Source organism: Apis florea, unplaced genomic scaffold, assembly GCF_048593485.1.
Source record: "Apis florea isolate Af1SG1 unplaced genomic scaffold, ASM4859348v1 contig_3387_pilon, whole genome shotgun sequence".
Taxonomy (NCBI): domain Eukaryota; kingdom Metazoa; phylum Arthropoda; class Insecta; order Hymenoptera; family Apidae; genus Apis; species Apis florea.
Genome location: NW_028256753.1, coordinates 1 through 122,970, shown reverse-complemented (window position 1 = coordinate 122,970; position 122,970 = coordinate 1). Strand labels below are relative to the sequence as shown.

Genomic DNA, 122,970 nt, shown 5'->3' with positions numbered 1-122,970 from the left:
TTCTAGTTTATGTGAGGTTAGGTTAAGTTAGGTTAGTTTAGGTTAGGTTAGGTAAGGTTACGTTATGTTTTCTAGGTTATGTGAAGTTAGTATAGGTTATGTTCTTTAGGTTATGTGAGGATAAGGCAGGTTAGGTTAGATTTTTTAGGTTAGGTTAGGTTAGGTTAGGTTAGGTTAGGTTAGATTATGTTTTCTAGGTTATGTGAGGTTAGGATAGGTTATGTTCTTTAGGCTATGTGAAGATAAGGTAGGTTAGGTTAGATTTTTTAGGTTAGGTTAGGTTAGGATAGGTTATGTTCTTTAGGTTATGTGAAGATAAGGTAGGTTAAGTTAGATTTTTTAGGTTAGGTTAGGTTAGGTTATGTTAAGTTAGGTTAGGTTAAGTTAGGTTAGGTTAGGTTAGGTTTGGTTAGGTTATGTTTTCTAGGTTATGTGAGGTTAGGATTGGTAATGTTCTTTAGGTTATGTGAGGATAAGGTAGGTTAGGTTAGATTTTTTAGGTTAGGTTAGGTTAGGTTAGGTTAGGATAGGTTAGGTTATGTTTTCTAGGTTATGTGAGGTTAGGATGGGTTATGTTCTTTAGGTTATGTGAGGATAAGGTAGGTTAGGTTAGATTTTTTAGGTTAGGTTAGGTTAGGTTAGGTTAGGTTAGGTTAGGTTAGGTTAAGTTACGTTAGGTTAAGTTAGGTTATGTTAGGTTAGGTTTGTTTAGGTTAGGTTAGGATAGGTTAGGTTTGGTTAGGTTATGTTTTCTAGGTTATGTGAGGTTAGGATAGGTTATGTTCTTTAGGTTATGTGAAGATAATGTAGGTTAGGTTAGATTTTTTAAGTTAGGTTAGGTTAGGTTAGGTTAGGTTAGGTTTTCTAGGTTATGTGAGGTGAGGATAGGTTATGTTCTTTAGGTTATGTGAAGATAAGGTAGGTTAGATTAGATTTTTTAGGTTAGGATAGGTTAGGTTAGGTTATGTTAGGTTAGGTTAGGATAGGTTAGGTTAGGTTATGTTAGGTTAGGTTAGGTTAGGTTAGGTTAGGTTAGGTTAGGTTAGGTTAGGTTAGGTTAGGTTAGGTTATGTTTTCTAGTTTATGTGAGGTTAGGTTAAGTTAGGTTAGTTTAGGTTAGGTTAGGTAAGGTTACGTTATGTTTTCTAGGTTATGTGAAGTTAGTATAGGTTATGTTCTTTAGGTTATGTGAGGATAAGGCAGGTTAGGTTAGATTTTTTAGGTTAGGTTAGGTTAGGTTAGGTTAGGTTAGGTTAGATTATGTTTTCTAGGTTATGTGAGGTTAGGATAGGTTATGTTCTTTAGGCTATGTGAAGATAAGGTAGGTTAGGTTAGATTTTTTAGGTTAGGTTAGGTTAGGATAGGTTATGTTCTTTAGGTTATGTGAAGATAAGGTAGGTTAAGTTAGATTTTTTAGGTTAGGTTAGGTTAGGTTATGTTAAGTTAGGTTAGGTTAAGTTAGGTTAGGTTAGGTTAGGTTTGGTTAGGTTATGTTTTCTAGGTTATGTGAGGTTAGGATTGGTAATGTTCTTTAGGTTATGTGAGGATAAGGTAGGTTAGGTTAGATTTTTTAGGTTAGGTTAGGTTAGGTTAGGTTAGGATAGGTTAGGTTATGTTTTCTAGGTTATGTGAGGTTAGGATGGGTTATGTTCTTTAGGTTATGTGAGGATAAGGTAGGTTAGGTTAGATTTTTTAGGTTAGGTTAGGTTAGGTTAGGTTAGGTTAGGTTAGGTTAGGTTAAGTTACGTTAGGTTAAGTTAGGTTATGTTAGGTTAGGTTTGTTTAGGTTAGGTTAGGATAGGTTAGGTTTGGTTAGGTTATGTTTTCTAGGTTATGTGAGGTTAGGATAGGTTATGTTCTTTAGGTTATGTGAGGATAAGGTAGGTTAGGTTAGATTTTTTAGGTTAGGTTAGGTTAGGTTAGGTTAGGATAGGTTAGGTTATGTTTTCTAGGTTATGTGAGGTTAGGATGGGTTATGTTCTTTAGATTATGTGAGGATAAGGTAGGTTAGGTTAGATTTTTTAGATTAGGTTAGGTTAGGTTAGGTTAGGTTGGGTTAGGTTAGGTTAGGTTATTTTAGGTTAGGTTAGGTTATTTTAGGTTAGGTGAAGTTAGGTTAGGTTTTCTAGGTTATGTGAGGTTAGGATAGGTTATGTTCTTTAGGTTATGTGAAGATAAGGTAGGTTAGGTTAGATTTTTCAGGTTAGGTTAGGTTAGGTTGGGTTAGGTTATGTTAGGTTATGTTTTCTAGGTTATGTGAGGTTAGGATAGGTTATTTTCTTTAGGTTATGTGAGGATAAGGTAGGTTAGATTTTTTAGGTTAGGTTAGGTTAGGTTAGGTTAGGTTAGGTTAGGGTAGGTTATGTTTTTTAGGTTAAGTGAGGATAAGGTAGGTTAGGTTAGATTTTTTAGGTTAGGTTAGGTTAGGTTATGTTCTTTAGGTTATATGAGGATAAGGTAGGTTAGGTTAGATTTTTTAGGTTAGGTTAAGTGAGGTTAGGTTAGATTAGGTTAGGTTAGGTTATGCGAGGTTAGGGAAGGTTATGTTCTTTAGGTTATGTGAGGATAAGGTAGGTTAGGTTAGATTTTTTAGATTAGGTTAGGTTAGGTTAGGTTAGGTTGGGTTAGGTTAGGTTAGGTTATTTTAGGTTAGGTTAAGTTAGGTTAGGTTTTCTAGGTTATGTGAGGTTAGGATAGGTTATGTTCTTTAGGTTATGTGAAGATAAGGTAGGTTAGGTTAGATTTTTCAGGTTAGGTTAGGTTAGGTTGGGTTAGGTTATGTTAGGTTATGTTTTCTAGGTTATGTGAGGTTAGGATAGGTTATTTTCTTTAGGTTAGGATAAGGTAGGTTAGGTTAGATTTTTTAGGTTAGGTTAGGTTAGGTTAAGTTAGGTTAGGTTAGGGTAGGTTATGTTTTTTAGGTTAAGTGAGGATAAGGTAGGTTAGGTTAGATTTTTTAGGTTAGGTAAGGTTAGGTTATGTTCTTTAGGTTATATGAGGATAAGGTAGGTTAGGTTAGATTTTTTAGGTTAGGTTAAGTGAGGTTAGGTTAGATTAGGTTAGGTTAGGTTATGCGAGGTTAGGGAAGGTTATGTTCTTTAGGTTATGTGAGGATAAGGTAGGTTAGGTTAGATTTTTTAGGTTAGGTTAGGTTAGGTTAGTTTTGGTTAGGTTAGGTTAGGTTAGGTTTGTTTAGGTTAGGTTAGGTTTGGTTAGGTTATGTTTTCTAGGTTATGTGTGGTTAGGATAGGTAGTGTTCTTTAGGTTATGTGAGGATAAGTTAGGTTAGGTTACATTTTTTAGGTTAGGTTAGGTTAGGTTAGGTTAGGTTAGGATAGGTTAGGTTATGTTTTCTAGGTTATGTGAGGTTAGGATGGGTTATGTTCTTTAGGTTATGTGAGGATAAGGTAGGTTAGGTTAGATTTTTTAGGTTAGGTTAGGTTAGGTTAGGTTAGGTTGGGTTAGGTTAGGTTAGGTTAGGTTAGGTTAGGTTAGGTTAGGTTAGGTTAGGTTATGTTTTCTAGGTTATGTGAGGTTAGGATAGGTTATCTTATTTAGGTTATGTGAGGATAAGTTAGGTTAGGTTAGATTTTTTAGGTTAGGTTATGTTAGGTTAGTTTAGCTTAGTTTATGTTAGGTTAGGTTAGGTTAGGTTAGGTTAGGTTAGGTTTGGTTAGGTTAGGTTAGGTTAGGTTAGGTTAGGTTATGTTTTCAAGGATATGTGAGGTTAGGATAGGTTATGTTCTTTAGGTTATGTGAAGATAAGGTAGGTTAGGTTAGATTTTTTAGGTTAGGTTAGGTTAGGATAGGTTATGTTCTTTAGGTTATGTGAAGATAAGGTAGGTTAGGTTAGATTTTTTAGGTTAGGTTAGGTTAGGTTAGGTTAGGTTAGGTTAGGTTAAGTTAGGTTAGGTTAGGTTAGGTTAGGTTAGGTTATGTTTTCTAGGTTATGTGAGGTTAGGATGGGTTATGTTCTTTAGGTTATGTGAGGATAAGGTAGGTTAGGTTAGATTTTTTAGGTTAGGTTAGGTTAGGTTAGGTTAGGTTGGGTTAGGTTAGGTTAGGTTATGTTAGGTTAGGTTAGGTTAGGTTAGGTTAGGTTTTCTAGGTTATGTGAGGTTAGGATAGGTTATCTTATTTAGGTTATGTGAGGATAAGTTAGGTTAGGTTAGATTTTTTAGGTTAGGTTATGTTAGGTTAGTTTAGCTTAGTTTATGTTAGGTTAGGTTAGGTTAGGTTAGGTTAGGTTAGGTTTGGTTAGGTTAGGTTAGGTTAGGTTAGGTTAGGTTATGTTTTCAAGGATATGTGAGGTTAGGATAGGTTATGTTCTTTAGGTTATGTGAAGATAAGGTAGGTTAGGTTAGATTTTTTAGGTTAGGTTAGGTTAGGATAGGTTATGTTCTTTAGGTTATGTGAAGATAAGGTAGGTTAGGTTAGATTTTTTAGGTTAGGTTAGGTTAGGTTAGGTTAAGTTAGGTTAGGTTAAGTTAGGTTAGGTTAGGTTAGGTTAGGTTAGGTTATGTTTTCTAGGTTATGTGAGGTTAGGATGGGTTATGTTCTTTAGGTTATGTGAGGATAAGGTAGGTTAGGTTAGATTTTTTAGGTTAGGTTAGGTTAGGATAGGTTAGGTTGGGTTAGGTTAGGTTATGTTAGGTTAGGTTAGGTTAGGTTAGGTTAGGTTTTCTAGGTTATGTGAGGTTAGGATAGGTTATGTTCTTTAGGTTATGTGAAGATAAGGTAGGTTAGGATAGATTTTTCAGGGTAGGTAAGTTTAGGTTAGGTTAGGTTAGGTTAGGTATGTTCTCTACGTTACGTAAGGTTAGGATAGGTTATGTTCTTTAGGTTATGTGAGGATAAGGTAGTTTAGGTTAGATTCTTTAGGTTAGGTTAGGTTAGGTTAGGTATGTTCTCTACGTTACGTGAGGTTAGGATAGGTTATGTTCTTTAGGTTATGTGAGGATAAGGTAGTTTAGGTTAGATTCTTTAGGTTAGGTTAGGTTAGGTTAGGTTAGGTTAGGTTTTCTAGGTTATGTGGGTACAGGTTAGGTTAGGTTAGGTTATGTTTTGTAGGTTATGTGAGGTTAGGATAGGTTATATTCTTTAGGTTATGTGAGGATAAGGTAGTTTAGGTTAGATTCTTTAGGTTAGGTTACGTTAGGTTAGGTTTGGTTAGGTTAAGTTAGGTTTGGTTAGGTTAGGCTAGGTTAGGTTAGTTAGGATAGGTTAGGTTAGGTTAGGTTTTCTAGGTTATGTGGGTACAGGTTTGGTTAGGTTAGGTTATGTTTTTTAGGTTATGTGAGGTTAGGATAGGTTATGTTCTTTAGGTTATGTGAGGATAAGGTAGGTTAGGTTAGATTTTTTAGGTTAGGTTAGGTTAGGTTAGGTTAGGTTATGTTTTCTAGGTTATTTCGGTACAGGTTAGGTTAGGTTAGGTTATGTTTTCTAGGTTATGTGAGGTTAGGGTAGGTTATGTTCTTTAGGTTATGTGAGGATAAGGTAGGTTAGTTTATGTTTTCTAGGTTATGTGAAGTTAGGATAGGTTATGTTCTTTAGGTTATGTGAAGATAAGGTAGGTTAGGTTAGATTTTTTAGGTTAGGTTGAGTTAGGTTAGGTTAGGTTAGGTTAGGTTAGGTTTTCGAGGTTATGCGGGTACAGGTTAGGTTAGGTTAGGTTATGTTTTCTGGGTTATGTGAGGTTAGGGTAGGTTATGTTCTTTAGGTTATGTGAGGATAGGGTAGGTTAGGTTAGGTTTTCTAGGTTAGGTGAGGTTAGGATAGGTTACGTTCTTTAGGTTATGTGAGGTTATATGTTATGTTCTTTAGGTTATGTGAGGTTAGGATAGGTTATGTTCTTTAGGTTATGTGAGGATAAGGTAGTTTAGCGTAGATTCTTTAGGTTAGGTTAGGTTAGGTTAGGTTAGGTTAGGTTATGTTTTCTAGGTTATGTGGGTACAGGTTATGTTAGGTTATGTTTTGTAGGTTATGTGAGGTTAGGATAGGTTATATTCTTTAGGTTATGTGAGGATAAGGTAGTTTAGGTTAGATTCTTTAGGTTAGATTAGGTTAGGTTTGGTTAGGTTAGGTTAGGTTTCTTTAGGTTAGGTTAGGTTTGGTTAGGTTAGGTTAGGTTAGGTTAGGTTAGGTTAGGTTAGGTTAGGTTAGGTTATGTTTTCTAGGTTAGGTGAGGTTAGGGTAGGTTAGGTTCTTTAGGTTAGGTGAGGATAGGGTAGGTTAGGTTAGGTTAGGTTAGGTTAGGTTAGGTTAGGTTAGGTTTTCTAGGTTAGGTGAGGTTATGTTAGGTTAGGTTCTCTAGGTTAGGTGAGGTTAGGGTAGGTTAGGTTATATTTTTTAGGTTAGATTAGGTTAGGTTTGGTTAGGTTAGGTTAGGTTTGGTTAGGTTAGGTTAGGTTTGGTTAGGTTAGGTTATGTTTTTTAGGTTATGTGAGGTTAGGATAGGTTATGTTCTTTAGGTTATGTGAGGATAAGGTAGGTTAGGTTAGATTTTTTAGGTTAGGTTAGGTTAGGTTAGGTTAGGTTAGGTTATGTTTTCTAGGTTATTTGGGTACAGGTTAGGTTAGGTTAGGTTATGTTTTTTAGGTTATGTGAGGTTAGGATAGGTATGTTCTTTAGGTTATGTGAGGATAAGGTAGGTTAGGTTAGATTTTTTAGGTTAGGTTAGGTTAGGTTATGTTAGGTTGTTTTCTAGGTTATGTGGGTACAGGTTAGGTTAGGTTAGGTTATGTTTTCTAGGTTATGTGAGGTTAGGGTAGGTTATTCCCTTTAGGTTATGTGAGGATAATGTAGGTTAGGTTAGTTCTATAAGTTAAGTTAGGTTAGGTTAGGTTAGGTTAGGTTTTCTAGGTTATGTGGGTACAGGTAAGGTTAGGTTAGGTTATGTTTTCTAGGTTATGTGAGGATAGGGTAGGTTATGTTCTTTAGGTTACGTGAGGATAAGGTAGGTTAAGTTAGATTTTTTAGGTTAGGTTAGGTTTGGTTAAGTTAGGTTAGGTTATGTTCTCTACTTTATGTGAGGTTAGGATAGGTTATGTTCTTTAGGTTATGTGAGGATAAGGTAGGTTAGGTTAGATTTTTCAGGGTAGGTAAGTTTAGGTTAGGTTAGGTTAGGTTACGTTATGTTCTCTCGGTTATGTGAGGTTAGGATAGGTTATGTTCTTTAGGTTATGTGAGGATAAGGTAGTTTAGGTTAGATTCTTTAGGTTAGGTTAGGTTAGGTTAGGTTAGGTTTTCTAGATTATGTGGGTACAGGTTAGGTTAGATTAGGTTATGTTTTGTAGGTTATGTGAGGTTAGGATAGGTTATATTCTTTAGGTTATGTGAGGATAAGGTAGTTTAGGTTAGATTCTTTAGGTTAGGTTAGGTTAGGTTTGATTGGTTAGGTTAGGTTTAGGTTAGGTTAGGTTTGGTTAGGTTAGGTTAGGTTAGGTTAGGTTAGGTTAGGTTAGGTTAGGTTAGGTTAGGTTAGGTTAGGTTAGGTTTTCTAGGATATGTGGGTACAGGTTAGGTTAGGTTAGGTAATGTTTTTTAGGTTATGTGAGGTTAGGATAGGTTATGTTCTTTAGGTTATGTGAGGATAAGGTAGGTTAGGTTAGATTTTTTAGGTTAGGTTAGGTTAGGTTAGGTTAGGTTAGGTTAGGTTAGGTTAGGTTAGGTTTTCTAGGTTATGTGGGTACAGGTTAGGTTAGGTTAGGTTATGTTTTCTAGGTTATGTGAGGTTAGGGTAGGTTATGTTCTTTAGGTTATGTGAGGATAAGGTAGGTTAGGTTAGGTTTTTAGGTTAGGTTAGGTTAGGTTAGGTTAGGTTAGGTTAGGTTAGGTTAGGTTAGCTTTTCTAGGTTATGTGGGTACAGGTTAGGTTAGGTTAGGTTATGATTTCTAGGTTATGCGAGGTTAGGGTAGATTATGTTCTTTAGGTTATGTGAGGATAAGGTAGGTTAAGTTAGGTCCGGTTAGGTTAGGTTTTCGAGGTTATGTGGGTACAGGTTTGGTTAGGTTAGGTTATGTTTTCTGGGTTATGTGAGGTTAGGATAGGTTAGGATACTTTTTTTAAGTTATGTGAGGTTAGGTCAGGTGAGGTTATGTTTTTTAGGTTATGTGGGTATAGGTTACGTTATGTTTTCAAGGGTATAGGAGGTTACGCGTCATGAGGTTATATTTTTTAGGTTAGGTTAGGTTAGGTTAGGTGAGGTTAACTTGACTAGGTTATTTGAGGTTAGGATAGGTTATGTTCGTTAGGTTATATGAGGATAAGGTAGGTTAGGTTAGATTTTTTAGGTTAGGTTAGGTTAGGTTAGGTTAGTTTATCTGCGGTTATGTTTTCTAGGTTATGTGAGGATAGTTCAGGTGAGGTTGTTTTTTAGGTTATGTGGGTATTGGTTAGGTAATGTTTTTAAGGTTATGGGAGATTATGTGACATTAGGTTATATTTTTTAGATTAGGTTAGGTTAGGTTAGGTTAGGTTAGTTGATAATATGCTTTCTAGGTTATGTAAGGTTAGGTTAGGTTAGGTTATGTTTTCTAGGTTATGTGAGGTTAAGATGAGTTATGTGCTTTAGGTTATGTGAGGATAAGGTAGGTTAGGTTATATTTTTTAGGTTAGGTTAGGTTAGTTTAGGTTGCTTTCTAGGTTATGTGGGTACATGTTAGGTTAGGTTAGGTTATGTTTTCTAGGTTATGTGAGGTTATGATAGGTTATGTTCTTTAGGTTATATGAGGATAAGGTAGGATAGGTTAGACTTTTTAGGTTAGGTTAGGATAGGTTAGGTTAGGATAGGTTAGGTTAGGTTAGGTTAGGTTAGGTTAGGTTATGTTATCTAGGTTATATGAGGTTAGGGTAGGTTATTCTCTTTAGGTTATGTGAGGATAATGTAGGTTAGGTTAGTTCTATAAGTTAAGTTAGGTTAGGTTAGGTTAGGTTATGTTTTCTAGGTTATGTGGGTACAGGTTAGGTTAGGTTAGGTTATGTTTTCTAGGTTATGTGAGGTTAGGGTAGGGTATGTTCTTTAGGTTATGTGAGGATAAGGTAGGTTAGGTTAGATTTTTCAGGGTAGGTAAGTTTAGGTTAGGTTAGGTTAGGTTAGGTTATGTTCTCTACGTTACGTGAGGTTAGGATAGATTATGTTCTTTAGGTTATGTGAGGATAAGGTAGTTTAGGTTATATTCCTTAGGTTAGGTTAGGTTAGGTTAGGTTAGGTTAGGTTTTCTAGGATATGTGGGTACAGGTTAGGTTAGGTTAGGCTATGTTTTGTAGGTTATGTGAGGTTAGGATAGGTTATATTCTTTAGGTTATGTGAGGATAAGGTAGTTTAGGTTAGATTCTTTAGGTTAGGTTAGGTTAGGTTAGGTTTGGTTAGGTTAGGTTAGTTTTGGTTAGGTTAGGCTAGGTTAGGTTAGTTAGGATAGGTTAGGTTAGGTTAGGTTTTCTAGGTTATGTGGGTACAGGTTAGGTTAGGTTAGGTTATATTTTTTAGGTTATGTGAGGTTAGGATAGGTTATGTTCTTTAGGTTATGTGAGGATAAGGTAGGTTAGGTTAGATTTTTTAGGTTAGGTTAGGTTAGGTTAGGTTAGGTTAGGTTTTCTAGGTTATTTGGGTACAGGTTAGGTTAGGTTAGGTTATGTTTTCTAGGTTATGTGAGGTTAGGGTAGGTTATGTTCTTTAGGTTATGTGAGGATAAGGTAGGTTAGTTTGTTTTCTAGGTTATGTGAAGTTAGGATAGGTTATGTTCTTTAGGTTATGTGAAGATAAGGTAGGTTTGGTTAGATTTTCCAGGATAGATAAGTTCAGGTTAGGTTAGGTTAGTATAGGTTAGGTTAGGTTAGGTTTTCTAGGTTATGTGGGTACAGGTTAGGTTAGGTTAGGTTATGTTTTCTAGGTTATGTGAGGTTAGGATAGGTTATATTCTTTAGGTTATGTGAGGATAAGGTAGTTTAGGTTAGATTCTTTAGGTTAGGTTAGGTTAGGATTGGTTAGGTTAGGTTAGGTTAGGTTAGGTTAGGTTAGGTTAGGTTAGGTTTTCTAGGTTATGTGGGTACAGGTTAGGTTAGGTTAGGTTATGTTTTCTAGGTCATGTGAGGTTAGGATAGGTTATGTTCTTTAGGTTATGTGAGGATAAGGTAGGTTAGGTTAGATTTTTTAGGTTAGGTTAAGTTAGGTTAGGTTAGGTTAGGTTAGGTTAGGTTTTCGAGGTTATGTGGGTACAGGTTAGGTTAGGTTAGGTTATGTTTTCTGGGTTATGTGAGGTTAGGGTAGGTTATGTTCTTTAGGTTATGTGAGGATAAGGTAGGTTAGTTTATGTTTTCTAGGTTATGTGAAGTTAGGATAGGTTACGTTCTTTAGGTTATGTTCTTTAGGTTAGGTTAGGTTAGGTTAGGTTAGGTTAGGTTAGGTTAGGTTAGGTTAGGTTAGGTTAGGTTAGGTTATGTTTTCTAGGTTATGTGGGTACAGGTTATGTTAGGTTATGTTTAGTAGGTTATGTGAGGTTAGGATAGGTTATATTCTTTAGGTTATGTGAGGATAAGGTAGGTTAGGTTAGATTTTTTAGGTTAGATTAGGTTAGGTTTGGTTAGGTTAGGTTAGGTTTGGTTAGGTTAGGTTAGGTTTGGTTAGCTTAGGTTTGGTTAGGTTAGGTTAGGTTAGGTTAGGTTAGGTTAGGTCAGGTTAGGTTAGGTTAGGTTAGGTTATGTTTTCTAGGTTATGTGGGTACAGGTTATGTTAGGTTATGTTTTGTAGGTTATGTGAGGTTAGGGTAGATTATGTTCTTTAGGTTATGTGAGGATAAGGTAGGTTAAGTAAGGTCCGGTTAGGTTAGGTTAGGTTAGGTTATGTTTTCTAGGTTATGTGAGGTTATGATAGGTTATGTTCTCTAGGTTATGTGAGGATAAGGTTGGTTAGGTTATATTTTTTAGGTTAGGTTAGGTTAGGTTAGGTTGTTTTCTAGGTTATGTGGGTACATGTTAGGTTAGGTTAGGTTATGTTTTCTAGGTTATGTGAGGTTATGATATGTTATGTTCTTTAGGTTATGTGTGGATAAGGTAGGTTAGGTTAGATTTTTTAGGTTAGGTTAGGATAGGTTAGGTTAGGTTAGGTTAGGTTAGGTTGGGTTGTTTTCTAGGTTATGTGGGTACAGGTTAGGTTAGGTTAGGTTATGTTTTCTAGGTTATATGAGGTTAGGGTAGGTTATTCTCTTTAGGTTATGTGAGGATAATGTAGGTTAGGTTAGTTCTATAAGTTAGGTTAGGTTAGGTTAGGTTAGGTTAGGTTAGGTTAGGTTAGGTTAGGTTAGGTTAGGTTAGGTTAGGTTAGGTTAGGTTAGGTTAGGTTAGGTTAGGTTAGGTTAGGTTATCTAGGTTAGGTTGGTTAGGTTAGGTTAGGTTAGGTTAGGTTTTCTAGGTTATGTGAGGTTAGGATAGGTTATGTTCTTTAGGTTATGTGAGGATAAGGTAGGTTAGGTTAGATTTTTTAGGTTAGGTTAGGTTAGGTTAGGTTAGGTTATGTTTTCTAGGTTATTTGGGTACAGGTTAGGTTAGGTTAGGTTATGTTTTTTAGGTTATGTGAGGTTAGGATATGTATGTTCTTTAGGTTATGTGAGGATAAGGTAGGTTAGGTTAGATTTTTTAGGTTAGGTTAGGTTAGGTTAGGTTAGGTTATGTTAGGTTGTTTTCTAGGTTATGTGGGTACAGGTTAGGTTAGGTTAGGTTATGTTTTCTAGGTTATGTGAGGTTAGGGTAGGTTATTCCCTTTAGGTTATGTGAGGATAATGTAGGTTAGGTTAGTTCTATAAGTTAAGTTAGGTTAGGTTAGGTTAGGTTAGGTTTTCTAGGTTATGTGGGTACAGGTAAGGTTAGGTTAGGTTATGTTTTCTAGGTTATGTGAGGATAGGGTAGGTTATGTTCTTTAGGTTATGTGAGGATAAGGTAGGTTAGGTTAGATTTTTTAGGTTAGGTTAGGTTTGGTTAAGTTAGGTTAGGTTATGTTCTCTACTTTATGTGAGGTTAGGATAGGTTATGTTCTTTAGGTTATGTGAGGATAAGGTAGGTTAGGTTAGATTTTTCAGGGTAGGTAAGTTTAGGTTAGGTTAGGTTAGGTTAGGTTATGTTCTCTCGGTTATGTGAGGTTAGGATAGGTTATGTTCTTTAGGTTATGTGAGGATAAGGTAGTTTAGGTTAGATTCTTTAGGTTAGGTTAGGTTAGGTTAGGTTAGGTTAGGTTTTCTAGATTATGTGGGTACAGGTTAGGTTAGATTAGGTTATGTTTTGTAGGTTATGTGAGGTTAGGATAGGTTATATTCTTTAGGTTATGTGAGGATAAGGTAGTTTAGGTTAGATTCTTTAGGTTAGGTTAGGTTAGGTTTGGTTAGGTTAGGTTAGGTTTGGTTAGGTTAGGTTAGGTTTGGTTAGGTTAGGTTAGGTTAGGTTAGGTTTGGTTAGGTTAGGTTAGGTTAGGTTAGGTTAGGTTAGGTTAGGTTAGGTTAGGTTTTCTAGGTTAGGTGGGTACAGGTTAGGTTAGGTTAGGTTAGGTTTTGTTAGGTTAGGTGAGGTTAGGTTAGGTTAGGTTCTGTTAGGTTAGGTGAGGATAAGGTAGGTTAGGTTAGGTTTTGTTAGGTTAGGTTAGGTTAGGTTAGGTTAGGTTAGGTTGTCTAGGTTATGTTGGGTATAGGTTAGGTTAGGTTAGGTTATGTTATCTAGGTTATGTGAGGTTAGGGTAGGTTATGTTCTTTAGGTTATGTGAGGATAAGGTAGGTTAAGTTAGGTCCGGTTAGGTTAGGTTAGGCTATGTTTTCTAGGTTATGTGAGGTTATGATAGGTTATGTTCTCTAGGTTATGTGAGGATAAGGTAGGTTAGGTTAGATTTTTTAGGTTAGGTTAAGTTAGGTTAGGTTAGGTTAGGTTAGGTTAGGTTTTCGAGGTTATGTGGGTACAGGTTAGGTTAGGTTTTCGAGGTTATGTGGGTACAGGTTAGGTTAGGTTAGGTTATGTTTTCTGGATTATGTGAGGTTAGGATAGGTTAGGATACTTTTTTTAAGTTATGTGAGGTTAGGTCAGGTGAGGTTATGTTTTTTAGGTTACGTGGGTATAGGTTACGTTATGTTTTCAAGGGTATAGGAGGTTACGCGACATGAGGTTATATTTTTTAGGTTAGGTTAGGTTAGGTTAGGTGAGGTTAACTTGACTAGGTTATGTTGAGGTTAGGATAGGTTATGTTCTTTAGGTTATATGAGGATAAGGTAGGTTAGGTTAGATTTTTTAGGTTAGGTTAGGTTAGGTTAGGTTAGTTTATCTGCGGTTATGTTTTCTAGGTTAGGTGAGGATAGTTCAGGTGAGGTTGTTTTTTAGGTTATGTGGGTATTGGTTAGGTTATGTTTTTAAGGTTATGGGAGATTATGTGACATTAGGTTATATTTTTTAGATTAGGTTAGGTTAGGTTAGGTTAGGTTAGTTGATGATATGCTTTCTAGGTTATGTGAGGTTAGGTTAGGTTAGGTTATGTTTTCTAGGTTATGTGAGGTTAGGATGAGTTATGTGCTTTAGGTTATGTGAGGATAAGGTAGGTTCGTTTAAATTTTTTAGGTTAGGTTAGGTTAGGTTACGCGAGGTTAGGATAGGTTAGGATACATTTTTTAGGTTATGTGAGGTTAGGTCAGGTGAGGTTATGTTTTTTAGGTTATGTGGGTATAGGTTAGGTAATGTTTTTAAGGTTATAGGAGGTTATGCGAGATGAGGTTTTTTTTAGGTTAGGTTAGGTTATGTTAGGTGAGGTTAAGGTGAAGAGTAATTGATAAATGACCGTGTGAAGAGAAATTGATAAACGACCGTGTGAAGAGGAATTGATGAATGATCGTGTGAAGAGGAATTGATAAATGACCGTGTGAAGAGGAATTGATGAATGATCGTGTGAAGAGGAATTGATAAACGACCGTATGAAGAGTAATTGATGAATGATCGTGTGAAGAGGAATTGATGAATGACCGTGTGAAGGGGAATTGATAAATGACCGGGTGAGGAGGAATTGATAAATGACCGTGTGAAGAGGAATTGATAAACGACCGTGTGAAGAGAAATTGATAAACGACCGTGTGAAGAGGAATTGATAAATGACCGTGTGAAGAGGAATTGATGAATGATCGTGTGAGGAGGAATTGATAAATGACCGTGTGAAGAGGAATTGATGAATGATCGTGTGAAGAGGAATTGATAAATGACCGTGTGAGGAGGAATTGATAAATGACCGTGTGAAGAGGAATTGATGAATGATCGTGTGAAGAGGAATTGATAAATGACCGTATGAAGAGGAATTGATAAACGACCGTGTGAAGAGGAATTGATGAATGACCGTGTGAAGGGGAATTGATAAATGACCGGGTGAGGAGGAATTGATAAATGACCGTGTGAAGAGGAATTGATAAATGACCGTGTGAGGAGGAATTGATAAACGACCGTGTGAAGAGGAATTGATAAATGACCGTGTGAAGAGGAATTGATGAATGATCGTGTGAGGAGGAATTGATAAATGACCGTGTGAAGAGGAATTGATGAATGACCGTGTGAGGAGGAATTGATAAACGACCGTGTGAAGAGGAATTGATAAATGACCGTGTGAAGAGGAATTGATGAATGATCGTGTGAGGAGGAATTGATAAATGACCGTGTGAAGAGGAATTGATGAATGATCGTGTGAAGAGGAATTGATGAATGACCGTGTGAAGGGGAATTGATAAATGACCGGGTGAGGAGGAATTGATAAATGACCGTGTGAAGAGGAATTGATAAACGACCGTGTGAAGAGAAATTGATAAACGACCGTGTGAAGAGGAATTGATAAATGACCGTGTGAAGAGGAATTGATGAATGATCGTGTGAGGAGGAATTGATAAATGACCGTGTGAAGAGGAATTGATGAATGATCGTGTGAAGAGGAATTGATAAATGACCGTGTGAGGAGGAATTGATAAATGATCGTGTGAAGAGGAATTGATAAACGACCGTGTGAAGAGGAATTGATGAATGATCGTGTGAAGAGGAATTGATAAATGACCGTGTGAAGAGGAATTGATGAATGATCGTGTGAAGAGGAATTGATAAATGACCGTGTGAGGAGGAATTGATAAATAACCGTGTGAAGAGGAATTGATGAATGATCGTGTGAAGAGGAATTGATAAATGACCGTGTGAAGAGGAATTGATAAATGACCGTGTGAGGAGGAATTGATAAATGACCGTGTGAAGAGGAATTGATAAACGACCGTGTGAAGAGGAATTGATAAATGACCGTGTGAGGAGGAATTGATAAATGACCGTGTGAAGAGGAATTGATGAATGATCGTGTGAAGAGGAATTGATAAATGACCGTGTGAGGAGGAATTGATAAATGACCGTGTGAAGAGGAATTGATGAATGATCGTGTGAAGAGGAATTGATAAATGACCGTGTGAAGAGGAATTGATGAATGATCGTGTGAAGAGGAATTGATAAACGACCGTGTGAAGAGGAATTGATAAATGACCGTGTGAAGAGGAATTGATGAATGATCGTGTGAGGAGGAATTGATAAATGACCGTGTGAAGAGGAATTGATGAATGATCGTGTGAGGAGGAATTGATGAATTATCGTGTGAAGAGGAATTGATAAATGACCGTGTGAAGAGGAATTGATAAATGACCGTGTGAAGAGGAATTGATGAATGACCGTGTGAAGAGGAATTGATAAATGACCGTGTGAGGAGGAATTGATAAATGACCGTGTGAGGAGGAATTGATAAATGACCGTGTGAGGAGGAATTGATAAACGACCGTGTGAGGAGGAATTGATAAATGACCATGTGAAGAGGAATTGATGAATGATCGTGTGATGAGGAATTGATGAATGATCGTGTGAAGAGGAATTGATAAAGGACCGTGTGTTGAGGAATTGATAAATGAGCATGTGAGGAGGAATTGATAAATGACCGTGTGATGAGAAATTAATGAATGATCGTGTGAAGAGGAATTGATAAACTACTGTGTGAAGAGAAATTGATGAATGATCGTGTGAAGAGGAATTGATAAATGACCGTGTGAAGAGGAATTGATGAATGATCGTGTGAAGAGGAATTGATAAATGACCGTGTGAGGAGAAATTTATAAATGACCGTATGAGGAGGAATTGATAAATGACCGTGTGAGGAGGAATTGATAAATGACCGTGTGAAGAGGAATTGATGAATGATCGTGTGAAGAGGAATTGATAAATGACCGTGTGAGGAGGAATTGATAAATGACCGTGTGAGGAGGAATTGATGAATTAACATGTTAAGAAGAATTGATGAATGATCGTGTGATGAGGAATTGATGAATGATCGTGTGAAGAGAAATTGATAAAGGACCGTGTGTTGAGGAATTGATAAATGAGCATGTGAGGAGGAATTGATAAATGACCGTGTGATGAGAAATTAATGAATGATCATGTGAAGAGGAATTGATAAACTACTGTGTGAAGAGAAATTGATAAATGACCGTGTGAGGAGGAATTGATAAATGACCGTGTGAAGAGGAATTGATGAATGATCGTGTGAAGAGGAATTGATAAATGACCGTGTGAGGAGGAATTGATAAATGACCGTGTGAAGAGGAATTGATGAATGATCGTGTGAAGAGGAATTGATAAATGACCGTGTGAAGAGGAATTGATGAATGATCGTGTGAAGAGGAATTGATAAACGACCGTGTGAAGAGGAATTGATAAATGACCGCATGAAGAGGAATTGATGAATGACCGTGTGAGGAGGAATTGATAAATGACCGTGTGAAGAGGAATTGATGAATGATCGTGTGAGGAGGAATTGATGAATGATCGTGTGAAGAGGAATTGATAAATGACCGTGTGAAGAGGAATTGATGAATGATCGTGTGAAGAGAAATTGATAAAGGACCGTGTGTTGAGGAATTGATAAATGAGCATGTGAGGAGGAATTGATAAATGACCGTGTGATGAGAAATTGATGAATGATCGTGTGAAGAGGAATTGATAAACTACTGTGTGAAGAGAAATTGATGAATGATCGTGTGAAGAGGAATTGATAAATGACCGTGTGAAGAGGAATTGATGAATGATCGTGTGAGGAGGAATTGATAAATGACCATGTGAAGAGGAATTGATGAATGATCGTGTGATGAGGAATTGATGAATGATCGTGTGAAGAGAAATTGATAAAGGACCGTGTGTTGAGGAATTGATAAATGAGCATGTGAGGAGGAATTGATAAATGACCGTGTGATGAGAAATTAATGAATGATCGTGTGAAGAGGAATTGATAAACTACTGTGTGAAGAGAAATTGATAAATGAGCATGTGAAGAGGAATTGATAAACGACCGTGTGAAGAGGAATTGATAAATTATCGTGTGAAGAGGAATTGATAAATGACCGTGTGGAGAGAAATTGATAAACGACCGTGTGAAGAGGAATTGATAAACGACCGTGTGAAGAGGAATTGATAAATGATCGTGTGAAGAGGAATTGTTGAGTGACCGTGTTAAAAGGAATTGATAATCTAACCTAATCTAAAACATATATCTTAATTTGATTATATTCAACTTTAGAATATCTTTTGTTAAAAAAAATAATAATAATGATAATTGTAATGTTAATGTTAATGATAATGATATTTGTAATTTTAATGCTAATGATAATGATAATTATAATGTTATTTGTAATTGTATTAAAAATAGTATTAATAATAGCAATAACATTATTAATATTAGTAACAATAATTATAATAATAACTTTGAATAACTTTATTTTCCATTCATCGATAAAAATGAATAATAAAATTAATATTAATATTCTCACTTGTATTATAGCGAACATAAATCGTAATACAATATTGTTTCGATTGTTATTTTATATGTATAGGTTAAACTTAATCGTTTCCCGAATAGCGAAACGAACGTGTTCCTTCGAATTGTTATTATATATGTATCGATTAAACATAGTCGGTTTCCGAACACGAAACGGAACGGACGTATTCTCTTCTTCTCTCCGAATAAAGATTTTATAGATGTGTGATATATTTAATGAAATATTAAAATGTAAATTATTGTTAAATAAGTATTGAAATATAAGAATATAATTAAAAATACAAAAATTGATAAAGGTAAGGATTAAATATTCATTGAATACAGGGATATAATAAAATAGAGAACGAAACGAGTTGAATCTGAAAGAAAAAAAAATCAAAAAATTTAATAACATTGTTATTAAAGAATTAACAATATATTTTAAATACAAAGTACTTTCTTTAATCATTTAAGATACATTTCGGCTAAATTATATTAATATTCTATAGATAGAATTTTCCTATTTTCCTACACCATCAGGATTATAATATAATCGTACATTTCGGACTGATTTTCTTACACATTTTTGTAATAAATTACACGTTTGCACCTTTCATTTTCTTATGCGATGATAATCGTTCGGTCGTTTTCGATTACGATTTCGATCCAACTAAATCTATCTTAATGATTTTTACATTAATTTTAGTCTACCTAGAGACTCATCGTGCGATTCTTTACGACTAACTTTAATGTCTTCTTATTTTTTTTTTTTTTTTGTATGCTATTCGTATAATATTCGTAATTATTTATTTCGTTGAATCGATCGAATAATTAAAAAAAAAAAAAAAAAAACGAGAGAAGATTTACAGAACAAAAAGCGAGATGATTCTTGTAAATGATTTTTTTTAAATTTTTTATAAAATTTTATTTCATTTTTTAGTTTTTGTAATTATTTTAGATTATTAAAAAATATATTTTTTTTTATCGATATTACATCGTCCGGTAATATTTTACGAATTAAAATTTTTATACAATATACATAAAATATACAGAAAGAAATTTTACTTGAAAAGTAAAATTTACAAATACCAATAACGAATAAACATATGGGACTGATGGTTGTATTAGAAAAATAAAATAAAAAGACATTAATTTCAAATTTTGCATACGTAGGAAACAGTAATAAGCTCACTGAGATAACTAATTTGTTGAAACTACTGAGGTATTGTGTCGACTATTACTACAATTGTCATGATTAAATTTATTATAATTTTAATTATTTAATATTTATATATACAGATTTACAATAATTCTTGCCAATGATAAGTAAATGTCATATTCGTAGTACGAATAAACGCGTTCGCCAAAGAAATTTTTTTCTTAGTTTACACGAACGTGTTACGATATTATTTATCGTTATATTATTGTAATAATACGTTATGCATACTCTTGATATATATATATTTTTTTTCATATACAACTATACTCAACTCGTAGTTCATGTGTATAATTATTAATATATTATTAATATATTATGTAATATATTGTACAAATAAGATTATAAAACCTGGAAAGCTTACTGCTTTTGCTTCTTCAAAAAACACGAGTAATTAAATATTTATATGTTTTTGTTCATGATTAACGAACTTATATTTAATGTTTCAACGTGGCGAGTCGGAAATAACGTAATGGTTGCGTGATTGTTCACCTAATCGTTAGCAATCATTATTAAATATCGAATTCGAGATTAACTTGTAGTAATTTCGAGGACTCTATATGCAAAGCGAAAGCTGTTGAGCGGTGGATATTTTTTTTTTTTTCCTATTATGTAGGAATCTTTGAAAACTTTGAGCTGATCCTATCTTGTCTATGCGTATGTTTTTTTTTTTTTTTTTTTTTGTTTAGTCGATCGTATGCATATATTTTATTTTAACATTTATTAACTCGTATCGTTGAAACGAGTGTAATAATATTTGATTAATTTTATATGCATTACGTATATTACATGTATATGCGCGTTCGCGATACTTTTCTAGATAAGTAATATTTACAATTTAAAATCTAAATAAATTCAATTTTGTCAAAATCTGATATAATTAAAATAAAAATTAGATTGTAAAGAATAATTTTTATTCGTTTTATATATGAACGTAAATTAATATTTAATATGTACAAATTCAATTATATTTCATTAATATAGATTCGATGATAGATTTCTTCGTACTTTTTCATAATTGTCGTATATACAAATATATTTGCGAGTATATATCATTCAACACTGAAAAGAAGTTCGTTTTACGAGGCAAGAACCGTCTATATGCACTTTTGACGAACGTTGAAGAGCTCGTTTAGTTTCCTCATATCTCGCGCTACGAAAAGAAAATTTCTCTTGAATATTCAACATTGTGAATGAAAGGATTTTGTATTGTAACAAATATAAAACATAATTATTTTCAATTATGAAGTCATGTAAGAGGTTACATCTTATCGTTTCCATGGATTATCCTTTTTATCGAACAATTGGATTAAAAAGTGCCCATGTTGATAAGTAAGATATGTTAGAAAAAAAAAATGGATGTTCTTCTTTTCAATGATGAACTATTATTAATACTAATATTAATCCTAATTACTCGAAATGATAATTACAAAATGAAATGTACACGCGTCATTATATCGTTTTATACATCGTCTTTGTTTCAATTTTACTTTCTTCGATCACGAGTTTCGTAGTTCAGGGCATTCGATGCAAAAACTTATTCTAATGTAACACTTACGCTCTTGTATGCACATGTATATACACGTAAATTATACAAAATTGTTTCAACGAATAAATACATGTTTGTTGCGTTTCTATCATTATGAATAATCCTTGATTTATGATTTATTTATTTGATTTATCGTAATCTAACATTGCGCGGCAAATATCTATACATATGTATTATGTAATATGCAATACGCGTGATATAACTATATATAACTTTAATTACACTTTGATTAGGCCGAATATATAATAAATAATTAAATAACCGATTATAACGCATCAAATAACGAAATATATAAAATATCACTGATGTACATAGAATGATTTCCAAACATCATGACGAATAAAAAAAAAAAAAAATAATGAGAAATGAAAAATTTTGTTTGAAAATTCGTTAGGTACGAATAATTATAATCGTTGAATGAGTACAATCTATTTCGTTTGTACATTTTATTTCGTTCGTTCGATCTTGTTACTTTTGATTGTGATCTTTCCGATTCTATCCTAATTTTGGAAACACTCTGTATAAAATAAATTACTCAATCGACGTAATAAAAATTAGAATTAGATGATTCGTAGGATTTCAAAAAGAACTTATTAATACGATTTAATAGGATTCCATTTTTATGAATAAATATACCACGTAAAAAAAATAAAATCATTTATAAACGAAGAATAGATATCTTTGAAACAGCTGAAAAAATGCATCGATAAAACGTATGATTAATAATTTTAAATTTTCACTTTGATAATTACGAGAAAAAACGTAATGAGGAAAAAATATATCGTGTTTGTATAAAATTGATGGAAATAAATAAAAGATTTCGTTTGGTTGCGACACATATGATTATATACGTATAATACGATGCGTATGATTTTAGAATTTCGCCTGACGACGAACAAAGAAAATGTAAAAAAGGAAAAGAAATCGATAATAATGGGCGAAAATAACAGATAAAGAGGACAATTTTAACAACAGTCGAGAGAATAGTCAATGATTTTGTATAAATATGATGATAAATATTAATACAAATTATTCATATGCTCGAGATAAAATAAAAATAGAAATGTATTACTATAAAATTGTAGGTACTTATACTTTTCTGTATGATACAATGTAACATATACATATATAACATCGTTATTGTTGAAAGTATTATACCCCGTACGATAATTAATCTTATAGATTTTAAAATAAAACGTTCGATACGAGAAAATACAAAAATATTCATCTCTGTATAATAATTATTCTTTGGCATTCTCATAGTATGAATTTATGAATTCTTTTTGCTCTAATTTATCTGAAATATTGATATTATCTAAAAATACGGAATTCAACAGATTCTATCTGAAAGAAACGATATTAACTTTTTAATAAATATTTTAATAAATATAAATAAATATTATAAATAAATATTTTAATAAATATTTTCCTGATTAATTTCAAATCAATAGTGAAAAATTATATTAAAATGCGTTAATTTGATAAACTTTCTTTCCATAAAATATTTTTATTTCGTTAATTATATATATATATATATTTTCTCATAGGAAAGTATAAAAATAAAATTTACTTTTGAAATTAAATTGAGTTAAAGATAATTTACAATAGGGCCGTGATAATTGTATGTTTTGAATGGATTCGTCATTCAGTTTTATTTCGTTTCTTCCGATATTTTCGATAATTTTTTTTTAATAATAATTTTATTTTTTTGAAATTTTTTCATGGATTCGTTGATTCTCAAAATCGGTGAATCCATATCGCGTTCAATTAACGCGGCTCTATTGTATAAAAATATTCTTATATCTTCTATGATGTTAATGTTTTAGATTAACTTGAAAAAAAGAAAAGATTAAATTAATAAATATATATAATTATTAAACTGTTTTTTTAAATTAACATTAAATTTAAATTTAGATTTTCCGTTTATCCCGGTATCTTTTCTTGTTAAATGAATCAGTTAATAGATTAAGAGAAATGTAAAAGTTATCGAAAAGAATATTAATTTTAATATCCTGCTATTTCTTAATGATGTACAACGTTAAGTAAACATTAATAACTGTTAATTAATGTAAAAATTAACCGTTAAAATCGATATAATATTGTATATAATATTGATATTTAAATATCAATTTTTCAAATTGTTTTAAATTAATCATGTTGTTGAAAATTGATTGATATTATCAATCTTATTAATTTGATTTTGATTTATTCTTTATTCTTTATAGAAAAACAATTATTATTTATTATACTTTTTATAAAGGAAATAGTCATCTATAATAAAATATTTTATTATAGTATTTCTAATTTATTTACATTATATAAATTTAGCTCCAGGAATATTCATTTATTTTCAAATACGCGTATATTATACAAGTGAAAAAGAAAAAGATTTACAAATAAATTAAACGTTAATGAATTTTTAAAGATATAAAAAAAAAATAAGACTAAGTTTTAAAAACAATAATTAAGGAAAATTAAAAAAAAAGAAAGGAATAATATTTACTTAACATTTTCAAATTTTAATTAACGAAAAAATAATTAACCATAAATCGGGAAAATAAAAATTGATTTATAATTATAATCTGTGAACTTATGCAAATTTGCAAAATTTGTAATCGCATTGATAAGTACCTGATCCGACTATTCGAAGTTATTATATTCGAATTATTATTAGAAATTGAATTAATCATCTAATTTGGCAAACTTTATCGCAAAGTTTGAAGGAGAAAAAAAAATTAATTCATTGATCTTGATTAAAACGACAGCGAAGGCAATGGTTGTCGATAAATTTGTAACATCGAAGCACATCATCCGTTAATTGATCCCTTTCGCGGAGATAAATGGGGACGAATCTTGATCCCCGAAGGATTTTTCTCGAATAATCGTTCTTTTCATTGGTAAACACTAACGTGACTACGATAGGGCGGATAGTAGGATTATGCAAATGGCCATTGTAGTTTGTACTTGAAAATTCGAATTAGAATCCCTGGATGACATCGATTGCGCCGTGTTATCGATTCTTCGTGGTTGTATTTCGCTATCGATGCTTTTTCGTCCATTTGTTGTTGTAACGTTTTCAGCATCGTTGTAACTATCGCTGCTCGCCCTTCCATGAAACTCTATATCTAAAAAAAAAACTGATTCGTTATATTTGATATCTTGATAAGATATTTTTATATTGAAAAGATAATTATACTCTAAAGTTATATTCTTCGTTTCAACGTATTGTTACTTATACGATTGCATTTTAATATTTTATATTCTCTCTCTGCATTTTCTTTTTTCTTTTTTTTTTTTTTTTTGCAAGATAAATGCATCGTTCATTATATTTATCTTTCAACAACTCTTTCTTGCAAATCTAATTATAAACATGTAGAAACAGAAATGTGTCTATTGTTAAATATTAAAAAGAAAATATTGATGCGAATTTAATATTGTAAAAAAGTTTTATTATAATTTGGTACGATAATAAAAAAAAAAATAAAATTAAGTTAGTCTATTTTCTATAAAATACAATACAAATTTCGTGTCTAGTACGTATATTTAACATTTAATTTTTGCATTTTGTAAAATGCATTTTGAATTTGCGCTTGAGTTTGCTAACAAAAATAGTAAATCTGCAATTCAAAATTCATATTAAATTAGTTCGATGTTCAAATCGAATTCTAACAATTTTGTGACAATTGAACAAATCGATCAAAAATCGGTCTTCAAATGATAAAAGAGAAAAAAATTAATTATATAATTAACGATACAAACAAATATTAATAAATTAAGATTAATAAACGAGCATTCGATGTGTAAGAATTTTTTTTGTAACGCGGCGACGCGATATTCATACCTATACGAAAAATCTTTTACTTTTCAAAAAAAAAAAAAAAGCTAGTTTTGGCACGAGTATTATATACGAGGTACAATAGTAAAAAAGATAATTTTTCCTTTTATTTTCCTCGAATCTGTTGTTATCTCGTAAAAAAAATCGTAACGCTAAAAATCAAACTCGATTTTCTTCTTTTTTTTAAATATTAACCAGATTCATTTAATAAAATTACTCTGATAATCGCATAGAACGAACGATTTGCCGATAAATTTTTAAATTCGTTTTGAGTGATAGATTAGATTAGAATCGAAGGAAAGGCGAAAACTGCGACAAAAGTTTTGCAAACGAAAGATCAGATTACTTTTCCATAGTTGAAGCGACGTGGTAGGTTCATAAACCGCGTGGGATTTCATCAAAATCCCGTTGAGAGGGCAGCGTTTGTCGCCTTGGATATCTACGATGTCGTGCCACGTTGCTGAAAGCTCGTGAGTAAATTTCATGCCTTCTCTCCAACTTTTCCTTCAAAAAGTTTCTCTCTTCTCCTTTCTGTGTGCGTAAGTTTGCGCATTACGCAGAGATGATGATTTAATAGGAAATTTCTAAAAGTGGGATAACGTATTTATGTGAAAATATACTTTTTTTCCCGTTCTATTCTAATTCTATAATTAAATTCCTATTTTAATTTGCATCTTCGAATTATATATATATTTTTTTTTTTTTTTTTTACGATAAAATTCATAAAATCTTAATAATAAAATTATAGCTATTCTTTGATATAATCAAAATAATAATTACGAAACGAAACGTAAACGTCAGCATGTTTTTATATCTTCTCTTTCTTAAGGAAATTGTAAATAACAATGTTAAGTGTGATAATTTTACTCGATTAATTCTATATTATTTAGCGTTACGATTAAAAGAAATTTAGAATTTAGATTTTTTACTAAGCATTTTCTACGTAGAATGCTAACTGTACTATTATTGTGGGCGGCTATTATTTAATTTAATACGATTTTTATTAATAAGTTTTCTAATGTGAAACAGTTGTATGTACGTGTTTGAATATTCAAACTTGTTTCGACAATGCCGCAATTGTTGCTAGAATGCACAATGATAAGAAAATTCCTCGCTCGTTACAATGTTTCTCGATCATCCATTGTATTCTCCTCATCTTTTTCCGTATAACATAAAACGAGAAACAATATTTCAGAAAAAAAAAAAAAATTTGCAGCAACATGTTTTGATCGATGAAAACACCGCAGATATTTACATAAATAAATATTACATTTGCAAATGAGACCTATTTCGAGAATAATATTGAAAGAAGAAATTTGACGTATATATTTACAAAGTTTTTCTATATTTCTTTTATAAACTTTTTGATCAGAGCATATATTTTTTTTGTATATGTTTACATGAAAATAAATCCGAATTTATTTGTATTAAAAAATTCGAAATAATTTGTAGGGGGACATATGAATATAATTATGCAATTTTTGAATACAATTTAATTCAATTGCGATAGAAGAAACGAAGAATCACATGTAATGTTGCAGCAATTAAAATTCATAGAATATAATACGAGATATTTATATACTTACTATCGATTCTATGTTCGACAATAGGCAACGATGAATCAGTTATTTGATACGCACTAGGGTCCGCACTGGATTCTGGTCTTTGTCGTGAATTTTGAATATTTTCAACTACAAATAAAACAAATAAATTATCTTCATTTTTATTTTTTTCACCAATGTGATATAAATACGGTTTGTTCGCGTGAAAGTGATAAAAAAAAAAAAAAAAAAAAAAAAAGAAAACTGACCCTTTCGAATTAAAGAAAGATATGATAAAGATATGAACTTAATGGATACATATACCTAATTTATGGATGTCGATAATTGTATACAGTTATATATCATACTGTATGAAACACTAATTATAAACTTGTGTCGATGAAATTTTTATTTCACATCTACCTTCTTCGCTAGTAGTAGGAACTGGAGTAGTAGTAGTACGTGGTTCTCGGCTGTGTCGTTGGTGTCGGAATATCTACAAAATATATAATTTTGGATAAAATTTAAGATTTAATAAAGTTTTTGTCCTCTCTCACACTCTCTCTCTCTCTCACTCTCTCTCACTCTCTTCCTCTCATTCAAAGTTTTTAAAATAATTACAAACATTTGAAAATCGCAAATGTATGTATCGTAATAAATGTAAAAATGTAAATATAATTTAATCTTTTCTTTAAAATGATATCTTTACATCGAAACATATTGATAATTAAAAAATATTTTTGAAATTTGAATCATGAAATATCTATATTTATCTATATATCTATATAAAATTGTATGATTCTATATGAATTGTATAATTCAGTATTTCAGTATTTACATCGAGATAAAAATTAAAAGTGCACCGTAATTATCATAATGTAAGAAATTATTCAATCATTTTTGTCACAATTTATCGAGTTCGTGATTGATTAAAGCGAAAACTTAACAAATTGTATCTTTGAGTAAATCAACGTGAAGACTTACAATTACAACAGATAGCTTGATTCTTTTTGTCGAAAAATAAAGTGACAATGGTTGTTATCGGTGATTTACGGCTTTCACCAATTTCTAGGAAATACGATTTTCAGGACAGAAAAGTCTCACTTTTATCGAGACGATATAAATTGCTTTTTAATATCTATTCCGATAATATATATATATATATATATTAATTTTATTATTTAAAACCAAAAATTTTATGCACTTTTTTTGTACTTAAGTATACTACATCTAATAAAGTATGTATATATAAAAGATGTGATATTTTTTTCACCGACGCAAAATCAATTTGAGAGAGAAAAATTAATTATTCAAATTTTTAATTTCGTTATTTGTTTTTGTAAAAAGTAAAACTTCAAACGTACAAATTTATTGAATTATTGTATTTATTGAATTATCGCGTAATTTTTGAACAAACGAAATATTTATGAAAAATAATTATGATTCGATTCAAAAAGTTCACTGTTATATAAATTTGTATCATATATACAGTATATAAATTTAAATATAATCGCAATATAATCGTTCTTAATTCACGTTATTTTATACGTATATATACGTGAATATACGTTGTATCTTTAATATTAATATGTATGTTTAATATATGTATTTAAAATCTTTAAATTTTTTTTTAACTTTGGATCTATCTTTGATCGGATATTTATAACCGATATTTATAACTGGGCTAATTAATCCTAATTAAATATGAAAACTGAAAAAACAAAACTGAACAAACCAATGAAGAAAGATATAGCTCGTTTAATCTCTTATTCCGCGATTTGCACTTTGCTGAAACTGCAACGTTGCTACTGGCACGGTACCAGGTGGTCTCGCGTCAACTCGTTTATTAGAAACACATTGTGAATTGCTTCATTTATCGAAAATATCATTTCAATGATTATTCTACTTTATCATTATCGTTTTTTTTACTATTGCTTCTTTGTCTTTTGTTTAATCCTATTATATTTAGATATTATCGATGCATAAAAAAAATGTTTTAACAATTTTTCTAATAAAAATATTAGAATGTTACTTTTAAATTTATAATATTTCTTTCCTCGTGTTAAACGTTTGTATTTTAATTCTTTTAATTTTTTTTTATAAAAATCTAATGTACAAGTATATTTTAAAAAAAACCGTTATATCATTATTCCCTTCGCTTTGACACATATTTATATTTATTTGCAATTATTTGCAATCTAAGAAAATAATAGTAAAAAGTATTATAAAGGGAATTATAAAGTAAAAAATATTACTTACGATAAAGTTTAATACTGCCGTCTGTTTCCCCCAAAGAATTTTTTGATATGCATTTATAAGTTCCATAATCGGACATTTCCACCGCTAATATCGTGAGTTTCATATGTACTTTGTACGCGTTACTCGTGAATGATTGGTTATATTTATCTCCTGAAAATGAAATATGAAATAGAAACGATAGATCGATGGATAGAGGAGATGTTGTAAAAATGAAAATATATCTGTATTGTAAAAAAGACAATAAAAGGTAAACTTATTTAATAAGCGTTTATATTATATTGGTGATTAATATGATTTGATGTGTATATTTTTTTTTGTACATTTTATATGTAATATATTTTTATATGATATGAAAAATAATTAATTTTTCAATTTTTTTCAAGATTTCAAAGATTTTTTTTCTTTCTTTTTTTCTTTCTTTTTCAATACAATAAGAAATTATAATAATATGAAAATTTTTTTTTAAAATAATTAAAACATTCAAAAAACTTACGTTCAAAGATTTAAAAATTTAAAATCGTTCAAAAAATTCAAGACGCGAATAAAATAATATAATGTTTTATATAATGTTAGAAGATTTTTAATTTTAATTTAGTAAACTTTTCAATAATCATGATTTTCTTTTTAGATATTCCATATTCATGCGTTACGATACTCGCGATACTCCGAGAAAACTTTATACACGATATTCAACCGAAAATGAAATAAAAATAGTTTTCCAATGAAATGAAAGTTGATCACGCTATACACTCATTACTGATTTGTAGGATTTTCTGATATTGAAATAAGATCAAAATATTGAAATACGTGTATATTATTATCGTAGGATTAATTTGAGATGATGAGCTTAAGACATTACATTTATTTTTATCGTATAAAAACAAAAAAAAAAAAAAAATCAAAGGATCGAAACATTAAGTAAAATATTTAAATTTGATATAACATATTTATGTTTTACGATTATGTGAAAACAATTTTAGACGAAAAGAAGAAGAAGAAAAAAAAAAGATTTTTCATTAAAATGATATTATTGGGATATTTCGAAACAAAAGAAGGAAGAAATTGAAGAAATTGATGAATATCGAGAGAAGGGATTTTGCGCGATTAACGATTCCAAGTCTCGCGAGAATGAAGAGAGAAATCTTGAAATCCATAAGTGTAACTGGTAGAGCAGAATAGTATTTTCTCAGGTAGGGAGAAACTTGGTGACAGATAGAACGTATAGAGAAAAAGAAAAAGTGAGGGGCGGAAAAAGCGAGGGTGAAAAGGGTAGAATGCATTTATGTAGTGGCTCCATCGACCGTAGCAAACGGAAGAGAAAAACTTTGGTCGGCTTTGAGTTTGAAAAGCAGATGAAAAAGTTTAACGACGTTGAACTGCGTTGCCGAGCATTATCACGGTAGACGTGGTTCAATGGATTTTCGGATATAAAATTGCTTCTATGAAAAAAGTTAGAGATACCGATATTTTCCTTCTATTCTGTTTTCCCGGTTGAAAAAACAAGTGAGAAAAATAACAAAATTATCGAAATTTCCGAGAAAAAAAAGTGAGAAACTATGGATAAATAGGAGTAATGTAACGTGTTGAAACATGCATACATTGCGTGTATGGATACAAGGTAAATCGAAACTGAAGGAGATTAAGAAGGAGACAATCGCGCATAGGATGGAAGAAAATCGAAAAATTTGAAGATACTTTCGCGTGAGAGGTTCGTTAACTGAAACTTTCGCTCGGGAATGAATAATAAGACAGCGGACATCGTTTTCCCTCGGTAAACCGCACACGTTACGGACGAAAAGAGCGTCGCAAAGAGCAGAAGTCATGACAATCACGAGTCATTAAAGTTGTACGCACGGTTGAGCGAAGCCAGGTCCGGAAAACGTCTGGTTTGAGATGGTCATAAGAGTAGTAGGGGTGCGAGTCGTCGTCGTGTTGCGAAAAGGATGGACCAGTTAGGATAGCGGAATGGCAGAGAGGGGTGAAAGGACAGTAATGGCATCGGTAAGTAGCCCCAGGCACGCTACTTTCATACACACAACTTGCTGCTACATCATCAACCGTGCTTTGATTTTGTTCGCACGATATTCTCTCCTATCCAATAACGATCTAAGATTGCATCGTTCCGCGGCAAAATGTTCAGTTATTGATAAATGATCGAATTGAAAGATCGGAAAAAATCTTCTTTTTATTTTCCTCCATTTTTCTTTTTATCCTTCGTATCTTTTTTCATTTTGTTTCTTCTTTTCCTCATTCTCCGATTGTATAAATAAAAGTTTAATTTTAAAAGATTCGTATCAAGATAATAACATTTAAAAGTGAATTTTTTTCAAATTGTACGTTTTATATTTTTTTGAATTCAAAGATTATTCATTCGTACTTTTAACTTATATAGATTTAATCTCTCGTACATATGTATACTATTATAATTATATTTTAATATTTTTCGATTAATGTGTCATAATTTTCTTTCCTCTTTTATATTTTCTTTTATTTAATTTCAAAGTATAAAAGTATAAAAACGATGAAATAATAATTAGATTTTCTCAAAAAAATTTAAAGCATTGATATTTCAATTAATTATTAATTATTTGTTTACACAAAAATTTCCTAAATTTTATAATTTTAAATTTTAATCGTATGTTTAGATGTATATCTTACGGCGATATATACATATATATTCATTCTTGAATCAACTTTAAGAATGAAAAAATAAAGTATATATAGAAACATATATGTATATAAAAATTGTTATGGAACGAAACGACGATTGATAATAAAATTAGCTAAAATTAGCTTGATGAAATTAGCTATATCACTAATTCTTTTTGTTAACGGTAAAATATATTTTATATTTAAATTTTGATTTCTATGTGACAAAATAGCACGGAATAATTTAATTGATCAACAACTTTGCACACAAGGATCATAACGTTGGCTTTCTTACTGTGTTTGCATCATCTAGTGTAGAACTGCTAGACGCGTTAATGGATTCAAGAGGATGTATAATATTCCATGTGGTTACTACGCTATACGATCTTCGTGAATATGGTGTCTCGTTATTCGAAATAATTACGCGGTGAATATGCATTTGTGCTTATTCGTACCAATAATACTATAATTCTTGTCAAACGTTATTTTTACTTGTATCTCTGCCACTTATTATAATGTATTACAAATATGCATAACGCGATATACATTTAAACGTGAAAAAATTGTCTTGATCTTTCTTTGACGATGAACGAGAAACAATAGAAGCAAAGCATATATAATAAAATATGTAAAAATAGTTTTCGAATAGATATTATGAATCGATTACATCTTAACATCTATATTCTTTTATATTCATAATTGATTCGATTCCTCGAAATAATAAAAATAACAAATAATAATAATAATAACAAAATCGAAAACAAAGAATAAATTAACGAAAAACGATTATGCATCAGTTTAAAAATTATTTTTTATTTTTTTTATTTTAACCGAAAAAATTTGAAAATCGTTACATAAAATAATAAGTAATAGATATTATTATTTTGCAGCATTGTCACGGAAATGAAAGGGAATGGAACGATAAAACGTTGTGTAAATAATTCTCTCTCGCGTGAAAAATTTAGTACCAAAGTCTCATTATTCGAAGTAATTATAGCTCTATGTATCCGACTACGACCGTGTTGTTAGACCGTTCCAGTAACGTATGGTATATATGTACCGTGTGCTGTGCGTACATTCGTTAATAAAACAGCATTAACTATGTTGGTCAGTATGGTTCAATCGCTCTTCGGTGAATTAGCAGCCCGTAGAACACGTCCATTACAAACGTGCAAACGCGAAGGCATACGAATTTGTTTCTCTGTTAAAGTCTCGTAAAGTATAACGCTCAACTTTTATCGAGTTATCGCATTATCTATGTAGATTACTTTCAACCAATATATATATCTACATGTGTGTGTGTGTGTGTGTGTGTGTGTGTGTATTCTTACATCGCAATTTCAGATGCAATCTTTTCCCTTTTCCAATAATATATCGTTAAATTTAAAGTCAAGAGGCTCGAAATTGAAATGCTTGAAACTTATATATTATCCATAAAATCCGATAAAAATTAAATCGAAATAAAGAATAGTGTAAAAAAAATATATGTTCGATTCGAAATACCATTTTTTATAATCTCGTTGTTTTCCTTCGTCCAATAATTGATCGATTGTGGAAACGCTTCCGAGTTACATTCCAAAGTCATTCTTTGTCCCTCTTGCGCTCCGACCAATTGATTTTGAATTGAAATCATTGGACTAACTGTAAATATAATAAATATATTAAATTAAACAACATTTAATACATAAAGATAGAAAATTCTATCAAAAAGAAAAATACTCACATTGCACCGTAAGCGTTATTCTTTTACTGACGCTAGGTGGTATACCGTTCGAAGCTATGCACAAATACGGACCCATATGCAATCGATTTATCTTAGAGATATTGAAGATCGGACCGTTGACAACTGTCTCTGCAACAAAATCGAGAAATTTATTTTTATCGACTTTTATTTTTCTATACTGTTGTTGATTTTATCGTATAACGAAGTGATAAATTGATAATATTAAAAATGAAAGTTTTTGTACACGGAGATTAAAACTAATTACAACTAATTCTATTCGAGTGGTAAAGTTTTTGAAGATTAAGAATCATATTCGATGCGCTACAAATATACGTGTAATAATAGGTATTCGTTGTGCTTTAAAGTTGCAAAATCTTTGCGAAACAAACATACGTTCCAACTATTATGTTTCTCGATGTAACTTTTCGAACTTCTCTTCGCAACAATCGAATAGTTTAAATCGATAAAACAGCGAACAAGAAGCTTTTGTAACATCATCCATTGAATACGTTTTAACCGTATCTCAACTTTTTAATTCCATTCTCTCCTTTTCATCATCTTATTCGACAATTGAAATTTATTTCAACATATAATATCGAGTTATGCATACCGTAATGGAATAGATATAATCCGCTGTTCTTCTAACCGAGTAAACCAAACTCGGTTAGCAAGAAATTCGCGACAACCGTTATACCGTTCGTAGCATTTGATGCTTACTCGGATTAAACGGACTGACAAAAAGTCAGAAATGCAGGATGCAGTATCGAAGATGCACGAGTGAACACGAGAGATTCGGTCAGTTAACATTAATTACGAACACGCTATTACCAATCTTTTTACCATACGAAATCAACGCTGTTCTTTGTTTCATAAACGATGACCGACCTGCTAAATGAATCGACGAACAAGCTATCTATATATTATACCTGTACATAGATTTTACTGTACTTGGATTTAGGTAAATTATGTATAAAACATGGCTAAATATTTAACGCAAGAAATATTTGCTCTATCAATTGTTATGGATGATTATTGAAACAACTAGTTATTACGAATTAATTGCCACGATATCTTCCAATTTTTCAGATGTATGTCTAATATATTACATTTTCAGTTTCGTAATTTATATATATATATATATCTGTAAAGATAATTTTATTTATACACTTACATAAAATAGAAAGCTTCAAATTTTAAAAAATCACGATCAATGGCTTTTATTCGTGTATTCGTGTATGCATGTAAAAACGTATATGCTTGTCGTTAACGTCGTTGATTTTTATGATCTTAGCAAATAAAATACAGAAAACAAGTAAAATCATCAATAAGATTGATTCTTTTTTATTTATTTATATTTGTTTATTAGATTTCTATATATCGTAACCGTATTTAGAAATATTATTTGAAATTCTTCTTGATATTCGTTGTTGATATTCGTATAGTTGAAATCATTTCTTCAATCAGATTTCTTCAAGTTTTCTCGTAACAATAAAGCTTCTTAAGAATAAAAGCTTAAAATTTATATTTCCGCGTTTCTCAAGTCTCATGGTTTCCGTCCTATTTATTTTTCCTAATCCATTTCCAGTTTACTTTATTATTACATTTTATTGTTTATCAAAATTGAAATAACAGTGGCAATTTATAAATTAGAAAAATTATATATTGCTAGTAAATATGTTGCTGCGTATATAATAGAAGAGATATTAAACGTACAGCGAAAAGTAGCGAATAGTGAAAAAATAAAATGACAAGTTGAAAAGTGAACATGAGAGATGAAAAATTGTAACGAGCATATCACAGAGGCGAAATGCTAGTTAGGAGGATTTCATCTTCTATTTCTGGATTCAGTAGTGTCAATGGCGAATACACTAGTAACCGCACATAGAACATGGTCAGTGGGCGAACGTAAATCTTTTGGTGGAAAACTAAAAGGCGGTCACAGCCGCTGCTCCCGCTCGAATTTTCGATTCTCGTTGAGCTCCGACTTTGTCTACCTAAACGCTTAATCTCTGCATAGAACAATTTATGTTATTGAAACGCCTGTCGACTCCACCCTCTGTAATCACTTGCACATACGGGATAAATTGTAAACCACTGACCAAACCACCATTCGATACACTTCGCGTTCCCATTTTATTAATTAATTACTTTCCAATCATTGCTACTTTATTATAAGTTAATTACCAATAACTAAACCATGCTATTACACATATCTGCTTTCATATCTTTTATTCCTCGAACGTATCGATGATCTAATAATTTGTATTTGTATTTTTTTTTTTTAAATAACTTTATCTAAGCAAATGTACTTTTATTTATTTATTAAAAATAAGAAACCTTGCGTATAATTAAATACTTTGAATAGGCGTACTATGAATAGTTGCAAATATCAAGAATTATAAATAAATTTTTCGAATCACGAAGAATCGTTACATTCGTAACAATTTTTTGTGAAAATCGTCGAGTATCGACGAGATTTTTTTTTTTGTTTTTTGTTTTTTTTTTCATATTTGTACACAGTTTCCAACAAATAGGTTTCTGTCGGTTTGTCTACAATTTTATTCGCATATACAAGAATACGAGAATACGAGCAAACCACGGTCTACAAACGAAAAAAAACTACGATCCGTAATTCGAGAAATAGATATATAAAATGAAGAGAGAAGATATCGAGTACATTCGAGAAAAATGTGTGTGCAAATAAGCAAATAGAGTTTTGGATGATCAAAGCTACGATTTAATTCGATTTAGAGTTGTTCATTGAAACCGCGCTGATATCATGTTTACATTTTTTAGACATTTTATTGTCATTTTATTGTCATTTACACTTCAAAGATACACGACGGGATATCTAACCATGACTGAAAAGCAAGCTGAATTAATTTTTCCTAAAATGTATAAACGTTTCTCGGTTATTGTCATACAAATCTATGACGATACAGTCTTTCATCTTTCCGCTTTGTTTAACGTCAATTGTCTTCGCGTACTATGTGTTATATATATAATAAATTAAATTAATCATAATTGTTAAAAAAAAAATGCTCAATCTCGTGTAATCAATTTTTAATTAAAACAAAACAACCGATTAAAGATATTTCTATAATATCTCTCTTTTTTATACAATATAATATAAATAATCAAAGGAAATGGAAAATAATATTTATTATTATAATTGATTATTTAAGAATTATTAATTAATTTATTAATTAAAAATTTTACTTATTCTAACTATTCTCGACAAACCTATTCAAAAAATTTAAAAATGTGAAAAGCACAATAAAGCATTTTCGAAGTTAATAAAAATTCTTTTATATTATAAATAGTTTTTTTGTTTCATAATTATTTTATATACATTTTCATTGTATGCACTAATAGTTTTTAGAAGCAGGCAAATATTATTTCGAATACCCATCGCAACTATCCACTTCGATTCAATTTCAACTCTATCACGCGATAAATAAAAATAATATGCGATATATTGAAAAATATTATTTAAATAATAATAATAATAATTGAGAAGAGTTATTGTTGATAGAACTTTTAAAAAAGAATTTTAAACGATAAAATTTTTCTTCTTTTCGATAAAAGATTTTTTGATCCACGTGATCGCAGGACGATATATGCATACATGTTGGAGAAAGATCGATAAAAATATTTTTGGTAGATACATATTTGTCTAGGCGGGTATTACAAAAGCTGGCATACACGGGAAGATGTTTACGAATACAAGAGACATTTTTCTTGCCATAAGGCAGGGTAGGCAGTTTCCGGCGGAAGAACAGAATGCAAGCAACAGTTTTCGATGCGGTCAAAAGACAAAAGAGTGATAAATCGTTACCACGTCTCGCGAATAAAGTGTTTGCAACGATTCGTGTGCGAATCAGAACGTTCGTATTACTTGGTGTTATTGTGCGAAACGCGGACCATGTATTTCATCCTAACGTCATCGGTATGGCAATGGTGCAGGTGCAACATGGATGCATACAGGATCGCTGTATCACGCATCATACTCGCTAAATAAGTTTGAAAGCCACCAGCGATAAATTTTCATTCTACGTTCATCGTACGTCATATATTTCTTAACCCTCTATCGACCGTTCATATAAATGCGTTTCGGAAACATTTCTTTAAACGCACGTATTGTGTAGAAACAAGTTAATAAATAATTCATCAACTAGGAAATTCGAATAATCGAACGCAAGCAAAAAATATAATACAAAGAATATTTCTAATTGAGAAAAAAAGAAAGAAAGAAAGAAAAATCGTTTTGTTATACATATGGCAATACATATGGCAATTACTTTGAATATTAACAAATTTTTTTTACATTAACATTAGCCTATATCTATACGGACGGTATGTTATATACTCTTATGCAGAAGTAGGTTATATACTCTTTTATATTTTAATATTTTACGTTCGATCTAATGCAAATTTAATAATATATATATATATACTAGAAAAAAATATATCGATATTAAATAAAAATATACCGATATTAATATGAAATCATATTGCGAACATAAAAAATAAAATAAACGAAATGATATATTCATTTCGTATATATGAATTAATTAATTATTTCTCGTTTAATATACGCAAGAAATTTGTGAATCGAATATTCTGTAAATACTACTAAATTTACAGAATAAATTGTAAATATTAAATTTGATGCACTTTTCTCGTAAAAATTTCCTCTCGTGAAAACCTAGCGAGAATCTAATCTCAATATGAAAAGAATTGTTCCTTCTATCTAAGATCCATTAATGAAAAATTTAAATTAATGAAACGCAAAATATGTTTAAACATAATTGTATTGGGAGAATTATATTAGACATTAACATTACATTATATTAGATAAATATTATTATGTTGTAATACATCAAATATACAACTTTTAATCTTTTATTTATGTTAAAGAGTAAAATTATTATAAATATAAATGTTTCATTTAATTTATTTTATTCGTTATATGAGAAATGACAATATAATTTTTGTTCTTTCCTTTGCATTTTAATTTGAAATTCATTTTAATTTTTCGTTACTTATATAATTCGATTAATTCAATCTTTTTTTGTTTTTGTTTTTTGTTTTTATTTTACTTATTGTCCTTTAATTTTTTTTTTACAATAGATATAGATGTCGGTCAATCCTTACCTTTTTCTCCATTTTCGAAAAATATAGTCTTTCCATCTTCTCGCTTCCATAAAGTAATTGGTGGTGGAGATCCTTTAGCAATGCAACGTAATGTCACGTTGCTGCCTTCTCTGACTATCATGTCCGTGCTTGACATATAATCTAAAATATCGGGCGGAACTGAAAACAGAAATTTTAATCGTGTCATCATCATTTCCTACGATATAATATCTCATATTTAAATTTTTCCCTGTCTTTTTATCAACTTGAATCTGTTTAACGATATTTAATTAATAAATAGATGGTAAGAGAATAAATAAATTTAGAAATTAAAAAGAGCAACGGAGCAGAACAAATTTTATGTTTTTACATGGATCTGCGAAGGATGAATCTATATACATATAAGGTGTGTATATATATATATATATATATATATATACACACACAAAGATAGCAAACACTTTATTCCAGTGAATGGAAGTTTATAGGCATAAAAATATACATATATATTATTTTTAAAAATCTCATACAAATCTTTTACAAATCTCAAGACCGAGAAGGAAAAACGTATATTTTCGTATCGTATCGTTCAACTACTTGATTATTCATTTTATCTTTTTCCTTGTCTCTTCACGTTTGTTCTTTATATTTACATCAAAGAAGTTTATTTAAAATATAAAAGATTAAAAATTTTGATCAAGTTTTCTTCCTAGTTCTTTAACGTTTGTTTGTAATGTAAGTCAAATCCTCTTACAGTCTTCTCTTATTATGTCATCTTCGTTATTATAGTGATTAAATTTTTTAGAACGATATTCCTATTTTTTTTTTTTTTTTTTTTTTGGATAAGCGACACTATTATATAGTTAAATATTTTAAACATTCTGCGTCAAATGTGATGCGCATATCTACGAACTTTCAACGTTCAACATCTGATTTCCGTAACATTTGGAGCGAGCAGGCATCGTCTGGAGTTTGTCCGTTCGAAAACCATACCATTCGTAAAAGTTTTATTCAACCCGTGTCGTAAATTAGTCGAAAGCGAAACAGCATTGGCCTATCTGTTTTCGATCGCTCTTAAAAATATCTAGCCGCGTTGAGGTTATTTAATTACGTAAATGAAGAAGAAAAAGATAAAATAAATCAAAGAGATAATAATATGATCGTAAAATATCATTATCATGATATTTTCAAATAAAATAATTATAAATATATCTTTAACGTGAAATTTTTCATGTGGATGATAATAATGGTCGGATTAGGCAAGATGTTACATATATAACGTAATGATTAACCAACCTACAACATTCAAATAACCGGTTTGACTCTTCATCGGATCGGTATTTATCTGGCACATATAAGCACCTCGATCAGATTCGATCACATCGCGTATGTGTAAATGCCATGTCTTGCGTTCGGTATGCGTTACTCCGATTCTCTGATTCTTTGTTATCACATGATTCGCTATCGTTAGAATAGTTTGTGTATCCACACGCAACCATGCAACCTGAAAAAGAAAATACGAGATAAAAATGTAAGCAAAAATTTATATTTTGAATATAAATTGAAGTTTGATTTGAATTTTATTTCTTTTTGAAATTTTATTTTATAAATTTTATAAATGAAATTGAAACGAAACAAGAAACGCGTTAAACGTAATATACGGAGTAAGTATGAGTACGTAATAGGTTGTAACATCGACAGAACGTAACGTAAGTCGGATTAAAAACAACAATAACGTAACAAGTAAACGTTTAAATACGTGCATCTGTTCGATTATTTAATATTTGTTACGTTATTAAATATTTAAACGTTTGTTATTAGCATTTTCATTTATCTATATATATATATATATATACGTTTGCATAATTTTGTTTCGTTAATTTTTGCATAAATTTTGTTTCAACCGCAACACACTTATTTGAATAATGGTAACAAACATATATAGGATCGATACAACAACAACGACCAATTATTTATCGGTATTCGTTATCGTGCAGTCAGGATAATTAGAACGCGACTAAGAGTAAGAATTCAGCCAGCAAAAATTTCTCTCTACGGGAGAGAAAATTCTCCCGTTTTTTTTTCAGAAAATCCCTTCTTTAATCATTCCTGGATATATTCTGCTTTTCCTTCGATTTTTCCGTTCTTTTGTTTATTTACCTCATTACTCGTTTCTTAGTTTTTTTTTTTTTTTTATTTTTCTCGTGTTTCCTATCCAATTACTTGGCCACTTGGCCATTTATTTGAAATTATATATTTGAAATTTTTTTTTCTTTGGGAATGCAAGAAATATACTTAATCTTACTTAAAATTGAATCGGTCAATATTAAACAAAGTAAATAAAAAGATACGCATGCAAATCGTTAATCAAGTTTATTGCTAAATTCTATTAAATTGTTAATGTAAATGTAAATGTTTATATGTATGTGAGGTAATATGAAACGAAAGCAAGAGATTTTTAATTAGATTATTTAAACGATCGTTCCAAAACTTTGATTTAATAAAATAATTATCTGATTTTTATTATAATTATAATATATAATCGTAGTTACATATTGTATTTAAATATATTTGATATCAAAATGATCAAGAGAAATTATTTTTCCATTATATTAGCCAAATGTAGAATACATGTTTCAGTGAATTGGGAGAATTTCTGGAAGCATTGTACATTCGAATAGTAACAATAGTAATGCATTCGTTGTATTTAATCAAGCGTCGAACAATCGTGCACGTTGAATTAACTGAGCGTCACACTCAGCGAATCATCCACGTTCTGTATGACCACGAGCCTGGATAAAATGGTTGCCGTTTGAGAATGAGAGGCATCATTTCTCTCTAGTAACTTGTCTCCCTCAATGTCCATCGCAATATCTTCGCGCAAACTATCTTGAAATTTAGTTACGTATATAAGTTGTATCATTTACAAGTATTGTGTATTATTTATGTATCGACGCGATTTAATTTTTTATTTATTTTTTTTTGTTCTTTTTATCAATCGCTAATCTTAATTCTGAGAACGAAATACATATGATCTTTTTCTATTTTACGAAATCTAAATCTATATAAATCCTATCTTTAGATAGGTAAGTTTTTCCCTTTATTTCCCTAAATTATTTTCTTTAATCATCGTTAATCGTTATTAGATAATTATTTATTTCGTTTTTAATATTATTAATAATATCGTTCGTCGATATAATAATATAGAAGGCAGACTTTTTTCAAAGAAATTCGATATAGGATACAAAATTAGATGATGTTGAGAAATATTTTTCATTATTTCGTTAAAAATTCGTGTAAAAATTCATTCGTACATATTATAATGAAAACATATCAAAAATACATTGTATTTTTAGCGATAAAATTGTAGAATCTTTCTATTAAATTTAATAAAACAAGATACGTAATGTTTATTGCTTGCTATTATTATTTACGTAATCGTCAAATTATATTTTTAATTAGATATTTGTTTTCAATATTATATATTATATAATAATTAACATAATTTTTATCTTTTCTATCACAGAAATTTATTTTAAATTGCTTCTCTGAGTAAATTATATACGTTCGTTCCTTAAAAAATTTAATACCGAATTAATTAATTAATATAATAAAATATACTCATATTTAGAAATATATGAAAAAAAAAAAAATATCTTTGAGCTTATATCACACTATATATAATATCTTCAAAATACAGAAGCTTAACATATTAAACAGGATGTACCACCACGTCCCGTTTTGTAAATTCTCGTTCTCGACTAATTAAAGCATTCGTTCTCTTTAGAAACCAGAACTTTTCAATTTTACGGGGGCGTACGTCTTTTTCTCTCTTTTTCTTTTTTTTTTTCTTTGTTTAAACATTTTGTTCGTCGACTAGCACCAGTACAAGGTTCCTTATATCATTAAAACGAAATACAAAAAAAAAAAAAGTAAAAAGAAAAAAAAAGAGAGAGAATGAAGAAATGCATAGAAAATTCAAATTCCATCGAACGGGTGAATAGAGACATCATTGGAATTTAGTTACTACGCGATTCGTTCCCTTACAATTACACGTCTATTCATATCCTACACGCGTTTCATACCCTAAGATTTTCCAGACATTATACGATTCCTATTATGTAATTCCTGCTACGTCTGCTTATTCTCTTTTGTAGCGAAAGACAAAGAATCTTAATACTTTAGGCTTTGTTTCCCATAACTTTTTCCACGAATTCTCCAAAGAAAATCATAATTCGAATGTGTTAGTAATAAGAGAGAATATGTTTTTAACACACGATATTATTCTCTTGTTAAGTATTTCGATGTAATATAAAAATAATTGTTAGTCAAATGTCCGTAAATAATTGTGGAACAGCGATGAACGTAATGAATTATCTTATATAAAGTCAATGTGTAAGTTGAAAATGATTGTTAAGATTTGGAAATATAACGATACGTGTGAGTGAGAATGAATCGAATATCTTTTCTTATATGTGTAACTGTAACGGGGAGTAGAGCAGCGTCATTTTTTCTTTTTTTTTTTTTTTTTTTGGCAATCCTGTTACGAGGAAACGGTCGAAACCGACGTGTAACATAAATACGCGTATACAATTTCTCTTTTAGAAAACGTTTTTCTTCTTTATTCCTCCTTTATTTTAAGTCATTCGCGATTATACGAGTGTGCGAGTGCGTATTAATCATTTTCATAATAAGAAAACTTGTATTCCAGACATTAACGCAAAGGTTACTAAAATTCAATTTATCGCAGTTCACTGCACGTGTTCGATTCATTTATGTAAATACTACGTTATTTACGCGTCATCACGTTCAAAATGTCAACGATGTACGATACATTGATTTGAAAATTATCCGTAATAGAACGTTAATATTTACTATAAACGGAAATAAAACATTTAACAATTAGTATTGTACTTTTATGTTATTTAATAACGTAAATTAAATTATCGTTGTAAAATTGTCGAGAATACATTGTTTTAAAAGGGTTTAATTTAGGGGAAGTATTAAATATCCAAAATATGAATATGATGGGAAGATGTGATTTTGAAAAATATTAAAAAGAATGTTATTTTGCTGCATCGATGATCCATCGAAATTTTAAATGAAAGAGTTGAATCCCATCATTGGTCGCATGTCGAAACAAAAAGAATATCTTATATTTATACTTATACTATTATGAGACGGAAAATATCGGAAAATTGATAGCGAAACATAACGTGATTGTCGAACGTGTTGAACGTGATCCAACAGGTATGTTATATTCTCACTGAATTATTACATTGATTTGTATAACGTGCAGAAATAAGACACGATACGAGTGAATCGAAACGAAAACGGTAAGTGAGAATAAATTCATTTAAATTGAAAATGTAATTTGATTAAATGCAACGGATATAGTGATGAACGATGAATGGTTCAAAAACAAATATGGTAAAATGGATAAGCCGATAATGGGAGCAGTTTTGTCCATTATCCTAGATATATGTGTACGTACTGTATATATTAGTTGTTCCGTTTAGCACGCGATTTCATTTCCTCCGCGTTATTTATTTAATTTTCCACGTTTCGCAAATTTATTTTTTTTTTTTTGTTTTACCGGATTATAAGATCTTCCAACTTTTTATAAAATATCTTTTTCCACTAATATCATTTTTTTTTTTTTGCAACGATAATATGTATACAAAAATTACGAAATATGCAATTATGAATCTTTCTTTTACGATCAATTAACGATCACTCTTTTCATTATTTTTAAAATAACAATGAAAAATAATTTTTCATTTTATTCGAAACTAATTTTGTAATTCGAATATTATATAGTTTATTTCTATTTATTCTATCAAATATGATGAGCAGACGAGAGAAAAGAAATTTATATTTATATAGAAATGAATTAATATTATAAAATTGAAGTAAATAATGAAGTTTGATCAAGTTTGATCGAATGTTACAAATTGGATTATTTTTTTCACCAAAATTGAACTTTTCCTATCATCCTATGCGAGTGGAGAAAACTTATCATTTCCTTGTCGGTATTTATTTCTGATCGAATGCTTTTCCAATTAATCTTTTTTTATAATATCGATAGCTTGTTTTCGAAAGAAAATAACGAGATTTCGAGTCAATCTCGAGTTTTAACCTTTTCTTAACCCTCTCTCGTATATGTATAAGAACATTCATGCGTATCTTTATATGATGAAGAATGATGATATCGTGAGACGAAATTAAACGATATGTACGATATATAAGAAGGAAATAGAAGAAAGTATATTTTCAAATGAAATTTATACTACGTTTTTTTTTTTTTTATAAACAATCTATAGAAAATGTAAAGGAATACATCATTATGTATTCTTATCTTTTCATAGATATAAATTAAACGAAACGTTCAAAATATCGATGCGTTAAAAATTGTAAATAACACGATTAATCGTTTTAATCGTTTTACACTCGACTCGAAACTTTTTTTTAATCGTTTCCTTTGTTTTTCGAGTTCGTTACTTATCAGTTATCGGTTTCAGAACGAAACTTTTTAATTAAATTTGTGATCAGAAAATTATTCTTTGTACGATCGATTTTGCTGCTTCTTGAACGATAAAACGCTTCAACTACAACGATTTGAAATAATTTCCTTTTAACGAGTTTTATTGAATTTAATAATAAATAAAAAGTTTAATATCATTTTTTTATTTAAAACTAACGAAACGAAGTTTAATTTTCCTATCTTTAACGATCAAATTGCAAAATTCAAATGAACGTTATCGATAACGTTCGAAAGATAGAAAATCTAATTTGATACGCTTATTCGAACGTAAAGATAACTCGATTACAACGATTGACAATAATTTCTACGTGGTCGTTCGAATTCGACCAGACTTGCCGATTCTAATCGTAATTTCAGAGGTTCGAGATATGAAACTAATTCTCATCAAAATCAAAAGTAATCTCCTTACGTTTAATGCTCTATTACAATTGAAATAACTATGATATTATATTGTAATACGATATGAAAATTCAAATTGATGACAATCGAGAATTTGAAACGAATAATACAGATATAATAATATAGACATCTAGAAGAATCTAAACGTTATTATATACAATACAATACTACAATTTACTTGTGAATATCCGAAAAAATATTCATCCGTAGATACGAAATTAGTCTAAAATTTTAATCTAATTTATTAGTTTAGTTAAAAAAAAGTTCAAGATCCATCGCGATAAACGAAATATAGTAGATTTACAGTTTTCTTTGCAGAGTTTCTTCTTTCTTTATATTACGAAACTTTATACGCGATTTTTCTCAATTTACAATTCACGATTATTCGTTTACTTCTATGTGTAACGTATATATATACATCCTTATATCGTATTACATCTTTCTATTCTCTCTGATAAATACATACAGAAATAAATATTATCTTTTAGAGTTGAAAAATGTTTCATAATTCAATACTATTTCTTCGAGATGATAAAACGATTCAAAAGTGTATAATAACAATTGTATTATTTCATCGAAATTAATTGTTATCGTATCGTTAAAAATCAAATACTTGTATCAGTTTTAATCATCCAATTATAACGAAACAAATTATTTTGCGCGTGATAAATTACAATTTACCTTTAAATCAAATGTAATTCGTGCGAGTAAATTTAATCTTAAATTAATTTTAACGAAAGATGGTTTTAAATACGTTTCGACATGACGATAGTGATGATTGATGATGATGATAATGATAATAATGAAATGACAACAATTGTAAAATTTGTCGTTTCGAACGAAACGATTTTCCCGCAAACACTAATCCTAAACACTGAAAAATTGAGATTCTGCTATAAATGAAATATAGTCGGATTTTCGACATTTGAAATATCATTACACCCGTTATCTTCTTCCTACTTTTTCCTACATCGCCAAGTAACAAATGTTCCGTGTATAACTCATAGTCGATTCCATTACACTTTCTTATTTGGCCGGTATGTAGTAGGTGTGCTGCTAGGATGATAAGTCGGCAAACGAAGTCGGTGGATAAAAACTGTTCCTATTTCCACAGCAGAGGATGGCAGGGAGGGATAACTTCCGGCCTGATTCCCGACCGTGGTATAGAAAGAAGACGTATATTTCTTCGTGGGTTGGACGGATAGATCGACCGACTATAGGATAATTAAATTCCTCGTGCACCACCACATTCTGAATATTTAATCCACCTGCGTGTGAATTTTCTTTTTTTTTTTTTTTTTTTTAACAAGTCACTGAGAAATATGCTTCGTTTGATTAAAATATCATAAAAAAAGTGTTCAATTATAATTAAAACGTAAAACACGATCTTTGTTTTTTTTTTTTTACGTTTAGGACATACGCTCGCGTCTACGTTTCTTTCATATATAATGTTTCGTATACGGTATATATATATGGGTGTATATATATATACTGTATATGTATATGGGAAGAAAATATGACGTCGCGCGAAGAAGAAAAACGCATCGTAAGCGAGTACGCATGACATAGTAATAATAATTTAGCGTATCCTTCGAATTGAACGTAGAACAAATTATCCCGATACTAAGTATTGGTAAATGTGTAAATTGTTTGTAAAAAAACGACGTGTCGTGGAAGAAAGCGTTTCTAACGATTTAAACGGATTATGATTATCATTCTTGTTTTTTAAATAACGGGGAAAAGAAGGATTGTTTGGTAAAGAATATCGATATAATTCCCGACTCGTCGATTGTTCGTCGTACGATTCGGAACGATAAATTTTTTGAAAATAAATCTTAAAACGTAACGCGTGGAACGTTGTTAGTTGCAATTATCGATACATTTTTGACAAAGTTAAAACTGTTCGAGCCATTTGCCATAAGTGAAACGAGTCCAATCGACCAAACTTTGTCCATGGTGAGAAAGATAACAAGTCGGACGACCGCCAAACCGTTGTCTAACAAAACTCTTGATTTTTCTTTCTTTCTTTCTTTCTTTATGTTTGCCGTGCCAGAAACGATTACTTTTAACGATTAAGATCCGGTAAGTAGAACGGTTTAGTCCTTTTTTTTCGTATCAAAGTGTATTGCTTATCTCTTTATATCTCGTTAATTTTTTACGAGATGGCAGTTTGGAAATTTCATTTGCTCGACTTCTCGACGTTCGAAGCAAATTTATGAAAATGGAAAACCTTTTTTTCGTGCAATTAGATAATAATACAATGTTGTCAGATTATTTTAATTGTTTTCCCAAAAAAGAACGATGGTTTTTTTCTCTTTTTTTTTTTATCATTTTTTTGTTTTTACACTTTTTAAAATTATGTAAAAGATAAAATGTTACGTTTAGATATCGACGAGGGAGTGACGACAAAGGATAAGATCGTCGAAAAAATGGAAAAGCGAACGTAAAAAGATTTCAATTCCGAGCGAAATGTCATTGTCTTTATTATTCGTTTCTCGGAACATTAACCGTAAACGTGGTTGGCACGATCGTTACTTTCGTGAAAGGATCGGACGATACGGGAACGTTGAATCCCGAACTCATTTCGCCGTCTTTTCAACTCCTATTATCTTGTCGACGAGGAAGAACAATAGAGAGACGAAAAAATTGCTCCAGGCTGTAATACCGATAAATTTCGATACAGTTTAAACTTTTCTGAATCTTAGACGAGGCGCCGCGTTTACGAACATCGAGTCGAAGAAAGGAAGAAGGATGATTTTTTTTTTTTTTTTTTTATCTAAGAATAGGAATTCTATCTTTTTTGTATAATTGAATAGTATTATTAAAGCGATATAAAAAATTTGAGATTTAAACAATTTATAATAAATCGTGTAATAAATGGATACGATGAAAGTTTGTATATGTATATATAAATGCATACATGATAGAAATTTTCGTAAAATTTGATGGTGAATGAAATTTGAATTGGCCAAAGTACAAACACTGGACGGAAAGAAGGAATAAAGAAAGAAAGGAAAAAGTAAATACGCTCTAGTTAAATTAGCGTGACCATTCCATTACGGCCGATGAATATTTTAATAGCGACTTTCTTGTTCGCGTAATTTTCTCGACCGATACCGGTCCTCGAATTACGTTGTCCATCGTAAGATTCGAATTCGAACACGCTCGTACGATTCGTATATACGCTCCTATAAAGTGACGGTTGGCGAGTAAAACCTCGTTCGATTTTAACAGCGCCATCAAAATGTTTCCAGCTTACGTTCGTACTTTCCTCTCTATCCGCATCGACTAAAACTACGTTCTTTTAACTTGGAACTTGGTATCTGTACAGGAAATGCTACATATGTCGATTTGACGATCGTTACGATTCGTTATACTCCGATAAAATATATTTCTTTACAAATATATTTAAAATTTTCCAACGATACGGTACGGAAGAGAACGCGTTTATCGTTCGCGGAATTTTGTTCGGGTTTCGCGTAATTTTGTAACAACGTTTTATCTATGAAAAAAATTAAATTTTTGCGAGGAAAATTCAAGGCTACAAATAATAAATACGTACGCGTGACAAATATATCTGAAATTTTGTAATAATAAAAAGTCGAAAAGAGAACTTTGCGAGAGCAAAATCCCGTTCGTACGCGGAAATACACGTATTCCAACTCGAAATCGACCGATATCCGATGTATATATTTTAAATCGTATCGTATATATTTGAAAAAAGTTTCAAGTAATGGAAGAGAAAAAAAATTTACTACGAAAATAAAGAAATTCTGAAAATCATTGGAAAATAATTACGTAATTGAACGTAACGCGCAGAACGCGTTTAAAGCAAAAGTAAGACAAGTTATACGTACTATATGTATAAATCACGTATGATAGGTACATACGTATCGCATAATATGCATATTACAAATTAAGCTTCAAATTTGTTGGAAACTTGATATAAAGTTTTATCATGCATACGTAACGTGATCCTCGTTCAACAAAAAGCAATAACCCTTGTTACATTTTAACGAAGAATTAGAATATCCGCGTAATATGTTCCTACTAAATCACATTCTCGCCGTTTCGTTGTAACGAAATGTTGCGTAAATGTTACGTAAATTCTCTTGTCTATAATATATAGATAGATCGATTTTTAAAAGAAAAACCTCGATATTTCTTCCATCTTCCTTGAATACCACCGATTCGACGATTCTTTATTTACATTTATTATATCGAAAACACGTATTCAACGCGTATTGGATTATTTATTTTTACGCTCGAATTGGTTGATAAATTTTTAAGAAAAATAAATAAGACGAAAAAAGAAGAGATATATTATCTATTAATATGTACGACAAGTTCGAAGAATTTCGATCACTTTCGTTTTCGGAGTATTATTTCCATTGTGTTACGAATTGAAATCTGAATGCGAAATCAATGTGTTGTTACAATTACGTGATTGTTAAATCGATATTTGCCCTAGGCCCAAGTGCAAATGCGACAATAATCCCAGACGCGATATATAATTATGGCTTAGGTGGCACGTTATTACAGATATAGGGTTGCACGCGACTCTTGCGGCCCATTCTCTCCGGTGCCCGTTATCTTCTCCTCTCGGTGCATGTGCTCGGCACACCGAGTAATGCGAGCCTCGTATGTAAATCCCATTCTGATTAACATCCACGTGTTACCAACACAGAGAACCCTTACATCATCTACTAGTTGGTATCCTGCTTGCCCCTAAACCCTCTTAACTGCCGCGTCACACCAATGCCCTTTCCAACTTGGCCTCTGTCGCGTCTGCCGATATTAATTTCCCTTTCTTCGTCATATTCGCATTCACATCCTAATAATACGGGCCTATATTCACTTTTTCATCTTTCAGCGATTACAATTCGGTGTGTATCCGGACTCTTTCCTCCTCATATATTCCCTCAAATTTCTCATAATAATTTAGGGAGAAGAAAAGAACGTCGAACGATTTCTATATATTTCCAAAATGATCTAATACGTACCAACGTTAGATATGAGAGAGAGATTGATACGATATATTAATATAACGATAATAGAGTGAAAATTCTTTTGTGATTATATTTACGTCAAGACGAGGAAAGAGGGAAGGATAAATTTTCGCATTAGAAACTTGCTTTTAATCCAATTTCCAACGGTCATTTAACGGGTATTTGAATACTCTAACACTCGTGAATAAATAATCCGCAATATACAGAATTTGGTTAGTGGCAGATATGATTTACAGACATTATTGCGATTCGTCTTTCTTCGAGGAACAAATATTAAGATTAACAGAAAAACGAAATAAGAATGATGAACGAATAACAGAACGCAACAACGAATAAAAGAACGGAAACGAAAACGATAAGCAATGCGGAAATCTAGAAAATATGTCTTTTCGTAAAAGATAAAAAGAATCGAAGCGTCATTGTCCCGCTCGAAACATTTTCCCGCGTTATGGGATAGGAAAAATAATGATGAAAAATATATCGCAAATATAGATATTATGGAAAACTTAAAGGTTGAGAAGAGGCTAAACGGTGCATTCTAGCACGTCTGAGAATCCTTCTGGGAATCTAGCTCATATTTTTCCAAATGAATTTCGCTTGTCACGGAAGAAATACGTTTCCTATTTCAAGCGGTTCGTGTACGAGGTTAGTCCAGTCGAGTTGAGAATGGAACGGTGTGAAAATGCGAAGGAACGAGCGAACGAACGAATACAGTGAGAAGAGAGAACGCGTTCACCGCGGGCAGTAAAGTTTCGGCGTGTGCTGTTCTTTAAAGCATCGCAAATCTCCGCCAGATTCTCTCTTTCTCTCTCGTATTCACGAAGCTTCGCGAATTCTTCTCGGAAATGAACTTATTTCACTGACATCGTTGCGCGAAATTATAGACAACGCGACAAATGTTGGAGAATTTCACGAAACATCGTCATCGTGTTTCTGTTATAAAACGTTATGAAAATTTAAAAAAAAAAATTGTTTAAAGTAACAATTGTATCGTTTTTACTTGTATCGAGATCTATCTATTTTTGAACGAGCGAAATTGTAATCGCAAATAAATACGAAGAATTATGTTGATGATATTCGCCGTAACTTCGGTCATTGTAATTTCTCGGTCTAGGAGAGGGTTCGAGGAAAAGCCGAGCCGCCGAGGAGAAAACCTAAGTGCTACCTAAGAGTGACGAGGAACGTCTTATCTGCTGGCCATGAACCGTGACTGTGCAATATCTAGGCTTAAAGTGACGTAGTTAACCTAAGTTTACATCTGAAGGCAGGCTCGTTTCGAGCTGTGCTATACTCGTTTTAACTTTATACGGCTTAACATCCTTTCCAAAACCGTCGCTTCTTTCTGTATTCCATATTAAATAACAGAGATATTCTTATTCGTCGAAAATTTTTTTCTTTCGCATCTGAAAAGTGTCATACGAATCTGAAAAATAAAAATATTCGTAATCGTTAAATATCTCGATTCGCGAGAAATTTTGCGATATTGCCAATTGATTTCGTACAAACGACTTTCCGTTTCGGTAACCGTTTCGCGATTACTGGATCGCGAATTAATGAAATTTGCTTACGCCCCAGTTTTCCACGGGCAATGTTCGTTGATCGTTCATGCGAGAACCGTAGCTTTCCGTTCTTCTTCAGACGTTTCAACGTTTCGACGTTTCGAGCTAAAACTTAGCAAAATCGAAGAATCGATTCTTACAAGCGGCTCGTTAAAAATTCGCCATTCATTTATCCATTCATACACGTATGTAATGTATGTATAGAGAATTATCTACGTAAAATAAAGGAACGCGATATAAAGTGATTCGGTAGAAAGTGATTTCCATTCGATCGGAATCTAACCATGCAATGTAATTTTGAGGATGAAAAGAAAGGCGAAAAAAGGATTCAGAGATTAAGAGACATGGTTAGTGGAAAATTTACCTTGTAGATAGAAAGATTTGCAACGACGCAAGTGAGCACGGCTTTCCTGCCCATCGGAATCGTCACGTTTCTTATTGGCATGATAAAGCTCGGTCCCTCTGAAACACAAGGGTGTTGTCTTCTAAAGCGTCCTGTATAATACGATATCCTATGCATATCGATCCATTTTTCCATTCAGTATTATCACGAAATTATTACGTTACGTATTCGAGGTAAAAATTCGATTAATTCGATCGACGGAAAATTCTTTCTTTAAATATCTATTTTCGAACAATGAATAAATAAGAAAAAATAATAATCGAAAGTATTTTTTTAACTTTCGTACTTGTTTCGGATACAACAATTTTTAATTAAATTCCACCGTTTACTCTTTTCTTTTAGTATTCAGCTCCGATTCTTTTCTTATTATCTGTTTATTTAAATTCACCTTCGCTCTATTTAAACGGCATGACCGAATGAAAAGTTTGAATGAAAATCGGAACGAATCTATATAATTAAACTAATATCGGGTGAGAAGATTCGACAAAATCAACTATCCAATCGAATTTCGAAATAAACTTTCTATAGAATGTGTATTGTTTGTATCACACGACGATTCACGAGTAACTCATTCTCTTCACGTTCTGCTGTATCGATACATTGCTGAGAATTTGGCATTCTACCGACCAATATATATATACGTACAATATAAACATCTGTTTTTCGAAATATATGTGCGATTAAATACATCGTAATTTATGCTTATGTCTTTCTATATATGGATAAGTATGCACGCTCAATCATAATTGTGGAGCAAACATCAGCTTTTTAGCCCATGATTAAACAAACAAAATTAAACAAACTTGCGTTTCCATCGTATTAAAACTTTATGAATTTTTCTTTTTCATCGACTAATTCGCACGTATCTTAATAATCTATAAATATATTTTTAACATCTCTCTTCCGATTTTTATATTTTTGTGTTTTTGAATCAGTTGTATTCTTCGTAATAACGTTTGTTATTTCACGCAAATATTTGATTTATTATTTAAAATTGAAAACCTTCTTACTAGTTTTATTAAAATAATTAAAATAATTAAGATCCTCGTCGTTTGTATTTTCCCGATCCTCGAGTTTCTAGAGATTCAAAGAACAAAATCGTCTTAACTTCCTCCATTAAATTTATCGAAGTTTGTTTCATCCGTAACGAGCACAGATAGAGTATATAGTACATACTTAGCAATTCCAGAGATACTTTCTGTCAAAATTTACGTAAAATTTTTGTTTAAAATTATAAAATTCAATTTTAGAACGATCGAGCCGATATCTTAACGTATATATATATATATATAAGATATTTCTTTCTAATATATATGATTTTATTAGCGAAAAAATTGTACATACAACAGATAAATTTTTTCTAAAATATAAAATGTAAAATCATTTAACTCGATTATTTTAAATGACACGTTAATGAATTATACGAATCATTCTGTAAGGAATAAAGGGATAAAGATAAAGTTAACCGAATTGAATATTATTAAGTAATGTAACGTATTTAAAAAGGATCGTTATTGTAGCTAGTTAACGCGTGTTCGATTCCTAAAACCGCTTTGAGGATTTGTTACGCTAAGTAGGCATGTACGAATTGCGTACGAAAGGCGATAGAGGGGCAAAGAGAGGCAATGTTGGCAAGAGGGTCGAAACCCGGTGTGCGCCAACAGATAAGCACTGATCCCAATTACACCGGTCGGGTAGACCGGTTTCCAGTCTGAACGGATCATGGATTATTGACTCCATCTTGATTACCTGGCTCCCGTCAATACAATCGAGAGATCGATATACCTTAAATTTCGTATGCTTCGCGTATCGTGCTTATTTTACACTTTCTTTTTTTTTTTTTTGTTTTAATAATAGATAATCACATTATTAATTAATATTACGAATTTCATCGGCAATGTGTGCGTTCATTGTTCGTACATGTTTTTTTTATAGGATATGATCAGTTGAATCGATAAATAAATAAATAATCGTAAATAAGGGACATTCTTATATATATATAAGACAAACTTCTTATCTTATTTTATTTATTTCCTCGTTTGACGATTAAGTTTGAAGTTTAACTCTTAACGTTAAAGAAACGAACGATAAATAGAGAAGGATTATAAGGTCCATTATCGAATACAAGTTTTACAAAAGGAAAGAAAATCGTTGGTCGAAACGTAAATCATATGATGTACATATTGATCCAAGAAAGTAATAAAGTGGAATTCTGGAATATTACTTTCTCACTCGTTAATTATTAACGAAAAAACGATCGTTCGAATAAGAAACTAGAAACTTAATATTGCTTTTTAATCGTGAAAAAAATTCCACGCCCAAGTTTTTCGATTCGAAGAAATTATGATATTATTTCTAGATCGTAACAGGTATATTACGTAGATAAGTGAAAGCGAGTTTACGATTCGCGTGATCGAACGATTCGCGTTCGAGATATACCTGATGGAATTTCTTATAATTTCTTATTATTTATATAATTAAAGCTATTATATTGTCAATTTTTTTTTTTTTCGTAAAAATCTATGGTTGGTACGTAGTATGATTTTTCGCTTTAATTCCGACCGATTCGCATTGCCCATGAAAAGAAGAGTACAGTGCGAGTTGGATTCATGGATATCCCAGCCATTGAGAAGATATTGGTCATCCGTTATCATGCCATTTTTCACCGCGTGCCACTAGCTCGTAGCTACGTTTGCCTACTGGCACGGAGTTGAAAAACTGCTCTATACGTTTTACGTAGCTTTCCATGTTTTCATCTTCTCTTCGAGTTTTCAAATAACTTGGATTAACTAAAAATTAAAGATATTATAAGATAATTTTGAAAATTATTCCGATTAATCCGAATATTATAGTACGAAGATATAATATAATAAATCGTTCAATGCCCATCTTTCGCAAACAAGTAAGTAAAATACAAATTCTTTTCCGTCATATTGGCCAGAACGTTGTTGGTCATTGTCCAAGAAAATTCTCGTTCATCATCATTTTCCAATTATTTATGACGCTCTGTTTACCCTCGTAACTTTTAGTTCCCTAAGTTTTTCTCTCGTATTAAAACACCATCTTTTCCATCCTCTTTTTTCCTGCATTATCGTTATGAAAAATTCTATCGTCATTTCTCGACTTATCGGAAATAATGTGTAACAAATTCTATTATACGTAATATATATTCTAAAACGTGTGAAAAACGCGTATAAGCGAAATCATCGTATATTACTTTATATAGCTTCGATCTCTGGGTGTTCTCTTTCACGTTTCCATTCTTCTCGTGCTTGTTATTTTATCTTTTGAACAAAAGTCGAACGCAACGTGGTTTTCCGGCGTAAACGATTTTCTAATCGATTAAAAGAAACAATGCATAGGTTCGTTAAAAGAATTTCGAACGGTTTCAATTTAATTTACTTTTCTCCGAACGAACGACCGCGTTCGTTTTACCTTTGTAAGAAAATAATTGAACCAGCTATGTAAACGTTGTAAATCCTTTTGTAAATCTCGATCGAATTTCTCTCTTTCGTTGCTAATTAAATAATCCTCGTTATTTGGTAGAAAGAATTTGTCGAACGTTTCGAATATTTATGAACGAAATTTACAGAGATTTTTTACGGGATAGAATAAAAATAAACGTTTTACCATGGTAAGTCTTATCGCGTGTCATTGCACTTCTAGTTTCGGATTTGTATCGATGGTATCGATTTCACGTATTAACGTATCGATCGGATTTCGATGTACAACGACCTCGTTTGAAATTCGTAAATTCTTAAAAAAAAAAAAAAACTTGGTTAGATTGATCCATCATTTTATACCAAAAATCAATGTAAAAACTAGAAATACGTAACTAAAAATACGTAAAAGAAAATTGATCGTAAATTCTTTTTAACACGTTTCAAAATAAATATTAGCACATCGTTATTATCAATATTTTTGCATTGTTGGATCGAAAATATAAAACGGAATCGAATGGTAGATTCGATCTAGTTTCGATAGTTGACCATAATAACTAACAAACGTATTTTCGTACTTCTCTTGGGGCAAACCGCAATTTATTTCTTTTCCGATGTTTCCGATATTGCTTCGTTCTACAAAAAAAAAAAAAAAGAAAAGAAAAAAACAAATTTTTGAGAGAAAACAATAGTATACGTTCGTAACATGAAACAAGAAAAAACGATCGAAATTTTTAATTTTATGCTAATTTCTTGTTCAAATAAAATTGTTAAATGATCTTTCTCTTTCCTCTTGAGAATTTGAGAATTTGTGAATTTGATAAAATTTGTATCGCGAAAAATAATTACATATCGTGCACATTTGATTCAAATCGAAGGTAACGTAACTGTTTAAACACACGATATCTTTCTGTTTTGTATTTGTAGATGCTAACCTTGAAAGAGAAAATCCACGTACGAGGTGAAAGAGAAAACTTGGTTTCCCAACAAGTTAAACTCTGGTACTTTGGAAACAGTTTCTAGGTATGAAATCGGCCTCTTATTACGGACAATGTTCAGACGAGTCGAAATTTCTTCGAGTTTAATCTCGAAAGCGGTTAAACAAATACCGCTTTTCTTCCAATTTCCGAGGATAATTTCAATTATCTATTTGGAATTCAACAAACTTAATCACGTATATACGCAGATAATTTGTATTTAGAATTTACCATACAAATAGAAAGTGTTAGAAAATTATGCGATCCTTAAATAAATAAGGGATGAAAGGATGTTTTTCTTAATTGTCAATAAAAAAAAAAAATATCAAAAATTGTTATACTTATTAAGAATTGGCGAATGCAGACGGATTATCGTTTCGGATTAAAAATGGAAAACGGTGAACTGAATCCAACTTTTTTCCCCTCTAAACACAATACGCATAAAGTTTCACCAATTAGCTAAAAGTAACTTAAGAAGATTTAACGAAAGTCTTTTAAATCTCAGCTACGTAATTTTTTACCTGGTTTTTCTCGTTGTCAACGCACGACTTAAATCTTGTACGTAATTTCAATGTTCAAGATTTTAATCTATTTAACGAGTAACGAGTAAGAAAAATTTAGAATTTTCCTTCTTTTTTTTTTTTTTTTTTTTTCGATACATACGAAAATACGTAAATTCTAATCGTAAAATATACTTTGGTAAGCCGTATATTCGATTCGATTTTACGGGCAAAGAAGAGACAAAGAATCGAATCTCTCTTAAATAGCTCCTCGCTACCGAGGAGCGAGAAACGAGTTTTGGACGATAATATTTTTGAAAAAGAATATTAGACAGATATTGGAAAAAAGTGTCACGATGGCGACGGAATATGGTGGAATAAGAAGGGAATTATCCATAGAGAATTCCTCTCGACAAATCAAACTGTCACGATAGATTTTTACTCGAGCCAACTGAATCGTATAAATATTGTTCTAACCTAGTAGCGCATAAGAAAGTCTCTACCGATTTCTCTAACGATGGAACGAAAAAGTGTTGAATCGCGAAATCCATAATCCGAGGAGGGAAGAGAGAGCGAAAAAAAATGATCGAACATTATCAATATTAATTACTACTTAATTTAGACGTGATATAAAGAGATATAAAGAAATATTGATTTTCTTAATTCGTTAATTTCGTTTCGATCATTTGATTTTTTTTTTTTTTTTTGAAGATCTTCTGCTCTCACGAGGATCGGGAAGCGCATATTACAACAGAATCGAATCGAAGAGAGGGAGTGATTAAAACTTGTAAAACTACTAATTGTTCGACAGATTGCAAAGACAGAAAAGCGAATTTTATCAATTCGGAGCTTGGATAACGGAGCTTGCGCGGGCTGACAATGTTTTTAACCAATTACCAAAGATATCGGTCATATCGATTAAATTTTCACGAAAATATTAGTTTATAGAACGCGATCGTTCCATTCCCTTCTTTCTATCTATATAATATCTAACGAATCCAGAAATTTTCATTTCTGTTAAAGTTATAGATTATCGTTGGCAACGGGTAAATCGCGTTTCGAATCGGATACGAATTTCAGCCAAAACGTGCCATTGATATCGATATAGAAATGTAACATAGAAAATTTCAATTTCGTTTCGTTCGTTTCGTTTCCTTCTATATCGAATTATAAGGTAAATTTGTTTGTTTCCCCCTTGCCCCCCCCCCCCATTTCTTTGATATCTCTCTTTGATGAAAAACAAAATAACGAAACGATTTGTATATCGTTATAGAAGATATGTTTGATTAAAATTTTTACTTTAGATTCGCAGAATTTCAAAAGCGTCGGTACAAAATCAATTTTACCGAAAGTGCGATAAATATGCGAAACGGTAAAGTTTATTTTTACAGTGAAACGATTCCATCGGTGTACTTTTGCCGAATTAAATTACCTATAATCAACAAATTGGATCGGCCAGTTGGTTATATATTTACGATGAGAAAAACTTTACGAGTAAATCTGTAGACGCGTTTGTTTTAATTAACGCTAGCAATCCCCAGTTGGATTAGTTTTATAAACCCGGTAATACATGATAAATCAATTATCGAATTATCGGATTATCGCACAGCGTCCAGTGCTCGACGCTTTGCTCGTTTACACGAGTGTTAATATCGCCAATGTTTGCGGACGCATAAATCGTTAATAACGGTGGTCGGAAATATTTGTCGGAAAGCTCCTTTCCTATACGCGTGCCCTCGTAATTTCCTCGATAATTTCCAACGATTTTTAGACCCTTCGATGTCGGCTGACATTTGATAAATCGATTCCCTCGGACGATCGATCAATTTCTCCAATTCTTTCTCTCCTCTTCGTCTTCGTCTCGTATCGTCGAGGATCGACTTCTATCGATATCGTAGATATCTCTTGAATGATACTTTATTCGTTGATATAATCGTTCGTCGCGAGAAATATTTTGCTTGTTGCAAAAGACACAAAACGCGTCTCTTCTCTTTTTATCGAATATCAAAGATTTTACTTTAATTTAGTGGAAAATTTCGCTGATTTAGAATGATCTCTAATGTAGCGAAAATTGCCAATAACCGGCCTAAAATTTGAACGCGTGGAAATAGAAGCCGTATATCTGTATCTAGCGATGAAACTCTCTTCTGTTCTTCGATTCGGGAGGATAATGTTGTAAGCTCCTTAAAGGGTTCCCACTATGCCCACGTAATGCTTCGAGAATTCTTGATATTAAGTTCCATAGATCATAAATTTGACGTACTTGCCGGCGATTTTCGCGTGTACTATCTGTGTACTATCCACCGCGTACTATCTGACGCGGTCTAACTTCGTAACGCGTTTCTTACGCGTGTAGAGATGCGTAAGAGAAGAGAGTAAATTAAATATCGCTTACGCACGAAACCTGTGCAACTACATCGATAATTAATTATTCGAAACGATTACGATCCAGTTCGTCGTTTTCCACGAGTTTCCACGGATTAGATTCTCTCTATTTAAAAGAAAAAAAAAAAAAATAAGTTCCGAATTAAAGCTCCGAATTAGAAAATAAATATTGGTGGCGTTGTTATCTTTATACTGGCGAATCATGTATTCATTTGAGCGAATTGAAAATGTTAGTGGTAATTTGATGACACAGCTGGCTGCTATTAACCGTTTAATCGCATTATCGGTCTTCGTCAATTCGATTCTATTACGAAATACGTCACACGGTTGTTCGCTTTCTGATATAAATCTAATCATCGAGTCGGATGATGAAAGAACGAATCGAATATCATTAACTCTATTTCTCTCGATGTTATGTCGACCGTATTATATCTCGATATTCGTTCGTCGCGTATACATTTTATTTCTTTAAAAAAGGAAAATAAAACATTCGTTTAATCATTTTTTGAAATGAAATTCTACAGTTGATCGGTATATTTTCGATCACATCGTGAAAAATCTTATTATCTCGTATGTAATTGCTATGTAATTTACGTATCGTTGCAAATATCTTGAAAAAGGAATATAATTAATGTTTCGATGCGGTCTATTTATATAGAGAAGGCGCGAACAAGGTAAATAGGAGAATTTAATATCCTGGAGTAAAGTTACTCTTTGCTTCGTTACTATATGCTAGTAAGTTTGGATCGTTGATTAAAGACGCGGAACAGCGGTAGCAATGGTGGCAAGATACAGCCGAAATCAAATCGTGCGTACAATCAAAATCGTCGAAGATAGAAACACGTTCGTATATCTTGGTTCGCGAATTACGTGTAATTATAGATAAGTGTGTACTTATGTTAAATCGGATTTAATGATCCGAAACGGAGACTTACACAGCAACGTCGTCGAAAATTCGAATCTCGATAATTTGATCGAAAACACGTGTTAGATTTATCTATATTGTCTATATTATACTGCGCGATACATCGTACATCGATTTAAATTTATAATTCTAAAACGAGAGAGTTTCTCGGATGCGTTTATTTTTTAAACTGCAGCCGAAATTCAAATTTTTTATCTTTCAGGTTTATAAATTTAACGCAATTAAGAATCGGACAGTAGATCGTCAATTAGAGGAAAAGGACGATGCGATTTTTTAATCAACGAAGCGATCTAATTTACATCTTCGCTCGGCTTCGAACGAACGTCCGTTCTCATCTTTTGTCGACGTTGAAAAGCAACGACGAAATTGAAGCGACGAAATATATGAAAAATCTGATGCCGAGATTGAAAAGCCACTTTTCCTTTAACATTCAGCAGAGAAACGGGTCTATGTATCGTTCGTGGCATGTATATCTTTCAACAGCCACTTTTCTTCTCGATTCGATCCAATCGAATTAACCGGCGAATCGTACTCTTCTACGTGTATACATCTTTTTTTTTTTTTTTTTTTTTTTTTTGGCAAACGAACAATTTCATCCTCGAATACCAATTATTCGTTTCTCGATTGCTCGTGCTATTTGAAATTTTTACATTCTACGCGCGATAAATTATATTTTTGAAAGGTTATCGGAATTTGAAATGGAAGTTTGATGACATCGATCGGTTAATCGCTATTTTAATCTTGCTAACGAAACGTAAAAAAAAAATTATTATTTTCTATTTTTGTCTCTTTTTTTTTTTTTTTTTTTTTTTTACGAATAATATATAAATTTTACACGTATAGTCGAGTCACGAATGTGATTCATTTACATTGGGGTACAAAGGATCGATTCGAACGTACGTCAATTTGTTATTTTACGTTACTCGAATGTTAAAATGGACGAAAGAAGTTAGAATTTAAAATCTTGTTAAAACTTTGTGGAATGTTCGAGAGAAGATCGAGTAAAGTGTAACGACAATTTCACCTATAAACTAATAATAATCGAAGGAACGATACGAATTCTTCTTTATATTTACGTAAAAGTGGATATAAAATTAATTGAAAGTAGTTGAAAGAAAAAAAAGGAAAAAGTCTTTCTAAAGATCTCGTTAAAGATATAAATGTTTAAAAACGAAGCTACGCTTTAACACGAAGAAGCGAAAAAGTAACAATTTCCCAGAGAAAAGATGGTCGAAAGAAGATTTTCGTTGGTTCACCTTGATATTCCACGCGTTGCGGATTACGAGCGGTAATAACATTCCTGGAACGATTTCGATAGATCGTAGGGAAGATGAGGATAGCGGAATGGTCGAGGGTGAGAAGCATGTTGATTCTTCCTTTTGCGATGCTCAGCTATGTGAGATGTTCGAAATGTGACCAGTTTACTTTCATATCGAATCGAAACTTTCTTTATCTAGAAGCGTAACGCGTGAAATATAATAGGAGTAAAGTAGATGTAATTCGCATGCGAATCTACTTTCCATGAAAAAGAATCGAATTTTCTTCCTTTTAAGTTTATATCTCTCTTTTCTTAAGAAATTGACCGAATTCACTTCGATTTTTCTCTTCTCCGATTATATACGCGATTTATCACCGCTTATCTACCGCTAAATGTTAATATTCGCCAAAAGATTACGATTACGATGCTTTGAATAATAGTTCCATCCACGATTTAGAACGAAATATGGTTGTATAAGTAGCGAGCGATCTTAATTTCGAGAAATAACAATCGATCTTGGAATTTGTCAAGGAAATTTACAGGATTGGTCGATCGATCTTTTTTCAAGTTATTGAAAAATCATTTTTTGAAAATCGCGACGCAATGTCGAGTGGATAAGTATACGTATTTTGTAAATAACGAATCGAGTATAAACGCCTGTTGCGAGAGCTTTTATATCGCCGCCGATAAATCTAGCTTCGAATTCTTGTCGAAATGCCAGACGATTTGTCTCGCGTCGGAAGCAAACCATTCCTTCGCACACCTGTTTCATTTTTACGTTTTTCAAACACACACACATATATAAGTACAAGTACAAATACACCTATCCTGATTAATTAAATCGAACGAGCGACAAGTATTCGCAAAAAGCTCGATGCTTGATACTTTCTAGTTTAACTTTGAACATTTGATCTAAATTTGTATGGAAACTACGTTGTTCGAAGTGAAGTGAACGACGCGTGTTAAATAGTTAAAATTGAATGAACAAGGAAATGCTCGGTAGAGGAAAATGCGAAATTCAGATATGTAACGCATCGTGTATGGACGGAATAGGCATACGGATTTCGAACCACGAACAAAGTGAGCAAGCATCGGCCGAGCACGATAAATTACGAACGGCGCTTTTCAATTTACGTAAGTGCATCAGAGCCCGGACTGATCTCGAACCTTATGATACGAGCAACAGGACACGAGCGAAGAAAGAAGAGCAAGATCAACTCTTGCTCGGGGGGGGGGGGGAGGAAAAAAAATGCGCGGTGAATCGTGAATGAAGCGGAGCAACAATGAAGATGAATTATCGATTAAAAAAAGGAAAAAAAGGGGAAAAAAGGAAAAAAGAAAGGAGGGAAATTGCATTGCAGAGACGCGTGTACAATTGGACGAGTTGAAAAAAAGAAGACAAGGAATCGATACTAACGCTGTTTCGAACGTGCGATAAGACCGGGGGATGGAAGATGCAACGGTGTAGCAAACAGGTGTCATAAACCGAGAACGTGTCTCCAGGGCGAAGAAAAGTGATCGGGAGTCGATGTTTTGCCGGCTAAACGATTTTTCTCGAAAGCTTATCTCTTATCTCGCTCCAGTTTTTTCAAACTAATTCAAAATAATATGAAAATATTATTCCGCGTATATCGAATGAAATTTCTGGAAAATCCGTACCGATCCGTATCTATCCGTATTGGCAGCGACTCTTTATTACGTTGAAATTCGTAAGTGACCTAGTGAGGAAACGCGATCGTTATTATACGGATCGGTTGGTGATTCACGACACCACACCTTTGAGAGCGATCTTATGGCATCGGTAGAGGCATTAGCGTTCCCTTTACCCTTTGCTTCTACGCGTATAAAGCACGCATAAATGGAACAATATCGATTCCATTCGATTCCACGATTAAAAATGCGACCGTACCGATGTCGACTCTTTTCGGAGCTTACGAAGGATAAGGATAAATATATCGTATCGCGTGTCCTAGCGAATGAATCAGCGTGGATGAGAACGAGTGGTTAATTTAAATGCTTTTATCTAAATCAAAGATCGGCGTAAAATTAAATTGTTATACGTTTCACGATATCTTTTATGCGCGTCGATGAAACGAAATAGATGAATCTCTTTTCTACATTTCTTTTCTGCTACATTGATTAATGGAAAGATAGTCGTTAATTTCAAAGAAGTATCTCCTCGGGGACCTATCGGGGCTGAGTAATTTAATTCGTAGCTCCTCCGATGAGCTTTTCGAACGAAACTCGAAAGTAGGTTGACCGTTTCTCCTTCGTCGAAGAAATGAAATTATTATTTTAATTTTCTCTATCGCAATTTTTCCGCGACCGATAACTTGTAGCCAGTTTGATCCGCTGTGTGGTCAACTTCGTCGTTTCTTATCGATAACGCGATCCAACTTCGACGATATATCGATATAACTTGTGACATTATGCAGACACGTTATCGTCTGCATAATAAATTATGCGAGATAAGTAAAATATTATTTCGAAATCATTAATTATACCTAATTAAAGGGATATACCGATACAAATAAATTTCGACTACGAATACGAATTTCATATAAATCGGAATGTATTCGATAAATAGTCGTAGTAATGTTATGTAATAATTGTTTCATTGTGATACGATCATCACGCGTAAAAACGTGATTCTACCGATTTCTCGTTACGTATATATTACATGCAATTTTCGTCTCGTCGTTTCTTTTTATCTCGAATAAAACTAGAAATATTCACGATTACGCTCGTGCATATAAATCTAGATAATTATTCATAGCTCGTGTTGATTAATTGGAAACAAATCTGTACTGTTTTTAAGCTACGTTTTTAAACGTTGCTCGATATAAACGCCTATATATATATATCTTCATACGCGATTCGTACGTATCGTACGTACGTATTTTATCGTCAGTTTGTTTTCTTTCTTCTTTTTTTTTTTTTTTTTTTTTTGCAAATTTACAAGGTATAAGCTGCGATCCCGTTAAAATTTACATGGGATCGGCCTCCGATCGCCTCGTAATTTCGTTCGTAAATCGAAATTTGTCGAAATAACTGTGTTGTATATTTCCGGTATTATCGATTCGACTACGGAACAGATTCAAACGTATAAATTCATGTTTCACGCGTTTATCGCATGAAATGACAAATGTATAGCTCGTGAATTACGAACGGCGGTATGCTAATTCAGGGCGATAAACGTCAATAGAGATCTCTAGAATTCGTATTGTGATTCCTAACGTTACCGGTGAATATCCATCACTTGCAATACCAGCAGCCAACATCGATCAAGTAGTAGTAGTAATAGTAAGTGAAACGCGATCTATACGCGCGAGTCGAAATATCGATCACTCGTCAAGAATGATAACGAGCTTCGCTTAATCGCCCCTCCGTCCAATTAAATCGTAGTTTCTCCGTGCCAACGATCGTAATTGTTTCGCAGTTCGATGCGCGATCAACGATAAAGCTTATTCACCTACGGATCCTAGTATCAAAGGACAAGAGGAGAGAAAACGCGGAGAGGGGGGGGGAGAGAGAGAGAGAGAGAGAAAGAGAGAGAGAGAGAGATTCCATTCCGAGAATTCGAGCAGCGAAAGTGGCGACGTTAGTGCTCCGTATTTAACAGATCGTATCGCATTTCACGTATTTCGAATAAATTCAATCGCGAGAGCTTGTTGAACATCTTAGCAGTTTCTAGAATGTTGCAGATACATCTTCGTTGATTTTCATTTCGAATTTTGGATCGAATTTTCGAAAGTGACGATAAGTGACGCGATAAAATAGGAAAGATGAGAAAATAATCATCGAAACCTACGGAGTAGTAGGGGAAGATTGGAAACGTCGGTGTAGAATTTTGAGAGCACGATGGTGTTACGAAAACGTTGTCGACGTCCTATACACGCGATAGAACGCGCCTTTCTTGCTTTTGAAATCGACGGAGGATGGTCCGTAGTAGTATGCTCGAATAGCTCGGTTCTTGAGAAGGCGGATCAGACGACGCCCTATCTACTTTGCGCTTTCGATATTGCACTCGGTAAAGGTAAAAGCTACGCGGAAAACGCGAATCGAGATCGGAAGAGAAGAGACGAGACGAGACGAGACGAGACGCACGTACGAATATATCCAGACTTGGAGTTGGATGCCTGCCCTCCCTTATGATCCAAGATCAATCTCTGTCGCCATTTATGAGCAAGTGATTTGCAAAAGTGGGAAATATTGACTTCCTCACTGGTTTGCAACAAGAGTGCGTACGTTGACGAAAATATCTCGCTAATCGTTTCGATTTTTTCTAAAAATTCTACTTCTCGTAGAAATGGAACGAAATCCGTTAATCGTTAACGCAGGGGAACGGATCGATTTTATTATCATTCGAATCAATTATCGAATCGTCGAACACTTTCGATGGAATTCGTTCGACGCGAAATAATGGAAGCAAAATACCAACGATTTCTTCCTATCGAGGAAAAGAGCAAACGTTCTCTGGCAAAATCTGTAGAGCTTCGCGAGAGCGGAAATTCAGCGACCCCGTGAGTATGAATCGTTTCTTCGGGTGAAACTGAGGTCACGTTCGAGCATATCTCTTCTCAATTTTGCCTCCTCTATCTTCCGTGCACCATCTATCTTTTTCTCGCGTTCAAGTCCGAATTTCACGTCCAACCTCACTCTAAAGAGCCAACTAATAAACGTTACGAATTGCGCGATTCGCAAAGTCGAAATTTGATTACATTTGATTTCGAATAAAATCTCGTATCGTTGTAAAAATTCGGATTCGAATATAAAATTTGGTCGGATTGACGATAAAATTCTGTCAATTTTTATCGATATGCGTGTATATACGTACATATACGTAGTGAAATACAAAAGTGTAATGTAAAAACGCGTGCGTTAAGAATGAAATAATTTTGTCCAGTTTCGAGGAAGAAATGAAATAAAGCGAATTAGGAAGGAACTATCTAGTTTCGCCAAGGAAACGCGATTCGCATCCAAGGTTGGAAGATGCAAGAAGCATCGAAGCGAGAGGAGAAGGAAGTTGCATCGAGACGCGAAATACGAATCGATCAAGGAGAAGAAGGGGATGGATCTCGTTCAAGTCGTCTACCAAGAGGACACGTTTCACCAAAGGCTGTTAAGTCCGAAGGAAGGACGAGACCCTGGGGAAAAGATTCTCGCCACTTTCGACTCGTCTTTCGGTTCCGTTATCTCCGTTCCCACCGAGGAGATAACTCTTGCCAGATTCGGCGAAAACCGGTAAACGATCGGACAAAGAAGCACGACCGAGAAAAGATAACGATCCAATGTATGTAGAAAAGGGTCCGGTTATAATCCCTGCCGTCTTATTACCACGTTGCTGACTGACAGCGACTGACGGTAACTCCTATCTTCGTAAATCTCGACCAACAACACCAGAGAGAGAGAGAGAGAGAGAGAGAGAGAGAGAGAGAGAGAGAGAGAGAGAGAGAGAGAGAGAGAGAGAGAGAGAGAGAGAGAAATAGGTTGCAATTTATTTTTACAGGGAATAGGAGGAGGCGGTGGAACGGCACGAGACGAGTCAGGAATTACTCCTCGTTGGGATATCTATGCGGAAACGGTGAATTTCAGTAGCAACGGATAGAGGATACCTTGCCACGGGGTAGAGGTCACTCTCGCGTGATGGCTAACGAGCTCGGTGATCGTTGAAAGAGAAGTGGGGTAAAAGGAAGAAACGGCTGGCTTGAAACGCCAACATTGCGGCTTCGACCCGTTCCCGGTTTCGCCTCCAACAATTTTACATCGCGTACTAGTATCGTATCCTAGACTACCTGTTTAACGAACAAGTTTTTATCTTTCTCCTATGTTTATTTACAATGCTACCATTTACTATTCGCTTCTCGGTTCTCGGTAACATCACGTAAAACATTTTCCAACGATGTTATCCGAAATCCTAACTGCTGATACCGCTACGAAGGATAGAATGAAAAAAATCGAAAGAGAGAGAAAGAAGGAGGAGAAGAAGAAGAAGAAGAAGAAGAAGAAGAAGAAAGAAAAGTTTTATCTCATAAGAGGAAAGAAGAAAAGATCGTGATGGCCGTGGGTCTTTGACAAGTGTGAATAATCCTTCCCTCCCTTCCTCCTCCCCCCCCTCCCCCTCTTCCAAGATAATGGCACGTGCAATTTCACGTCGTTTACGCGCAACGAATACGAATACGAAGTAAAGGTACTTATTTAACTTATACAGATCCCAAATTGTTCTCTCACAATTTTCTACTTCTAAGGATAATTTCACAAATTCTTGGCAATTTTTCTTCTTTCTTATTCGTGAATACTTACTTCCAATTCCACGATATCTATATATTGTTCGATAGTTTATATCATAATTGAGAAAGGGAATTGTCGATTCTATAAGCGCACTCGTTTGTTCGCGAGTATGTATGGACACCGTGTCGCGTTTCGAAGCGGAAAAGTTGAAAAATTGGCCTGCCAAAGAAAACAGCCAGAGAAAGGGGAAAAGATCCGTAACAATCTCGCGGGACTTGCGAAGCAATTTTACATTGCGCGCATTGGACGCGCAGTCGACGGCCAGTTTCTTCGACTTCCACTTTCCACGAGGACGATTTCTGGGAAGCACGTGGGCTACGCGATACGAAGAAACCGAGTAGTTGGATTCGGTGAAACTGCTTGGTACCCGCACAACCAGTATCCCCTTCTATTCCCTAGGAGATTTTTACCAGACCTCGCTTCTTCCACTGTTTCTGTGTCCCTGTATCCGAAACACTTTTTCCTCATTCTCGAGATAAGGCATCTCAATTTCATCTAGTCTCTCTCCCTCTCTCTCTCTCTCTCTCTCTGTTTTCTTTTCCTTCGTTTTTTCACTCCTACTTTTTTCGTATAGAGCCTCTCTATCTTTTTACGGGAGAGGATGAGAGGAGAATCTTCTCAACCCTTTACAAGCAAACCGCGTAGTACGCGGTTACCAAGATCAATCTTTTCACAAAGTGCACGGGTATTTTTTTTATTTGCGCGATCAATTATGTTAGGGGAAAGGAACGGCAAGAAAAAGTGAAACGCTCGTTTTTTTTTTCCTTTCGTCCGTATAGCGTTATTAACATATGTTATCCGATTATAACGAGCTTACGATGATTCCCTTGTTGCGCGGAAAAAACATTTTCCAGCAAATTGTATCAAATTAAGTATGGCGTAACGATTGTTTTTCGATGTTAAACCACTCTCGACCGAAAGTCGAGATCTCTCGAAAAGTTTGAAAAACGGTACTTTGACTGCTGGAAGGAGCATATGCTCGTTAAAAAAGTAAATTTTAATAATAGGAGACAATTGTAGGCGAGTAGAGGGAGGCGAGTAGTTGAGGACGGCAGCCAAGTTTCGAGGAGTTGAAAAGAGTTTCGAGTGGGGCAAGTCGGACATCCTTTTAACTGGCAGTAAAGTGGCGAGCTCCTTTTCTTTTTGAATACACCCTTTGCCCTCTTAAAATGTCGAGAAATAAGATCGAGAGGAGTCGTAGTAGGTATAACCCGAACGCGAGATTGTCCATCCGAGGAAGTAACATTTGCTTCGTAACACCGATCCGATGGATTCATCGAGTGTGGAATAACTCGTCTCGCCTCTTATCTCGCGTTATTATAGTTATAAAAATTCGTACGAAATTAATTAATTATCGTCCAGTCGTTAAGACAAGTTGGCTTTGCATCGATCTTCGTGCCTTTTCCGTATCCTCACTTATCTAAAATTACACGTACATTCAAACGGATATTTGTGCGCAAATAGAAACGGACGGATGTGTGGTTAAAAAAGATCTGTCGGATCCTTTCGTGGCGATCGAAAGAAATTCCGAATCGAGTTTTCCGAAATTGGATGATTATTATTGACAAAATCGTGAGAGAGCGTTCGTCTTTTTCTTTTCAAAGTTAAGTAGTTTTGCACGGTTTTGCGAGCGTTTGCACTGTATCGCGACGAAAGACAGTTTGGGAGTATTTAAAAAATTAAGCAAAGTCTAAAAATAACGGCAACTACACCACCTTTTTCTCGTGTCTGACAACGTCTTGGAAATAATATTAAAGTGCATTCCTAAGACGAAAAGACGAAACAAACTGAAATATTTCTGTGACGGTAAACAAAGTTTGCAAAGAGGAAGCATTCTCGTTTTCCTTTTCTTCCAACTCTTGTAACTTTCTAGGTGATGGTATGAAATGTGGTGGGAAATATTTCAGCTGACTACTATTATTCTTACTATCTTCGTATTACCTTATAATGATGCATTACTATGCGTATTTTGTGATATTCTATATTCTCTAATTCGATGACATTTCGCAATCAGTGCAAATCAGTTTATATTTTACGTTTGAACGTTCATATCGGATCGCTCGCTCTTTCCTATACCGAATGAATAAAAAGAATTTACTCATGAGAGAGAGAGAGAGAGAGAGAGAGAAAGAGAGAAAATATTTTACGTTTCTATCGTTAAATATTCTACGCGCAAGATGTTATTCGTGTAGATTTTAAACAGCTATTTGCATACGTTATTATAACGTTACGTTTTTATAATGTTACACAAGCGCGATCTTTCGACCATATTATTAAAAAAAAAAAAAAAAGAAAAAATTAAAATAAAAGAAAAAGCAAAGAAAAGATATCGTTCAACCTTTTTTTTTATAAATCTCATAAATTAATAACGAGAAAAAAAAAATACCGTGATAATGATTGATAAATTAATAAAATGAAATAAAAATTAATAATTTTATGATTATTATAACGAATGTGAATAGCGATACGATATCGCGTATCGATTGTTATTGTATACGTATAGATTAAACTTAATCGTTTTCCGAATAGCGAAACGAACGTGTTCCTTCGATTGTTATTGTATATAGATTAAACGTAGTCGATTTCCGAACACGGAACGGAACGGACGTATTCCCTTCTTCTCCTCGAATAAAGATTTTATCGATATACGATATATTAAATGTAATATTAAAATGTAAATGATTGTTAAATAACTATCTAGAAGTATAAGAATACAATTATAAATAATTATAAATATAATATTAATAAAAAGAAGGATTAAATATTCATCGAAGATACGATAAAATGAAGAACGAAACGAGTCGAAAAAATTTATTAAATAACATTGTTATTAAAGAAGGAATTAACAACATATTTTAAATACAAAATACTTCCATTTAAGATACATTTTGCCTAAATTGCATTAATATTCTATAGATAGAATTTTCTTCTTATTTGCCACGGATTATGATACAATACGTACGTTTCGGAATGATTTTCGTACACGTTAATAAATTACGTATTTCCATCTTTCGTTTTCTTATACGATAATAAGAATCGTTCGATCGCTTTCGATTAAAAAAAAAAAGACATGGTTCTTGTAAATAATCTTGTAAAATTTTGCTCCGTTTTATACTTTTTTATACTCGTTTTAATAATCGAAAACGAGCAGTTGAATACTTTGAATTATAATAATACGTTAAATCTTGATACGATAAAATTATTAAAAATAATTGTATCGGCAATTTGAACGATTAAGTGGATTTTGAAAGAAAATTTCGATCGCGGTTCTTCAATTACGCTTGAAATTTTCTTTTCTTTTTCGATTATACGAAAACGAATAACTTATATATATAGTATATGAGCACAATGAGCTTAGGTTGGGCTAGTTACAGACGGACGAATATTTCTCTTCGTTGGTTAGGTCGGAAGGCGCGGTCTGGCGTGAAACTTTCTCGCTAAATAAAAACTCAAAATTCTGCCCCATAAGTTTAGCGTGGGGAGGTCTGTTTACGGAAACCCTGACGCGGAAAATGCAGAGGGTGCTTTGTACGTCTACGTTCGTATATAACGCGTTCTTCTCCGAGTCCGGCATTAAAATTAATGGTCCACTGCGTTACTTCACCGGTATGATTTTTAAACGCGTCCTCGTTGCTTTTCCTTTTACTCCATATTCCCTCCCCCCCCCCTCCCCCCATCGCATCTTTTCGCCGCCAAATTTTTCGATTCAACTTTTCGTTCAACACTTTTGCACTACAATCGTATCTCTATTATAATTTAAATGAAAACGTTTCTTCGAATAACCTTTGATATTCTACTTGATTAATACTCGAAGCAAATAATTTTATTTTTCGATCGACGCTTTGTTGTTGGTATTCCAGCATAGGGGAAGAAACAATCGGGAATAGATCTTCTTTCGATTTGACCGCCATCCATTTTGCGTTGAATACGATCATTCGTTCGAATAAATTCGTTCCTTCGCGTATTTTGTCGCGTTTGACGTTCGCAAAATATTTTATCGAATCCCGCGAAACAAAACGACACTCGAAATGGAATGGAAAATGATTGGTAAAAGAACGATTGGTAAAAGCTTTCCTTACGCGTTCCTAAGAGACGCATATCTAAGAGATCGAAATACCTAAACTGGTTTAGGTGTATCTAAAGATGTTTAACCGCAAAGTATTTTCCGATACTTAAAGAAGCCAATGCATACGGGATTGGCGATAAGCGAGACAGAGGCGCTACTGCATACTTGCAACGCGTATCGTTGAATCGTTCATTGCCGATGCAGAACGCGACGATAAGAAGGGAAGCGTTGCTTCATCGACAAGCGAATCCGCACGAAACGAGGATAGAGCATCTGTTTAAGATTTTGCGCACGCGTGATAAAACTTTGCCACGACCTACTAATTTCCTTTCCCTCTTTCTTTCTAAGCGAGGGGATAAATTTCTCACGCGACTCCAAACATTTGCGTCATGTTTCCGTTTGTGTAAATACCAACGATAAATCGTACCCACTGTTATTCCAACTTGTTCCTTATGGTCGGTCGGTTGCCTTTGGCACGGCTAACTTTTCCTTTTTCTTCTTCTTCGAATTGCCGAGGGAAAGGATCTCGTCGAGCTATAAAACTCGAGAATACGATTGGCGTAAATATCGGCGGAGATGCGCGCGCAAAATATTCGAACGCGAATCTTGGATCGGATTCCACGTTGTTTCGAGTTTATTCGAGCTTATATGAAGAAAAGATATCGATTAAATCTTGATTCGAGCCGAGAAAAATAACGAAAACGAAACGTTGAACGAAAGGGAGTGAAAATACAATAAGTTAAAAATAAAATATTTCCGTTTCTATCGATGGATCTGTGACGCGACGTAACGTAATAGTTGCGAGTCCGTAGTTTGGAACGAGAGTTTGACAAATATAGATGATATCGTAGGTCGGAGGGGGGGGTTGTCGTCGGCGGTATGCAAAATAAAATTTCTATCCGTCACGAATCTATAAATTTATTTTTTTGCAAGTTTGGTCGCGTATAAAAACGATCGATATCGATACAATACGAGTCGCGATACGGAACGCGATTTCAAATCAAAGACAGTTGGAAGGTATGACGTTCGATATTGCGCTTCAACGAACTTATCGAAAAATGTCTTTGCAAAGGATTCATAAAAAAAATATTGAAATTCATCAATCGCGCGCAGAAAGAACGCTTACTTTATGACTCGGTGCACCTCGTACGGTCGTGCTTCTTTTTTTTTTTTTTTTTTTACGATCAAATTTATTGGACGCGAAATCGAAGGCTTATAGTTTCCACACACGCTGCTCTTCTTCCTCCTTCGTATACGTTTTTTTCAAGACTTTCCATATGGACCATCGCTCTTATCGTTCACTCGAAGAGACTCGCGATTTATCATCGACTATGATATACTACGATTTTCCCTTTTTCATCCGGGAGATGTACCTTTGTATCTTTTTTTTTTTTCTTTTTATTATATTATCCATATAGATTCCGTTTTCGAACAAATGCCACGTATCTTTTCAATACAAAGCTAGAACAACTTGGATCGACTATAAAATAAAAAGAATTTTATTCGAGGATAAAATTTAAAATTTAAAATTCTTGGAAAATGGAAATTTACAATTGAATCGAATTATTCGAATTATCGAAAAATCAAATATATCCACCATCTACTCGTGTTTTCTCATATCACACGTTGTACACGTTGTATACGTATGTATGTGTATGTAGAAGCGGATCGTTTTCGAGAGAAGAAGATTACACTATCTATCGCTCAAATGGATGTTACGCAAACATTTGTACCGTTTTGAAACATGATTCGGTAATATTTATTCCAAGTATTTTTTTTCTGTTTTTACGATACACTCTCGAAATGGAATACACGTGCATCTTGCCCAAGGCAGTATCTACGTAAGGTAGATATTTATCGACGAGAATACGAAACGGACGTGGTTTCGAAACTTTCGAAATATATGACGCGTACGCGTATTATTTTTCGAATATTTTTCCGATTATCTAAAATTATCGCGGTTAAAAGATTGCGTTATAACGATTATACAAAAGATTGGCGAGAGAAACGAGCGACGTTGCATTTTCCAAGAAAAGAATATAAATCTATAATCTAATCATCTTTACTCGATACATTGAAATTGAAGATATCGATTCGCGATTTCCGATCATGAATTTTTCACAAATTCGACTATAAACTTTGAAAATGTAATTATTCGATCGATTTCAATGTAAGATCGGTATATAAAGGAAAAATTCCATTTAGGATTTTAATCTCCTTTACGTTACGAACCGTTTGGATTCGCGATAAACGTCCGAATTAAATCCAGGTAATGCCGCAACACGGTACAGCGTGTGAACACGAATTCTCACTACTTTTTTATATTCTGGCTTCTGCCAATGACACGTAATTTCCGTACATCCGGAAAACTGCAGATTTGATCCGGAGCGAGGAATACGGGACTGCCAGGGAATTTTATTAACACGACAAGGTGATTTCGTATATTTCGTTTTTCTCTTTTTTTCTTTCTTTTTTCACGTATCCGTCATCATTTCCACTCGATAATTATTTACGCGAAGAAAGAAGCAAATATGACACATACGTACGAAAATATCTTTCGTTTCGGCAATTTCTTGCTTTATCACTTTCGATCATACCTTTCGAATGATGGGAATCGATAACGAACGATTAAATCTACGGTAAATATTTTTCATATTAATTTTATACGGTTTCAATAATGATAATTAACACAGATACAACTATCCAACGTCAATATTATATATTGTAAACGTTGTTATCGAAACGTTCGATGAATTTTGTTACGTTAGCTAGTTGCTAACGTAACAAAAATATACGAGTACAGATCGGAATAAACGCGTACAACTTTTCCATCAATTATTAAATAAAAAAATTCGGACTGAAGATAATAATTTGATGTAACTTGATCGAGCCACGAAAGCGATAATACAAGCATAAATCGAGCGAGGGAAACGGAATGGAAATATCTTCGTATTTCGTTTTATATCCGACGGTTTTCGAATATCGCGTTTATCGAAGTTACTTATTTACGATAAAGTTGCAAGTTAATAACTTTCTCTCCCTCTCTCTTTTTAAAATAGCTTATATTCGTTTATTACGTAACATTTAATTATAAAATACTCCGCATTGTATCTAGAAACAAAATAAAAAAAAATAACTCGTATGGAAATCGGAAACATTTAGTTGAACGTCCAATTAATCTCCGAAATGGATGATTTTTCCGACAAACGTGTTTTTCAACGAACAAAACTCTTCGCAAAAGGGATCGCACTGATCACTGAATTTCTTAATATCAAAGTTAAGTTAAGGAAAGTATATAGATGTATTTTATAAAATTTATCGGCACGGGACGGCAGAAACGAATTGGTTACCATCTTATACAACTTCTTTAAAACGTTTTAAAAAGGGGTAGTCACGTAATTTGTAGTTTAGCAGCATCCCTCGACGAGAAAACTTTCTTCAGCTGATTAATTCTCGTCTTTTATTAACTTTATTATCGTTTTTATTACCTTATTTATTAACGCGTTAAGATAAGCGAAGAAATTAACACCGAAGCGTTTCTTTCTTATCGATGTTTAACGAATAAATCTTTCTTTTCTTCCTTTTTAAATAATTACTTCTTTACGTTACGCTTTATTTCATCTATCGTATTCTTAGCGTAACCTTAGCGACCTTAAAGGGGTTTACAGAGATTCAGAGCCCTGTATGTATGTATACGTGGCAAAGCGACGCAGTAAATGGAAGAGAGGTACTTTCGCTCGAGCATACGTTCCAACGTTACGTATCCATCTCTATCCTCTAACAAAGTGGGAGGATTGATTATAAACATCGAGGAATCGTTCTCTTTAAGAAATCGTTTCGAAGCGTTGAAGCGAAGCTAACAACGCTCCTTTTTCTTTCTAACATCTCTCGTTACTTTCACAATTTAATATATCTTTCGTACTAATGGAATTTCCTATTATAGATATATATATATAATAGTTTAATAGTAAGAAGGGATATCGGTGTATCGAGGTTAATCGCGATTAATTTCTTTTCGTTGCTACGCGATTCGATCAGAGACGTGATTCGTGCATTTGCGAATTCTCGTTGCTATTTACAAACTCGATGAAATCTTCGAAAAGAGCGGAGAGCGGAGATTCGGATGAATGGGAATGATAAAATTTATCGGATCTATCGGTTTACCTTTTGGGAGACGGAAAGAGAGACACGGTTGTATGCCGCGTGTAAATCAAACCCGTAACCGACACGGCGGATCGCATCGATGGTGAACACGAGCGCGGTCGGCGTACTTGTTTAATGCGCAAAAGACAGAATTCAGTCGGGAGAGAAGTACATATTCCCATTATATCGGTTTGGTCCGGTTCTATCGCGGAATCGCGGTTTTACCGTACAATACCGGCGGTTTGTCTCGACGGGAAAAGCATGATATGTGCACGCTGTACGCGATACGACGATACGTGTCTCGTTTACAGAGAGCAAGAGAGAGACAGACAGACAGACAGAGAGAGAGAGAGAGAGAGAGAGAGAAGAGAAGAGAAAGAAAGGAGATGACGATGGCGTTGAAGGGCTCATTCTATAAACGAAGACACGAGTTCGGAGGAAAGTGAGAGATCGAGATGGTACAAGTATCAGTGCGATTCAGTTTAGAAGGCAATTTCACCTCTGTTTATACATGTGCGGTCGCTGCTAACGGTTACACGAATGGATCCCCGCCATTCGCGCGGTTCCTTTGTGCCGCTTTACCATGTTACCAGCTGTTAAGAGCTCGCGAGTTTCGCTTTACGTCACTTTGCGTGTTATCGCAGCAACCCATAAACCTCTGTATCGTGTCATCGTGTCACGGTCCGTAGTATCGAAAAGGTGAAACGGGGGGGGGGGGGGGGGGAAAAAGAGAAAAAAATTTACAAGTTTACCCAACTTGAAAATTTTCGATTATTTTCGTTTCAACCCAAGTGTCGCGTTAGATGGTTCAAAGCCAGGAAATTAACTAACAGAAATCCTAATTGTAAATTCGATTTCATTTAAACGAGACGCAAATCGCTCGTGATTTTGATTAATGAAGAGCGAATTTTATCTTTAATCGATGATGCTATTGATTAATTTTCAAATCGTTCATTTCTCGTATATATATTTATAATGTTTCTTGCTAGAAAATCGAATTATATATTTCGTTACTTTTTTTTTTCTTTTCTTTTTTTTTTTTTTTTTTTTTTACATCGCAATCATGGTCGAAATATACACTTATGATCGTTAGATTTTCAACGAATTTTGCTTCCCTTGATTAAGCGGCAGTCACTGCAACGTGCTATTGATTTAATGCATTTAATTATATTCCCTGCTTTGACAAACACTTTGCTAAAGTACACGCACGAATATCGTAATGGACTGCTGATAGCTGCTAGCGCTATCTACCCTACCCTAGATAGGATTAATAATATTTGAATATCGGGACTTGACTCTCCATCATTTTCCGCTTTCACTCTCCCGATATTTTTTTCATTCTCCCAAACGTTACTTATTATTAGGCTAATCCTAACATTTTTCTATAATTTATAATCTGATCCAATTGAATTATAACCTAAATCGAGATCGTGTTGAATGTGAAGTTCGATGAAAACGTTAACGTATTACGAATATTATCCATTCCGTGTGTGTGTGTGTGTGTGTAAGCCGGATTATCTTGCATATTGAATTTCAACGCAACTCCCTAACCATTTTATCGCGTAATATTCATCGCGAGTGTTTAACGTTATATGGTAAAGTGTATTTATATTTTTCATTCTTTTGTAAAACTATATTTGTCGTTTTATATACGTGTACTTTCTTCTTACATTCTTCGTTATTTAACTGACATAATAAGTCGTTTGTGTGAAATTTATACCCGTTCGATCGAAAAAATTACTCTCCGCGTTCTTTATTTTGTGATAAATTTACGGATTCGTTCGAATATATATAACTTTAGATTCTTTAGAAACGATTATCTTATCTTAAATGGTAATTGGTTTTTTTTTTTTTTAAAACTTGGAACTTTTACGCTTCTAAGTAAAAGAAAAGTTGCGTAAAAATTGGATGGAAGAAGAATCCGATGACGGTCTTTCCACGGTATTTAAAAGAAGCGTGCGAGTTTTGAAAATGATAGCGTTCGTAAAACAACGAATATAGATAAATATCGTAGCGCGTGTCAGCTCGCGAAAACATAATCGTATTTTATACGTTCGTTTACCGACACGATCAATTAAGAAGTATAAAAATCCTCGGTCTCGAGGAATCTATTCCTTCCGGACTGCACAAACCGGCCAACTTGCTCCTGGATATTATCAAAGTTTTCCCACCCAACTCTTTCCGCGAGACGATAAAAATGGGTCCACCGAATAAATGCATTGTGAGACGTGCAATGTTCCCGTTCCCTCATCCTATGGAAATCCATTCCGACCCTATCCATCTATCTCCACCTATTTTTTTTTTTCCATCCTCGTAGAAAATTCGCATCATTTATAAAACGATGTCAAATAATGAACGCTTTCTATCATCGAGTTCTTTCGTTAAAAAAAAAAAAAAATAAAAGAATAAAATAAAACAAATAAAAGATACGTTTATTTGAAACGAATAACGTAGCGTTGAATTGAACAAATACGTACGTAATTGCAAATTTATTTCTATGCTGAAGTGATAATTTTTTTTTTTTTTTTTTTTTGAGTGATAATTTCACTTAAAGCGAAAACGAAAATCTCTTGGCTTCTGTTGGAATAGTTCACGTGTAAGATCGCAATTTGTAAACGTTCAGAGAAAAGAAAAGAAAAGAGGAAAATTAATGGTGGAACGTAATTGGCTATTTTCGTAAAATTGCACGTGGACCGTTTATGGACCGTTGCGCTTCGTAATACAATAGATACGTAATAGGAAATCAAGCATCTGGGGAGTCGTTATATTTTTGAATTATCAAGGAACACGAATTATATGGTTCAAAGTTCATGTTTTTTCGCGAATCGTCATCCGGAAAAAAAGTTGTAACGCGCTACGAATTATTCATATCGAATATTCTCTTGTATATCTTGGTATCGACTCGACTCGATATATTAAACTATATATATTACCTAGACGGATAGTACGTAATAATCCTTCTAGAAAAGGTTATAACGTCAGAGTTGAACGTAATAAAAACTTCTTTTTATAAAGTGGTACGGTTATTTGAAACGATAAGTAATGACGCCATTGTACAGTACAAAGTATCGAAGCGTTGGTGTTTCCGTTTTAAAGATTCCGCGGAAAGAATCTTGCTTTGTTTGTTTCTTTTTACGATCCGTATTGACGACCAGAAAAACCGACTATTATAAAAAAAAAAAAAAAAATAACGGTTTCAACTTGAAATCACGGCGACAAAGAAGCGCGAATAATTCGACCATTCTAAATCATTCGGAGCGATTCGAAACTTTCGATATTTGCAAACTTAATTACGCTATTTTAAAATGTGGAATAACGATAATTTTCTTAAAAAAAGAAAAAAAATTGAAGTTTGAAGAAATATTTGTTAGCAAATAACTGATAGCGAAATATATTAATTATACATATGCATTTTCAATTAACAAGATCGAGTAGAAATTGACGATAAATTTAAACGGAAACTATCGATTTAACAATTTAGCAATTTTGTGAAATCTTCAACTTTGATTCTCTAGATTGGATGTAAGATCGTTCGACTTTATAAATTGCACAATTGCGTTAATGCCACCTTCCTATTTATCCTTCCTGTATGTATATAAAGTATTATACGTATATTTCCATGTACAGAATTTTTCGTATATTCTTTCCGATATATTATACGGAACGTATTGCCGAGGAGAACAAGAATTTGAATAAGAATTTCTTGGCTGATCGGAACGCAGAAATGATATGGGTATGTAAATTATCGGGTTTTAAAAGAAATCTATCGTAAGCCTAGATGCATACATTGGATGGATACATTGGATGACGCGGCGTAAAAGATAAATGGCGCTATATGGATATTCTGTTTGGCCCGTGGCATAAACCTAATTCTGTGATTCGATGTGATCCACGTACGTATAGCGTTGGAAACTGTGCTTCGTTCGCAAATACAGACGAATTATCCTTGTAGCAAAACAATATTCAATGCATATTTTCTTCGTGAAAATTGCGAATAGATATTTTTTTGCAGTTACACACATATTTATATAAATACTGTATACGTGGTAATAATTTTTATTTAATAATATTTCTTTTCCACCGTGTTTTTTTTATTAAGTAGGCGACACACGACGCGTCCCTTGATATTAAAAGGTTACGGTGTTAAAAGTTACCGCAGTGAATCAAAGATTCTGTATCTTTTTTTACTTCCGGTAGATGACACCGCTACATCGCTGTCGTAATTTATTATTATGCCACGATTACTCGCCACGATAGAGAATAAAAGATGGTCGAACAATCTGATACGAAACTGACTTCGACATTCGTCGAAAGACGGAAACAACTTTAACGCATTTTCGATAACGCTCGGGATACGATACACGTACCCTTTATTCGAAAAAACTATGATGAAATACTATTCAAAGTTGTAGGATGAAAACGAGGGTATATATATTTCGTTTTTAATAATTAAATCCTTGCTTTAAATTTCAACGAAGAATTTAAGGTATTCTCCGTGAGAAATGGGGTCGATACGAAGGGTGCGCTCGTCGATGAAAGTTTTGTCTTTAACTCGTTAATTTTGCAGTTACTGCGCGAAATTTAAATTCTTGCCGTTTTCGAGAGTGTTGTTACTCCGCCGGCTACACGGAGCTTCGACGAAAGTCGCTACGGACAGGCAAACGAGAACGCTTTGTAAATAGCAGCTTAATTATACAGACGGGCGTAGTATGCAAAGCAAATCGGGAACACGAACACAGTTAGCTCTGGCCAAGCTTCGACTATCCCTATCTTGCCACACATACGTCTTATTTCTCCCGTACACACCTACCAACACCTACGAAATAAATTTATACTATACGTAACGGTGCATATGCATGGGGTTATACGTGTGCATCATTCGATGGAGATAAATAAATATGTATACGCGTTTTCGTATTGCGCGTACATCTAGTTGCATTTGTTTTATGGAAAAATAAATAAATACGCGTGATCGCGTATATACGAGAAGGATAATAGTATACACGGTAGTAGAGCGTAATAGAGAGACAACGATGAATATACGTCGGTTCCTCTCTTTCACGGATTATAGCCGAGTTTCGGTTCCATGAGGCAAGATGTTACGCGGGAGTTCACCAGCTAACTATTAACTGCATCTAATTACAAGGGTTGATGCAACATAGATGTCTAATTAATGAGAGGCTATGAGATTTACACAGGGATGCGCGTCACAGTTTCGACCATGTTGCGTAAGACGTCTCAATGATGAATGTCTTTCGTCGTATTTTGTTTCTGGTACGGCGAGCATCGCGACTGAATTTAACTGAGAAAGGGGAAATCATGGTGGTCGTTGTCGTCGCGGAACGTTGTAACGTTCTAGCATAGGTACAAAAGCGAGGCGACTTTACCTTTGTGCCTTGATTCAACGCGCAATTGTAATTAAACAAGCGTGCTGTAACCGCATTGTGTAACCGCGATTATTCGATTATCTAAATATTCCAGAATTTCAACTAATATTCCCGTTTTAATTTTAATTTAATTTTCTTTCTCAATCGTACGATTCTTACGCGTCAATTACCTACGATGTCAATTTTCGTTCAAAAATTTTCGTTGAAATCGTCGATTCGACCCCGTTCGAAGGATCGCGATAGTAGATTTTTCATCTTTCGCATTTTCATTCCCAAAACGTACGAGATGTTTTCCAGTTCGAACGATGCTATCGTCTTATTTTTAGAGACGTATCGACAATTCGATTTCTTCCAACTTGGAGCAACAACGATGATATTTCAAAGTACGGAGACGAATTTAAATCGAATTCGAACGAAAAATTACTTTATATCGTAAACCGAAAACAAAATTTACTTTTTCCTTCCTTCAACTTTTCATTCCTTGACTCGTTCGATAATAACTTAGCTCTTAGAGAGAATTTATTATTCTAAATTTCGAACGATTTTCGCACGATCGTTCGATTTGTAATACGCTTTTTCCTTATTCGAAAAGAAAGTGCAAGAAAGCTGGGAAAGCTGTGTAAGAAAAAATGAAAAAGTTATTTATTTCGATTGGGAAGGGATATAAAACGATCCATCATTTCCAACCAATCGTTCCATTCGAGTCGTATTTTTCTTTTAAAGTATCTTTTACGATTCGATGGAAATTAGAAATCGCGAAATCGAAATCTTTCTAATTTTACGAACGATCCTCCCTAAGGATTCATTAACAAAGAATTAAAATAGCGCTATTTGTCTTTTATCTCTTCTCCGTCCAATTTACGAAAGTTGAAGAAAAAAAATCAACGAGAGAATGAAAGCCAATAGTCGGTTAATGGAGCGTAATAAGAATTTTTGCGCCTCGAAAAATGTGCCCCTTTCATAAAGTTGGCTTTTCGATTCTCAGATATGAAAAGTCACTTTTCATATCTGAAAAACAAGCAAAGTGAATCAATCTCCGACCATTATAATAATCCATCTTGACTTTAACTTGACGAAACGTGTCGTTCTATTAAAATCCATAGCCATCTTCCGAAAGATTTTCGGTCCAATTTTATTTCGGCAACAAGTTTGATAAAATTATTAATAAGTAATATATATCGTAACGTAACTAAGAATAACGATCATTTAACGTAACGAGTTTTTATTTTATCCTACTTCCTTCTAATAATCATCGAATAAAGATATAAAATAGATACGTAAGTATTAGAGGATGCAGCGAAATTTTGCAAATTCGATCGTGTCAAATTAATTCGAATCCGAGGGATCGTTGTATCTATTTGTTTATAGATTGGAAAATTTCGTGAAACATTATCCCCAACAATCGTTTAATCGAAAATATTAAGATGGAGTTTAAACAATAATCCACAATAATCCAAAAATTTTTCGATAAATTGTTCGGTCATAATCTACTAATTACTTATACATTCTTTTACAAAAGAAATACCGAACTGAAATAAAATTATAAAACCAGATTACCCCTATATCTCTGATATTTCACCGGGAGACCCAGTTTCCCTCAACTTTTCCCTTTTCCTAAACTGAAATTCAACTTGTTTTACGTCCATCTCTTAAAATGGATGTTTACGTTTAAAACTTTTAGAACGACGAAGGTAAATCCTGCTATCTTTCAACGATTAGGAATCTCTTATTACACACGGTATATCACAATTATGAAGGCAAGCCAATTACGAAAGTGCGCGCGACCAGGGGAGTATCGAGTAATAATTTCATTTATTTTTTTTTTTTTATCTATTATTTATACTCGTAATCATCGATATCGCGATGCGGCCCTGATTATCGAACACGTCGGGGAAGCGAAAATCAAAAGTCTATTCGTACAATTTCCAATTAAACGGACATTGGTTCGCCCGACCATGCTCGCTGCCTGCCTGTTTATCGTTGCATCTGTTTACTGCGTTCCGATACGAATGTTTTATTTTGCATAACTTATGGAAAAATTATTCTCTAGTTTCCACGATCGATCAAGTGGTGGTCGAAAGGAATTTAATTGCATACTTCGTTTAATCGTTTGAGCCGAGAAGTAAAGAAACAGAACGAGTTCGAACGAGTAATAATAATTTTGTAATGGTTGAAACAGATTCTATAAAAAGAGACGAAGCATCGAAAGCTTGATAAACTGTGCTGCTGTGTGGATGGACGTGTAATTTTCTTCCGAAGAATATTTCATAGAATTTCGTGAAATTACGAGTAATAATTTTCTCCTTACAAAACGGTATTTAATACGGACGGTTTGTTTCGTTTTATGCAATTGGTTTATCGATTCCTACCTGAACGGAACGTTATCAAGGTATCGAATCGACAACCAATTCTCAAGTATGGAATTTATCTTATAATTCGTATCTGTGCGATCGTTTCTAAAAATAAAATACTAATCTATGGTTCATCTATCTCGCATCTCGATTTTATATTCCGTGTACAGTTCGTGTTATACTTGTATCGATTTTTTGCTAATTTTACCGTTCTATTTAACCGGTAAAATCGGTAGATTCGCGGTTAATTTCCCGTAAACGGTTTTCCCGCGCCTTTTCTATTCGATTACACGTTCGAACGCGTTTAATGCTTACTTCTCTAATGCTCCCCGATTCTTCCCTTTCGTTCTTTCGCCGTTCTCGCTGAATAAATTTCAATGATAAAGAATTAAAATTTCGTCGATACTCCTGGTGCAATTTTAATTGGACGCGATCATCACTTTTTTCGCGAATTTCGAAACACATAAATCGATTTATCGTTGTTTTCTGGCAAAAATTCTGGCGCGATTTACGTTAATTCGTTAGCGCAAAACCGATAGTAACGCGAAGTATTAAACATTGAGAGAGACGAAAAGAAGGGTGGGGAAAGGAAATTTGTAGGAAAAGCGGGATCACAGTTGTTGCTGCGATCGTTTTGTGGTCGATGCCTCTTTCGAAATCTTTCTATCCGTATCTACACTTATAATTTTAAATCATTTTATACGGAAATACGGAAAACTTTCGGACAGGTGATAACGCGATCTTTGATTCTAACCGTCGTTTCTAACCTACATAGATCGATCATCGTGAAAGAACTCGCCGATATTTTTCGAGTTTTACGATACCACGGACTCGAGTTTTATAGCGACCTTTCAATACCAGCTAACGTTACGGATTCAAATTGTATTTCGCGTTTACGATGCATTTTCACACGATGTTGTTTTACCGTTTTCCATTCTATTTTCCTCTCTCCTTCCTTTCGTCTTATATACGACCTTGCTCGAACTTTCATCTTAGACAACGACCAAACAGGTCAATTTTCTTTCTTCAACCATCGCGTTTTCTGCGACCGAACGGAAACTGCCGCTCGAAACTATTATATTATTTACGTATTTTTAAACGTTCGTTCATTCAATGTATACTTCGCTACAATTATAAACAAAATCTCCAACCGATCGATCGGCTGTTTAAATTTCGGTTGGCCGATCGATGGATAGCGAATACTATGACGTTGTCGTGTCGTATCGTTTAAATGTCGTCAATAAATAAAAGAGAAAATAAATATTCAAAAAGAGATTAATTCGCTCTTCAACGACACACGCTCGATCGGCCGGGAATTAAAAAGAGAAAGTTTTTCAAAAGAAAAAGGGAGCAAAAAAAAAAAAAAAAAAAAAAGAAAAAAAAATACTGGAATAACAATGAAGCAATACGATCTCGCGTGAAACCTAACGGACTCTCGATCTCTTTGAACTGTGCGCAACCAAAATTCATTATTTTCGGACAATCGATCGGGTTTTTCCTACAAATGAATAGGTTCGTTCGATACACGTACTCTGAAATAACCAAGTCACTACTCTTTATTTATATTCGATGGCATTGCCTCCGATACACCGTTATTTCCGAATGTATAAATTATTTTTTTCACTCTGTTTTTAAATGAATCATCGAACGTTACGAATCGATTTGTTCAAATTTGTAAGCTTTCGATACGATAAAAATTATAACGATACAATTTCGGAAGCAAACTTTAATATTTCGTAACGTAACAGGACAAATTATTATATTACATCGTTTTTCGAATCTCGGTTGAGAACGAAAAAGAACAGCTTTCGATGATCGGCGATAAACGTCAAGGATAAGTGGTTTAACTGTAACACGTTATCTATCTAGAACGGAGATGAAACTAGATTCGGTTCGTTTCTAAAATAAGAAGCGAGAAAATTTAAAAGAGATCTCGCTCTCAGGATAAAGGTGGAAGTGAATTAAAAATTTCTTATCGATTTGCATCTCGATCAACGCTCTGTTTTATATATAATAAGAACGCGAAAGAAACTTTACGAAACTCTACGAAACTCTATTCTAATTCGAATAAAACGTTGGGAAAAAAAAAAAAAAAAAAACGTGACATGACAAAAAGGATGGAGTCAAGAATTTACGACATAATTAGCCGTATTACCATTGGAAAGCCAATTAGCCGTAATTACCTAAGATAATTGCCTTACCCCCTTGATAACGTGGAGAGAAAGGTGGCGTCAAAACAAATCTCATAAAAACGTGTATATAATTGCACGAGATAAGAAACGATTGAATTCGTCGTCGTTAAAGAGGATATAAATGGATACTGAATTGAAAATAAAATAACCGGTTGAAGATCGGGTTATTCTCGACTTTATTCTCGACTCGGGGAAAAGTGAAACAGCGACGGTGGAACTATGCCTACGAAGGGAAATGATAAATATCGAGAAGCACGTCGTGAAACACACGGAGGGGGAGGATAGGTGCAAGGAGAGGAGAAGGAAATAAAATACGATGTGCTGCCAAGTGTGCGATGAACCGTACGAGGATTCGCGTACGAGGTAGGAAGAGCAAATTTACTATGTGCACGTGTGAAAAGTGGGTTCAACAGAGATGCGAGCGTTACCATAATCGTGAATCATTTACGTATACGTTATGTATATAATCTATACACTTTAGCGGGTCGATGAATCGTATCGTTTCTAACATCGATACGCCTACGAGCTACGAATTATCTCATACTCTTCGAGCGCGCGGATGCTGTCAAAATTATAATCTATCGATCGCGCGTTACACAGGGTAGGAATGGGTAGGTAATAATCTTTCTCCGATCAAGGATTCGAGGTCTCGATCTTCCATTCCTGCGAATCGTAATACAAATAGAATGCACGTAGGACAATAACGTTATCGGGAACGTTAATCCTTCGAAAGACGCGATTCGCTAATGGCGAGGCTATCGACCGTGATACGTTGGACTATAATATCGAATTAACCGAAATAATGTTACTTCTATTCGGTCGACGATTCGCGTGACGATTAACTATGCGAAATGGGGGGTCGTCGGGCTTTCCTTTTATCCATCAAAGAGGAACGTAGCGCGAGCGTTTTCGTTTTTTTTATCGGTATTTGTCGATTTACGCCGATTAATCGTTCGAGCAATGCGAGCAATGCGAGACGATGGAACGTTAGATGCGTAGGAAAAAGGAAAAGAGACTATTCGAAATTATCGAGCGATGTAACGAAGAGAATGTATGAGTGAACGTTTCGATGTAATTTACTTTGTTTATGGGAACAATCGAGTAATGGAATGCGATAGAATTTGCATTTACCGTATTTATCGCAATTTTGGAATAGCAATCGAACAACGCGCACGAACGATCAATTTTCGATCGACCAATTTCCACACACGCGCGCACACACATTCGCATATCCATTATTCGTTCACCGATACGTACGTCGTTTACAAATATTTATACTTTGATTTGGAAAAACACAAATTTTGATATTTCTAATATTTTTCACAATCTACGAGGCAATACGTTTTTTTTTTTTTTATCCTTTTTATATTTGCCTGCTGGTTTTTTTTCCATGAATCGTATCTCTCGCGTACATTATACGTTTGATTTAATTACGATTATCGAGATTTTGTCTCGCGTAACGTTCGACTTTGCGATCCGTCAATTTCTCTCGGTTTTACTTTTATCGCTTCGCTCGAGCTGTTACCGAAACGGTTCCCTTCCTGGAATAGCCGGTGACAAATCAACAAGGGGGGAAAAATAAATCAAACGAATTCGGATGAAAAGTTTCCAAATAACGAAGAGTGGACACTTTAATTCTTTCATTACAACGACTGTCAATCCTATGTCCCACATCGTTTTTTCGTTTCGTATCCAACGTCCGTTTTCTGTTATTTCTATATATAGTCACGCATGTTTTTATACTACAAATAACTTGCCAGAGGCCGTTAGATATTCCTTCCCCCGTAATAACGTTTTGTTCGAAAATAAAATTCAGTATCGCGTCTATATTCGATCGACCTTTCTCAGTTTATCAAAATCAAATAGGTCCCTTTTGCTTCTCTTTTCAAAATTGCGATTGCGAGTTTGCGCGATATATCGTCTCTTGCGTGATGTTTCAAGCTAGGTAATTTTCTACGAATCGAAATTTATAAATTTTTTGTAAATTCATTCGGAATTAAATCCCTCTCTTTTTCGTTTAATTGTCGTGCGCATATTTTGCGCGCGCATATGATTTTTGAAGAGATTTTTTTCCCGACAAAGAACGTACCGCCGTTACATGAAAATTTATTTAGCAAAGAGATGTACCAACGTCACTAGTATAATTTAGCAAATAAAAATGTCTTGCGTTAGTCGAGACGAACGACAAAGCATGTACACGTCATGACTCTTTTTCAGATATTTCTTTAAGCGAATAAACGGTGAAATATTTTTTATCGTGAGCCGAAAGCGTGCACCGAGAGATTAATTTTTTCGAGCGATCTTAACAAGATCGTTAAAACGTTACCAAGTGTAAAGGAACGAAAGAAACGAAAGCAATAACGCGACGCGAGATACGTAAATGTTAGAGGAGCAAGAAATATCGCAACCGTGTATAATTGAATCGATTAAGACTTTGCATCTAATTTAGGGTGGAAAATATATTATACGCGTTTACGTAAAAATCGCCTACGCGATCGAATAAAATTTCATACGAAAAATATCGAATTTCGTACGTTCGTACGAATCTGTCAAAATCCATTCGAATCACCATTCTTATATTATAAATTGTAATTATAAATAGTATATTATAGTGTATTTTGAATAGAATTTTTTACTTGAGAAATTGACTAATCTATGTTTCGCGACATTTATCGCATTATCCGTGTTACTCGTTTATTCGTACGGAAATTGCGTTTTCGAAAATTCGCCAAGGACAACATAGCGAAATGAAGGATTATCGTTTGCAACATCTCCATAATCGCACACCGTTTCGAATCTGATTCCCATTTCTTTATACGTTTCCCTATTCTATCTCGATCCATTTTCTCCCGATCTTCGCTTATCTGTTTCTAGCTTCTTGCTTCAACAAAGACAGTTCATTCTTATTCCGATCCATTTTCCCAATCTCCGCTTATCTATAGTTAACTTTTGTCTTACGAGATTCGGTTAGGGGAAGAGATAAAATTTTTCGAGATTTCTGACTCGACCAATAAAACTGGAAAACACGTTCACCCACTCGTTTCCGTTACCGTATTCCGAGTAAAATTATCGTAATTATCGATGTTAACATGAAATCGATATCGATAAATCATAAGCAACAAAGATAAGAGATAGAAATAAAGAAACGAATTTTACCAAGTAAATTGCGTATTTAATCTTGGTAAAATTTAATCTCAATCTCGAGAAATACTTGTTATTCTTACGTTTACGTTTGCACTTACTTTATGAAAACCTCGTGTACGAAACTACACGTTTCGTTTTATCTCTGTGCATTTTTATTTAGACGATATTATATTCCGACCTATCCTTCTGATCCGTTTTTACCGTTTTCTTCTTGTACATCTACTTGTACGCCACCATTCCTTGCGAGTGATTACATCTTTGTATTTTCTTTATACCGCACGAGCCTTTCCATTTTTCGTTTGAATTCGTTCGGATCAGATCGATATGTAAATTTTGATAAATCTCAATTCTCTCTTCTTCTCTCGTTTGTTAACTCGATATAGCAAATGTTGAAAAACGATCTTTGGATGGCAATTCTTGTCTAGATCTATCGTATCTTACTTGTACTTGTTTACGTATGTACGATCAAAGGAAAAATTATCGTTTAGAAAATCCATCGAAATAAAATATTTCGCATATTAATATATCGTTGATGGATTTTGAAAAGTATAATAACATATAAATATAACTCGGTCGAGGAAACGAGGAGTAGGAGTTATCGATATTCCTCGTGATACGATTTGACCGAGAAATCCGTTTCCTTTTATTATTCGATCGAACGTCTATTTCCTCCTATTACGATTGCTTTCTTTATCCGAACGATAAATTAAAAAGCAACTAATGACGTATTCGAAATAACGTATTTCGTAAAAAACAAATCTAAAGCTGAAATAATAATTGCTAAACATTTAACTATGCGATAAATGCATAGTTCGAGCGAGTAGAATTTCGTTGTAAATAATAAGTAACGAGTAGCTGTTCGAAGAGAACGACGGTCTCGAGGATTCGACATCGTTGCTTCATCGTTGATGGTTGAAGCGTGGAAACACTCGTCGAGTATGCCGTATACGTTAATCTGTGCGTTACCGCATATGAATGGGTTAACGAGACTTTGATATAATAGCGTTAACGGTAACCTTTATAACGCGAGGAATAATACAAGTTTATAACGTAATAATAATAGAAGCCGCATCGGTGATAACAGAAACGGTAATTGTGCTCTGGGAAACACTGTATAACTCGTGCATCTACGGAAATATCAATTCTAACTATTTTCGAAAAAGACCAAGTTATATTTACATTTATACATACTCGTACGTAATTTTTTGTATCAACAATTGATAATATCGTTAAATCGTTCGATATATTTTATACACATATCGGCGAGTTTTACATTTTTTTTTTTTTTTTTTTTTTTTTACGTCTCTTTTTTCAAATATTTACCATCACGAGATATTTTTCCAATCCTAGACTATGTAGACAATTGAAAGCGTTACGAGAGTTGAAGATATGGTGATATATCCGAGCTGATATTCGATAGTTCGATATTTCTCCTCTCGAAAGAAATAGAAGATAAAAGAATCAATCCAGTCGCGACGTAGTTTCCGTTCTTCTCTTTTTCCAAAATAGTTCGCGCTGAGGAAACCTTTTATACATTTAAATCCAATGAAGCGTGCTAGCTAATAGAAAGAATATCACGTCATACTCTTTCCTCTGAGCATAACAGAAAAACCGAATTCGTCGATTTAATTGACATCGCTGCTACTTCGAAAATAAACGCTACGTTTTCTTTATATTTCCGTCATTTTCGTGTCCGATTCGTAGTCGTAAACGTATCTCGGCGATATCACACACAATTGTTACGAGAAAAAAATCTCTATTTCTAGCAAACTTGTTTCGTAGCACGCACCTTGTCGTGTAAAGTTCTTCTATATATATTTGAACCGGAAAGGAAAAACTAGGTCGACCTTACGTCGAGTGAATAATAAAAGAAGAATTTCGAAACGAGAGAGCGATGTAAATTTTGTATATTTTCCCCCTTTCTTTATTTCTTTTATTCTTTAATGCGATACTTAAAAGATACGATACCTAAAAGTACTTAATGTCAAATTAAAAAAAATTACATTTTAGAGAAATATGGAGCGACGAATAATATTACCGGGCACCGGTAATTATATTGAAATTATACAAGCGTCGTTAAAATTAATTTTTCAATTTTCATCGATTTATATTCAGAATATTATCTTTTCTCGTCTCGCGTTGAAACGTTTTCTTTTCTTTTCGCGCGCGTTTTTGCCTATTAAAAGGGCGAATCGTCGATACGATTCACTCGAGTTTCTCCTCTCTTCTTCGAAACTTGTTTATATATGTTTTCTTGGTCTGAAAGTTCTTCTGACCGCGTCCTATCTTAGCTCTTTCCGGGTCTGCGTACGTCCACAACGGAACGTTAGGGACCCGACCGTTTCTTTGCGACGTTCTTCCTTCGTCATTTGCCTTTTCCAGTAGTCCGACGACAGTCACTCGAGTGTTTCCTTAATCTTTCACGCGAAATGGAATATATTAGTCGTTTCCCTCGAAAAACTCGTCGCTTGCTTTCTACCCTTCGGTCAACACTTTTCCTCTACTTGTACGGTAATTACTTCGATCCGTGTACGATTAAGACGCGTTTCTTTCTTCAAATGATGATAAATCTTTAATTCTACTGCTCGTTATTCTCTACAAAGATAAAAGGGAGAAGAAAAGGAGGAGGAGGAGGAGGAGGAGGAGGAGGAGGAGGAGGAAGAAGAAGAAGAAAGAAGTCTCGTTTCGATGAAATATTAAAAATTGAAATTTGTTGAAGCAAAAATGTTGGCGAGTGAAATGGAGGGAGAGGGGGGAAAAAAAAAGGAGATTGCGCTAAAAAGAAAAAGTAGACACCGTGAAGTTTATTAGGAAAGAAATGAAATTTTCCGACTGTGAGTTTAATACCCGCTGCTCCCAACGCTTACACCGCATAATTCTGCCTAAAGAACTTAAAGTTCACATGCAGCTACAGCCAGCCCCCACGTTTCCACCCTCTCGAGGAGATTCTTTTAGAATTGGATTCAAGATTTCCACTCTGTTGTTTCTTCTCCTTTTTTCGTGTCTTTCTTTAAACTCAATTCTTCCCTACCTAAAGTAATTAGAACTCGACGCTGTGATTTCAAGTAATAAGAATAACAATCGAGATCGATCGGGATAATTTTATCTCCGTTTTCTTTCCCGAGTTAACCAGCTCGTATCGTTTCGTTGGATCGCCCATTTAATCAAATCTATCGAGCATGCAATTTATTTATACCAATGAATCGCACGCCATATCAGGTGTGCCATTCACGGTATGCGATTCAACTAGAGAGGGGGGGAGGAAAGGTGACCTGTCGCTGCACAACAACTGGATACATCGACCACGTCTTGTCGCGTACCTGTTGCAAACTTTGCAACCGACACGGTGCAACGCATGTATAAAATAATCGTTGGCTTCGATCCGAACTGCTTAGGCCTGTTGCTTAATAATGCATGTTTCCAATTAATTTCTGATCGACGATGTTCGCAGTTTATCAGGTACAATACCTACCTAAAGAAGGCCGACAACTTTCGAAACATGCTCGACTCGCGCTATCGAATTTGAAAAGGATCTCTATTATTCGAACGCGAATATTCGTGTAACGCGAAGCTAAGAATTTTGCAGATAGAAGAAGCGCGAATTAATCTTGAAAACCAATATCGAACGATGTTGGAAGAATCATATATATATATATCGAGATGAGAATCGTTTGGAAAAATAACGCGAAACGGTTAGACTTGAAACGATCGGGATTCGAACGAAGAACGGCCATCTTTGATTGCGCGTAAATTATGCGTGGATTTCAATGGAAGAAACGTAGAAGAGAGCAAAGAAAAAAATATCCGAAATATCCACGATGTATCCGAACAGAAACAGAGATAATATCCATCGGCATGTCTGCGATCAATTATAAAAATTAACGGTGGCTAAAGAAAACGAGATCGATTATTAAACAAGTTCGGTGTCACTCCTATTTTTTTCCTCGACGGCTTTTTTGTGTCCCATATTCGGAAATTTGATTCGATAACGAAAAACAACGCAGAACAAAAACAAAAACAAAACAAAAAAAAAACAATCGTGAATATAAATACAACGGATTTAAATTGATCGAATCAACGATGAAAATGAAATTGAATAAAAAAATTGATCGTCGCAAGCAAATAAATATTTATCGAAATATAGGATAAGCAAAGTGGATTTTATATTCTAGTATAGATATATAAAAATGAGCGAAAATAATTGAATGAGCAAAAGTAAATAACGATCCGTTTATACGCATTCAATTGTATCCCTACCTAGCACACAACGCGCTTCTTTAGGCGCAACAGCGATCCGATATTAGCTCGCAAGAACACGCGGTATTTGCATTTGACAGCAAACCGAAGTACCGGTTGTGCGACGTGTTCGAGCTTAATCTACGCCTGACTGAGAGGATTATCGGAAAATGTTTCGATCGAAGCTTTGCTCGTTCACTTCGAGCTTGGCGCAAAATCATCTTCGCGCGTATTATCATTAATTCGAAGGCACAATCGAATGAAAATTTTCCTTCGCGAGAAATTACATGTTACTTTCACTGTGTTACATCAATTTAATCTGCTTAACGGCGTAGTTTTAATTATATAATATAATTTTCGACGATGTATGTGTCTATCGCGAGAGGAAAGACAAAAAAAAATAAAAATTATTTTTTACACTCCCCGACGGGGAATCGAACCCCGGTCTCCCGCGTGACAGGCGGGGATACTAACCACTATACTATCGAGGAGAGGACGTTTGTCACGTCATCGGTTACACTGCATATTCGTCTTGCTTACTTTTTTTCCATTCACGATTACGATTTGTTATTTCGTCGTGTCATACACACACATATAAATATATCGGGCGAATCTATCAGGTTAGAGATAATTCGTATTAATCGAGAAAGAAAATGCGGATGAAAGATGCGCGGATCGGATCGTTGGTTCGAAAATTTCGTCAGCGTCGGAGCGAGAATTTATTTCGATACGAGAATCGTGGTTAACGACGAGTTGACGAGACGAAAGAGGAATAAATCAGTTTTGGGAAGCGGTGGATGCTGTTGCTTTTCTACGATATAACTCGATACGATGCCATTTGTTTAAATCAATTTCGGGAAGCGTGAAAATTCGATAAACGTAGGTATATATACGTTTGAATTAAATTCCGATTGATAATACTCCGCGCCAACTTGAAATTACCGATAGTGATGAATCAGACTGATGCCCTCTCTCTCATTTTGCACGCACGCTTCTGGTGCGCGACGTTCAACCACAAATGGGTTCGTAGCACGCTAGGAATAACTATCAACCGAATAATTTCTCGTTGTCATCCGTATAATGGTATCGTGCGGCTCGTATACCGATATTATAAAATATCGCACAATAGGCCTAACGCCGTTTGCATACCCTAAGTCCAGCTTAATTTTTCTTCTTTCCCGAGTCGCAATTTATTATCTACCGCGTGAAATTGTAACAACGATACAAATTACACGAGAAATATTATAATGGAATAACTCGCGCGAGAATGAAACGTTACGCGATAATATAATTATCGTTTTGTAAACAACAATTGAATACACGAGCTTTAAAATCAGCTATGTTAATTTAATGAAAACAAATTGACTACTACAATTTCATGCGTAATAACGTGTAATAACGTGAAATATATACGAGGAGGAATTAAACTGTCCGACATCTCGTAAATAGATTTTAAATAGACGAAATCGTTGGACGTGGATCGTTATAGCGCGTGACGTAACAAATTTCAAGTATGCCTAAACGTTACGTAAAAGGAAGAGTAAATATCGCGAAGCTCGTCGATTTATCTTTGGTGAAAGAAGGGAATGTTCTCGGGGTAAACGGTAGCTGTAAATCAACGATATGTATTTTCTTCGCTCGTGAAAGTGGGTACGTGTGACGTATGCATTTCTCCTCGCATACGTCCTCCCTCCCCCCCCCCTCCCTGTTTCCGTTTATATTATTCGAGCAAATAGTAAATAGATCGAGATTTTTCTCCATACTCGCGCAACTTCGAGTTTATTTACATTTTGCGAAGGGAAAAGAAGAAAGGAGAGGAAGAGAAGAAATACATTCGAGATAATAAGTTTTTCTCGTATTTGTTTAATACGAGAGTACGTTGTATTCTCGATCCAATCCGTTCGGTATTGAACAAAGATTTCCGAGAACAATCGGGACAAGTGTGACTCTTAAAGCGGTGCGCGAGGCCGATTGTTAGCGAGGTGTTCCAACCAGCTTAAACGAACGACGATAACCGCTTTCAAACTCGTTAAATGGTTAAAAACAATTGCGTTTTAACGAATGTTAAAAGTATTCGCGCTGTTTCGCAGCATCGTAAAATAAAACTTGGATGATCATTTATCGCGGACGAGCGCCGCCTACTTCCAGATATCGTTACACAAACTTCTCGATTAAAGAGTGATTAGTTTTCAAGAAGATTATAAAAATTAAATTTCCATTGGATTGCGACGAGATTAAGATATTCGATTAACAGCGCGACACTAGGCGAGTGTTAAAAACTCGGAGCGGATAAAATCGGAAGGGAAAGGACGCGATCCCGTCTTTGTCGCGATTAGGAAAAGCACGGGTATCAAAATGTAATCGCGTCTCTGTGTACGTGTACGCGATTCGAGTCGAAATCTCGAAAATCGCGCGCGATCGCGTTCACCGATAACAACGTGAAATTGCATTCCTACTCGTTGTAACATACGTATGTATGCATAGCGGTATCACGAGCTAGATACGTGAAATAACTTTGAACGGTAATGATGACAACCGCACAATTGAAACCGAATACAGATATCTTGTAGCTAAACCTCGTTCGTGGAAATTGAACGCTGTGTTTCGGTAAATCTAACGCGATCGATTATTCGTTCATATATATATATAGAGAGAGAGTTGAATCTAAACGCACGAAACGCGAATTAAAATCACGATCATCAACTCGTTACACGTGTTATTCGAGAACGGATTAATTGTGGTAAGTGGCACTGTTAATTATAACCGCGTCGTTGTTTAACTGTACCAACACATTTATGACGAACACATTTCATCGTACGAACGCACAACATCACATCCTCGCGTTTTACACTTTGCTCGATCTAATCGTTCTAATTTATCTCGAGTAATCGTAAGACGATTGAAACGAGTGAAACGGAATATAAAAATTGTACAAAGAGTTACAAAGTTGATGAGAAAGATGAACAATTTTTCCAGTTACGCGATTCAATATCATATCATAGATTTTACAAACGGATAAATTTCGTTTCGTCACGAATCGTTTTATCTTTCGAAATTTTATTTTTGCTCTTCCTTTTTTTCCGATATACTTTATACTTTTGATCGAAAGTAACGAAGATCGCGTAAAGATTTTGGGAACACAAGATGGGCAAGCAAAGTGAAGACGTGAAATGAAAAAACGAACAAAAAGATATTCGACGAAAATTCGATGAAACTGCAATCTTACCGTACCATTACAACACATACATACATACAAGCAACGCTGGAAAACTTTTTTCTTCTTTTTAAACGCGAAATCCAAAGTTTGGATGAATGGATATAGAAGGGGGGAGGAAATCGAGATGAAACGAAATCAATGAAATTTTCATATATATATATACGAGTAAATTGTGTACACGTGTACAAAGATGAGAAACGAAGATGGTTTTGCCGCCACCAGGGGTCGAGTGTTGCACCATTATATTGGGCAAAGATTGATAAATGCGCACTCACCGGAACCGGTGGAATTATCGGTCCAAACACTAGTTGCAAAAGTGAAAAGTAGGAAGAGCGTGGCCGTGAAGAACCGCGAACGGTTGCCGACGCTCCCTAGAAAAACACGGTTCGCACGTTCACCGAACATCACGGTACGAAGCGAGGACGAGAGGATACGCGGCCGGCATCCCGACTGGGGGATCGCGCTTTTCCAACCCCAACATCGTGTTTCTCCCTCCTCTCCCTTCTGGGCTTGCATCCCCCTACCACACTTCCTTTCCCGCCACGCGCAGAAGCCCCAACGTTCTTCCACCCTTTCCAACTCTTCCCACCCTCTCTCTCTCTCTCTCTCTTCTAATTCCACTCGCTTATCTATTATCGATAAGCAACGATTAATTATATAGAGTCAGTGGCATACCCTTTCGCTTATTCGTTAAACGATACACCTGTGGAACGTTCTTCCCTTTCTTTTCTAGTATCGCGCGTTGCAAAGATCATCGAGACGACGATGATCGATACATTTCGTGCGAGCAATCGGATAACCTTGAACGTGAACGTCTCGCATCGATTCTGGCCACATCTATCGTTATAGGAAGAGAAGAAAACGGCCCGTGTAAAAAAAAGTATTTATCCGTTCTAGAGCCAAGAAACGAAACGATGATTATTCGGGCTATAATTTCGATCTCGATAGCTGCAATAGTAGCACGGAACGCGTTGTTCTTGGAGCGGGAAAACACGCAAAGTATTCACTTTCCGTGAACGTGACCGTTCCCCGACGTACGATTGGCGACGCGCGATTATCGTGAAAATTAAACGAAAATACTTGTACCGATCGATATTTTGCGTATATTTTCGATAAATATAACATGCATATGTTTGATTTACATTTGTATAAATATTTGTGTTACGAGAAATTCGCAAAGATAAATAGAATATTCCGTTTATTCCGCGTTTGAATAATCGAATCGTAATTCGGAAAAATTGTAATTGTGACAAGCTACACGATTGTACGATAAACGAAATTGTATTTCGTCTAATGAGCGAGATCTATCGAGACGGTGTTCGAGAAATAGATGGAACAACAATTGTGCGGAATATTCACCGGTTGACAAGGAATATTGTCGATTATTCGATCAATGGAGAGTACGGTACACTTAATGACTAAGATTAGGGATGGTCGAAGCTGCTTCTATCACGATGGACCGCGTTTAAGGGATATTAATCATCTAGCCGAATCGAATAGACCGGCTATTATAAATGTGATCACGAGAATACTCGCGTTAAATTAATCGCGAATCACGAATGTTGCTGGTAAATTTGTAAAATACTTTTAACGATACGAACGAATCGGAATGGAAAGAGAGCAACGTAAGTGTGTGTTTCCACGCCCTTCCGTACGTGGCGAAGATCTGTGGAGAGGTATGAGTTATAGAAAATCGTGACATATGGAGGAAGGGTAGGGGTGTATAAGAGAGAATAAGTTATCGCGGATGGTATATTGGAAGGCGTGTTCGAGAGACTGGAAGGCGCCCACGAGACACACAACCATTGTACAAGCTTCCAAGCTTTGCGACCACGTCGTCGGCCCTTCTTCCTTCTTCCCTTTTTCCTTTTCTCTTTTCTCTTCTTCCTCTTTGTGCCCGTTAACGCGAATTCGCCTCTCCTCTCCTCTCTTAGGATTGCGCACCCTTTGCCGCATCGCTATCGCCTGCCAGTATCACTCTAGTCCTTGAATTCTCGAGCGCGAGTGAAAATTCCCTTCCCTTTTTCCTTTCGTCGATTTTCGAGTCGATCGACCGTATTCAACTATGACCCTAAAATAGTTTGCATTCCCTCGTAAACCTTTCGATTGCCTTTCCGCTTTTATCTCGTATCCGCGCAAATCTTTTCCATATTTTCTTTCCTCCCTTCTTTTCTCCAAGAAAATCCTTGTTGCCCGTAATTCTCTCTAACGAATTTTCTTGAAAATTCTCGTATAATATTTTTTTTTGTTTCGTCCCCCCCCCTCCTCCTCCCTTTGTTTACATTTACATGGTAAATAAACTTGTAAACTTTGCATTCGATATCGCGTATATACGCGCGACGTGCGTTCGCAAGTATTCGTCGTAAGAGATAATCAAGCTTATGTCGACGGAGTTAAACAGAGGTTTATAATGTGATTTTCATCGTGTATAAGCAAAACACTTTGGAAGAACACGAGCATGCATCTTGGTAAACAAGGATGCACAGGACATGACGCTTGGTTACTTGGAAAGCATCCTCTATCGAGGATGGAACGACAGATATGGTGGCGATGTATTTAGGAACGCAACACGAGAGACACACTCTGTCTACCTGTATGGCTACAAAGTTACATCTTGCAAATTGCGTTTGTCAACAACGGCTAATTGCCACTAGAAATGTTACTCGACTATGAAGGGACTCGTAATTAGGAGGATGGAACCTCGCAAGATTCGATTACATATTTGCCCTGTATAAGCGGCAAGGAGATTCGAATCGTCATCGAATCGTGTAACAACACGGAGGAAAACCGTACGTTCATCAGAATCGGAATCGAGGATCGCGTTTAAGTGCATTTTACGCATTTTAATTTTAAAACAGACGAGATTAGAGATTTCTGAAAATTCTCGTTTAAAATCTTAACGTTTGTATTCTTGTTATTTATTTAGAAGGATGGAAAGAAAGAACGTACGACGGATGGCGAATGTCGTTCGTGCACGTAGATAGATTTCCCTACTTTGAGGGAGTACAGATCGGACGATGCGGATATAGCGAAGGCGGATTTGTACGAGATTGCGGAGGGTGTAAGACGAAGACAATGATACGAAGAAGGAGCAAGAGGAATGGTAGCAGCAGCGAGTCCTTGGTAATCTCGTTACGTCGCCCGTTTCAGCTTAAACCGTTAGTGGATCGCGTATATAGCGTGGTGGAGGTGCGTTTCCGAAATCAGGATTACCGTTTCCCATGTCCATGGAAAGTTACAAGACGAGTTGACGAGTAGAATCCCTGTTAACCGCTACCTTCCGCTATTTCCCCGTTCACCGACAGCTATTTTTCACGGATTCGATATTTCGGATAGGAAGAAACGAATGGGCCGATTTACGAATCGATAACATCGCGGTCATCGATTGGACGCGATACACGCTGTATAAATGATACGAGCCATCATTTTTCTTCGATTCGAGAAAAAAAATTTTAGTTTCGTTATTTAATCAATATGTCGATCGTTTTATACACGTATGTAAATTTAGATTGTCACGTTGAATCGTACAAGATATAACCTTGTGCATTTGCGCACTCTTACGGATAACGATAATTTTACGCAGGGGGATCAGCATGCGTCATTTGTAGGTTTACCTACAAAGATTAATGCCTATTTGCGTACGTGTCAAGTACGTAAACGGACAGTCATCTCGTGATATTATACGTTACAATTATAACGGCGATGCTCGATATCGCGATACCATTTTAGCCGAGCGTTCGAGATCAATATTAACGATGATATTGGATCTGGAAATTGGAGCTACCGTGTTGTCGGACAAACAAAACGAAATAAACAAAACGTCGAAACGCAGTCATGCGCCGCATTTGCGGCCTCCTCGGATAGATGTCACGCGTATTATTTTATCCGTTTGTTTGCGATCAGCTGCGCGCGTAAATATTTTCCAACGCGTTTGCTTCTCATCGGGCGAAAGGAAAAGAAGACCGAGTCGAACACTTCTATAAATGCCTTTTTAACGCTTCATTTCACACGCGTTCACGATAGGTGGAACAACGTTATAACTCCTTGTTACGCGTAAATTATGTAAAACATTCGACGAAACGCGAAATTGAGAATGTTTTTTTACAAAAAGGTAATCATAGATGGGATCATATTTATGCGGAGAAACTGGGTCAAAACGAAATAGCGAGGCGAGATGAAATATCGTTTTGCACGTGCTACGTATATACGGTGTACCTACGGAATGTCGTCGCGAAAGAAAGTCATTATTATCATTTATGAGGTTACTTTTGGCCGAAAGCAAAGTCGATTTTCCACTTTTTATAATCAATCTTGAAAATCTTGAAACGATATATAGCAGATATCTATATTTTTTTTTTTTCACAGATGTTTTTGAAAAAAGACGTAATTCATCCTCCTTCCCATTTTTATTTTCAAGATTTATCGAGTTAATTAAAAGACGACATTAAACTTTGATCCAACATTTTTGAACTTTCCACTTATGCGTAAAATTTTAAACGTGTCCACTTTATATAAGGATATCGAATCGACGTTAATATGGAATATTTGGGCGTTACGTGATGAAAAATTCAACGAATAAGTTTTAAAACGTAAAAGAGAGAAAAAGTTACGCAGATTATAATGGAATGAAAAGAAGCGTATATATATATATATATATATATATATGCGTAGATATATATACGTAGTCGAATATGGATTTTCCGGGAATGGTATAATCCATCTATTCTATCTGCCATTCAACGAATGATAAACAAAAGAGGTTGTCAAAAGCTTGAAAGAATTTCGTTCATAACGTTTTCAAGCTTCACTCGCGATCCGTTACAGGCGCTTATTTCTTTCATGTGTGAAAATAATGCCCGTGAGTGTATGAATATATTGCTCCCATATCTGTCCGCCACTCCTTTATTGCCGAGAGTGGCAAAGGCCGAGTAAACGTTTCTTTTGTCTCCCTTGATTGATCGTTATCGATCGGATGCGAGCGTGAACCTCTCTCTCCATTGGGAGTAACAATTTTTATACGCTTCGAAAACGCTTTTTAATCTTTTTTTTTTTCCCCTCTCTCATTCTTTCTCTCTCTCTATACAAAAATTATTTTGGAAAATTGTACTTTAGCATAAATATCTTTTTATTCTTGGTTACCGATTTGATTTCAAATTGAATAATTTGCAATGATTTGCATATCGATACGTTTCCTAGTAATTACGTTAATGAAAATTGTTCCACGAGTTTGAATAGTATCGTATACACGGCGACGAGTGGAGGAAATAGGGAAGAAAAAAAAAAAATACCGCGATACAACTGAAAAGCGGTGTGTAAAGTGAGTTCGTACGAATAAGATACGAACGATGAGAGACAACTGGGAAAAACGTAGAAAATTGGACGAAAGTATAGATATAAGCCTACTTTTCGTCTTTCGCTCGCATTCCTCAATCTTCGCTATTACAGTCTCTAATTGCAACTTGAAAACTCAAGGGAGCAAAAATGGTGTAACGATACTCGACGTTGCTCCTCGTTTCAAGTGCATCGAGTCTCTCGCGATTCCGTTTTAATTCTCCACATTTCTACCGAAAATTCTTTCCAAAATTCTGTTGAGTAACAAACTCTATCTTTCGATAAGCGAATCGAGAGAGTAAAATTCGAGCTAGGTTTTTCTTCGTCATTCATTATGTTCGTTTTGAAATCGATTCGTGACAAATTTCTTTCTCAAAATCGTACAATTGTATTTTTAAGTATTCAACGACGACACGTTTAGCTTTTCACGTTACTCTCCTTATTCTAAAATCACACGAGTTTTTTCCATTAATTTAATTTCGAGAATTACTATCGTACATCGAAAAACGAACGAAAGAGAGAAAAAAGAAAGAAAGAGAGAGTAATTTTATATTAAAACATAAACTTGGAAATGTGAATGTAAAATTATCCATTATATGTTTTATTTAATTACTACCGATACATCGATACGATGTATAATTTACGAGGAAAATGACACGTATCGCATTTTGTCCATTTTGTAATGAATCGCGAGATAAATAACGACTGGAGGAAAATTGAGTTCCGAGGGATTTCCAAATGTGTAAATGAAGATACGACTCGTCGTTGATACGATAAGAGGTCATTGTGTGTCATTGATTTTCCGTCAAGTTATTCGCGATAGAAAAGAAACGTAGGAATCCCCTTGTAACGAAGAACAAATGCAAATATATTTACACGACAAAATGCATACGCGTGCGAATTCTTATGCAATCGAGATGATATATATATATATAAATATGCATATATGAATGCAACGTTCATTCGCATCGAAACCATACTTGAGGTGTGTATCTTGGATAGTTGCAAAAACGTAAGTAATAAAAAAATTTTTTCTTTATTTTTTTAATTATTTCTTCGTATCAAAAATATTTCATTTTTCATCCAATTTCGTAATAATTACAAGTAAATGTTTACCAGAATATTACTCGCATAGCGATAATAATTAATAATAATTCGTAGATTTTTATCGATATATGTGCGCGATAATATATTTATATCGCTATAAAATTTAAAATTACTAGAGACGATTATTCGTACGGGTTACGAATATTACGAATATAATATGTATAACGTAAGAATATTGTTGACATATAAAAAAAAAGAAAAATATAACAATTAATATGTTTAAAAAGGAATTGCATAATGCGCATCTAGTGATTAATCGTTGAAACAATTGTTTCTAAATTAAATAACAGGAAAAAAAGGGATACGAGATGAAGGTAGTGATATTTGTCTTCGCACTACTCGCCACGATATGCGCAGCATTCGCATATGTACCATTACCGAATATACCACAACCGGCAGGTCGTCCGCTTCCAACGTTTTACGGTCAAGGACCGTTCAATCCGAAAAATAAATGGCCTGTATGTATATATTATAAAAATATTTCCTAACTAGATCATAAGTTATTGAAGACAAGTTATTTAAGATAAATTTTTGAATGATTATAAATATATTTTTAAAGACGATGTTTTATTCGTGATAGATTCGTGATTTTATATTCAATTACGATTATTATTTGTTTTATTACAGCAACACTATTAATCGTCAAATCGACAAATCGTATGGAATACACTTGTACGATTGATGTGACGAAAATATAGTACGATAGAGGAATCAATAATTGAACGAGTATTATTATATAATTATGAATCGAAATAAATCTAATATAGATATTTATCGAAGAAACGTTCAATTTATTTAAACCATACGGTCCCAAGCTATAAAATCCGTCAAAAATCCCAGCAAGCTTACCGGGAACGATATTAAAGTATAATTTAACGTAAGAAAGATATTACGAATCGATCGAATCCCAAGTTATTCGACCAACGATAATAAATTTTTTACTACGATATAAACATTTATATTCGAGAAAAAATTAATTTTTCCTGGCTATCGAATTTGCGAGAAAGATACGTACAACCTCGTAGCACTACGTATTACTCGCGTAGACCGATCAATAGATGAAAATCGGGAAAAGAAAGTATTAATTTTAGAAAGCATTTTTATTACGAAGCGTATTTCGGTATTTCGATTAAACGTTCGTCCAAACGATGGTACATCGACCATATTGATATTTTTAAACGAACGTAATAGTTTTTCTATCTTAAATTATTTCTATCAAACGATACAATTTTACTTTCTTTTTTAAAGAAATCGTATTCGTTTCACGCTTATGTTATTTAAATAATAAAACAGTTCGATTCCGCGTAAAGTTTACAACGAACGTTTTCACATCAAATTTAACGAGATTATATGCAACATTTGGCGCGACCAAGTATAAAATAACGCTTCAAGTGGAACCGCGCTCGTTGCTCCCGGATACGATACGATCGAAAATACGGTTAAAATTAGGAAAGAAATTTTTGCAAATTGCAATAACGCGTAATAATTTTTAAAGTACGATAGATTTGATCAGAGGATTTCTACTTCGAGAAATAGAAATATATCGAAGAAGGAAAAAGTGCATTGTTAGTAGGCTTAAAAATTATTCGTTTGAAAGCAAGAATGGCAAGAATTTTTATCGAGAGACGATACACGATTACGAGGAAATAAGTTAATCCAGGAGGGAAGGGGGTGAATAGAAGAGCGCATAACCGTCCGTGCCAAGAGTCGCACACGATGGTGGAATGTAAATGGGAAATTCGGCGAGATCTTTCTTCGTAATGAACACGGTTACGTTGCAAGTTGTTGGTTGGCGTGCTACTTTACCTTGTGCATTTTACGGTATTCTCGCGTTAATGCGATAAGAGAGAGCAGTCTCGGTCGAGCATACCTATAATTTAAATTGTCCGCCTTCTCGTCGCTCGCTAATGCGAGGTGATACTTAAAGCGGAACAATCGCCAATAATTTTCGTTTCACCTTCGTTTCGAATCTCGCGAAATTTCATCTTCGCGTTCCAGTCATATTATAACGCGAGAGAGAAGAAAGATAAATTAACGCGATCGATATCATTCGAACAGATTTATCCGTGGAACGATGTTTCATCGAATGACGGTAAATATTAACGCAAACTCCCTTGGATCGTATGAAACCCCTACGTTTCCGCATTCCTGGTTTTCGAACTTTCTCGCTCGAGATAAGATAACTATACGCGATATAGCTAATATAATCTCGGTTCCAACCTGCTGTCCCTTATTCGACGTTTCAGCAATAAGGATAACAATAGGAGCATATACGTTGCTTAGAAAACTGTGCCGTTCTCTTCAATGTCGTAACATATATATATATATATATATGTAATAAAAGCTTCAATTTTCAATCTTGAACCATTTTACCTTCAGAGGCACGTTTCCAAAAACAATCCCGAAACTTTATCGATATTGCGATTCCCACCAGTGTAATAACATTACATAAATTTAGTCTTCGAGTACACAAGATATATATCAATAAGAAACATCGATATTTTAAGATTCTTTACAGTTTATTACTACGACGATAAGAAGAAGGATTTTATTCGAGTATTTTGTCAACGATCGAACGTCTCGATCAAATTATTCTTTTTTGGATAAATCTTGGATGCATCAAACGTTTTTTTCAGTTCAGTCAGATAATTCAATCGGTATTTCTCTCTTAAGAAAAAAAAAAAAAAAAAACCGAAACGATTCGACGTCGAATTCGAATAATATTCAAATCTAAATAGAATTATTTTTCTAGAAACGAAGAATGATGGTGAACCGTGAATTATGTCGTCGTCGTCGGTGAGATTGGCTAGGCGCGAAGCGCATTATCGGAACGCGTACAATTGGACAGTTGAAGTCGGTGGTCGTTTATAGTCGGCCACTTGGAAGAAATCTTTTTCTCTAGGAAGAGAAGCGAGACTTTAACGAGCTAACGGAACCAAGAGTTCGGAATCGGCTCCTTAAATATCTTGGCTGCCTATCCAGATACTATCCAGCTTTTCCGTATCAACGAGTAAACCATTTCGAACCAACAGTTCCCTATTTCATGTCATGGAGAAAAGTTTCCGTTCCGTAACGGAGTCGTAGAGAAAAGACCTTTCACCTTATATTTACCTTATATATACCCTTAAAGAAAACGAAAATTCGCAAATTTTCTCTTAACCATCATCATCATCATCATCATCATCATCATTTTCATTTCGATCGGCAAATCGTGGCCTATAGACACAGATTTCATTGCTAAAAAAAAAAAAAAAAAAAAAAGAAAAGAAAAAAAAAACGAATTCGTCGTACTCCCTCGAGTATCTTTGTCTCCGCTACTTTTTCGCCGCGTTTCTATAAACGAGAGTAACTCTTCTTTGTCCGGAGATCGGATAACGCTAATTACGCCGGTACATTAGAAGAGTGGAAGCTCCGGAAATAACGCGCACCCGTCCACATTTACCTCTGGCAATGCCTATCGCGTAGGTAGACGCGGCTGTCCTAATTACCTACGGCTCGGCGAGACGCCTTCTTGTCTGCATGTAAACACCTTCATTACCACTCAACCGTTCCATAAAATATCCGAGTCCTGTTCGATATATATATATATATATAGGCTATCAACTCGATTCCAGATGTATTCGATGTAACGACGAGCTTCTCAAAAAGAAAGAGAGAAAGATATTTATGAATCGCGGAATAAACTTTATTATCTCTTGTTACGTAATTAACAATGAGATTGAATAAAATTTGTTGTATGCTCGCGTATTACGATTATATTATTACACGTTTCCGTTTCGTTCGAAATTATCACGTACGTGCGCAAACTAGCGAAAAAACAGCAGGTATATTTTTCTTTTTTCGGCGAATCGAACCAGTTCTACGTCTCGAGCTATTCCCCCATCCCCTCTTGTTCTTCCACGATCGAACGTGAGCCCCCACATCGGAATAAAACTACGAATACTATCCCTCTCGGTTGAGTTAACGTCTCTCTTCCATCTTCTATCGCGAAGACCATTTATTTCGATCTTGACCAATGTCTTTCCGGAATCTTTTTCAAATTGCGACGAAGCGATTTCGATCCCTCGAAATCCTTTATTCAAGAATATGTACGCGGATACGCGTCTTCCAAGTTCTTTTACTCCTCGAATCGTATATACACCGAACTAATCCAACTTCGATATAAGTTTCAACGCAACCACGCCAAATTCCACCATCCGACATTTCACGGAAACTTTCATCCTCTTTTCCGTAGCTTCTTTTCTCAAATCTAATTCGACGCTCTTCGCCACGATATCGAGGATGAGGATTCGTTCGATGCCAACTAATCAGAATTATTTCTCCAACTTCCGTTCGATATAAAGCGTGTTTAAATTAATTAAAACTAAATTTTCTTTTTCTAAATTTGGAATTATCGTTGAAACTCGATTGCACGGTGTATCAACCGATTCTGACTTTTCTCCTCGTGTCGTAACCGATAGATGCGCAGTTTCTTTCGAACTCGCAGTTCGTAGTTTCGAAGGTGCACGTGTTCGCGATTGACATCGAAAGACAATGGACGAAACCGTTATAGCTTAATTATACCGGGATCGGAACAGTTCCCTTGGAAGCTTGCTCGGCACCGTCGTCTCAGTGGACCGATTTATCGTCCCTCTAATTTCCCTCTCTTGTTTTAGCGCTCTCGCCATTACCTCTGTTCCCCTCACTCCTCTTTCCTTTCTCGTTTTATCGGCAAAAATCCGTTAAAATTATGCGAAAACTATGGAAAAGTATTTTGCAAAAACGACGTAACGATTTATCATTTTGTCGCGTCATCGTATACTCGTATCGAGATACGCGTTTGTTCGTGAAAACGATTGTAAAAGTGAACGAGTATCGTTGAAGAATTTAAATGCGTATTTTATGATTGCGATAACGAAATTTCAACCAGATCGAGTATTCGAAACTTAATTTGGTTCGTTACCTCGATTCGAAATACCGTAATTTTTCTAAATTTACGTGCAACGAAAGAAGAATTTTTCAACCACCGATATATAATTCGAACCGTTCTTTCTACGGTTTCGTGCGTCGCATCTCTTTCCTTCGAGATAATAATACTCAGTTTATCGATGTATCGTGAAACTGAAAGCATATCGCGTTCATTTTTTTTTTCTTTTTTTAGAAAATTTATCAGAAACAAACGCGTTCTTTGGCACGGCGATTCGTCGTTTCGGTCAATTATCGAAAGGAAGATATATTTCAACGAAGAACAAATGATCGTTACGTTTCACGTTCCGATCATTTAACTTTCGAATTACAAAGTGTTATTCGGAAGTAATCTTATCGCTCACCACCGGTCGGACACTCGTTACGTTTCGCTTGCCATTGTTGGCTTCAATGACCGAAATAATCGAATGAAAACGAAACGAGAGAAGATAGCGGCAAATCGTAAGGACGGTCGTCTCGCTTTGTCGTTCAACGAATTTACGACTTCTCGGATTTTGCGGTCAATTTCGAACAAAGAAACGAGGATGGCGATACGATTATTTCGGAACGGATATCACATTGGTATTTTGTTACGTCTCGAAACAAAATTCTGAATGCGTGAAAAATAAAAAGATGAAAAAGCGGCACGAATTGTCCCGAGTTGCCAAGGGCACGGAACGATATAACGAAAAATCGAAAAACAATGGAACGAAAGTTGTATCGCAGAGGATTAAGCGTCGTTGGGTTACACATTTTTACAGATTTCGCGTGTATATATGATACGATGGAAAAGAATCGAACGGAAATTAATCGTTGACGGGGGAAACGCGAGAAGAATGTGTGATCCGAACGGATTAAAAACGGAGATAACGTTTCGTCGTAAACACGGACGAAACGGTCGTGATATTTCATAAATTTTTGATTGAAACGCGAAACGGGAAACTGTAGCGATATCGAGAACCTAATAAATATTTAGCGAATTTACGAGGTATAACGAATTATTGGTTTCATTTTTATTAACGGTAGTTGAATCGTATTTACTCCTAAAAAAATAATTGAAACTGACAGGGATCGATTAAATAGGTTTGTCCAATCGTGAATATTGGCAAAGTGTGTATGCTCGATGTTTATTTTTGCCAAGCGAAATAATATTTGCCTACGTCGCGTAGTATGCATATGTATATGTATTACATAATTGGTACGCATATATAGATACGTTTCAACGCTACGCGTTAACGGATCAAACTTATATAAATTGCCTTGTTTCTCGATTCTCACAAATAATCGAAATAATGGCAATTTGTAACGGCAGACTTGAACGATAAACAGAATTGAGATAAATAATATTACGAAGACAGCATGCTAATATTTTCGCAAGATTCGCGGAAGTTACCAACTATTCTCGCGCAATTTCGCGTGCTCGCAACCACAAAGATGCTCGAATTAATTACGAACTAGCTTTTGATTTTAACGCAAAGTAGATTCTGATGTAGCCGTAATTAAATCGTGCACGCTTCCTAACTATCTTTGGTCGTATAAAAATGATAAAAATAATTTTTATTTGGAGAAAGAAGCGATCGAGAATTTTGAATTAATGATTTTCCTATCCTCGTCGTATCGTTGTTGCACCGCTTAGTATTAGCTTAAATTAAAAAAAAAATCTTAAGAATCTTGAGCTTATCTGCCAGTATTAATTTTAAAATTTTATTATTTTAGCAATCTCCGTTTTTATTTCAACGACAGTTTTATCATTTATCAAAACGCTAATGCATTTATTATACGGTCCATTACTTCGTGATGGACAATGCATCGTCACGAGTGTTTTTATTTTTTTGACACCTATTGTTACGATGCAACCAGGCTAATGATTTTCCTATAAAGAGTGACAATTCCATTTATTCTATTATATTGAAATGATAATTAATTCTTAAAAGGCGATATAACGAATAATTCATTTTTATATATTTATACAATATTTGATAAGAAGATTAGGGTGAATCGTATAAAATGAAATTCATCCAGATTTTCGATATCGAATTTCGAAACGAATTTTTCTCAACGTTTAGTCGATCGATGCAAGACGTAGGTACACGTATGATCTTAAGATAGGCGAGCATCCGAAAATACGTTTCACGCGAGAAACTCTGTTAGCGGGCTAGTCACGTACTTCAGGAAATCTCAACATATAGAAGCGAAGTCAGGCTATATAAACTGAAAATGTTGAGCAGCGCAGATGGTAGATATACATTTTCGTTCTTCGATTTATAAGTTTAACACGTTTAACACGGTTCGATTCTATCGCGAGGGAAAAGAATGCGCGAATTTTTGAATTTTTGCAACTTTATGAGCGCGTCTATTTTATTCCTTTTCGCGATATATACACGTACAGGATTTTCGTATACGAAATATTTTATCTGTTCGCTAATAATAATAAAGCGTTTTGCATGTATCGGTAATTAAATTACGATCAAATTTGAAAGATGCGTATAGAAATAAACGATAGAAATAAAGCATAAAATATATTGTATAAAATATCGTTGGCAACTTTTTGGAAATCTACAAATCTATACAAATAGATCGATTTTTTCTTTTTTCATATACAGAGGAACTGATCTTTCAACTTGCGATATATGATATTTGAAAATATTTTTCACTCGTGGATCGGAATGCCGAGTAGAGTCGAGTACAGCCACGACGACGACACTTAAATGAACGTGTCAAATGTATTTTCCGGGTTTATGATCGTGATTGATTTTCCAATATAAGCGGAACGTGTCGGTAAGACATTACGGGAAGTAAACGCAGATGAGATACAACTGTGTGGCAACTGTCGACGATTTATAACGGGACAAACGAAGATGGAGAATTTCTCGAAGCGCACACGTCGGAAAAATTCTTTCAGATTTCGACAGACCTTTCCCTTTCGAGTTCTCTCGCGTATACGGTAATAATGGGAAATCGAGCGAAAAAAATCGTTCGTTTATTTTCTCACGCGTATTCTATATACTGTATTCCAATATACCGATAATATATCGTAAATATTTTGCTTTAGAATTAAACATTTTATGTCTCGTGCGTTTTAATTTTTTTCTAAACGATTTTTAAATCGGTTTTTTAAAATATCGATATATTCGTTTGATAAATTTTATTTAGCTAAATTACGTTCGAATATTCAATTTATGATGTGGGGAAAACACGTCATGATATATATGTAGAATATAAGCCAAAAGTCACGAATAAAACCTTCGTAATTTTTTGACTTACTATTTTAATTCAATCGCGATTCTTTTTTTCCAAGGGTTTGCGAAACAACTTTATGGCGTTTTTTTTATGAAAAATCTACTACAAATCGATTCTATATTTAATTCATTGTTATTCTACGATATGCGAAACGATCTTCTCTTTCACAGTACTGTTGGCGATTGTTGAAATTCGTAGCATTAATATGTACGCGATTAAATCATTCGCAATTATAATTCATCGGCAAACGAGCACTATGCATCTATAAAAAAAAAAAAATCCTACGTCGTATAACAAATGAGAGATTTTATTATCCATAAAATCGAAAGATCGGTCTGTATCGATTCTTCGATCTTATTTGAATCCATTTCTATTCTTATTCACGGTAGTATGAAGTAATTGCTCGAGTGGAACGAAACAAATCAACGAGAACGAAACAGTTCCTATTTATTCGACAAACTCGCGAGAAACTCAATTTTCATCCCTCAATTTTCACCCAATTAATAATTGGTCGTTCGTTGAATTTTCTCAATCTTTTCGTTTTTTTCTGGTACCGTAACTTTTAAATTTTTTCAATTCTTATATTTCGCGAATATTTATAGCTACGACGTAAAATCGAAAAAAGATGTTTAAATATTTATGAATAAACATATTTAGTAATTTATTTCGTTATAACGTAATCGAATAATTCTAACATTTCGAAAGCACAATTGATTATTAAAAATATAGGATAAAAGTAACGTGATATTTATTCGTTACAAGCTCGTAGCTTGGAAATGTATTTACAAAAAAATAGTAAAGAATAAATTTGAAATTGTTTTTATCCAAATAAATTAACATTTTGTTCATTATTATAGAAGATTACACTTCTTCCATTAATATGCTATTCGTTATTAATGTGTAGAGTATAACCACATAAGAGGAATGGAATTGACGTGACATCTTACGGAATTTTACACCGCATGTTTTATCGACCAACGTATTCTTTGCGCCATCTAGTTATAATCTAAGTAATACGTACTTCCCAAATAAGTATTGTTCTTTTACTGATTCCCAGTTTTAAAAAATTTGGGAAAAGTTATTAAATGTCATAGAATTACCGAATATTTGAATTATTTCCTTTTAGGATAGAGAATTATTTTTTTTATAAGATAATAATAATACAATTAATTTTATTATTATTATCATTTTTATATTTTCTAAAATTTTTACTTAAAAAAAGTTTGCTAATCCTTAAATTTAATTATAGTTAAAAATACTCTATCTAAAATTTTTGACCTATTTATTAAAATATTTATATTATATAATCTAAATCATATTAATTTACATAAATGTTAACTCATATATAACTTTAAATCTTAATTACTCTAAAATTAAATCTAAAATAAAATATAAATCTATAAAATCTATAAAAATTAAATGTTTTTTTATTGCCTAATCTAACCTAAAAATAATAACATATAATATCTGCTATAATGTCTGATTTAAGTGAAATTTTAAAATTCAAATATTTATTTAGGTCTATTTATTAAAAAATTGAAAATATTCCTACTCGTGCAAAATTTTACAACCAATCATCCGTATCGATTAGAATTTTTTGTTCTTTTCGATTATATGATTGAATGACTAAAGGAATTGAAATGCATACGACTTACCAAATGATGCGACGAATGTCTATTGCTGCTATAATCCAAAAGTCATCGAGAAAATATAGGAGAATGTGAAAGTTGATAGAAATCTATGATAAAACAAAAGGATAAAAGAGTTTAAAATATGTTTTAATTATTTTAAAAAAATTGAAATAAAGAAAAAAGAAATTATTAATATAATATACATATAATAATGACATTGAATGGAATTATATTGAAATTCTAATTAATTTTTAACAAGATAAAATTTAAAAATTTAAAATTTAAAAACTTAAATAGAATAAAAGATTGTTACCTTTTTGCATGCTTGATACTATTCTTCGTACAATAATATTTTTTATCGAATATCCATAAAAACAAATTCAATAAATAAAAATATGAAACTAATAGCACATAACCGTGTAAATTATGAACTTATATCGGCGAGCAAACACTGACTCTACTTTCGCGTTTGACTCCTATAATTTAATTTAATTAGACCACTGTATTCATAAAAAATACTAAAAATACTATAACGAACAAACACTGACTCTATTAACTGCATTGCACGCAGTCACAAATATTTTCTGAAATTAATATTAAATTAGTAAAGGATAAGAGCAATGTAAAAGCAATGTTTTCGATATTTTTTTTTTTCCTTATCGAGACTTTCTTTTTACTCTTTCTTAAAAAATAATGAATTATGAATAAGAAATATTTATAAAAAATAATTATAAATACCCGAAATCCAACAAACTATTCGTTATTAAAATTTAAAATTTGTTTTCTAATAATAGATTACCAAAATTTCTCATAAACTTTTAATTTCTTCAATTTCTTCTAAATAGAATAAAATTTTTATATGAATTACTTAATAAAAACCACTAATAATGCAAGAATACAGAATAAAAATATATACGTATGAAATGTCAAATTTTACTGCGTCATCAAGAACAAACATGGCGTCCATATTGGAAATTTTCCCGCCTTCGAAAGCTATTATGACTATATCAAATTCGCGCAAAAGAACATCAAAATTTTTAATCAAACGAAGAAAATACATAAAATCATACTAAAATATCAAGAATATAAAACTAAATAAATGTATAAAATACAAATTCAATTAAAATAAAGCAATATTCGATCTCCAAATATTTCGACACAAAAAACGACTAATGACGCAACAAGTAAGTGAGCAATCGAAGAAAACCGCATAAAGAAACTCAAAACAATAATTCATTTCGTTATTACTATTTTCAATGGATTATGAAATAAACGAAATTAAGAGTAATTAATAAATTTATATAACAAGAATAACTTACTGCGTATTTCCCACGTCGACAACACATCCACTCACCATGATTTTCAACCGTAGACTGACGCCGTGCGCACCGCGATGCGCAATGGTCCACTTCGTAACTGCGATTTAGCTGCTTTCTGATTGGCGCATATTATTTATTTATTCATTTAAAATCGTACCTGAAATTAAAAAAAGCATATTATAAATATTAATTATATATAAATCCTATAAATATTTATCTATTAGAAATATAATGTAATTATTATAAAAATTTGGAATAAAATTATTAAACTTTAGTTTAGTAACATAGTTACTTATATAAGACAAGTTACAACATAGAGAAAAAATTTAATATGAAAGATAATTAAATAAAAATAAAATAAAACAAAGAAATTTAATAAAAAATATAAATATGTTTATAAAAATTAAAACATAAAAAAAGAACTATAATATAAAAGTAACTATAAACAATAAGTGAAATTTATCTTTGAATTAAATAAATTTAATAAATGTGAAAAGTAAAGAAATAATAACATAGAAATCAAGAAAATAAGAGAAAATTAAAAGAAGATTGATTGATAATTATAATGATTTTTTAAATCTAAATAAATTTTAAGCATAAAAAAGTAATTCAACATAATTTAGAAGAGATTGAAAAAGGATAAACTGAAAGATATTTTACTTAATAAGATCAACAGAACTTGATTAAAATTCAATTATACAATAATTTAAATACTTGCAAATAAAAATTAAATAAATCAAAAAAATTAAAAAAATTTCCAACATGCAGAAAAAAATTTAATATTAAATATTAATTGATTCAAGAAAAAAGCAAAAATATAAGAAAATGGAATATATAACATAATATCAAATCCATTTGACAATAAAATCTGACAAAATTATATTAATAATAATTAATATAATATATAAATTTAGGATATAAATTAAATATATATTCAAAAAGTTTAAGACACACAAAAGGATTTTAATATATGTATTAATTGGATAATAAAAATAAATGTAAAAAAAATCTTAATTGAATATTCCAATCTCAATATAAATCATAATTGAATCAAAAAATGTATATATAAAATAATTTAACATTTAATTTTTAAATGTGACAACCAATTAAAAAAATTTTTAGAAAATTAAAAGGATAGAAAAATATTTAAATCTAAAACTTAAAGAAATCTAAAAAAAAAAAGAAAAAAAAAGACTACAAACAAAGAAATTAATAAATATTAACTGAATCATGTATATAATGTAATTATATAATATAAAAATTTAAATACTAAATTTAACAAATTGTAACTCAAAAGAAGAAATAATACATAAATATGAAAACATAATAAAAAATGTCAATTATTTTTACTATAAATTAGAAAAAATTTTTAAAAATTAAAAGAATAGAATTTAACCTAGAAGTTTAAGAAATTTTTTCCTATATAAAGAACTTAATAATATTAATTGAAAAAAGTCACATAATTATATAACATAATTCACTAAATTATTATTTAATTCAATAAATTTAACAAGCTGTTATAAGAAAAGAATTTATATTATAATATAAATATATCATAATATAATGTAATGAATATAAATAAATATAAATGTGAAAATATAATAAGAAAATCTAATCAACTAACAACTAACAAAAAAAGTCAATATATTAAACTATTATACATTGAAGAAAGTTTTTTAAAATTAAAATATAAGAGAAGAATTTAATTTCAAAGTTAAAAAAATCTAAAATAAAAAAGAAGAATTTAACATGCTAACATATAACTCAAATTTAACAAAGATACAACATATATAGAAGGAATTTAATATTTTAATATATAAATGAATAAATATAAAAGCATAAAAAGCAAATATAACATGAAAATACTATAAATGAAAAGAAATTTGTAGAAAAGTAAAAGCATAAGAAAACAGTTTAACCTAAAAGTTAAAAAAATGTAAAAAAAATTAAACTATAAAAAAGAAACTTAACAAATGTTGAATCAGAAAAGATGTATATAAAAAAAAACTTAATATAACAATTAAGTAAATTTAACAAAGTTATAATATACAAGAGATATAACACAAGTTATAAGTTAAAGAGAAACTGAATATTTTAATAATTCTAAATGAATATAAAAAGGAAATATAATATAATAATATTGAAAACCAAAATAATTTTGGAAAATTGAAAGTGTAAAAGAAAAATTTAATCTGAAAATTATATAAAATCTAAAAAAATTAAACTATGAAAAAAACATAACAATGTTAACTAACTTAGAAAAGATATATGTAAAAGAGTAATTTAGTATAGTAATTAATTAAATTTCATAAAACTGCAATATATGAAAAAAATTTAATATTAATTATAACTATATATCAATGAATAAACAAATGTAAAAATAAACAAGGATAGCAATTGATTATTTAGACTACACAATAGAATAAAAAAAGAAAAATCTATAACATAAAAGTGAAATATATAACTTTAAACTTTAATGATCAAATGATTTGTGCTTTGTGATGACGTTGGTATGTATATAATAAATAAGGTTATGAAAAACTTTTTATTAATAAAATATTTTTATTATTTGTACAATATTTTTATATAAATAAATATAAAATAAGGGTAAGAGATGTAAAAGCAATATTTTCGTTATTTTTTTTTTTCCTTATCGATTTCTTTTTATTGTTTTTTTAAGAATAATGAATTATGAATAAAAATGATTTATAAAAAATATTTATAAATATCCGAAATCCAATAAAATATTCGTTATTAGAATTTAAAATTTGTTTTCCAATAATAGACTATCAAAATTTCTCAAAAACTTTTAATTTTTTCAATTTCTTCAAAAGTAGAATAAAATTTTTTTATGAATTACTTAATAAAAGCCATTAATAATGCAAGAATACAGAATAAAAATATATACGTATGAAATGTCAAATTTTACTGCGTCATCAAGAACAAACATGGCGTCCATATTGGAAATTTTCCCGCCTTCGAAAGTTATTATGACTATATCAAATTCGCGCAAAAGAATATCAAAATTTATAATCAAACGAAAAAAATACATAAAATCATACTAAAATATCAAAAACATAAAACTAAATAAATGTAAAAAATTCAAATTGAATTAAAATAAAGGAATATTCTATCTCGAATTATTTCGACAGAAAATACTACCAATGACGCAACAAGTAAGTGAGCAATCGAAGAAAACCACATGAAGAAACTCAAAAGAATAATTCATTTCGTTATCATTATTTTTAATGGATTATAAAATAAACGAAATTAACAGTAATTAATAAATTTATGTAATAAGAATGACTTACTGCGTATTTCACGCCGTCCACAGCCGTCGACACATCCACTCACCATGGTTTTCAAACGTGAACTGACGCCATGCGCACCGCGATGCGCAATGATCAGTTTCGTAACTGCGATTTAGCTGCTTTCTGATTGGCGCATATTATTTATTTATTCATTTAAAATCGTACCTGAAATTAAAAAAAGCATATTATAAATATTAATTATATATAAATCCTATAAATATTTATCTATTAGAAATATAATGTAATTATTATAAAAATTTGGAATAAAATTATTAAACTTTAGTTTAGTAACATAGTTACTTATATAAGACAAGTTACAACATAGAGAAAAAATTTAATATGAAAGATAATTAAATAAAAATAAAATAAAACAAAGAAATTTAATAAAAAATATAAATATGTTTATAAAAATTAAAACATAAAAAAAGAACTATAATATAAAAGTAACTATAAACAATAAGTGAAATTTATCTTTGAATTAAATAAATTTAATAAATGTGAAAAGTAAAGAAATAATAACATAGAAATCAAGAAAATAAGAGAAAATTAAAAGAAGATTGATTGATAATTATATATAATGATTTTTTAAATCTAAATAAATTTTAAGCATAAAAAAGTAATTCAACATAATTTAGAAGAGATTGAAACAAGGATAAACTGAAAGATATTTTACTTAATAAGATCAACAGAACTTGATTAAAATTCAATTATACAATAATTTAAATACTTGTAAATAAAAATTAAATAAATCAAAAAAATTAAAAAAATTTCCAACATGCAGAAAAAATTTAATATTAAATATTAATTGATTCAAGAAAAAAGCAAAAATATAAGAAAATGGAATATATAACATAATATCAAATCCATTTGACAATAAAATCTGACAAAATTATATTAATAATAATTAATATAATATATAAATTTAGGATATTACAATTAAATATATATTCAAAAAGTTTAAGACACACAAAAGGATTTTAATATATGTATTAATTGGATAATAAAAATAAATGTAAAAAAAATCTTAATTGAATATTCCAATCTCAATATAAATCATAATTGAATCAAAAAATGTATATATAAAATAATTTAACATTTAATTTTTAAATGTGACAACCAATTAAAAAAATTTTTAGAAAATTAAAAGGATAGAAAAATATTTAAATCTAAAACTTAAAGAAATCTAAAAAAAAAAAGAAAAAAAAAGACTACAAACAAAGAAATTAATAAATATTAACTGAATCATGTATATAATGTAATTATATAATATAAAAATTTAAATACTAAATTTAACAAATTGTAACTCAAAAGAAGAAATAATACATAAATATGAAAACATAATAAAAAATGTCAATTATTTTTACTATAAATTAGAAAAAATTTTTAAAAATTAAAAGAATAGAATTTAACCTAGAAGTTTAAGAAATTTTTTCCTATATAAAGAACTTAATAATATTAATTGAAAAAAGTCACATAATTATATAACATAATTCACTAAATTATTATTTAATTCAATAAATTTAACAAGCTGTTATAAGAAAAGAATTTATATTATAATATAAATATATCATAATATAATGTAATGAATATAAATAAATATAAATGTGAAAATATAAAAAGAAAATGTCAACTAACAACTAGCAAAAAAAGTCAATATATTAAACTATTATACACTGAAAAAAGTTTTTTAAAATTAAAATATAAGAGAAGAATATAATTTCAAAGCTGAAGAAATCTAAAAATACTAAAATAGAAAAGAATTTAACATGCTAACATATAACTCAAATTTAACAAAGATACAACATATATAGAAGGAATTTAATATTTTAATATATAAATGAATAAATATAAAAGCATAAAAAGCAAATATAACATGAAAATACTATAAATGAAAAGAAATTTGTAGAAAAGTAAAAGCATAAGAAAACAGTTTAACCTAAAAGTTAAAAAAATGTAAAAAAAAATTAAACTATAAAAAAGAAACTTAACAAATGTTGAATCAGAAAAGATGTATATAAAAAAAAACTTAATATAACAATTAAGTAAATTTAACAAAGTTATAATATACAAGAGATATAACACAAGTTATAAGTTAAAGAGAAATTGAATATTTTAATAATTCTAAATGAATATAAAAAGGAAATATAATATAATAATATTGAAAACCAAAATAATTTTGGAAAATTGAAAGTGTAAAAGAAAAATTTAATCTGAAAATTATATAAAATCTAAAAAAATTAAACTATGAAAAAAACATAATAATGTTAACTAACTTAGAAAAGATATATGTAAAAGAGTAATTTAGTATAGTAATTAATTAAATTTCATAAAACTGCAATATATGAAAAAAATTTAATATTAATTATAACTATATATCAATGAATAAACAAATGTAAAAATAAACAAGGATAGCAATTGATTATTTAGACTACACAATAGAATAAAAAAAGAAAAATCTATAACATAAAAGTGAAATATATAACTTTAAACTTTAATGATCAAATGATTTGTGCTTTGTGATGACGTTGGTATGTATATAATAAATAAGGTTATGAAAAACTTTTTATTAATAAAATATTTTTATTATTTGTACAATATTTTTATATAAATAAATATAAAATAAGGGTAAGAGATGTAAAAGCAATATTTTCGTTATTTTTTTTTTTCCTTATCGATTTCTTTTTATTGTTTTTTTAAGAATAATGAATTATGAATAAAAATGATTTATAAAAAATATTTATAAATATCCGAAATCCAATAAAATATTCGTTATTAGAATTTAAAATTTGTTTTCCAATAATAGACTATCAAAATTTCTCAAAAACTTTTAATTTTTTCAATTTCTTCAAAAGTAGAATAAAATTTTTTTATGAATTACTTAATAAAAGCCATTAATAATGCAAGAATACAGAATAAAAATATATACGTATGAAATGTCAAATTTTACTGCGTCATCAAGAACAAACATGGCGTCCATATTGGAAATTTTCCCGCCTTCGAAAGTTATTATGACTATATCAAATTCGCGCAAAAGAATATCAAAATTTATAATCAAACGAAAAAAATACATAAAATCATACTAAAATATCAAAAACATAAAACTAAATAAATGTAAAAAATTCAAATTGAATTAAAATAAAGGAATATTCGATCTCGAATTATTTCGACAGAAAATACTACCAATGACGCAACAAGTAAGTGAGCAATCGAAGAAAACCACAAGAAAGAAACTCAAAAGAATAATTCATTTCGTTATCATTATTTTTAATGGATTATAAAATAAACGAAATTAACAGTAATTAATAAATTTATGTAATAAGAATGACTTACTGCGTATTTCACGCCGTCCACAGCCGTCGACACATCCACTCACCATGGTTTTCAAACGTGAACTGACGCCATGCGCACCGCGATGCGCAATGATCAGTTTCGTAACTGCGATTTAGCTGCTTTCTGATTGGCGCATATTATTTATTTATTCATTTAAAATCGTACCTGAAATTAAAAAAAGCATATTATAAATATTAATTATATATAAATCCTATAAATATTTATCTATTAGAAATATAATGTAATTATTATAAAAATTTGGAATAAAATTATTAAACTTTAGTTTAATAACATAGTTACTTATATAAGACAAGTTACAACATAGAGAAAAAATTTAATATGAAAGATAATTAAATAAAAATAAAATAAAACAAAGAAATTTAATAAAAAATATAAATATGTTTATAAAAATTAAAACATAAAAAAAGAACTATAATATAAAAGTAACTATAAACAATAAGTGAAATTTATCTTTGAATTAAATAAATTTAATAAATGTGAAAAGTAAAGAAATAATAACATAGAAATCAAGAAAATAAGGGAAAATTAACAGAAGATTGAATGATAATTATATATAATGATCAATTAAATCTAAATAAATTTTAAGCATAAAAAAGTAATTCAACATAATTTAGAAGAGATTGAAACAAGATAAACTGAAAGATATTTTACTTAATAAAATCAAAAAAAACTTGAATAAAATTCAATTATACAATAATTTAAATATTTGTAAATAAAAATTAAATAAATCAAAAAAATTAAAAAAATTTCCAACATGCAGAAAAAATTTAATATTAAATATTAATTGATTCAAGAAAAAAGCAAAAATATAAGAAAATGGAATATATAACATAATATCAAATCCATTTGACAATAAAATCTGACAAAATTATATTAATAATAATTAATATAATATATAAATTTAGGATATTTCAATTAAATATATATTCAAAAAGTTTAAGACACACAAAAGGATTTTAATATATGTATTAATTGGATAATAAAAATAAATGTAAAAAAAATCTTAATTGAATGTTCCAATCTCAATATAAATCATAATTGAATCAAAAAATGTATATATAAAATAATTTAACATTTAATTTTTAAATGTGACAACCAATTAAAAAAATTTTTAGAAAATTAAAAGGATAGAAAAATATTTAAATCTAAAACTTAAAGAAATCTAAAAAAAAAAAGAAAAAAAAAGACTACAAACAAAGAAATTAATAAATATTAACTGAATCATGTATATAATGTAATTATATAATATAAAAATTTAAATACTAAATTTAACAAATTGTAACTCAAAAGAAGAAATAATACATAAATATGAAAACATAATAAAAAATGTCAATTATTTTTACTATAAATTAGAAAAAATTTTTAAAAATTAAAAGAATAGAATTTAACCTAGAAGTTTAAGAAATTTTTTCCTATATAAAGAACTTAATAATATTAATTGAAAAAAGTCACATAATTATATAACATAATTCACTAAATTATTATTTAATTCAATAAATTTAACAAGCTGTTATAAGAAAAGAATTTATATTATAATATAAATATATCATAATATAATGTAATGAATATAAATAAATATAAATGTGAAAATATAATAAGAAAATCTAATCAACTAACAACTAACAAAAAAAGTCAATATATTAAACTATTATACACTGAAGAAACTTTTTTAAAATTAAAATATAAGAGAAGAATTTAATTTCAAAGTTAAAAAATCTAAAATAAAAAAAAGAAGAATTTAACATGCTAACATATAACTCAAATTTAACAAAGATACAACATATATAGAAGGAATTTAATATTTTAATATATAAATGAATAAATATAAAAGCATAAAAAGCAAATATAACATGAAAATACTATAAATGAAAAGAAATTTGTAGAAAAGTAAAAGCATAAGAAAACAGTTTAACCTAAAAGTTAAAAAAATGTAAAAAAAAATTAAACTATAAAAAAGAAACTTAACAAATGTTGAATCAGAAAAGATGTATATAAAAAAAAACTTAATATAACAATTAAGTAAATTTAACAAAGTTATAATATACAAGAGATATAACACAAGTTATAAGTTAAAGAGAAATTGAATATTTTAATAATTCTAAATGAATATAAAAAGGAAATATAATATAATAATATTGAAAACCAAAATAATTTTGGAAAATTGAAAGTGTAAAAGAAAAATTTAATCTGAAAATTATATAAAATCTAAAAAAATTAAACTATGAAAAAAACATAATAATGTTAACTAACTTAGAAAAGATATATGTAAAAGAGTAATTTAGTATAGTAATTAATTAAATTTCATAAAACTGCAATATATGAAAAAAATTTAATATTAATTATAACTATATATCAATGAATAAACAAATGTAAAAATAAACAAGGATAGCAATTGATTATTTAGACTACACAATAGAATAAAAAAAGAAAAATCTATAACATAAAAGTGAAATATATAACTTTAAACTTTAATGATCAAATGATTTGTGCTTTGTGATGACGTTGGTATGTATATAATAAATAAGGTTATGAAAAACTTTTTATTAATAAAATATTTTTATTATTTGTACAATA

General features: G+C 32.6%; 2 protein-coding genes and 1 non-coding gene across 7 annotated transcripts; 1 reads left to right on the top strand and 2 right to left on the bottom strand.

Annotated features, from left to right (window-relative positions):
• Positions 1-22,865: 22,865 nt before the first annotated feature.
• On the bottom strand, positions 22,866-120,540 carry LOC100870293 (neurotrimin). Of its 5 annotated transcripts, XM_086912350.1 has the most exons (15): positions 120,376-120,540; positions 117,046-117,210; positions 113,735-113,891; positions 112,729-112,891; positions 112,440-112,522; positions 51,612-51,709; positions 39,033-39,240; positions 37,758-37,916; positions 32,601-32,729; positions 32,381-32,518; positions 28,229-28,378; positions 26,294-26,465; positions 26,015-26,119; positions 24,775-25,012; positions 22,866-23,718 (listed from the first exon to the last, which is right to left on the bottom strand). In XM_086912350.1, exons 6-12 carry the CDS (start codon positions 51,690-51,692, stop codon positions 26,401-26,403), a joined length of 930 nt encoding a protein of 309 aa, XP_086768476.1. In that variant the 5' UTR covers positions 51,693-51,709; positions 112,440-112,522; positions 112,729-112,891; positions 113,735-113,891; positions 117,046-117,210; positions 120,376-120,540; the 3' UTR covers positions 22,866-23,718; positions 24,775-25,012; positions 26,015-26,119; positions 26,294-26,400. The 5 variants fall into 5 exon arrangements, with proteins under 5 accessions (XP_086768476.1, XP_086768475.1, XP_086768473.1 ...); XM_086912349.1 differs by lacking the exon at positions 24,775-25,012 and having other exon boundaries at positions 22,883-23,718; XM_086912348.1 differs by lacking the exon at positions 24,775-25,012 and having other exon boundaries at positions 23,694-23,718; positions 26,393-26,465.
• On the bottom strand, positions 93,365-93,436 carry TRNAD-GUC (transfer RNA aspartic acid (anticodon GUC)). The gene has a single exon. It is a non-coding gene; the product is annotated as a tRNA-Asp (tRNA).
• Positions 102,378-103,383, top strand: LOC100870170 (abaecin). The gene is made up of 3 exons (XM_003698979.4): positions 102,378-102,505; positions 102,891-103,058; positions 103,228-103,383. Exons 1-3 carry the CDS (start codon positions 102,440-102,442, stop codon positions 103,237-103,239), a joined length of 246 nt encoding a protein of 81 aa, XP_003699027.3. The 5' UTR covers positions 102,378-102,439; the 3' UTR covers positions 103,240-103,383.
• Positions 120,541-122,970: the final 2,430 nt, after the last annotated feature.

What these genes read in the sequence shown, in the direction of transcription:
- LOC100870170 (XM_003698979.4), top strand. Translation starts at nt 102,440, where the DNA reads ATGAATGCAACGTTCATTCGCATCGAAACCATACTTGAGGTGTGTATC. An exon ending in TCTTGGATAGTTGCAAAAAC is followed by an intron (nt 102,506 to 102,890) that starts GTAAGTAATAAA and finishes ATTAAATAACAG; the next exon opens with GAAAAAAAGGGATACGAGAT.
- LOC100870293 (XM_086912350.1), bottom strand. Translation starts at nt 51,692, where the DNA reads ATGCCAATAAGAAACGTGACGATTCCGATGGGCAGGAAAGCCGTGCTC. An exon ending in CAAATCTTTCTATCTACAAG is followed by an intron (nt 39,241 to 51,611) that starts GTAAATTTTCCA and finishes TTTCTTTTTCAG; the next exon opens with GTTGCATGGTTGCGTGTGGA. An exon ending in TTTCGAAAATGGAGAAAAAG is followed by an intron (nt 32,730 to 37,757) that starts GTAAGGATTGAC and finishes ATTTTGTTGCAG; the next exon opens with AGACAGTTGTCAACGGTCCG.